Raw genomic sequence first — 129,368 nt, forward strand, 5'->3', positions numbered from 1 at the left:
CAATTATTGATGAGGGGGTAGCTCATTTAAAGGCCCATCCCCATGAGTTTCTACTAAAATCAAGCCAGGAATCTATGGGGTCTTATACATGGTTGGCCTATCTATGGACAAGCCAAAGAGTGCACACTGCAGCCCTCTTTTTCTTCGCCTGTAAGGTCTAACCCATGTTCACAACCCCAAGTGTAGGGTCGCGATGTAGTAATAATCTCGGTAAGACCGAGGTCGAATTTACAGGGACTAAAACTTGTACGTTTATGAAATTAACTAGAACAAGATGTGAAACTAATTCAAAAGTATTTGAGAGAGTAATTGTGAATAGAGTAATTAAAACTAAGAATTTTAAAAGTGGGAATAAGGGTGCCAAGGATCCACTTGTAGTGATCGGGGAGCCCTCTTGCTTGATTCAAGTAATACAATTAGAATTGGTGTCTTATCCTATCCAATTGAAAAATATATCAATAAAACCAAATCTGAACTTCCATTGACCTAATTCTCAATGAAGGAGAACTATGATAATTGTTAAGGATTCCATCACCAAACCATGCCTAGGAGATAATGGCAAACAACAGGATTTACCAATCCTATAATCTCAAAGCAGGAGAATTGTGAAGATTAGGAAGGATTCCATCACCCTACCATGCCTAAGGGACGATGGTGAATAGCAAGAATTACTAATTTCATAATCTCAAATCAAGAAAAGAAGATACTCAAAGCTATTGTAAATCTATTGTAATTTGAGTATCAATAAACCATTAAAAACTGAAAGTATTCCTTAAATATTAAATTAAAATTCATGGAGTTCAACATAGTATGAATTAAAGCAAGAGAAACATCCCATCATGCTACAAGCTTCACCTCTTAGCCCTAGCTAAGAGGTTTAGCCAACCATAGACATGATTGAACCAGTCTCTTAAGAAAAACATGAAAACAACTAAGGAAGAAGAAAAAAAGCTCTTGGCGACGGCATCTCCACCCTTTTGCTTCACTCCTTAAACCTTAAAAGATGCCTAGGAACATTCTAGGGAGTCCTATTTATAGTTGTGAAACTCCAACGTTCATACCTAGTTGAAAAACTCTAGAAACTACCTCAAATTTACGCAATTTGCTAAAACAGACTTTACTCTGTGTAGTTTTTCAAAATAGACTTCACTCTGCGCAATTTCACAAAATGACCTAGATTTTCAGAATATGCTTTTTCAGGACGATTTCAGGATTCCTTTTCTTCATTCAAATCTTTGATTCTCTTCATTCCTCACTTGATTTTCTTGGATCTTTGGCATATGAATTCTTCAATCTTGGTCTCCTAAGGTCCATCCCTTGCCTTGGTGATTCTTGAGCATCAAGTCCATGCTTTTAACACCCTCTTCAATCTAAGCTTTTAAATTCACCTTGCAACATAAACATGAGTAAAATAGAATATTAAGCACTATCATGTTCAAAAAATCAAGATATAATGGGGGATAATATGCAATATTTGACCCTCAACAACCTATTCATGGGAGGGCATTTTTTCTCATCATCCCCTATGGTGCTGTCAGAAGCTGTACAAATGGCATTGGTCTTATGCATGCCGTATAGGTGCAATCCGCTGCCCGCATAGGTCTAAGCATATGATTGCCTTCGCGGGCTTTTTAAGGCCACTGGCTATTCACTACTGCCCACATAATATTTGATGAATCACCAATATGATAGGTCTTATGTGTGGTTAGCCGTATAGGTGCACTTCACTACCATAAATGATAAATCGTCATTGTTGTCGTAGGGCTTATGCGTGGTTGGCCGTATAGGCACGCTCCACTGCCTTAAATGATAAATCGTCATCGCTGATAATATTTCTGATAGCATTTTTTAGTTGAAGTAATGTATCGGATTGGTGATAATATCGATTCGATAATAATGATTTTTGTAACGATAATCAGCGATTAGCGATGATGATAATATCAATTTGGTGGTGATAATTGGCAATATTTTCATGGCAATAATCAACAATATTTTCAATTTGGCGATAATCGAAGATTATATCAATTTGGCAATAATCATCGGCATCTGGCGATAATTGGAGATTATATCAATTTGGCAATAATCATCGATAATCGGCAATTATATCAATTTGGCGATTATCATCAGCATTTGGCAATAATCCGCGATTATATCAATTCTGGCGATAATTGTTGGTTTTTCGATAACTGACGACGCTTTGTCATTTCATGATGTATAATCCACTGGCATTTTTATTACTGTCATTATCAAAAATCCTTTCGATTGTCGCTTCATCATCATCATTATCGGAGGTCTTCGAAGATCTTTTCGATTGTTGCTCAAAGATTTTACTGAAACTTTTCGAACAATATACTCTTTTCGATCACTCAAAAATTTGTTCTTTATTTGGGACAGTGTACAGGAGATATACGTGATCTTCAAAGACCTTTTCACCATTGTGGAGCTATACTTTTCTTACCCCCTTTTAATTGGGAAGATTTCTTTAAAAATATTCACGATTAAAACCTTTGTATCCTTTAAGGGTAACATTTCTTGGTGAACCGGGCATAGGAACATGAGGAATTATATCAACACTAGAATACTGCTTTTTCTTCCAACGATCATGCGAAAATTTTCAATCAAGATTGTGTGCCATCATGTTCTCTTTTATGTTATATATTTTCCTTATAACGATTTTGCCATATCGATCATTTTTTATCGAAGATTTTTTAGAACGAGGTAGTTTTCGGTTTGGTGCCCAAGAAAATGATGATAATGACAGTAATCATTTTCCTTTACTCTCCTCATTTCTCTTAGATATTTCGGCCATGGTAGTTTGATTTTTTCTGCCACTAATAATCAATTCATTATAGGAAGTATATCGTCTTCTTCAAATATGTATCTTTCACAGCCTTTGAATTTTTCAAGTCCTTTCCTTGCTTTCTTAACTGTGGCATCACTTATATTCTCTCCACTATAATTTCTTCATATGTTTTGATAATTCTTCATTTTCTTTTCTTCCTTGATAGCGTTAGTTGGCACTCTTTTAGAATTTTGAAATAGTGGCCTTATATGAGAATCAAATACTTTCGCACTAACCCTTTCTAACTTGCAAGCCTTTGTGACCAGGTCTTGAAAAGTATGTATATTTGGAGCAATTAATAAGGCCAAATGCGACTTTTGGTTTCATACACTTCACACATAACTTGACTTGTTCTTCTCCTTCTACAAGTTGTGGACACCATGCCCCCAAGATTCTCCATCGATTGATGAATTCTCTGACTGGTTTATTTTCTTGTTGGCAAACAGAAGTTAAGTCATTTAGACTAATTTCTTCAGAGGATGACTCAGGTAGTTGTGAATAATAATGAGGATTCATGATAAAATCTACTACAGGAAACATTATAGGTGGCAGTCCTCTTGTCATGACAGTCTTCCCTTCATCTTTCTAGATTCTTGATGAATTCATGGCAGGTGTCTTCATCGAAATAATTAACTTTTGTTCTTCTTTTTTTTACTTTCTTCGCTGCGTGAAGAATTTTCTCCTTGTAATATTCTTAATATTCTCACTTGTGTTCTTGTGAGGTCTTGTTTTTTATAGAGAAATGATTCCCTTTCTTCTTTTGTGTTCAGTTTCTGATAAGGATTGTACTGATTTTGATGATGGCTTAATAGTGATCGTGTCTTAGTTATTATGAATTGAATGTGGGTGATTCGTATCCCTTGCAGACACCATATTTATGGTCATTTTTTTTAATCTCATTCTTCGCTCTTATTTATCACTATCTCACCCTGTTTTGTCATCTTCTACAGTATAGTCTTTAGTGTAAAACAGTCTTCTATAGGATGACTCAAAAAGCGGTGATAATGACAATACTTCCTCTCTCTTATCATCTTGGCTTCTTCAGGACGCTTGAACGGATGCAGTTATATTGTTCCACCAACTAGGAACAATGTCTTCTCTTTCAAACGCATATCCTTTGTGAGAATCAAGTGGTCTGGATCTTTTGTCACCAGCTCTTCCTTTATAACTGTTGAGTGTGAAATATTGCATATTTTTTCTTATTTATACCTTGGTTTTATAAACCTGATAGTGCTTAATCGATCTAATTATGCATGTTTTCATGTGCGAGGTGATTTCAAGAGCTTAAGGTGAAATTGATGACAAAAGAAAGATTTATACTCAAAAGATTATTAAATGAAGATTTAGAGATTTGGAAGTCATTAATGAAGAATTCACATGCCAAATATCCAAGGAAACTAAGTGTGGAATGAAGAAAATCGAAGATTTGAAGTGAAGAAAATGAATCCTGAAAATTGTCCTGAAAAAAATATATTCCTGAAAATTGCCCTAAAAAAACATATTCTAGAATTCTAAGTCTAAAGCAGAATTATCTTGAAACAGACTTTCGGTCCGACCGAAATTGCACAAAATAATCTAGCGAGAAGTAAAATTTTCAGCCTTAATTCGGTCCAACTGAAGTGTAACATTTTACGCAAATTTGAGGCGGTTTCAAAGTCGGTCCAAGTAAATACTATAAATATGGATCTCTTAATTGTTTCTAAGTGCAAATTAGGGTTGGAAGAGTGGAGCAAAGTGTTGGAGAACTTTTAGGATTTCTTCCTTCTTCCTTAATCTTCTTCTTCTAGTTAGTTTTTATGCTTTGTTTAAGAATTTTTAGTTCAATCATGTCTTTGGTTGGCTAAATCTCTTAGTTAGGGCTAAGAGGTGAAGCTTGTAGCCTATTGGGATGTTTATCTTACTTTGATTTTTGTTTATGTTGAACTTTATTAACCTCTAGTTTGAATTTAAAAAATATTTTCAGTTTTCTATAGTTTGTTGTGACTCAAATTACAATAGACGCTGCGATAGCTTTGAATATCTTATTTTCCATTATGAGATTGTGAGATCGGTAAATCTTATTATTCGTCATTGTCTTCTAGGCATGGTGAGATGATGGAATCCCTTCTAATCATCACAATACTCCTTCATGTGTGAACTAATTTAATGTAAAGTTCAGATTGTGCTTTGATTATTTTATCTTCTTACCGGATTTGATAGGACTTCGATTCCAGTTGTGGTTATTGAATCAAGTGAGGTAGTATCTTGATAGCTACAAGTGGATCCTTGGCGCTCTAGTTCCCTTTTGATTATTGACAATTCATTCACAATTATTCTCAACTATTTCAAATTTCAATTTAGATCATTTTCTAGTTCTAGTTCTAGTTATTTTCAGAATATGTGGAAGTTTAGTCCCTGTGGATTCGACCTCGGTCTCACCGAGTTATTAATACATTGCGACCCTACACTTGGGGTTGTGAACAAGTTTTTGGCACCATTGCCAGGGGCTATGGCTATGTTTTTCTAAGATTAATTAGTTTTTAGAATTAGTTTAAAATTATGATTAGTTCTTCTTTTGTATTTCTAGGTTAGAATTTTTCGAATTTATTTCTAGAACTAACTTTATTTTCTATTTTTGTAGAACCCTAGCATAGCAATCCTAATCAGGTAACTTCTCTCCAACTCTCTCTTATCTTTTCTAAATTTCTTATTTGCCTTATTTAGTTTTTTTTTCTTAGGTTTAGTTTTGTTTAGTTGTTTAAAGGTCGTGAGTATTTCATGCCCAAGTAGGTCCGCGATAACACTTTATGTCTCTTCAGTGAAAGATGATTAGTTGAAGGGTTGCCTATCCATCACTAGATTAGATACCATTTAAGATCCTCTGAGTCAGTAGAAGTCATGGTTGAGCATCAACCTCAACACTTAATTGAGGAGGCTTAGGATGAGAATGAGCTGCATCATGCACCCCCGCCTCGTACTCTACAAGACTATTTACAGCCGACGGAGGTGAGTACACATTCCTGCATGATATTTCCATTAAATGCAAGAACTGTGGATATTAAACCAAGGGTAATTCAACTCCTCCCTAAGTTTCATGGACTAGAATATGAAAGTCCATACTTGCATATGAAAGAGTTCGATGAGATAATATCTATGTTACTGTAACACTCTGAATTTTCGCTATTTTGAATTACCAAAAATCCTTAAATTTATATATATATATATAGCCACATCATCACTTACTGACCCTTGACACTCGAGATGGGCTTATTCACGGCTGGTACCAATAAGAACCGTACAAATAGGATTGATTAATCGTAGAAAACCGGTAAACCCAACCAATCACTTAAACATCAAGTTTATCCCCATGATTTATTCACATAGGGCCCAAATATAACTGACCTACTACTAATTAATCAAGACAATCATAACTAAATTAAAATATCTACCCGAAGCTGAGTCAGATAAGACCCGGATCTTGACTAATGGACCAAATCAACCCAGTTACTCTTTTAGCCTAAAACCGACGATTTAGAGTGATCATGACCAAATCTCTACTTTCACTAATTTCAAATAGGTCATACTGTGAACTTAGTTAATCCATACCTCAACAACTACACCCAAGAAATCTGCCTACTCAATTTATTCCAGAAATGCCCTGATTACCCGAACAAGCTTTAGACCTCTCGTTAGTGGGTCATTAGTTCTGAAATTATAGAGTAATGCTCATCCCACTGGAGTTGTGGTCCATCGCGGACAACAGACTCAGACGACTCATGGAAACAGACGATTTGCGTCATCCAGTTGGCACTTGTAAAATGCAACTCTCCCTAGTATTAACCAAAAATCTGAATTTTAAAGCAAATGGCCCCACCACTTAGGACAATAAATTAGAAAATTTCAGCCATCGGATTTCACCCAAATTTGCACCATAGGTTGAAGATATGTCTCTACACTTGTCTGTAAAATCTGACCGTTAATCGAGGATCTATGACCGTTAATCGCAAACCAGGCCATTCCAGCAAAACCTCACATTTATTTACCGTCAAACTTTGCCCATCTATTCATCGGCCCATGGGACACCTATCCCATAAATTAGATGGGCCAGGGGGCCATCAGGACAGCCCCAATAACCAGAAATGAGCCCCACAGGGCCATTGAGGCAATTACCAAAGTGCAGGGCCAATGAAACAAGTTTCTGGATATTTATATCCAGCCTCTCTCTCTCACTCCCATAAACTCCAGTAGCTGACAGAGAGAGACAGAGCAAGGGAGGAGAGAGAAGGGCCATTGTGGTGTGCATGTGAGCTTGGTGCTTGGAATTTAGAAATTCATGCACCCTCACCTCTCCATTACTAGAAAGCACCGACACATTTCATTGTTGGAGTGAAATTTCGCCCCATTTAAGGTAAGATAGGGTCTTAAATCTCATTTCCTTATTTATTAGTAACATGCATGTGATTTTCTGTCTACTCCATGCAATGCAAGGCCCCAGCACCTCGAGCTTGTGGACCCGGCATCGCTAGGACAATCCTACCAACCTCCGGCCAAGAATAGGTGTGGACCATTACCTTTAGGTGACCGATTATCGCGCCTAGTATGGGTTTAATGAATGTGTGTGGTGAATGTTGATGCATGTTGCAGAATTTTTGTTTGGATTGCATGGATGGGATAATAGCCTATGATAGTATAATTATGGAAAAGGGGTTAGATCCCAATTCCCCAAACATGTGACTCGTTGACTTGCATGCTCATGTAAAGTACAATATTTAATTTTTCCCAAATTGTTGCTAATGGCTATTAAATTCCTGATTTGGCTTTAATTATGTTTGGAATGGAGGCATGGAATGCTATAATTTGCTGATTGGTGGTTAATTCCCCGATTGTGTGATTAATTATGCTTGGGTGAAGGCATAGAATGTTGTGAATTGGCTGATTGGTTGAGTTGCTTGCCTTGATTTTCAATGTATAGCTGAATTATGTAATGTATGTTGACTTATGAAAGATTAATTGCGGGGTGATGGTGTATAACTGTTTTAAATGAACACATAGGTTAGATCATGTTATGTATAACTTGTAAATTTGGGGTGGAACTTAATTTTTTGCTCGCCATGTATTGATCATACCAATATTTTGTTTATCATGTGTGAATTGTGCCCAACGATAACCATACTTGTTATGTATTGATGCATTTTACCCATGGATCTGTCGATTACCTGGAATTACGTGAGAGATCCTTGTTGGACCTGCCCGTGAGTGAATTTAGCCTGAATAGTTGGACTGTAGGTTGTTGGTCGTAGTCGGACTACACGAGGCAGCGTTCTCAGGCCGATTGGCTACGGTTTAGCCCGTCGGGGCATATTGACTATAAGTCGACTATCCTTACACGTTAACCATGTTTTAATCACACCTGTATAAACCCGAAGTACCCTGAGACCATTGCACCAACTTCTAATTGTTATGTATGGCCAACAATGTCTCATGAACCGGAGATGGTGGTGTAGGATACTATGCCCATGCTATCGAACTATGCTGGGGCGATGAGCCTCCCCGTAGTGTCCATTGAGCACATAGACTCGTGAGCTAAGAACAGTGGAATGGGACATTGTACCCGTGCTGTCGGCCTGTGGTGGGGTAACGACCTCCCTACAGTGACTGCGAGTAGGACATTTAAGTTCCAATCTATTTTGTATATGTTTATACTACTTTTCCGGATTGATAACCCCAATATAGGGCTAGGGTAAGGGTCGCGAGAGTCACATGACCACGGCCCTTGAGCCACGCAATCGGGTTAAGGCAATAACTCCATTAGGGTATTCCAGTTTTCCCAATCTGCTGAATGAATAAACTTAACCAATCAACCTGGCTAATATGTTCCATGACATTACATTTACTATTGTGGCTATTATGCAGTTGAAGTCACTTTGAGGGAGTGTTGGTTCATTCACGAATGTAAGATGTCATCGCTTGAGGGAGTGTTGGTTTGAGAGGAGCATGCATCATATCATAACCATGCATTTACATTAACAACAGTGTTTAGGATTCTATGTTGTTTGTTGTTCATTAAATGTATTCTATGCATGATAATTTGTATGCCTATTGCTAATGATACCACTGAGTTAGCTACTCACTCCCACTCTGGGACGGTATTCTAAAACACCAACCAGAATCTGGTATAGATGCAGGTACCTTGGAGCGGGACACGCATAGATGACGACGAGGAGCGGACGCACTCCCAGAGTTCGGCAGTTTCTTCTAGTTTATGGTTGGACGATCGCGAGACATAGGCCAGGGCCCTAGTCATTGTGGGATATTTATCTGCGTAGGTCTAATTTCCAGTTAGATTTTCTTGGTATTGTATTTTGGATATCTTACCTATTTAGTAGCCCGTATTTATATTTTATGATATTCTCATACTTATGGCTTGCTAAACCTGTCATTGCTTATAAATAAACCCAAATGTGTTGAAATCTGGAGCTCATTAGGGCATATGTGGCACCCCGGAATTTAGGAGCCGAGTTCCTACTCGGCCCCTGAAATCCGGGGCGTTACAGTTATACTTTCCAAATGTGTCCGAGGACATAGTTAGACTGAAATCGTTTCATTTCTATTTGAAAGAAAAGGCTATCGTACTCAGAAGGTTTTAGGATTGGAATTTTATTTTTGGATTCGAAGAAAATCACATTCCGCTACACCTCTCCGATAAAATCCCTTGTTTTACAATCTCTAAGGTGGGCCCACATAATGCATGGTTCACATCAAAGGAAGGCCCCACATGACGGATGGACCACATAAAAGTGTGGCCCCACATGATGGATGATCCACATCAAGTGGGCCCCAGCTAATAGACAGTCCACATCAAAGGTGGAACTAACATGATGGATGATTGACATTGTATGTGGGAACACATGAAAGAATGTTGACATCAGAGGTGTGCCCACATGATAAATTACCTATATTGAAGATTGGGCCCCACATGATGAATGGTCCACATCGGGGTGTGCCCATATAACGCATGGTTCATATCAAAGGTGGGTCCCATATGATGGATGGCACATAAAAATGTGGCCCTACATGATAGACTATCCACATCAAGCGGGCCCCACATGATGGAAGGTCCACAATGAATGTGGGACACTTATGGATGGTGGACATCAAAGGTGGGTCTGCACAATGAACGACCCATATTGAAGGTAGGGCCCCACATGATGAATGGTCCAGATTAAGGTCAACCCACATACATATCAAAGGTGGGCGCACTACATGATGGATGGCCCACATTAAAGAGTAGCCTGGCATGATGGACCATAGACATCAAGTGGGCCTCACTTGATGGACGGTCCACATCAAAGATATGAACCACATGATGGATGGTGGACATTGAAGGTGGGCCTACATGATGGACGATTCACATCAAACATTAGCCCACATGATGAATGACTCATATTGAAGGTGGGGCCCATAAATGAATGATCCACATCAAGGTGTACCCACATAACGGACAAAGTGGGCCTCATATGATGGATGGCCCACATCCAAGTGTGGCCCCTTGTGATGGACAATCCACATCAGGTGGGCCCCACCTAATGGATGGTCCACATCTAATTTGGTCTCGTATGATGGACAACTCATATCCAAAATGGCCCAACATAAAAGGTGCACTTCACGCTATGGATGGAGGCCATCAACATTGGGCCCTACATGATAGACAACCCACTTCGAAGGTGGGGTCCACGTGATGGACATCAAATGTGGACTTCATGTGATGGGTAGTGGACATTGAAGAGCCTCACATAAAGCATAATTAGCATCGATGGTGGGTCCCACATGATGGATGACCTATATCATTGGTGGGCCCTACATAATGAATGGTCCACGTCAAAGGTCAGCCCCTAATGATGAATTTTCCACATCCAAGATAGGCATTTCATGATGGACGGCCCACTTTGAAGGTTTGGCCCACACGATGAATGGTCCACATCAAACGTGGGCTCCATATGATGGATGATCCACATCCAATATCCAATATGATGGACAGCCAAAATGTTTAAAACATGATCAGATTGTAGCCATTCATTCTTTTGCCATTTAGGGCACAGTCCATCTATGGTGAGATCCACTAAACGGCTGTCTAGATTGCTCTTATAACGGAGTTGTAATTTTTTTTGAATGACATCAATTACCTCTAAAAATAAAAATAAAAGCTCTTATTTATGTTTATTTCAACTAAGAGTTTTTATCTGTTTTGAAAATATGATTTTACCAAACAAGCTTATTGTGAAACAAGAGTTAGAACAAAAAATGCTTATTAGAGTAGTAGTTGTTTGGAAAGCTATTATTGGATTGAAGTAGAGATGCCAAGTGAGCGCTTACTGAACTATGTCGAAGTTTATTAAACTGTAATTGAAAAAGTTATTCAACTGTGTGGAAATTGATTCAAAGAGGGTCGTTTGTTCTTTAGAAGTGCAGATTATTAGTGGAAAGTATTGTTTGTTTGGGGCACCATCCAAGTGGATTCGACCGTAAATTACGGTAGAGTCTATCTCTATGCAGCCCACCGTGATGTGATGCAAATCCAAGCCATCCCCCAGAGACATCCCCTAAGCCTGGAGCCATAAAAATTTGACCTTATTTGCAACTCAAGTAGGCCACACCACACAAACATAGTTGGGTGGAGACACCTGTCATAGATGTGGATGTGGGGTCCACCATGATGTTTGTATGTAATCCAATCCGTTAATTGTGTGTGTGACACTTACATGAGGGGACATACAAAATGTCAGGCCATTCCAGAACTCAAGCAGGGTCCACCATGTAATTTAGTGAATCATGCATAATTTTAATCTGTTCCAGATGGTATGGCCCACATAACTCCAGATTTAGAATGATTGTTGCGGTGTCCTTTTTCTGGATGGAGTGTCTTGATCTATAGTTTGGATTTCTCATACTCATAAGGGTGGGCCCCAACGCAACTCAAGTATACCATATAGTCAACTACAATTTTTCATGTTTGTTCTTTGGGAATGAATTGAAGAATTTTGCAGTCATTGTATATTTCTAATATTTGGATTGCAAATTTGAGATATTGGATTCCTTCCAAATATATACCATGACAAGGATAAAGGGTGGAAATTTGAAGTTAAACCAGCACCTCTTGTCTATGGCCTGGAAAAGAAATCCTTTTAGCAACCTTTTTCTAGACACACATTAAAGCATGGTTAGTGGATAAGTAAGGAAATCAAAATGAGGATTCTTCTCATATTCACGAAATACAAACAACAAAATTTTAAATAATCAAGACGATTTTTTTTTCAGCCAGTAATCCTTTTAAAACAAATAGGCCTTTAGTGTAAAAGTTAATAAATTGCCTAATAGCATCATTAATTTTTAAACCCAAAGAACCTTTTTCAATTTTTTGGGATGAAAATGCCCCTAAGCACCTTTTTCAATTTTGTATACATGTACCTTCTTTCATCACTACTCTCCGGCTAACTCTTCTTCTACTGCTGCACTCAGACAATCTTTTATGCTTTCTAACCACTCTCTGGTAATATTTCGTGCTTTTCAACTACTCTCTAATAGAAACTCCTACCTAAAAAATGAGTTTTTCTTCTTTTTACATGTTTTATTGAAATGGGCTTGTTTGAAAATTTAAAAAAAAAATGAAATAATTTTTTTCCAAAATATTTCCACTTTTAAAATATATATTCTTCTTTCTTCAAAAGATTCTTCTTATATGAGTCTTTTGTCAAGAAATGTATAGAAGGAATAAAAGATATAGTAAAAACTTCACTTTAAGAAGATAGTTTATTCTTCTTTCTATAAAGATAATGCTCAAATGAGTCTACTTAGAAAAAACCTGATATAAAGAGCAAGAGATAAGAAAACACTACTTTTAAAAGATAAGTTCTTCTTCTTTCTTTAAAAGATTAGGCTTAGATGGGCTTTTTTGTCAAGAGCTAGACTTTGGGCCCAATTTTAAAACATTAGACATTGTCCAAATAAGATGATTTTAGTCCTATTTGAAAAGTCATCAAATTATCATTCCAATGAGTATAAGATCACCTTGATCCAACCTTTATTGAGAGAGTTATGACCATTTTTATGGGACCTCGTGATGCTAGAAAAATCACAATTTGGGCATTATCCAAACCACGATCTTTGTTTTGGGACTACTTTTGAAAGGTCAAACAGTCTATAAATGAGATTATTCCGAATCCATTTGAAATTTTATTAAATTATCTTTCCAATTAGCATAAGATCACCCCGATTTGACCTGTAACAAGGGAGTTATGATCATTTTCTTGGGACTACAAAATGCTAAAAAAATGAGATCTTGGCTATGTTAAAACTGTGATATGGATTTTAGGCCCACTTTTAAAAGGTCAAACAATCTTTAAAAGAGATGATTCCTAAGTCATTTAAAAGTTCATCGAACTATCTTTCCAACAAGCATAAGATTGTCCTAATCTGACATATAACAAGAGAGTTATGACTTTTTTGTGAAATTGCGTGATATTGGAAAGACTACGATCTAGGCATTTTCCAAACCATGATTACTCTTTTAGGATCACTTTTGAAAGGTTAAATGGTGTCCGAAAGAGATGATTCCATAGCCATTTAAAAGTTACCTAAATTATCCTTCCAACAAGCATACGATCACCCCGATTTGACCTATAATGAGGGAGTTACAACTATTTTCTTAGGACCACATGATGTTGGAATATTTACAACTTAGGCTTTGTCAAAATTGTGATTTAGACTTTGGGCTAACTTTTAAAAGGTCAAACGGTCTCCAAATAAGATGATTCTTAAGATATTTAAAATTTCATCAAATTATCATTCCAATGAACATAAGATCATTCTAATCCAACATATAACAAGGGAGTTATGACCTTTTTGTAGGACCATGCAATGTTAGAAAAACCACAATTTAGGCATTGTCTAAACAACGATTGTTATTTTGGGCACATTTTTTGAAAAGTTAAATAGTATCCGAATGAGATTATTCTAAAGTCATTTAAAAGTTAATTAAATGATATTTTCATTGAGCACAAGATCACTCCCATCTAAAGTCATTTAAAAGTTAATTAAATGATATTTTCATTGAGCACAAGATCACTCCCATCTGACTTCTAATAAGGGCATTATAACTGTTTTCATGGGACCACACGATGTTAGAAAAAAAATAGCATTATCTAAACCGCGATCATTGTTTTAAGGCCACTTTCGAAAGGCTAAATGGTTTCTAAATGAAATTATTCCAAAGTCATTTGAAATTTCTTCAAATTATCTTTCCAACGAGACTATGATCACCCTAATCTGACCTATAACGAGAGAATTATGACCATTTCCATGAGATCACACAATGCTAGAAAAAATACGATCTAGGCTTTGTCTAAATGGTGACACAATCTTTGGGCCTACTTTTAAAAGGACAAACAGTCTCTAAATGAGATGATTTTAAAGACATTGAAAAGTATGTTAAAGTATCTTTTTACCAAGCACAAGATTACCCTTGATCTTACCTATAATAAGGGAGTTAAGACTATTTTCATGGGACCGGGCAACGCTGCCAAAACTATGATCTATGGTTTGTCCAAACTATAATATGGACATCAGGCCCACTTTTAAAAGGCTAAACGGTCTCTAAATGAGATGATTCCAAATCCATTTCAAAGTCCATCGAATTATCTTTCCAATGAGCACAAGATCACCTTGATCTGACCTATAAAGAGAGTTATGAACATTTTCATGAGATCGCATGTTGGAAAAATTATAATCCGATCATTGTCCAAACTTGTCTTCCATGAAGGGAATACCTAGAAGCCTTTTCACAATTGGATTATTTGACCGTGGGCATGAGAGGAGAGGAAGGAAACTTTAAGCAATCGGTGCGATGGAGGAAGATTACAAGGGGTAATTCTCTTCTTTTTTCTTTGTTTCGTCTTTTCTCTTTCCTCATTTTTCTCTCTAGGTGAGTAAATCTAAGCTTTCTTAAACTCTCCCCTTTGACCATATGATCTATTTATAGGAGTCTGTGGTTTCATGCGAAGTACCAGTATAGTATTCATACTCCTATAGGCTTTGTTATATGCCCTATATCATCATAAGTCAATTATTATGCTTATTCATGTAATCAAATTGACCTAATACTTCTATTAACTATAATATCCATCAATGGCCTAAAATTCCGTTCAAGCGTAAGAGACGGACCAATAAGAGATCCAACTATTGGATCTCAACAAGTTTAAACAAAACACTTTAATTATGAAATCAAAATATCTAATGATTGAAAATGTTTGAGAAACCCTTGGAGAATATTTAAGAGTGTTGGACAGCTTTAAAATACTTGATGGATGGTCCAATCAGCAAGATGTATCCACAACTAAGTTTCAAGAATGCTTGTAGATCCCATGTTGGTGCATGTAAAGCTTCTACCACATCATAATATGTGCATCCAACAACACATATTTTGGTCACCAACATAACATCGAAAAGTGTATCAAGGACCACAACACTAGGATCATGAAATCCTTTCATGACCTCGGGCCTAAATATTAGTTAAAGCTAATGCATGATTAAGTTAATTCAATCGAACATGACGATCCTTTCTATTAAAAGAATTGATGTGGTCCTCAAATGCAAATGTCCAATTGAGCCTAGCACAAATGCTTGTAAATAAGTGAACACTCACACTTCCTTGTTGTGAAGGGCACGGGCAACAAGATGCTCGATGGTGGAGATTATCCATCCTAACTCATCATTAGTTCTCATCACATAAGATAACCACAAAACTAATCCTGAGTTGCCCAAATCCAATAAAGTGGTTCCATAACCGTGATACCATAGTTCTCCTTTAGCTATGATGGCAAGTATGTCCATTTCATTCTTCCCCATGGACCCACAAGAGATATTCTATAAGAAAACCTTATAACCCGATAAATATTTAATATATAAGGTCCACACATAATTAATGATGAAGAACAAAGTATATTCTATTCAATTAAGTTGTCAATAAAAGTCGTGAATATATCATTGTTTTTTAAGGCCACACATATATAACGCTTAAGTGAGGCTCATTATGTTGTGTGTATATTGTCCAACCCGCTTATCAAGTAATCCTTACTCTGATAACAAGATGCCAAAAAATCAGGCATACCCAGTCATTTAAAAAGAGACTTTTAGAAAATAATTGACAACCACCTTAGAACCTCCAAACTCATTTTTTACGTGTTGACCATATGGATGGATTGAATGTCCTACACCATGGTACCATGGTGGCTCTTACACACAAACAGTCATAGACTAAGGTTATTCCACAAGGGCTTGTGATAAGAAAGGAAACCCATTTAGGTTTATCTTCTCAGTTTAAGCATACAAATTAAGGACATGGATTACCAGTGCGTGCTCCCGCCTGCTGAAAGTTGTTGTGGACGAAAGCTTTGTGGGGCAAGCGTAATGTCCCCGTGACATTTACTCCATCCAATAGTCTTGCCCACTCATGTTAGAACCTATAAGGTTTTTTTTTTTTTTTAGTTTTTTTTTAAGAGACAAATCCATTTTTACAGATCATTTTAGAGCTAGATCCCAAAAATGAGATAGATCTAAATCTCAGGTGGACCACACCACAGAAAACAGTAATGATTGAATTTCCACCATTAAAAACCTCCTAAGGTCCACTGTAATGTTTATTTGACATCCAACAGGTTGATTAAGTCATATAGACCTGGATGAAGGAAAAAAAAAAATTTAACTTGATTCAAAACTTTTGTAGTTGTCAGAAAGTTTTTAATAGTGAGTGTTCAGTCAACACTGCATGGTCCACTGATGTAGACGTTCAGGGGCGAGGTGTATCTTTGGCCTCTAAGTGCGTTTGCTACGATGGCATTGCATCCGGTGGCCACAAATCTGAATCCTTGCATCATCTTTTCTTCAGCAGTGAGACAGCTTCAGACGTATGGAAAATTTTTGGGCAGGCCTTCGGCATTCCTTTCGTCGCCAATTTGTCTATCCTAGATACCCTCGATCTATGGTGGAACCCAGTAGGTCTGCAACGGCATCTTTCCCCGCTTCTTAGGATTTCTCCCTCTTTGATTTTGTGGGAGATCTGGAAGTCTAGGAACTCAGCTAAATATGATGGCAAGCCTATGAAGTTGGCTGAGATTGTGTTCAAGGTGAGGTGTGAGATTTCCTCACTAGTTAAGCGTGCCCCTGACCTATTGTACCCGCCTCCTTCTAGCTCTTCTTGCTCTTTTTTGGGGATTTCTGTCTCTCCCCGCCCTCGCTCTCTCCCTACAATCGTCAGGTGGGGGAAACCTCGTAGGGGATGGATCAAGCTCAACACTGATGGCTCGGCAAGGGGTAACCCAGGGCCGGCTGGGGGTGGTGGTGTTTGCAGGGGTGATAATGGCGACTTTATTTTTGCCTTTTCAGCTGGCTATGGGCTAGCTTCCAACACATATGCGGAACTCCGTGCGGTCCATGATGGGATTGCCCATTGTTTTAGATTAGGCTTCTCCCAGATTATGGTAGAGTCCGACTCTAAACTGGTGGTTGATTTCCTCAACGGTACCGCGTGCCCCTCATGGAAATGGGTCTACTGGATAGATAGAATTCTGAGATGGAGATCTTCTGCTCAAATTCTTTTCTATCATATTTATCGAGAAGGTAACGGTCCTGCAGATGGTATGGCTCGTATGGGCAGCGAGTCCCAAGTTTCTTCGCTCTTTTGTCACTCATCGCTCTTCCCGAGGCATGTTAGAGGCAGCCTTTTCCTTGACAGGCTAGGCCTAGGGGCAATTCGGCTTGGTCCTCTCAGTGGTTAGATCTGTGTGCTTTGCAGTTTGCCCTGAGCTCTGTCAATGGTTTTTTTTTTGGCAGCTTTTGTCCCTTGCTCCCCTCAAGCCTCTTTCGTTTAAGCCCAGCTTCTAGTCTGGTTGATCTTTCCTTTTTCGTCATCGTTGGGGTTCAATTATGCCCTGTTCTCTGCAGGATAGCTGCAGTTTTTCTCTCTGCTCTTTTTTGCTTCATATTTAGGCTATACGATAGGTAGGGCCCGACCTTTTTGTGGTGCCCACCTGAAATACTAATCTGTTCTTCTTTGTTCATACCTTCAATGGAAAAAAAGTATTAATTTTCCAAAAAAAAAAAAACACTGCATGGTCCACTTGAGATTTGGATATACCTCATTTTTGAACTCATATTTTAAAATTATATGGAAAATGAATAACCAGCGTAGAAGAAACATATACATCAAGGTGGGCCCCCATAGAGCACCAACCACTTAGCCATTGGCTAGTAGACGAGTCACTGGCCAATCCATTTCTGGCTTGACTGAGCATCTATCCAAGTAGGCTCCCTATAACCCATAGAGGCTGGGCACTGAAAAGTCCCACCCACAGCAAAATTTCAAAGTTTGTGAGAAATGATTATTATGAAAATTTGAATGTATATATATATATATATATATATAATTCTCATAAAGTTATAATTATTAAACAAATATTTTGATATAATTATATGATAAAATTGTTGTACCATATTTCTATTCGTTATATGAGAGCCAATCAGAAATGGGCACGTGTAATTTTATAAGAGTTGTGTGGTGTATTTAAAATATGTGAACATATCTTAAGAGAATTTTGTAGGTATACAATAGATATCTATTGAGCGAAGCCATGTCATCTATAAAGCTAGATTAGTTGAGCAGAATATGGTTGAGTCGGTAAAGAAGCATGAAGCAATTATAACAATTATAAGAACGTGCGAAACATCTAAATGGCCAGTTTAAGGCTATAAATAGCGAAGGAATTTAGCAGAAGAAGACGTCTTATACTAACCAAACCAAATTAAAGTTATTTTTTAATTACTTTATCTATCATTTACATTCCTTAGTGTAATCATTAATATTGGTTACCATTTTCATTCCTTATTGTAATCCGTAGAAATAATCAATTAGTTGTTAACTTTAGTTATAATTCAAGTTGGCGTTAATACACTAGATTCAGTTCGAATATTATGTAAGTTCTCAATCCAGAGATGTGTTCTGCAGTTGTTATCCACGGCCGATGATAAGAATTTACTTTCTGTTTTATCTGTACTGGAAAAAAAAATCATTTTGTACCGAAGACATAAGTGTAATATATTTTCAAAGGACGAAGCTCACCCTTTCATAATCGACTGATCATCCTAAACAAAAAATGTGTAAGCAGCTGAATAGGTGACTGATCCCGGTCACATATGACTGATTTCCAATGCATTTGCCTATCTTGACACCTGGAGTTATAGTTGTTCAGTTGAAAATGAGCCACACATTCAATTCTCGCACACCCACACTAATCACATAACCAATATTGAAATAACAACAACAAAAATCACTTCAAATTTAAGTAGCCACATATATAGAAATCTTCCCATAATACCATTTACGTAATTCCTCGCAAATTTTCATGGGATTTTCAAAATCCAGGCAATATTTGTCACAGGGCCGGTTTCAGTAATTACTGTCACTGTACATGACAGAACCAACTCAGCAATGCAATCCCAAGGGATATGCACTTTAAACGATTCATGAAACGTGGCCACATAAAAGGTCCAGGACGTTTCACCATCTACGATTTTCTTCCCAACAAGAAGCCAATAGCGCAATTAATACCGAAAGCAGAAGACGACTGCACAGTTGGGAATCTTAATCTCGATACAAGCCTGGAGAGAGGTTTGCTCACCTAACATGCCTATCCAAATCCGCCAGCATGTGCCGACCTTGCATTCGTGGCACTCATCAAGCCGCCCAAGCCCACATCTAATAGATGACCAACGTGGAGGGGTGAACCTAACGCCACATGGTTCTGGGCTATGAGGCCGACCATGATGGATGTGTTTTAATCGTGCGTATGAGCCTAAAATTATAGTGTACGACACCACTAGATACGGAGGGGATTGGATGCCTAGGATTGAAATTTTCCTAACTACCAAAGAAGTTTTGAAACAAGTTGGTATTTGTGTTTTCTCTTTCATCTGGGTTAGTGTGACCTTATAAACAAGTTGGACAACTAATAGAAATTATTGTGGGACCTGAGAAGGTATCAATGGTAGGTATCAATAGTGGATTGGCTATATCATTCATTTATACGGTGATCTAATTGAGTTTTAGATGTACTTTAATTTTAAATAAAAATATACATATGGCAGTCACCTCACATAACTAACCATGGAGTATGCAATCCATCAACATAGGTGACGGACGTGAATTAATTAGCCGGTGACAATAGCGAGATTCCTACTGAAGTGATATCACTAAGTTTTTTTTTTTTTTTTTTTTTTTAAGGTTACGTGGATTGTTTGAACCATCCTAAATTCTAATCCATGGACACGTTGTTTGAAATAAGATGATGGGATATTTTCATTTTCAACCATCTAATAAATGTCTAACTATCTAGTAGTTATGTTACCAGATATTAATAGCAATATTTTGTTCGTCATACATGTGATTTATTAAATTTATCAGTACCATCTAACTGCGTGCATGTCATCTGTTACACTCTGCCAGAGTATTAAAATATATATTTATCTTGATTAAGGCATATACGAACGCCCCAAAACATATGGTTATAAATTTCGTGAATTGCTCCTGGTAGTTATATCTCTTAACTTTCCTTTTCCTCTTCTTCAGACTTTTCTACCTTTCCTAGCCCTCTCTCTTGCAATCTACTCTCTCTCTCTCTCTCTCTATAAATATTGGGCCTTCTGTTATGGTCTTTCATACCATTCACTGACTTTGGAATTTTTGGCTTCTGTTCATTTTCCTTGAAGGCCTCTCCACCTTTCTTTTGCTTGGAAATCTTCTCCATTTATTGGATTTCCTCATCATTTTCTTCTTTGATCCTTACAATTAAAAGAAAAAAATGGCTAGCTCTTGTGTTTCGAGGTTTTTCACCGAAGTTGCTCCACCGCAGTTCGTCTGTGTTATGAGGCGACGTGTATCAAAAATATTAGATACTATCATCGAAGAAGAGAGAGACGTCATCACTGAGACGATCTCATCATCTTCTAAGATATCATCAAACATTTCTTCTTCTTGTTCTTCTTCAAGTTTCTTGAGAGACGTAGAGAGATCGCTCTCGATCTGTAACCAGGGATGGCAATCCACACAATAAGCGCTTGTTGGGGGCAAGTTATCTCGTCGACACTTCCATTCAGGATCAATGTGAGCCGCACAAATAAACAACAACTCACCGTTTGGTTGTTGTCTATCAGGAGCAACACTGCCAATTCATGAGGTGAGAATTGGAAGGGATGCTCCTACTAAACAACAGCTAAAGGCAAAAGCTGTCATCTATTAGGAGCAACTCTTCAAATTCATATGACGGAATTAGAAGAATTGCTGCTATTAGACGATAGCTAAATGTTGTGCCGTCTATCAGGAATAACTCTTCCAATTCATGATATGGCAGTGAGAGGGGTGCTCCTTATTTGTATTTCTAGGACGAAAGAGTCCAAGATAGACTCTGAACTTGCCCCAAAAGATTGTCCTTCTACTTTCACATGTTATATCAGTCCAAAGAATTCCATCGATGTATTTTTTATTTTTTTTTAAACCATGTAATTAAATGTTGTAATCCATGTGGAAGGAATGTTAATGTGCATTATGGGTTTTGTACATTTGGCAGTAAGAACCTTAATCATATTTAGTTTTGTTATCATTTATCTACAATTATTCATTATCACCATCATCATTTAATCTTAGTTGACATCATAGTTCTAAAAATCAATGGCTAGACTCGATGAGATTTCAAGCCAAGTCAGTGGAAAACTCGCTTTCAGAGTGTGGCTCGGCTGAGTTTCGAATATATGCATACATTTTAACTTACATTTAATTATTAAATATCAAGTCGTCGAGTCATCTAAAGACTCGTCTTTGAGTCAACCCACCCTGGCTGGACATCGAGTTGAGTCGACTTTTCAGGCTTTAAACTATTGTTGCCATCATCTTCGACCCAAAGTGTTGTATTGAATAAATTAGCTAGTATATGCATTGCCGTACGTGCATGGGTGCGTCCATGGACAAGACGTGCATGCACGTATGGAAGTTTTCTAATCCAATGCGTGCACCATGCATGCAGCACAACTACATGCCATCACATATGCTGATATGTGCAAGATTCTAACCATCCATCAGGTATTTTCCATTAGGTGGGATATCATAGTTCAAAAACCTAAAAGCTCTGCTCAATCAATATGCAGTTGAGTGAGGTTGATTCGAAGACCTGACTGGATATTTAATAATTTAAATTGAGAAAGTGTTTAAAGTGATAATAGAGATCCTTCATTAAAATAGGTTAAAAAAGGCCAAATTACTCACAGTTCAAATACATGTCTAGTTGGAAGTGATGTTTGTAATTGTACCATTAATCAGTCATGATTCTTTTTCTTTTCTTTTCTCTTTTTACCCAGGCACCCACCACACACCCACGCAAGCCATAGTGGGATTTCAACACCTATGGGTTTTGAACCCAAGACCTCGTGTTGAAACTCCTCAGAGTCTACCACTATGGGGCAAGGACTGAAACCCTAATCAGTCATGACTCAGTTAATTAAAGGGAGTTTGTATCTTAAGTTACTTAAGATAAGATACTTATGCCTTACGTAGCTTATCTTAATTTCTACTTATTAAATTGAAGTGATTAAGTAATTTTAAATAAATAAAAAAGTTACTTATAATTAATCATAAACCAAACTTATTGCAAATAAATAATTTATCTATTATTGTAAGTAGAAAAAGTAACTTATTTGGTGGTATCCAAATCAGCTGTTAGAGTCACAGCAAGTCAGAATTGAGTCAGGTTCATCAGTGAGTTTCACAATTACCGGCTCAACTTTCAAGTCACAACACTAAGGGGGCATTTGGATCATAAGTTACTTAAGCTAATTTATTTATGCCTTAAGTAACTTATCTTCCTTTCTACTTGCGTTTGAATCATAAGTTACTTAAAATAAACTACCTATGCCTCAAGTAAGTTATCTTCGTTTCTAATTATTAAGCTAAAGTGGTAAAGTAACTTTACGTAAAAAGCTTTTTTTTTTTTTTTTTTTGTTAGCATGTTAGCACACCCACTATCAGATCACACTTCACTGTTAGCCACCCCCACTAGGGAATCGATGCCAAGACCTCAATGTTGAAACGAGGTATCTTTCGCTCAATCTACCACTTGAGGTATGGATCATAAAGTTACTTATAATTAATCTTAAACCAAACTTATTTCGAATACAAGAGTTATTTATAAGTGATCTTAAACCAAACTTACATATCTCCAATAAATTACTTATCTACAGTTGTAAATAGGAAAAGTAACTTATTTGGTGGTATCCAAACAGGCCCTAAGTTTTATGGTGTGCGTGCCTTTGCCAGCAAATTAGGTCAGTCCATTGCTCAAGCAAGCAACAAATACAAAACGAACATTGTTACTTGCCAACTTTGTCTAAGCCATTTATTTGTTTCTAACATCATGGCCCACCTGATGACTGGACTGTCCTCATTCTTGGGAAAGTGCATCGACGTGGTGGGACATACCTGATGGATGGCTTCGATTTGGTATCCATGTCCCACGTTGGCACATAAGTGGTAGCTAGCATGCATGTAGACGACTGGCTTACGCACGTGTGCACATGCATGAACGGGAATGCATGTGTGGATTTATATCCTTTAAATTGAGGAATGTCTGCATCTCTAGCCACGTAGTCACGGATAAGGTATGGACCACTGTAAGTTTCCTTCCGAGCACGGGAAACCTTGGCAGCCACTTATAGGGAATTGACGTTGACGATCTCAGAATAAAACGGGAGCGGATTAGGTGAGACCGAGGATCTACCGAAATCGGATTGCGTACTGAGTAACGGAGTATGCTTTTATGGTACTGAATAAACTCTGTTGGGTCCATCATGAATCTATGTGTTTCATCCATGCCGTCCATCTGTTTTTCCAGCTCATTTTAGGGGTTGATCCCAAAATTTAAGCATATAAAAAGCTCAAGTGGACAACACCATAGGAAACAATGGGAATAATGATTTCCACCGTTGAAACCTCCCCGGAGAGGAGTGAAGTTTATTTGTCCTCCAACCTGTTTCCACCGTTGAGACACAAATACCTGCTTGATACAAAACTTTTGTGGCCCATATGAATTTTTTAACCATAGACAGAGACATTCAATTCACACTGTTTCTTATGGTGTGGTCTATTTGAGCTTTTCGTATGTTTCATTTTTGGCCTCAAGTACTAAAAGTATCTGATAAAATGAACGAAACGAGTGGATAAAATATATGAATCATGGTGGCCTCACATGGTTTAGTCAGTGAGCAGTCCACTATTAGATCCATGGAGTGGGTGGGACCCATGACTGTAGGGCTCACAGTGATGTATGTTCCTTAAATCAACCATTTCAACACATCATTTTAGGATATAATCCCAAAAATGAAGTTTACTCAAATCTTAATTAAGTATACCACACCATTAAAAACATCATAGATTCCACCATAGTGTTATTTGCCATCCAACCTATTGATAAGGTCGCAAACACCTAAATGAAGAGACCACACAAATATCAACTTGATCCAAAGCTTTTGTGGCCCACAAGAATGTTTAATGGTGAATCACCACTGTTTATTATACTATGGTCCATCTGGGATTTGTCATCACACAGTTTGATGACATTAAGAGCCATTGTCAACTAGGGATGTAAATCTGGCCCACCGGCCCATGGCACGGCCTAGCACAGTAAAATCGGCCAGCGGCACGATCCTGCATGGCTGTCATCCTGGCTCACAGCATGGCACGAAGCCCAGCCTACTAGGCCACAACACGACACACGACAGCGTGCATGGCCCATTTGGCATGATTAATGGTTACCCTGACACAACCGTCAAACAGCTACTTTAGTAAAATTAACAATCTTATCCCTTCCCCCATAAAATGGCTAATTTTTGGATAACATAATTGAAATGTACTCAATGATGAATTTTGTGATATTTATTTTAACATTTGATCACATAATAAATAAAGCATAATTTTCAGTTTTTTCTTTTTTTCTTTTTTTTTTTTTAACACACTCCACACACTCATGTTAGTGGAATATCGCCATCTATGGGTACTGGAACCCTTTACCGGGTGTTGAAACTCCTGAGAGTCTACCACCCTGATGGGTAAAAATAAGGAACTAGTATGTTAATGTGTTTGCTTTCATTTTGAATGGACGAATGGCATACCTCATTGGATACGGTGTGCCATAGCATGGCCCGTTAGGTATGGTAGGCACGTGGGATATACCGAGCCTCACTTTTCAAAAAATTGGCACAAGACGGCACGGCATCCGACACAGCACAAGACACGGTCGAGCTCGAATTATTCAAGCCCAGCATGGCCCGGCCCGGCCTGGACCGTTTACACTCCTATTGTCAGCTACGAAAACACTACAGTGACTTTTTTAGGCATGGGAGGGCTTGGCTGACGTGGATGAGATCCAACCCGTCCATTAGGAAGACCGCGCTATGTTTGGACAGGAGCCCAATAATTAGGGTGACTTACAGCCCAGGTCGGCCAGACGATGGGTACAGTTTAAATGGAGAATTCCACCATTAAAATCGTTCCAATTTGTGTGGGTTCCACCAGGGTGTACATACACTATCTATCTATACACCTGAACGGCCCCTAAGGATGAAGGAACGCCCCAAAAAATCAGGAAAGTCCAAAGACTCATGACAGCCAAACCACGTTAATTCAATGATTTAAGAATGATTTTACAGTCACTGTGGTGCTGCTCGCCTATGTCTTATATTGTACCTATTTTTACGATCTAAGGTGTGAATGTGGGAAGCGGATTGAGTGGTGTGCCACGCAGCACTGGACTCGGTGGTGTGTTTATGTTGCCATATTCTGTGGGGGCCACCATGATGTATGTGTTATATCCACGCCATCCATCCATTTTCAGACATCATTTTATAGAATAAGCTAAAAATGAGGCAGTCCCAAAGCTCAAGTAGACCACACCACATAGAGTAGTTTTGACAATGATGTCCACCATTAACACCTTCTTCTGTCCCACCGTAATGTTTATTGGTCATCCAAAACTTATATGGCCCTCAAAAAGTTTTCAATGATAGCCGTTCAATCCCCACTACCTTTTGTATGGTCCACTTGAGCTTTGAAACTGCTTCATTTTTTTGTTCATGCCTTAAAATGATCTCAAAAAATAGATGTACAGCATGGATATATGATGGGACCTAGAGGGAGTGTACATTTTAAAAAAAAAAAAAATTTACTTAGATTTGGATCATTTTAAACCTTTGATCATGCCCATCATCATGAATGGTTCAAATTAAACGTAAGCCCCACATGGTGGATGGCCCACATCAAAATGTAGCCCTGTATGATGGACGGTCGACATCCAAGTTCTCACATGATGGATGGCTATATTTAAGGTGGCCCAACTTGATGGATAGTCTACATCGAAGGTGGGACTCACATGATGGATGACCCACATTAAAGTGTAGACGCACATGATGAATAGTCGATGTCCAAGTATCACATGATGGATAGCCCATATCCAAGGTGACCCATCATGATGAATAATATACATTGAAGGTGCACCGCACGTGATGGACGACATCAAAAGTGGGCCCCATACGATGAATAGTTGACATCCAAGGCCTCACATGATGGAAAGGTAACCTAACATGATGAATAGTCTACATTGAAGGTGCACCTCACATGATGGACGATATCAAAAGTGGAACCCATATGATGAATGGCCCATATCAAAGGTAGCCCCACATGATGGATGGTCAAAATCAAGGGTGGGCCGATGGGTGGTGAACATTAAAAGTGAGCTCCACATGATGGATGACCCACTTCAAATGTGGGCCTCACCATTGATTATTATATTCCTCTGAATTGGATGATTTTAGTCGTTCAATCAATAGCTAAAAAAATGAATAGTCCACGATTGATGTAGGACGTGGCACAAATGCATTCTTAGCATGGATGGACCAGAAGAAAGATAAACAGAAGTGGAAGTAATTCGTCAACTGATCCAGGCCTAGTCCTACGTAGGGCATGATATAACTGGGCCACAAGTGCATCCAGTTCAAAGATATTCATTTCGGATAGGGAGAAATTGCCATTTGGAGTATGAACCATAAACTAGTCATAATTTTTTTATCTGGGAATCGTCACAAAAACCTATCGATCTTTATATAACAATGGTTCTAGGTCAATTGACATGCATAGCAGGTCGCGTTCGTCCATTTTGCGAGAAAACGTGTGCTTCCAGTTCAAAAAAATTTACTATTTTTTAGTGATTTCAATTTTTATTGTATTTCCTTATTTTTAGAGTTTTAAATTTTCATCTATTTTAGAGATTGGTTGTAATCATGTTTGAAATCCTCCGGTAAGATTAATTTAGGACTTTCTATTTTTAGTAAACTTACTATTTCGAGTAAGGTTTATTCTAGTCAAATTAAGACTTCTATTAGGGTTAGAATTTTGATATTTTTGATAATTTCAAATTAGAGTTTTATTTTTTCTTTATTAGTGGTGTAATCAAGAAATCATACACATTAAACATTATTCAATAAAAATATTTGAGTTATCTCTCTCATCATTTCTTGTTGATTCAAGAAACTACCTTGTGAATTCAATGCCTTTACCACTTAAGGAAGGCGGTGATCTTCCTCATTGTTATTTCATGCTCTCCCGTACGTATTTTTTCTCGATTTGATGGCTTATAATAATGGTTTAAGAAACAACCCCAAGAACAGTGCTCCAAGGGACAATCCTATAATAGTAGCAACGTTTGTAGTTTTCTAATAAGAGAATCTGCAAGCCATGCAATGACTGCTGGCGGCGATAGACCATTTGATGAAATTTTTAGGACAGACTCGTGTTCATAATGATGAGCAATATGAGATCATTGATGAAGCTCACAATTATCATGTTCGTGGTGCGATATCGATGATGAATCGCAGGCCATCACCCAATAATGGTAAATCACAAGCCACCACTTTGATCATGAGGAAATTGTTATACCCGTCAAAAGACGAGATAAATTTACAATGGCACAAAATCTTTCGAACAATGTGCACCATGAACCAAAGGGTTTGTAATCTGTTCATAGATGACAAGAGTAGTGAGAACATCGTGTCGAAGATTATGGTATAAAAACTGCAATTGAAGATAGAAAAACACCCTTCTCCAAACACGATTGGATGAATCAAGAAGGTCAACGAAATAAATTAGGTAACTGAACAATGTCATATTCCCTTATTCCTTAGTAAATATTATAAGGACGAAGTAATGTGTGGCATAGTCGATATGGAATCTTGTCATATGTTACTTGGTCGATTATGGCAGTATGATGTTAATACCATGCATAGAGGCTCAAATAATATTTTTATTTTTGTTAAAGATTTTAGAAAGATTATCATTGCTCCTATGAGCTCGAAAAACCAACCCAAGACTTCTAAAGTGGAGAAGCAGTCTCTCATAACCAAACAGAATTTCGTCAAAGATTTTAAGGAGATATGGGAGATAAATGCATTAGTTAAAAAGAAAAAAAAAAAAAGTAAAACCCATGAACATCCTAGAGCAATTGAAACCGGTATTGTAGGAGTCCAAGAGAATTATGCCCAATAAACTTCCTGACGAATTGCCTTCTATGCAGAATATTGCTCTTACTCACGTGGAGTTCGCCTTCAATGAGCACTGTTGATCCATTAGCAAGTCCCTATTTGAGGTTGTGTATGGTCATGTTCCCAAACATATGCTCAACCAAGTCCCTTTGCCTAAGTTACCGATTAGGAGTGTTGCGGCAGTAAACATGGTAGACCATATCGCCATGGTGCATGCCGTGTTCATTAAAAAAAAAAAAATTTATTAGAGTCTAATGTCAAATATAAGGAAAATGAGAAACATCGGCACCAAAATGTGCTTGAAGTTGATGATAACCTGTTAGTTCAGTTGTACAATAAGAGTTTTCTGACTGGGACATATAACAAATTGAGGAATAAGAAGATATCAGTCATGTTCTGATCCTCGGGAAAATCAATGATAATGCTTATATTGTTGATTTTTTCAGGGGCGTGGAGATCTCACGGACTTTTAATGTGGCAGCCCAATATGAGTATCATGAGCCAAGTCCATTGAAGAACTCAAGGACAAGTTCTTTCCAAGTGAAGGGGGCTGATGTAGGATGTAGCACAAATGCATTCTTAACCTAACTGGACCAAAAGAAGACCAAACCAAATTAATAGTTCATTAAATCCGGGCCCAATCCTGTAAAGGGCATGACGTAATTGGGCAAGCACATGCCCATGTGTATGGGTGAGCACACGCAGTCGCCATATAGAAAGTTCATCATTGTAATTAAATGACATTCATCACATGCCCGAGCAAGAATGTATCTTCACTTGATAAAAGAAATCTAATGTCAGTCCAAACAGGACAAGGATTGTGTGGTGACCCTGCCACCACCAACATCCATGGTATTAGGACTCTGCAAGGTCCACCATGATGTTTGTGTTTTGTCCAAGCCATCCATCCAATTTCAGTTCATTTTAGGCCATTAGCCCAAAATTAAACCATATCCAAAGCTCAAATAGACTACACCACAAGAAGTGGTGGGGGATAATGAAGTCCACCGTTGAAGCCTAGGACACAGTGATGTTTGTTTGTCACCCAACTTAGCCATTCATAAGGCCACACAGAGCCAAAAGTTTTCATTAACGAAATTAGATGACTCATTCATCACATGCACAAGCAAGAATGTGTCTTCACTTGATGAAAGAAATCTAATGTCAGTCGAAACGAAACGCAGATTGCATGGTGACCCCCCTCCCAAAGTTTTCAATGAAAGACGTTCTACTCCCATTGTTTCGTGGTGTGGTCATGAACAACATGGACAAAATACACACATCATGGTGGGCCACACAAAGTCCTTACACCATGTTGCTCCGTGGTGTCGGGTTCACCACATAATCTGCGACTAGGACCAAGTCTTGTCTCATCAAGAACAATATGATACTACATTTGTGACTTTGCATGGTATTCGCATCTTCTAAGTTCTGGCAAGTGTGACCCATTCTTCTGCAATCCGATGATTCAATCTGCAATCATGTTGCGTCCCACATTGGGTTGACCATGTGCCAAACGTCGTCAAGATTGGAAGATCCTAGCCACCAATATTTAGACTTTCTTGTAGGTGAATATAGATCATTGTAGTTTTCTTGTTAACCATTTATTTATGGTCCACAAATGGCCACATATGTAACAAATGACCTGATTTTGCTTAAACGTGTGCGAATAAGTGTTGGGCATGGCAAAGTTGTATTCGACTCAAATCAAACTAAATGCCTTATGACCCCAGGCGTTAAATGAACCAAATTAGGACCAGATATATGAAGATTGGTTTGACTATTCAGCCGTCGTTTGTTAAAGAATCAAGAAATTTATGAAGGAAAGGGTTAGTCCTTCTGATGGATCCTTTTTACCCTAAAGATAAGGGTTTTTCTTATAACGGTGATAGCTTTGATTTTATTTCTCAATAAAATTAATAAAGATAAAAAAAAATTATATATAATGGCTTAATGTCAATTTTATTAATCTGAATATGAATGCAGTACAATCAGTAAAAGAAAAGAAAATAAGTAAAATAGATTATTGACGATGGTCTATGTTAGTGAAACGATCGTGGTCTTGATGGCACTCTAGACCTAGACAATTGTGAGGTGGTGGAGGAAAATACCAAGCAGTCTTGAGATGATCATGTTGTACGGTCAGCAGGATATGACCGGAGAATCACCAAGCAAAAACTCAGCAATTTGGGGACCCGACGATAGAGCCACAGATATTCATACTAAATAACCAGCATACTACAATAGTGTACTGGACAATATCAGGAACTAAGTTATGCTAAAGGCTAAAGACTCTAGACTTGTTATAGCATGATGCTAGATAGAAGTAAAGGAAAGTAGAATTAAACTAATTAAAATAAATGTCCTTGAGGGACAGAAAAAAGACAAGCAACATAGAGCTGAAAGGTTTTTGTGTGTGACGCCCCGAAAAAAAGATATGCAGCATAGAGTTGGAATAGATGTCCAAGCACACAGTCTAATTTATTTATTTCCATTATATCGGATATTTAGTTGAATTCATTTAAACATTCATACCCAACATAACTAGAAATTACCACTGAATCCAGATCTAATAAATAATCATACCATGTTATCCACTACTTAAATCACTAATCTTTAAGCATTTGTTTTGTTATATTGAAACTTAAAATTTCAAACTAAAATTTAATAATTAGAAATAAAGACTAATAATATAGACCTGCTTGTTCGAAGTATTCGAACTCTACACCCATGAGAATTATCGAAGTGGGGTGAGCATAACAAGCATAGTAAGATCACATCCAACTCAATTTTGAATATTCTAGTTTTGATTGAATTTCATAAACAATGATATATATTTTGAAATAAAGGTATAAAGAATAACGAATAATAAAATCAACTATGAAATTTATAAAGATGTAATGATTTCCATGAATTCAAATAACAATAAAATAAATATCCATCATCTCTTATAACACTGTACGTAATAAATGGCTACGTTGCATTAATGCCCATGCATCGATATAACATGGTGATGGACTCATTCATACATTAATTGGTCAGATTACTACTTCAATTGAACATCTGACGTATGTCTGCACATACAATTGTACTCATATATCTTATACAAAGAAAACTTTGAAGTATTTAATATGTTCTAAGGTCTTTCACCCAATGATCATGATTAACCTACTTGCTTGCTTCAAGATCTTTTACCTAACGGACATGATCGCCCTACTTGCTTATATCATATACTCTTTTTCTTTATTTTTTCAAAATTCAAAATCAATTAATAATGCATGTATGTTATAAAAGTGTCAAAATCTATATGATATACAAATCAACAATAAAACAATTCATTTAAATTAAATAAAAAAATAAATACAAAGTTTAAGAAATAGCATGATTTATAGTACTGTTAGAATTTAGTCCCTAAATTTTGTTGAAATATCATACTGTTTTTTGTAACTGCCTGAAAATTTACACAAAACCCCTGAACAATGCTAAAAGCATCATTTATGTCTCAAAAATCCAATTCTTGAATTTATTTATTATATGCTAGAATGAACTGATCATTTTATAATAAATTCTAATTTTCCTTTAATAATTTATAGTAAATATTTATCTGGGCCCAATATTTAAATTATTTTTATTTTTAAATTTTAACTTAAACAAGAGATTTGAATTAATACAAAAATTAAAAGGTTTCATTTAATATTGTATTAATTTCTGAATTAAATAACCACATAAATCATGTTTATATCAATCGTTAAATACCAAAATCAGAGAGTTTTTAAATTTATTTAATTTTTCAAATTTTCAAAAATCGTCTTAAATTCAAATCTAAACAACTTTCGGGAATTCATGAAAATTTAATTACTATTTAACAAGTTAATTCTAACCACCTTACCTTGAATTTAAATTTAAATAAAACAATTATTCTAAAATTTGAAATTTCATCTGATTTAGATTTAAATTTAAAAAATATATATATTTATTATAAATTTTCAAACATGATATCATATAAAAAACTAAAATTTATAAATAATTAAATACTAATTCTAATTATTTAATTTAGTCAAATTAAAATTCAATTAAATTTTAGACTAACAGTCCAAAATTTAATGACTTCGGATCGGTTAGAAATAAGGACTATGTAAATTGTTGATCTTTGATTATACTAGCATACCTTTTGCTTTCTAAAACAAAACGCACGTATGTGATAAGCTATTAATCTTATAACATTACTAGTTAGGAGTTGGATTCGCTCCCTTTAGCAACGAGTCGACCCGCTAATAGAGGATGCTCTCATATATTCTGATAAATATTAATAAACAGTACAAAAATATAGGGTTATAAAAAAATAAAGCATAAGCTTGTTGAGAAATGAAGTGATCCCACGGGAATAAAGTTACAGTGCTCCTGGTTGCAACTGGACACTCGGTCAGTCCATTCAACCCATCTGAGCTGTCCATTAGGTCCGGAACCCATCCCATGGGTGACCATTTCACAATAACACCAAATGGACAAGTTTAACCATCCAACTAAAAGCCCCATGAATTGCACGGTCAAGATCATTTATGGAAAAATATGCCTAGCAAACAACTACTACCATCCATCCCATCATGGATTGACTAAGGTTATATAGACACACATCTAACAGATAATCATAACCATCATATCAATGGCTTGGAGAAAAATGGATATAAAATTTAAAAATAAAAATAAAATAAAACAGGAGAAGAAACCAGTATGATTTTCACTCAGTAATCCATGGCATGCATGCTAAATCTAGTAGATGGTCTGGATTGGTCAGATTTGCCTGTCCAAATATTCCACGCATCTAGGAGCACTATATCCCCACAGTGCCCTGGGACCACATCCATATATTGTTATAAGATAATAAAATAATATAAATTTAAAACAACCTCATGGAATGTGAAAATCTTTGATAAATGATAGTGAGCATGTAAAAGTGTCTTAGACACATTCACGTAGGTATTTTTTTTTTTATTTTTTTTTTTTCCGGAATGTTTCGTAACTTTAAATCTTAACCGTCCAATTTTAGCCTCTTTTCCTAATTAATGAAATATTATACTTTCATCACAACCGTTCATCTTTAGGCCACTTTGGGATATTGGGATATTCTAACTCCGAAGCAATTCAACCATGCAGACCTGTACGTTTGTTGACCACATATTTTAAAGGTTAAGATTTTAACAATCAGGACTTTTGGTGGGACACTGTTTGGCTGGGGCCCACTGAACCCCCAATCGAGCAAACTGGACCAGCATAGTACAGCATAACTTCCGCATTTGAAACGTTGTATTCGGTACATGACTTTGATTTTGGATTTGACATGCAAGGATAAAACTCTAAACGCAACATCCACTCACACCGTCCATTTCGGGCCCGTTAATGTAACACATTATTACTCAAATTCAAACTGTTCTTAACTAAAGATGAGATGTGAGTCATAACCCAAAAATCACAGGAAATGATCATTTTGATTTCTTATTGGTGCCCAACAAAATGAATGGTAAAAAGAACTTGTCTACGCTCAAAAACTAGGGATCTATTGATAAGAGACCATGAACACTGGCCAAGCAAATATAATTTTGATGGCTACAAACCATCAACGGTGGCATATGATTTGGATGGTTTCAATTGTGTTTCTTCAATGCCACATGCAGAGGGTCAATGTGCTTGTGTGAAACACCCATTGTTCGAAGTATCCCCAATGTTACGATTATATGGGCAGCATCTCCAGCACAGCAATTCCAATTACACCGGTAGCATCAGAAATTCCATGTATCGGCAATACATCACTAAGTATCGACAATGTCTCGATATCATCAATGTATCACCACTATTTTTGACTGTGTAAATTTCTCGATACAATATCGCCAATGTATTGCAAATATTTTTTTATTGTATAAATTCCAAGTGTCACTAGTATCACCAGTGCATTGCAATATTTCGATAATTATTGCCAATGTATCAATTTTGTCAAAAATCTATTTGTTAAAAAATGTTTGGATGGATGGATAGATGGGATGGATGTCTAGATGATTAGTTGGGACAGTTAGATGTTTGGATGGAAGGGATGTTCGGATGGATTGATGGTTGGTTAATCGTACATGTGTATTGTATTTATAAGCTTATTTATGCATGAAAGTATAATTTATATGCATGTTTGTTTGCTTGTTAATTGATTTAATGAGATTTACATAATCGTAGTACGTAATTGTTGCGACTATCTGACTAATTTCTTAAGACAGCACATGCTTTAGGCCCCATTAAATGAAAACTTATTATGTATTGGATTCTTTTGTAATTTTTATTCCTAAATATGCAAATTTGTGTAGTTTAGCACCTCCTGAAGTTTCACTGAAAAAATTCAACGTTTTCCACGCATTTCCTGTTCTACAAATAAGAAAAGGTGGGTCATGTTTTGGCAAAAAATATCAGCCTCATCGGACACAGATGTAAGGGAAAACAGTAAATCTTAGCCCTAAACAGGCTAGCAAAATATATTTACCAGCTACAATCCATTGGTGACTGTCAAAAACCATACAAAAATATACCAAAATCTTAAGCGAAACCTCTCATTTTCTTTAATATGCTAAAAAAGGGCCTCTTCCACTACTCATCGTTAAAGGTAGTCTTCTTTCCTGCAGAAGAAGCATTTCTGTTTAAGAGAACACGGTAAAGAATACGATGACAAATAAAAATAAGAGTAATATCATGTTTGGGTCAGTCCAACATGCTAAACCATCCCCCAAGTTGTTGCACGCTTGGATCCAAATGATCAAGACTGTTCATTTGGCAGGTCCATTCTTGGATAGCCGACAAACAGGTTGTACTAATCAGAATTCAAGAACCTAAACCAACCGAACAATTTGATCAGAGTATTTGTTAGGGAACATCATGGATTGCTTATGATTGTAAAGGATAATTTTTCTTAGGCAACGCAAACCATTTCATCCACAGGTTAGAAAAAGGATGGCTAAAAAAAAAAAGAACTAACTCAAGGATGGATTAGCTCTCATATAATTAGTGTGATCTTTCCATGATAAATCATGAAATGTCTTGTAGACTTAATAGACAGGTCAGATCAATCGACTAGACTGTCCAAGTGACCAAATGCAACAACTATCTGCGATCAGTGGAACATTTTTCTTCTATTATATGTATGTTACTGCCTAAATCACAGTTATCGATCTCTAGATTCTAAACATAAATTTAGATTACAACTTAATAAATGCTGAGCGTGTAGAGTCGTAATTTTGGGTCGGTAAAGACGGCAACGCAGATTGCAAATGACCCATAATCCGGATCATGCAACTCAGGATGGAAAATAGGAGGTTGCCAATAGAGGTAACAAAGGGATAGACCATGGCCAAAAATTCTTCCAAACCAGAATATTCCAATCAACAATCTTGAGCCTTTTCCGGTGTCATCAAAATAGTACAATTTACAGTATGATTTGAATCGCATGGGTGTACGATTTGAATCGCATCCAAATTGCAAATCCCAAATAATCGTAATGAAGCGTACAATAATTGTATCGAATCGTATGAATCATATGATACTCATAGATTACATATATTGGCCTAAAAATTACTTAAATTTAATATATATATATATATATATATATATATATATATATATATGGGAAAAGGTACTATGCGCTCGACCTCACGAGTCCATCCCATGAGGTCGAGCTGTGTGGGCCCCACCGTGATGTGTTTCGAACATCTAACCCATCAGTCAGATGCACCATTCCATCGTGGGCCTAGGTCTCAAAAATCAAGTCAATCTGTGACTTGTGTGGGCCACACCACATACAGAAGTGGGGAGGGGCCGTGCACCATTAAAACATTCATAATCAGTTTTTTGGGCCCACCGAGATGTGGTTTGCAAATCCAGCCCATCCATTATGTGTGTCCCACTTGCATGAGGGTTCAGACCAAGTTTCAGCAGCATTCAAAACTCAGGTGGGCCCCACCAAGTGCTTTTATATGTTTTAACGGTGTTTCACATGATTTTAGATGGTATGGCCCACCTGAGTTCCGTATACGGCTGATTTTTGGGATATCCCATAATTTAGAGGGTACCCATCAAATGCACGGTGTTGATGGTCGACACGCATCACGGTGGGGCCCACACAACTCGACCTCACGGGAGCTAATCGTGAGGTCGAGCGCATAGTACCTTTTCCCTATATATATATATATATATATATATATATATATATATATATATATATATATATATATATATATATATATATATATATATATATATATATATATATATATAGTTTCTTCTTTCTTTATACCATTTTACTCCTAAAACATGAAAAAGGCCTCTCCTATTAAATATATTCTCAATTATTTCTTTAGAGGAGAGGAGCAAGAGGAGATTTAGGGATTTTGATATTCAAAAACCCAAAACAAAGAATTTAAATTACTATTCAGAATGGAATTGAATGCCATTTTTTCTAACATGATTCTATACTTAAGAAAGGTATAAAAGAACAAAATTATTAAAGGACTCCTGTATGTTTTTTAAGGTAAATTTTTTGAAAGATAACAAAAGAAAATGAAGGAAAAAGACAAGAATCCTTTAATATCATGATATATATACCATATGCATTTTCTCAATTGATAATATCATGACATGTATTACTTTTTTGGTACAAGTTGAAGGGAAATGGATGATTAATGATTTTTTTCATCTGTTATGATTTACTTATATGTTTTTCATTTGTTTTTTATATGTATATTTTAAAATCAGGAAAAATCTTACGATTTACGATTCGATACGATTTAACGATATGATGATGATTTTGACAACATTGGCCTTTTCACAGTTTAATGTGGACAGTTGCTTTATTTCTCATTTCAACCATCTATTTGTAGGCACTAAAATCAAAACATTAGGAATGTCTTATCAAAAAGGAGATCTGGGCATAGTCCATCCACAGTGAGGCCCAGAGACCAATAAGTCTGGATCACTGAAAAATGGACCTCACTTGCCAGAAACAAAGACCAGAGTACATTGCAAAGCCTCATGTAGAGGATCCAATAATTCCCTGATAACTAGGACCAGGTGACTGCCTTCATTGACTACCTATGAATGAAGGCGAACACAAGTTTGTGCAACTGGAAACTAACCCAGTTAATAGCCATAGCCAAGCTAAATTCTGCTGAACTAGAAAGAACGAATGCCTAAAGTGCTTTTAGAATGCCCCCTAAGCTACAAGGACTCAACCAAGGTGGGCAGACGAAGGCAAGTGGGCCAGGTCAAGTAAATGATGGACCGATGTTCTAGCTAATTAGGGTTGCAGAGATCCAAATGCTATATGTATGAGGATAATAAAACTCTCTTTAAATGTTTTAATGCATTATTTTTCAATATGTAACATGGGACCCACCATGTCTCCATCTGAAAATTAAAGAAACATGGCCATCAGAGGGGCATGGGTACGAAATGGATGGTAAAAAATGGGAGACCAATAATCCACATTGACATAGACGTGCCCACCCGAGAAAGGACCAGCTTGACTTTAGAGGTACAGGCGTACAGTGTATGCATGGTAGGCCCACATGACAACGAGACCACATTATGCTATGCAGCAAAATAGGTGCGGAATCATATTTTCAACAGCAGCCCCAGAAAGACTCTTAGGGATGAGATGAGAATGCTTACCTGTCCCAGCTGCACCCATGCTTGGCTTATTAGGTGTCCCACGTCCCCTACCACCCCCACCAAAACGCCCGCCACTGCCACCGCCGCGTCTGCCACCAAATCGGCCTCCATCTCTGCCACCACCTCTGCCACCACTTCTTCCGCCTCCTCTACCACCACTTCTGTCACCACCATCACGGCTGTCGCCTCTTGGTCTTGCCTCCTCCACTGTCAAGGTGTAATCTCCAAGTTCAGAACCATTGAGTTCCAAAGCCTTGGAGAAACCATCATCATTGTTGAAATTCATGTAAGCTATCCTGCAAACAAAGGCCACAAGGAAGAGCTAATGAGACCAGAAAAGTCCGAAGACATTCTTCAATAAAGAAAAAGAACCGGCGTTGAAGGGGAAGAAAAACATATTCCATAGTTAAACATGGAGTCCATTTGGAACTGGAACATTTTGAGTTCTGAGTTGGCCAAGTCAATGATTTGTTTATCAACATTTTTTTATTGGTAGAATCAGTCAAATTTGACCAAACGTTTTATGACATTGGAACTTGAAATCAATACTTCAATGCCCTTAAAACAGAAGCAAACTCGCCAAGATCTGAGTCATCTTGAGGTTGGGAACAGTGCACAAGAAACTGTCTTTGTTCACAACGATAACGGCATGTCCATTATTAGAATTTCTTTTTATTAATATTTTCATGATGCCACATAGGTAGCGTAAACTAAGATCTACAGACCCCTTGGGAGCGCCAGTATCATAATCCTTTGGAATGGAAATCCTTGAAATCTCCCCACAAGACCCAAAATGTCCATTAAGAGTGTCCCGTAACTGCAATCAGCACAGAAAAGGAAACAAGTCCAAACCGTAGTTATGATAAGCAGAATGATACCAGAAACTAACAGTAGAAAACATGCAGTTTTATAACCCAAATCAGTACTGAAATCGCTAAATTGCAAGGCAGACAACCCAGGCATGCATGTCCTCATGCTTGTACATGACCAGTAAAAGAAAAAAGGAGAGAAAAAAATGAGCTATTTTAAACCTGATCCTCATCAAGGGATTTGTCAAAACCCCGTACAAATATGGTTTGGCGTTGGCTGTCCTTCCTTCCCCTTTGGTAAGAGCTCTCTTTGCTGCAGTTTAATTTACAAACGTAGAGTGAGCTTAATGCAACACAAAACTAGAGAGGGGGGAGCTTGAAGAAGAAAAATACCCACTATAGGGGGTATATGCACCCCTCTCGCGTGCTAAATCGAGCTTCACAACCCGATCTAATAGATCTTGACCATTCAATTTGAGAGCCTGCACAATAACCAATGAAGGAAATATAAACAAAAGCATGAAATGCAAGCAAGACGACTTTCAAAAGTAAGAATCCTATTCAAGAGAAGATGAATGAATGCCATTAAAAATGCAGCATTCAATAGGTTGGAATTTGTTGTTTACATAGAGATGATGGTTAAGGCTTTCTTGATCAATTGGAGCCTCAATTGCCACAATGATCTTTTCTACCGAATGGGGGAACCATGGTTAAGAATGTTGAGACATTTATAAAGTAAATTGAACACAAGATTACAGTTTGCCACCGTGATAATCTACACCAAATGAGAAGTAAGAAGAAATGACCTAGTAACAAATCAGAGATACAAGGCAACTGAAGCACAAGGTGTATCTACATAAAAAATTTAAAATTTAAAATAAAATAAAACTATGATTGGTGTAGATAAGCAGAGGCCAAATCCATCACCCAACAGTCGCAACATAGAGCACCATTCAAGCTACCCTGATCAAGAAGACTCCAAAAGGAAATCCACCATTCCCATGAAGTAGTTTTCAAAGAAAGCAAGGGCAGTGATTAATAAGCTAATCATGGTTCTGATATCATTATCGACAGACCCAGCCAAAAAATGATATGATACGGCATCCCATATCGATATTGGGCCGTATCAGCCCATAGCAGTTATAAAAAAATTATTTAAAAAAAAAAAAAAAAAAAAAAGGGGAGAGATATCCAAGATTTATTTTTTTATTTTTTATTTTTATTTTTATTTTTTTTTGTATTTTGACCATGTATTCAATGATGCATCAGACCGTTCTTTGGTAAGAATGTTGTTGCGATGGGTTGGACTACTGTAAGGTGTGGTGTTAATTTTTTTTTTCATTTTATTGATTATTTATTTTTTGTGTAAAATATTAATGTATTTCAAAAATTGATTCCATATTTACTGATATGATTATCTATTAAATTTCTCTTCTCTTTGTCATCTCATTATGTTCCTAAGTCATACTAGGAAGCTTTGACATGTAAGGAGTAGAAGCAAGCTATGAAAGAAGAAATAGTTGCACTTCATCAAAATGAAACTTGCAAGCTAACTAGTCATCCCGTTCGTAAATGTAGTGCTAGTTATCGGTAGGTATATACTATTAAATTTCAGCCTGCTGGCATATTTGATGATTGAAGGATCGCTTAAGGATGCACTCAAACTTCTAGCATTGATTACACCGAGACCTTCAATTTCCAAGCTCAACTCCATCCGCATCATTCTTTTTATTGTTGTTAATCATGGATGGCCCCTCTTTCAGCTCGATCTTAAAATGCATTTCTTCATGGTGATCTCACAGAGGCGATCTATATGGGACAACCATCCAAGTCCATTGCTCAGAGGGAGTTGGATAAAGTTTGTAAATTGAGAAGGCGATTATTGGTTGAAGCAGTCATCGGGTGCATTGTTTGATAAATTCAATAAGGTTGTGTTAGCCTAAACTTTTATTCAAAGTCATGTTGATCATTTTGTCTTCATACAAAGAGGTGCCTCTAGTCTTAACTATATTAGTTGTATATGTAAATCACATGCAATTATGGGGAGTGATAATAAAGGAATTGGGGATCTTACAAAGTATTTTGGGTCATCTTCGATATTTCCTTGCGTTAGAAGTGGCCAAATCAAAGCTGGGTACTAGTCTATCTCAAAGGAAATATGTTTTGAATTTGCTCTAAGAAACAAACCTCCTTGGTACTAACCCAGCTGATAGACCAGTCGATCCAAACCATATACTAGTTAGTGATCAAAGAGGTGTTGTTGAAGACTTAGGAAGGTATAAAAGATTGGTTAGAAAACTTATCTACCCAACAATCACTAGCAAGATATATCATATGTTGTAAGTGTGGTAAATTAGTTCAGAAGTTCTCCTAGGGTGCCTCACATGGATGTGGTTGTTCAAATTCTGCAATTCATAAAGGGGCACTGGGCCAAGGAATTTTACATGAGAGAAATAATCATCTTCAAGTTACAGAGTATTCTAATGCAAGTTAGGCAGGCTCATGCTGATAAGTGAGTGGTCTACTACTGGGTACTACACATTTATGAGAGAAAATTTGGCCACATGATGGAGTAAAATAGCAAAGCGTTGAAGTAGAATATGGGGCAATGGCTCATACCATTTGTGAGCTCGTGTGGCTTAGGAAACTGTTACAAGAAATGTATATATTGTTTTTTACAGTAAACCCACCAATGCAGTTATTTTTGCAATAATCAATCAACATACCATGTGGCAGACAATCCAACTTATCATGAGAGAACCAAGTATATTAAAGTCAACTGTCATTTCATAAATGAGAAGGTTATTGATGGGGAAATTTCTAAGCAAGGGGTTGTACCACTAATTTTATGTTTTGTCCATGTATCCCTTTACTTGTTTTATTAGGTAAACTTAAGATACGCATTTCATGTTATAAATTAATGAGAGATATTTTTAGGATATTTTCTTTTCTAACTTGGTATATAAAGGAAAAGAGGGACATGTAGCCATTCTCTCTACACCCTTTTTCCCATCTCTTTTCTCTTTTTATTTCTTTTTTGCTTCTACATAATTCTACATTATTCAATACTGCCCTTCACTCAGTCAATCATATCCAAGAAGCCCGAGGCAATTGCTTTGAGTTCGAGGGTTCTAGCAAGAACTAAATGCTACCATGAATGCTCTTTGGAACTACCAAATACATAAAAGATGTGGCAAATTCAAAATAGCCAGAAATCCTACCTTATGTGCTGCTTCTTCAGTGGCAAACTCCACATGGCCAAATCCCTTGAAACGCCCTTCTTCATTTGATGCAAATCGGATATCAACTATTTCTCCGACACCTTTGAAGAATTCCTCCCTAAAGATGAAAATAAAAACACATTAATCCAAAAGAAGAAAATATTTTATAAGAAGAAGATGCCTTGGTACTACAGTAAATGATACACACAGATCAGCTTTCTCAATTCTGTAGGATAGGTTGCCAACAAATAGTGTTTTCGATCCAGAGGCTTGAACAGGAGTGGCAAGGGTTTTAGCCTGCAGAAAAATTGAGAACCATGTCAACTCTGTAACATGTAGATCAGTAAATAGATGAGAAATATCATGAAATGGAGTTTGGAATATTACCCCCTTTTCAGATTTTGCAGCACTTTGCTTATTACCTGCCTTTGTTGCTGTAGCATCTACCAATTCTACATCATTATCCTGCAGATATAAAAGTTTGCAATGTTATCCTTCAATCAAAAGGATTAAAACTTAACGCCATAAAGAATGTCAACTTGAACACGAGGAAAGAGAGACCATTTTCTATGGTATTTTAAAAATATGATGTTCCGATGTGATCATAGGAATTTTTTTTGATTTTTTTATTTTTAAAAGCACAGTAGAATGAATAGAACATCCATGTTACGGTAGTGGGTATGGCACGTGCAACACACATGGAGAGAGAGAGAGGGAGAGAGAGAGAGAGAGAGCTGCTACACCCCATAAAGAGATGAGAGAGGTTGCAAGCTAAACACGAGAGGGCAGGTGCCGGGTAAATGCAACAGGGAAGGGGGAGAAAGCGTGTGGGCTACTTGCATTAAAAAAATGAACAGGTAATGCCCTCATCAAGAGGGACACATTCATGTCACTGCGTGCAACAGCATTCACAAAGAATATATGGCAAAATTTCCTTTCCTTTAAGTAAATTTCAAATCCTTAACCAGAGTGCTAAACATTGCTCCAATCCTCACAAACCATAGAAAACAAAAGGTTTGGTGTCGCATTTTGAATTTCTAAAATCTACAAGCCTTTTTTTAAAGGTAAAACTACCAGGGATTGAACCCTGGATCACAAACGCACGCACGCGCGCACACAAGCATGAACACTCCACCTTCACTTGTTCACTTTAGGTTCATTTAATCTAATTGAATGACGCGTCGTTTCTTAAGGAAAAACCAAGTTATGGCACAGCTGTAAACATTTACCTTCCTTGGTGTCTTGGCAGGCAGTTCTTCCTCACTTTCCTCCTCAGAGGACTCCTCATCGGAACTGCTACTTTTCGCTGCAGTTTTGGTTACCTGGCACAGGAAAGCATGTCATGAGGGGCAACTACCAGTATCTTTCAAACAGTAAAGATCACAACATTAACAGATAACCTTTACTATGTTTGGACTTTGTTGTAAGATCATCTTTAGAAGGTGCTTACTTTCTGTTGTGACTTTTTGGGCTCATCATCAGAGCTTTCATCCTCATCTTCATCGCTGCTGCTAACCTTTTCAACGGCCTTAGGATTGGGCTTCACAGCATTTTGAGTCAGGATGGCCTGAATGAGGATATCAAAATTAATTAAGAACATGAGAAGGAAAATGCATTGAATGTAACAAATGAGGAAATATATACTGGAACTTTCAACTTTTCGAATGAAGGCATCCACCTTTTTCTGATGTGCCTTCAGAGGCTCATCATCAGAGCTTTCCTCAGAGCTGTCATCCTCATCTTCATCACTGCTGCTGTCCTTTTTAATAGCCTTAGCATTGGACTTTGCAGCATTTGGAGTGACAGTGACCTGTGGAAGCAAAACGAACATCATTAAAGACTATGAAAAGAAGAAATAATGCCAATGCAATGGGAAGTAACAAATGACATTCACTTTTTTCTGTTGTGCCTTTACAGGCTCATCATCAGAACTTTCCTCAGAGCTGTCATCCTCATCTTCATCACTACTGCTTTCCTTTTTAACGGCCTTTGTATTAGTTTTTCCGGCACTTGTAGCCACGGTAGACTGCATAAGGATAACCGAAGATCAGTTACAACCAATGTTTTAAATATCGTTATCGCATAATGTATCGCACCCTTGGGATATGGATACATATCGGTTATCGCATGGGATATATCGGTTGTATCATGTAATGTATCGTTGTTGTTGGGAAACAAGGGAACATTTGGAAAATGGTCGAATTTTTCAAGGAAACTTCAAGGATTGTTGAAAAAGACATCGATACACACTTGGAAATCAAAACATTACAAAAAAGGTGCACATAATAGGGGTTTCCTTTGTATGGGGTCCTGAAACATGTATTGTGCAACTGAACTGATGCAAGTATATTTAAAGTCTATTCATATAATTTATAAACATACGAAGATATTTATGGAAACACAAGCAATTCTTTTAAAAGCAAAAGAAGAATCACTAGATCAGGTTACGTGTTTGATTTTGTGTTTGAATACAAAGATTGCAACCGATTTGCGAGAAATTGAGAAATTTTGATTTTTCCCAAATTTCTACAACCTGCCCATCTCCCCCAAATCTCAAAATCAAAGCTCCAAATCCATGATTTTTCATGGAAAACATGAAGAATCATATATTTGTAACCATTTGACATTGATTTAACATGATTTACAGCAAAAAAAAAAAAAAATGAAAATGAAAATGCTCACCGGATCGAATAGGTGGGATATATCGATACTACCTATGCATTTCGTATCGCATAGGTGGGATACAAAATATATTGTAGGATATATCGGCATATATCGTCAATATTTAAAACACTGGATACAACCATGAAAAGGAAGAGAAACTAACAAATTGAAATGTAACAAATGATGGAATCTACCGGGACTTTCAACTTCTTTCTTTGTGGCCCTTCATCACTGTCCTCAGAGCTTTCATCTTCACTTTCATCTTTCTTGAGAACATCCTTTTAAATTTGCATGAACATTAGTTAGAAGCAGTGTTGTCAAAATCCTACGATTCACAATTTGAGGCAAATCTTAAGCAAAATAATTTGAATCCCACCTCTAAATCCCTTTTTATATGAATCCTACGATTAAGATTCAAATCCCGATTTATGATTCAAATTATACTTGTTTTTTTCTTCTTTTTTCTTCTTTTTTTCTTTTTTTTTTTTTTTGAAAGGTATACTTGGTTTTTTCTATTTTAAGCTTCACTTGGCTTTCATTTTATGTTTTTAAATTGGTGGGGGCTTTAAGAATCATTTAGAAAAAATCTTTCACAAAAAATAAAAAATAAAAAAGAATCATTTAGAAAAGGTAAATTATTTCATTTTGTTCTTTATAAGACATTAAATGATATATATTCTCTTCGACGTTAATCGTAGAGCCTTTTTTTATGATTTCTTAGTTCTTAACCGGTCGAAACACCAAATTAATGTATGACTTATCTGGAATGTTTTCAGGATGGTTACAATCATTTTGACTTATATGTATTGTGGAATGACGGTTAGAAATCAAAATATCTTTCTTCGTCAGTCTATGGAATCAAATGCCGCTTTTCCAATGTGATTCTACATTTAAGAAAGGTAACAAGAACATAAATTATTAAATGATCTTATCTGATTTATTTATATTTTTCATATTTTTTAAGAAAATCATTTTAAAAAATCTTACAATTTATGATACAATTTGTGATTCGATACGATTCAACACCTCTTACGATTTGTGATGCAATAACGATTTTGACAGCATTGGTTAGAAGTGTCAATAACATCAGCCTCCAATTGGATTAATAATATAAGACTCCAAGCACACATCAAAACACGTGTCACAGGTAATGGGAGGTACACTGCTGGAGAGATAACCCAGAGGGTGCACACCATTGACACTCAAAAGCTACAGACTCAGACAGTTAAAAAACTAAATAATATTTTGACCCGAACTGCTAGCTACGGTATGAACTGAAATTCGCAGTTAGTGGTGACACACTGTCTACGACCAAAGTTAATCAAAGGAAAACAGAGAGCTTACCTGTTTAGAGTCCTCAGCACTAACAGTCTGTCTTTTGGCAGGAACATTAACCTTGGCAGGGGGTACCTGCATCGCAAGTGCATTTATTATTGAAAGAAATATAATAGCTGGCTTCATAAAAATTGATTGCTGCGAAAAGGGAACTGATATCAAACACGGCAATACACCTAAGTTGAATATGACATGCTTGTTGGTTTCACACACATGTAAGGCATTAAACACAAGATCTTCTTTACACTTAATTTACAAGAAATTTTATCAAACCATTAGAACATTACATTTTGATAGTATATTGAGTTATTTGTATTTAAGGAATTCATGAAAATAAAAAATAATGAAACGTCAAGCAATTGATTACTTATATGTTAAAATATGCCAAAAAATTAAAAAATAAAATTAAAACTAATTAGTTTTTGTACATTCAGCCATTTGTGCTAGTGTTGAATCTGAGTACACATCCGCTTTCATCTACATTGCACCATTTCTCAAAAGTGCAGTGTTTCATCTACTTTGTTTTATCAGTAGAAACTTAAAACCCATTGTTACATGGCAATAAAGATAGAAGGCAACACAACTATCGAATACAAATACCATTACATTCAATCAACATAAAAGATAAATGAAATGCTCATTTACAAGTTAAATAGGTTCAAAGTCGTCACTGCTTTCGAGTTCTTTCAACAGCCTACAGAGAATCCAAACAGAATTCGAGTCCAAAAATGAAACCTTATTTTACAGCCTGGCGAAAATAAATGCATTCCAATTTCCAGCAGCCATAACAAGTAATGACACCCAATGCAACTTGAAGTCTGGCGAGATCTGATGGTATTCCCATATGATCAATAGTGCCGTATGTATTGTAGTATCTAAATACTAGAGACTTAATTAGTGGAGCTCTACATGCAAGTAACCAGAATACGCCCACTAGACTAATGTGTGTATGCAGGAAGATACTGTTGGTGGATAATGACCACCACAAGCATCAGCAAAACGGAACTCTCAAATGAAACATTAAATGAATGAATGACAAAAAACTCACATCATCCTCATCGGAATCACTTTCTGAACTCTCACTTGATTCTTCCGTTTTCTTTATTGCACCACCTTTTGCAGGAACAGCAGCTTTAGCAGTTTCCTGTTTCAAGAAATTTACATCAATGGGGCAACCAACTTAAAAACAGATACCACCATGTGCACCATTCCAGATGCTAGATTATTATCAGAAAATTCCATGCATTTATAGTTCAAAAGCATTCCACCTACCTCATCTTCTGAATCGCTTTCTGAACTGTCAGTTGATTCTTCTTTCTTCTTCAATGCTGGGCCAGGTGAACTCTTAGGTGGCAGTGGTTTATTCGATCTGGCAGGAACCTTAGCTACAATTTTCTGCTTGCAGTTACATTTGATTAGAATCAGCAATCTGGAATCCAGGATTTATTTTTATTTTTTGATGATTTGGAATTGTTTTTTGATGATTTGGAATCCTGGATTCTAGAATCATATAAATGATAAAATGGGTGGGGGGAAAAAAGAAATTTATCAAACTGCTTTAGTTTTTTACTGATAACTTTTTTTACTAAAACAGAGTCTGAGAAAGAAGCCAGTAACAAAGCAGGAATTAGATCAGACTAAAGATGCAGAAAGAAGACAGAGAAGAAAGAAAATTGAGGATTTCCTGTCTGATCTTAGGGGTAACATTTGGCCAACAACCAGCGTAATTCTAGTCACCCCTGCTTGGATGCAGAATCTGCTTTGGAACCAACTTCCCAGCGAACATCTACTGGTGCAGGGACCAAACTGTAATCAAGAATCCTCTTAGTCAAAAAGAGGATGTGCATTCAAAAAAGGAGTTTAAGTAGTCCCTCAGATACAACAGAATTTTCCCAGCATGAATTATGGGCAAGACGCATAGCAGTCCAAACTTTCAGTTTCCCACAGCATGGGCTGTGGGCAATATAGCCTTGCATTTAGAGTCTCAAAAATGGTATAAAAGCACATATCTGCTGGATGCCCAGCTGATACCTATTCAAATTGCATAAACATGATACATTTGTCCAAGGCCTGGAAGATCTTTTACATCTCTGGGTTCATAAGATGATCGACTTTGATGAATTAAGGGGTTTACATGTATACAGGAAAAATGCAACGTGTGTGACCTTGAAGACAATAAGTACATCTCAGACAATGCTCCATGGTATGATAATTGCCTCACACATTTATATCATCTTGGATGCATGTAACGTCCCGGAAAAATCCGTACAAAAACTCGAGTACCACCTCGGGCAGAAATCACTCAGGACCAAATCCTTTAGAAATTAGACAAGAATTAACTAGTGCTAAACTAGATTACCTGTGAAATTAACACTAATCACTTTAAATATGATCTGCAAGACCCAAAACATGCAAAACCATTGACGCTACTTTACCCTGAAATCTAAAATCAATCTCTAAACCCGGTTGCTCTCGGGAGCACATCAAAACTCCGTATCGGACCTAGACCGCACGACAAAAGTCCGATGACCGTAAAACTATACGAATATGACCGCCTTACTGGGCTCGTCAACCATCTCGGAAATCAAGTCCTAACAGTGTCCAAAAACGCACAACTTGAGCCCGGATCAAAGTGTGTGAGAAACACGAATATCTTTAGAAACTGAACCCAAACTTAAGTGAATTGAGTCGTTCGCTTGCAGGCAGTGTTCAAGTTGTCGGCGATATTATCGAAATATCGCCGATAATATCGGTATCGCTAGTCTTGCGATACCGAAACCCCCTTATTTCGTTTCTCTTTGGATTATCGGCGAAACATCGCAGATATCGGTGAAAAATCGGAGATATCGGCGAAAATCCTGGATTATCACCGATAATATCGAGATTTTCGCACTGTAGCTACCAACCACGATCCCTATCACGGGAAAACTGTAGCCAACAACCCATAAATCCGTAAGAAAACCCCTCTTTGAAAAAATCGAAAAAAATATCGGAAATAAGAAAACCCCTCTTTCGGAAAAAAATATCGGAATCGAGAAGATCGCCTACTTGTTGATCGGATCGGAAGCTAGAGCTCGGAAGAACGCATCGATCAACAGCGCCCGGTGCCATTTCGTTCGGATTTTCAGGTTTGAAAATCCCCTTTCTGCATCAACCCTCTTTCAAATATCTCATTTCTTCGGCGGAGATATCTCTTCCACGAAATTTTGGGGTTCTTTTTTACTTTTCGTAAAGAAAAACCCGTAATAGATATCGGGTTTTTTTTCTTTTCTTTTCTTTTCTTACCAGCCTAATGAGGCATGCGCACCTACGCACATGCGCACCTTTGTACACGTGTCATGGGAGTGTAATCCGGACGGTCCATGTGATGCGGAATCACATGAAACCTCGTAGGGGAAAATTTCTTACTGATCTAAAACTCTGGTAGGCTATAGAAAAGAGAAATGCAAATCAATAGATAGAAACATTTTTCTTTTTTCATGGCCCACCAAAGTTTTGGATCAAAGTAAAAGTTGGGTCTTATAGGTTTCATGGGGTTCTGCATCACGTGGACCGTTCAGATTTTATACTCCCATCATGTATGATGGCCCACCAAAAAGTTCGCACCAGTTACGTACGAACGCAGTGAGCGTATATCAACGCATTACGCGGAAAACAATCCGCCCGTGTATAAAGGCAGCCCGGCCACCGCATGTAAGGCCCACCATGATTTATTTATTTTATCCACTCCGTCCATACACGTTAAAAGATAATTTCAGGCCTTTATATAAAAAAATTTGAGGCATATCCAATGTTCAAATGGACCACAGCATAAGAAATAGTTGAATTGAATGTCTACCGTTGAAAAATATTTGGAGGGCCACGTAAGTTTTGGATCAAGCTAATATTCGTGTTTTCCCTTCTTTCGTGTCATTTTTAACTTTTGAACGGGTTGGATTTCAAATAACGTTATGGCCGGCCTTAGGATAGTTTCAATTGTAGGCATCACTCTTGAACTGTTTTCTGTGGTGGGGTCCAGTGCAGATTTTTATCTACCTCATCCTTTCGCTCATGGCCTAAAATGATATCTCAAAATGGATGGACGGTGTGGATACAAAACATACATCGTAGTGGGGCCTACAGAACATGGTGACGTCACCTCAGTAGCCGACCGCTACTCAACTTGTCAGTATCTAAGTCGCGTCTGCGCGGATCGGAAACGGATTGGCTATTCCCCTGCCACCAGCCATTGCACTGTGGGTCCCACCATGATGTATATGTTTCATCCATGCCGTTCATCTATTTTTATAGATAATTTTACAGTATGAGACCAAAAATGAGGTATATTCCAATCTTAAGTGGACCACATTACAGGAAACAGTGTTGAATGAACATTGACCATTTAAAACTTTTTGGGCCCCATAAAACTTTTTGGGGCCATCCAATGAACATCTCGCCTCTTTTTTTTACTGTAAACGTGTCTTTGATAGTATATTAGATCCATGAAAATGGTGGGACACACCATGATGATCAAGATGAACCGATTTTTGGGTGGGCCACAACTTCAAAATCAATGAGCAGCCGATGGAATACTTAGTGTACATGTGTGCCAGCCAAAAGAGTGGATTGATCTGGTTTTCATTCCAGTTGATCATCATGGTGTGGCCCACCTTTGGCACGTAACCGATTTTGTACAATTGTGACACTTTTGCTAGAAAGAAATCATTGTATCAGAAAATAACATCCAGGCAGGCCCTGGTTCAGTTGAATGGGGATAATTTCTTTAAATTTCCACTCAACTTCTATTTTTGGGCAAAAAATAGAAAGCTCCAAAAATGATATTTTGCTGATTGGGTCAGCGCATGCTTTTTGGCCCCCATTAAATGAAAACTTTTAATTTAATGTATTCTTTTTGTAAATTTTTCATTCCTAAATATGTAAATATATGTGTTTAGGCATGTCCTGAAGTTTCACTGAAAAATTCCACCATTTTCCTCATGTTTCCCCCTTTTTTCCTGCATTTCCGGTTATCGGCGATATTATCGGCGATAACGATATTATATCTTTATCTCCGGCCAGCGAAACTTGTAGCGACACCGACAACTCGAACACTGCTTGCAGGCCAAATGTAAGGATTCAGACCGTCAGAATTTGACCTAATTACAACCTCGGATCAGGGAAAATTTCTAACACATGTCAGTGTACTTATAGCCCTGATCGAGTACTGGTGACCGTTGAACTGAAACTAGTCCGCTACGGTCGATCTCTAAATCCGATCGGACCGAAAACTCAGCTTGACCTAGATCCAATGTTAGGGAGCTTAAGTCCGACCGCATGCAAAAAAGGGGCCTCTAAAAATGCTTCGTTGGATCGAAACAGCCGCTATTTGGCTGTACCCTAAGTATACCATGGCCCTGGGGCCATTCCCATCAGTTCTGGGCCTATATAAAGGCCTTAAACCCTCTCTCTCTCATTCCATACGATTTTGCAACCCTAGGAGAAAGAAGAGAGCAAAGAGAGAAGGAAAGAGAGAGAAAGTGGGAGAGAGTTCCGGGTATCCGAGCCCATCGCTCCACGTGCTGAATCGACCTATCTGCATCGCTATACCGGCGATTCTGATTCCATTTTTGGGTAAGAAATCCTAACCCTAATCTGTTTTAGGGATTCAGATAGAGTAAATGGTGAACTAGCTTAGGTTGTCGTTGTGTCGTAAACAAAGACTTAGTGTTTAAACTTCGTTACGCGTTTACCGACGAAAGGTGCGAACTATAAATGTTTAGGTTATGGTTTTCAAGGCTTTCAATGTCAGTTAATGATTTATGACTGACTTGATTGCTGTCGCATGTGCTTAGATGCAATGATTTCCGTTTATTACATATATTGTGAACAATGTTGAATATAATACATTCCATGTATTTGTTGAAATATTTAGATGAATATGGAATTAGGATTTGTGCTTGCTATGATTACCTGAGTAAGAGTACGTGATTGTTGTACTTGTGGCAACTCCTCGTGAAAGGATTTGCTACAATATATGTTATAACTAATTTATTATATGTATGTTGATATGCGTAGTCTAAGTGTTTGATAAAATGTCTAAATGAGAAAATGTTTGATGAGAATTGTATTTAATAAGAGTGTTGAGATAGAATTCTCAGCTACCTTATCTATACGTATAGTTTCCTTCATGTAACCTAAATTCCGAGTATGAAATTTATGGATGAAATGCAATATATGGTAATATGTACAATGTGTTCGATGAAATGCTCGAATGAGATTTATGTTGGGAATGTTTGTTAAATGCCTATATGATCATCACATGTCTTCAAATGTTGCATTTGAATATGATTGGGACTGCTACGTAGTCCAGGTAATCGGTAACAATTCTTGTTTGAGTGGCCGAGCTAGTCTCATCACATTTGATGCGTTCGGTGAATCCGAGTCCTACAATGATTGTCGACAATGGTTAGCGCTCCATGTCAATTAATTCAGCGTACGCTCGTACCAATCGAACTTGTCAAGTAACCCGATTTGCCTACTGTGTGTTCACCATGTATGGACACTACTGCTTGAACCTAAGGTACCAAACTTACCAGTGAAAAGCCCGTTTAACCTTGGTACCTCAATCTGCTAAGATTCATGAGCCGGGCATGGTGGTATGGGACACCGTGGTTGAGCTGTCGGCCTACGCTGGGGCGACGAGCCTCCCCGTAGTGACCAGTGAGCAACTCAAACTCGTGAGCCGAATACGGTGGTATGGGACACTGTATTCGAGCTGTTGGCCTACGCTAGCGTAGCCTGGCTGTGGTCCCCAGTCGGATTGACGACCCTAAATGGATCAATGTTGGGTAAATGATATAAAGGGTGGTACCTTAGCTTCACAATCCTGCTGTATGAATAAACCTAAGTAAGAACCCGGCTAATCACGTGCATGCACCGCATTACGTGTGCCTTTGGCGTAGCAGGTCAAGTACTGAGGAAGGGTTGCATGCTGCGATCGTGAGATGAAGTCACTGAGGGAGCGCAGGCGATGGCATGCATCATTATTTCATATCATTCTTGCATTAATAAGAGTACTTAGGACCTGATTGTTGTATTGCGTTATCATTACTGCTTGACTGAATTGATAACATGTTAACCTTTGCTTTATTGTTCCAGTGAGTTGATCAGTCACTCCCACGTTACAGGACGGTGTTTTAAACACCAACCAGACTCTGTTTTAGTTTCAGATGACGGTGATGTTTGCGAAGCGGAGCCAGACTTTTATGATGATGAGGAGGGTTTCTCCTATATGTAGCTATCAGGCGGGTCTATGTAGACCATGTTCTAATCGACAAGGTTACAGGGATGCTGATTAGATGTCAGTACACTTGTTATTTGCACCTTTAGAACACCCATGTATCTTCATTTTATTCATTTTTGGAGTATACATGTATATATTTAACCTGAAATCATGTTCACACTATGGAGACTTACAACAGTTTATATATTTTATATATTTATCACAGCCTTCCGCTTGCGAAAGTTAACTGTCTCTGGAGTATGATATATTGTTTTGATATAATCTCACTCATGTTTAATGCACTAATATGAATAACATTCAATCATCATTATCTATGTTGCATAAGTGATGCGTTGGAACTCGGGAGCTGAGCTTCTGCTCGACCCTCAATTTTCAGGGCGTTACAATGCATTTCCTTAAAGCGTAAATATGAATAATATTGTAAGAACAGGATTAAGATCTTGTTTACAGCTACCCACCTCATCCTCCTCAGATTCACTCTCAGAGGAGCTATCACTTGATTCAGCTTTCTTTTTGGAGGCAACAGTAGGAACGTTCTTTGAGGCAGGCACAGTCACTTTCTTTGCTTGGGAGACAACCTTTTTCTGTAAAAGTGTAACAAGTTTGAGTTTTCATCAACCAGCAAATAATAGTGCATATACCTTGAACATTTACAAGCCTAAAGCAAAGAAAAGACGGAATACAACCCTAGGGTACACATAAATCGTCCTAAAAGTTTAAAGCCACAGCATACCTCATCCTCATCGGATTCACTCTCTGTGGAGCTATCACTTGATTCAGCTTTCCTTTTGGACACAACAGGAGGAACATTCTTCACAGTAGGAGCAGGCACTTTCTTTACTTGGGAGGCAACATTTTTCTGTGTATTCTGAGCAAGTGTCAATAGCACAAAACCCATAGAAAAGTTAAAACATCTAAAAGCAAAAGAAAGAGCCAGCAACACTAGTACCCACATTGTCCTCATCTGAGCTGCTGTCAGTATCGGAACTGTCGCTTGATTCTTGTTTCTTCTTGGAAACTGCAGCAGAACCATTCTTAGCAGCAACTGCTGGCAACTTTTGGGATGGGATGGTAACTTTATTCCCCACTTCCTGAATATGCATTTATAAATATCCTTACAATAAATTACATTTAAAACCATAATAACATGTCATATTCATAAATCTAAAATGTGTTGAGTAATACACTCCTAGATACCATCCAACTTTTTTTGTTAATGGTAACTGATATTTAATTCAAGGCAGACCAAAAAGATTACATGATGCAGTTCCAAGAACCCAAAAAGACTTCCCAAATACATCCATTGAAAAGATTAGTGCCCAAAGCCCAGTGGATAACCCTGCCGTTTACCATCGAATGAAATATGTGAAATCAATAACTACAACCATGTTCAAACAGTCCAATGCACTCGTACAATTTTAACAAGGAAACAGTCAGCATTTGAATTGTGAAAACACTTGCTTCCTCATCAGAATCACTTTCGGAGCTGCTGGCTTGCTTTGATTTCTTAGTTAGAGCACCGACAAAGCCATTCTTCAAGACAGCCTAACATGGGTATTAGTTCCACATTTAATGTGGAAGATCTTGTACTGTTTCATGGACCTTCCCCTAACTCTCGCATGAACTATGATGATGATGCCTCTAACCTATCCCATTACCCATGGCCATTACCTCACCCTTCTTCTCAACTTTTACCACCCGTACCATCCATACCTACGGGAAGAAAAGAGATAGAAGATATCTTAGATAAAGAAGCAGTTTCCACATGACATGGAGGTTACCAGGAGTACCTTGTCAAGTGGAAGGGCAAACAAAAGTAAGACGGTATGCGGATCACAGAGGCAGAACTTCAGTGACGAGACCCGGATCTCCTCGAGCATCACTGCAGCTTTATTTCGCCAAAGGCGAAATCTCCTCAACCAAGGGAAATTGATGAGGACATCATAGCACCATACCAGAGGAGGAGGGCTGAGGCAGTCTCCTTATGGCTAGACGACCATTACATGGGACCCACTAGGCCCAATTCACATTCCTAGCCACGTTGAAGACCCCATGTGCATGTTCATGCATCTTTGAAAACCTCACATTAGGAAGATGCACGTGAGCTGCATATAGGAGCGTGATGGACACATCGGACCGTTGGATTGGGTGAACACAATGATTGGACCGTTGGATCATCATCATCGGATATCTTGATCGTGGACCCCTGTGAGCCACAAAATAATTTAGTTGATTAGATTGTTTACATGCTTGTTATTTTTGGTATACCTTATATTTGTGTTGAAGTTAGGTAGTTAGGAACAACTTTTAATTTATTAAGCGTCTTTATGTTAAGAATTTTATCTAAGGGCATCTTTTTGTAAAAAGTTTTTTTTGATACTATAAAGGAGAAAGATGGGCGTGTGAAACCCTAATGCCATTATTTTGGGGAAAAAAAAACTGTGTTTTCTCTTCTTCATGTGATTTGAAGAATACTCCTTGTGATTTGGAGCTTGGGTGCGGTGTGATTCTATTCCTCATTCAACGGAGGTGCGAGACTTCCATCCATCATCTTCTTTATCTCTTATTTTCTATCCAAAAGATGTATTTTTTTAAAAACTCCATCTCTTTTCTTCCTTCCCTATTCAAGACCATCCAAATCATATTTTTCTTTAACTTTTCATCATCCAACTTCAACCCCAACTGAAATCAACCATTGAGGACCTAAAAACCCTAGCCAACGACCCACACGTGCAAGCCCCTAGGCTAACCGTATAGACAACCGCTCAATCCTTTGATTTCCCCTTGCTTCCCCATTAAAACTCATTGATTCCTCATCCATAACCTTTACCTAAACCCTAGATCCCTAATTTCCTATTTTCCTCAATTTCTAAAAACCCTAATTCTAAAATCCTCAATTCTCATGAACCATAATTTTTCAAATTTCAGATTTTCCCATTTCTAACTCTAATCATAAAGCCTACAAATCTGTCCCTTGAGTGTCGAATATGTTTATGCTAAATTGGAAGTTCTATCCTTCCATTGGGCCTAGTTTTAATTGATTTATATGATTTCTTAGCATGCGGGCATGTGATTTAAGTTAAATCAGATTTTATTTCCTATTGTTTACTCTTAATTACTTGGTGGGTTAGCATCTTTTGTTAATTGAATTACTTTATGGACTCTTTCATAATCTCCATGTTGCATGTTAGCATTAAGTCATGTGTCCTGCATCACAGACCCAGGCAGATTTTTTGTAGGAGCGGGCTCCTAAAAAGTAAAAGAAACGAATCAACTTTGTGCTTAAGTAGTATGAATAAGGCAGTGACTGTGAGACGTATGCTTGTGATTCATGAATGAGCTTCCAGATATTTTAAGCGAATAATCATTCCCACAGCCCCACTAGAACAACTAAGACACCTTTTAATGGTCAGCTGCTGTTGCTGCCACATGATGGAACAACCATAATAAAATGGAAAAATGTGTAAGGATGGACCATAAATAATGGATATTTTTATGCCAACAGGTGGTGTTATATTACAAAATGTAACATCATAAATAATGGATGTTTAAAAAGCCATAGTCAACACAACAGTAGCTATTTGGCCATATAGCTTCAATTGTTTCGGAAGTAACTACCATCATTTGCTACATAACACGACACAGAGTAACATTCCCATTATAACTAGCTTTATGATGTCTTTTAACCCTGCAACTAAGATTATCAATTCCCTGCTCACCTCATCAGAAGAAGATTCCTCACTACTGGATTCTTTTGCAGGTGGCTTAGTGGGCTGGGTGTCCTTATTGGGGGCAACTTTAACCTGGAAAGAGAACTTGTTTGATAATGCACCAAGTAGAATATATCCCCTACAAATACTGATCAAATAATTCACATTAAAAAGAGTGATGAAAAGATACTACATGATGAAATTCCAAATTCACATGAAACTATCACATCTGCTCCAGTCAAATGAAAAACCAATATAAAATTCATACAACACAAGATGCATTCTTCAAAGTAAATAACCCTGAAAGAAATTGTCTAACATTTGCATAATGGCACGAACACCCACTAAGCTGACATAATCAAGCATGCCTTTTGAGATTTCTACAGTAGCAGTACAACAGATGCTGTGAGATAAAAGCACTAGCCACATAAAGCTACCCTCACGTGCAAAAGAAAACTATTTCATTTGAGCGAACCTCTTTTTCAGATTCAGATGAAGTTGTATCCTCTGAACTGCTAATTTCAGGTTTCTTCTTCAGTGCCACTTTGTGAGAATCTTTCGACTTCTTGCCATCATTCTGCTTCAGGATTGCTGCCTCTACCTCTCTCTTCTGCGTTTTGGCATTGGCCGGTTTCTCAATGGCTTCTTCTGCATCTCTCTTACCTGAAAATCAAACAAAGCCCATGTCTTAAAATCATCAATAAATCATGGATTATAAGTCAATACGCGCTTAAAAAGAAGGAAAATTCCAACCTTTCTTCACAGATTTCACAGGTGAAACTTCCATGGGGGTTGCAGCAACCTACATTATGGCAACAGAACAACAATCACAATGACAGTACGGAGAAATGCATTTAAAGAAAAAATTATGAGAGGAAAATTACCTGGGCTTTGGATTTTTTGTTGGATTTTCCCATGCTGATGTGGTGAAAATCAACTTAATTTACGACTTTAACTAGAAATTAGAGATAATGGTGAACTAAATTGCCTGCAATAAGTAGAACAGATAACAAAAACTCAAATGCTTGGTCAAAAGAATAACAAAAAATCACATCCACTTATCAGTTTCAGACACTTGCAGCCAATAATAATCGGTGAAATATCCAAAGAGAAACAATATCCATACACCAATGACGCAATAACAGCAAGATTTATGGTAATGCCACTGAAAAATGAGCAATAGACATGCCGTGTTAGGACGAGAAACAGGAAATGTAGCAAAATATGCTGAAATAATCAAGTCTATATATATATATATATATATATATATATATATATTAAAATGGCACTTCCAATCAGTGTTCCAAATATCGGTATCGCGCTATGTATCGCACCCTTGGGATACAGATACGTATCGGTTATCGCACGGGATATATTGTTTGTATCGCATAATTTATCACACTTTTTATGAAACATGGGGAAACATTAAGAAAATGGTTGAATTTTTCAATGAAACTTCAGGGATTGTTTAAAAGGACCTCAATACACACTTTTAAATCATAACATCTCAAAAAGGTGTACATAGTAAATTTCCTTTGTATAGGGTCCTAAGCTATGCGATGTTTAACTAAACTAATATAACTATATTTAAATTGAATGCATGACATTTATAAATGTATCAAAGACATGTATGAAAACACAACCAATTCATTGAAAAGCAAAAGAATAAGTAAAAATTGAGAAATATACGTATCAATGATGGGGACTGGTTGTGGCTACAGAAACCGTGGTAATCGACCATTAAAAACTTCTCATGGGCCACAAAAGTTTTAGATCAATCTAATATTTGTGTGGTCTCTTCATCCACATCTTTTCTAGTAGTATGGCCCATGTAAGATTTGGATCTGCTTCATTTTTGGGATCATATCCTAAAATGATCTTTCAAAATTATTCAATGGTGTGGAATTGGGATCATATCCTAAAATGATCTTTCAAAACTGTTCAACGATGTGGATTTAAGACACATACATCACCCTTGGCCCCACAGTCAGGTCCCACCCACCTCCTTGGATCCAAGTCTCGGGTGCATGTGAAAGCCTTTTCCAGGAAGTTCATGCGCTAGAAACTTTAGGTGGGGCCCACCGAGATGTTTGTGAGCAATCCACCCCACCCATCTGTTTTGTGAGCTCACTTTAGGACATTGTACCAAAAATGAGCCTGATCAAATACTCAAGTGGGCTGAAAAGGTGAGGATTGAACGTACACAGTTGAAATATTCGTGGGGTCACAGAAGTTTTGAATCAGGTAATATTTGTCTTCTCAGTTCATCTCAGTAGGAATGACGTTATGAACGGTATGGATGGCATCAATGTCGACCCAGGGAGGTTTTAACAATAGGAATTTCCCTACCCACCTTTTCCTTTAGTGTGGCCCACTTGAGTCTTGGAACCTGGTCACTTTTGGTCCCCAAGTTCTAAAATGAGCTCACAAAACGAAAGGATGGGATAGATTTCTCACAAACATTACGGTGGGCCCCACCTATGTTTCCAACGCAGGAACTTCCTGCTGACAAAGGCTTTAGCAGGAAATCTGCAGAAGTGGATTGGCTGGTGTGTTGACGTCAACAAGTTCCGTGGGTCCCACCATGAGGCATGTTTTATATCCAAACCGCCTGTCCATTTGATGAGTTCGTTGTATGGGTTGAGAAGAAAATTAAGGCAGATCCAAATTATCAAGTGGACCACACTGCAAAACATAGTGGAGGATTGAACGTCTACCATTGAAACGGGTCACAGAAGTTTTGGATCAATATGATATTTGTAGTCTCTTCATCCAGGTATGTGTGACATTATGAACAGATTGGATGGAAAATAAATGTTATGGTGGGCCCTACAAACGTTTTAATGGTGAGAATCATTGTCCCACAACTATTTGATGAGTGGTCCACTTGCGCTTTGGATATGACTCATATTTGTGCTTATGATCTAAAATGATCTAGCCAAATAGATGAACGGGGTGGATATAATAAATACATCATTGTGTGGTCCATGTAACTTTTATCTCCTTTGAACCATTCGTACAACTCGGAGCATTAGCGCTGTCTTCGCACCTCACAACCTGTGTGGTACAATAGGCAGTCCTGTCACAAGATGTGTGGGGTCCACCTTGTTATATATATTTTATCTAGGCCGTCCATGTATTTTTTTCATATAATTTAAGCATATTATTCCAAAAATTAAGCAGATCCAAATCTTGGGTGGACCACACCACATATTAAGCAAATCCAGATCATTAAATGGTAAATGTTCATTAATCACTGTTTGATGTGGTGTGGTTCACTTGATATTTTAATGTGTTTGATTTTTGGGAGCACTGAGTTTTCTCAGTACAATAAAGCGTACGAGCAACTCAGTACGCAATCAGATTTCTAAAGGCTTCAGCGGAAGCCGCGTTTCAAAAGAGGGAAGAGGGTTTTGGAGCTTCCGGAACCCTAAAAATCTCAAATCTTCTCATATGCCCGATTTCTCATCGAAATCTCAGTGGTTGCAAAAATCCCTTCGCGGAAATCTTCATTGCAAAAATCTCTAAGTCTACAGGTACTAAAATCCTCCCTCCAGTTTTTCCTCTTTAAAAAAAAAAAAAATTTCCTTTTTTCGCTTTTTTGGTAATTACGAACCCCACAGATCCAGCCTTTTATCACCATAGTATCGATGATATCCACGATATCGAAGATATCGCGCAATATCCTACGATATATCGCGCGATACAATCATTTTTTCTTCTTTTTTTTTGAACTTTCGAGCGGTTTCGTGAGGGTTTCGTGTCACTAGGCAGTGATAACGATAATATTGGCAGATATATCGGCCAATAATATCGATATTGCGAACACTGCTTCCAATAATAATGCTCCCAACCTCTGATTTCATGTTCTTAAAAAAAAAAAAACACTTCTGAGCGACCATTACTTAAACACAGGATGTGGTGTGAACAGTCAGAAACATCCTAATGTTAAGATGGCGGGTCATTCATCAAGGGATTAATAACACCCATGTGACGTGGGACCATGTATGTATGTGGTTAGTGACTTCTTTACAGTAACTCACTTCCTCCCAAGAAATTTGTTTTCAGCAAAAGAAATGTAGCTATTATAATTTTTTTTGTAAAGTATTGTGTTACTTACGAGCCAACATATCACGCCCTGAAATTCAGATATAGAGTGTGCACCATCAGACTTGAGTTATGGCACATGACTCATACACCAAGTGAATTCAAACCATTTCTTCATACCATTTTCCAGGGGCTTAGTTACAATGTACACTAAGTTCAAAATCTCGAACATCCACCACCAATATAATCTATAGGCATTTACTCCGCACATTTATAACATTCACAAAAGCTAAGCATTGTACCACAACCCACCCATTTGGGGCTTTATTTAACCATTGACTAACAATATCATAAAATATTCAAAATTTCCCAACTATTCAACTAAAATCGGCTCAGAAACATAAATTAGCATAATTCAACTAGATATGCTGTTGATTTAACACATTCAGCTCATCTTCATCAAGATAGGGCCATTGCCATTGTGTATCGTCCATTGGTTCACCTTCCTACCCTGAAACTTAAGCAGCTGTTTCATTGTCCACTAAATCTGTATGGTTTTTCCATCAATATAACGCCGGCTGGTCAAGCCCAGTGAGTGAACCCATCATGGTCCACGCACGTCATAAATAAAATAGGAATACATAAATGTCATTAGATGGATCTATGTGTGAATGCATCAATTGTGTTGATCAGTCTACTTACTTGAGTTGGATTCCATCAACCCGCATCTCCCCTTCTTGGGTAGGCTTCCACATCTTGTGGGCATCCAAGGATGGACCCCTGGGTCACCAAATACTGTAAGTACCTACAGGTCATCCAGGGAGTGTCCCCAGGTATTCAGCGCAATTATGCGATGCATGGTAATGGATATGTGAGAATGACTGATGCATGGTATTAACAATTGTCACATATACATAGCAGCATATGGCATTTCAGTTCTAAGTAAATTCAACAAAACACTCAATAAAAAGAATCACAATCAGCAGAACAATGAGATGACTATTTTAATTACTACGAAGAGGAAATATGTTGGGATCACTCACCTAAAATCTGGTGATGTGGATTCCAAGAGGTTATCCCCAGATCAATCAGTTTACAATCACCTAAATATTAAAACTTAAATCATATTTCTATTAGTATACATCAATGCAATCAGCCCACCCATGATTAATCATTTCCCCAAATCTGGAATATGTATGGAAATCATCGTCATTTACTTTCTTTTTCTACAAAATTTCAGAATAACTTCATCCCAATGTAAGGCACAATCCAATTAACCAAGGTGTTCTGATCATCCCAACATCCTAAGGAAATCAAAGGTTATCAATAATTTCCACCATGAAAATAGGACACCAAAATTTTAGTCAAACAAAACATTTCAGCGTATTACAGACCAGTCGAACTGATCAGTCGACACTATCTTCGATCGGTCAAGGTTCGATCGAAACCTACTTCGATCAGTTGAATTAATCTAAATTTTCACAAAATTTACTGGACACTTTTTGTCCATTTCGATTGGTTAAAACTACTTCAATCAATCAAAATACCATTCAATCGATCGAAATGCCTTATCGACCAATCGAACACATTCTGATTTTCGAAATTAAGTTGCTGGACTAACTGGGTTGTTTTCGACCAATCGAAACGATAGATCAACTGATCAAACCAACCCTATTTGTATTGTCCAGATGATCTGAAATTTATAACTTTTTAATTTTCCTTATTTTCCATGTTTCTCTTATTATAAATGATCCATTGATCATATAGGACAGATCTGAACCATCCATCGACATCACAAAGTACCCAATTTGGGAATGGGTCAATAGATCGCTTAGATCCGGTCCATTCATACTTTCAAAATCTAATTCAAAGTGTAATAGGTATGATTCTACCATTTCATCTTAATGGCCATCAAAGAGTCAGATCTATCCATACTTTCTGGATAACAAGTTAGATCCATCCAAATTAAGCATAAATGGTGAGGATTAGATCCAATCTGTTTGATCATCATCTTAGAATTGAAGGTATAAAATGATTCCTACATTTAGATCTAACTGACGTAACCATTATGAGATCTGATCAATATATAAACGGTTCAAATTAGATCTAACGCCACTGATGATCCACACAACTTATTATACAATATCATGTCCACAATTAGATCGGATTAACATGGCCCATCCAATAATCAGATCAATCCGAAAATTAAGGCTCTGATATCTTTCGGCCCTGAGGATCAAATGATCTGTTCAAATCCATCCAAACACGGTCGGATGCAAAACAATTTAACCCATTCCTAAAATATCATTGCCCAGATCTGAAATTCTAAATCATCTCTTTCTTAAGATTTCTCTACGCATCTATGCAATAATCATGTGGCCGATCCACACCGTCCATTGCACAGACTGGGCAGAAAAATAAAAAAATGAAAATAATATGAAAATAAAAAGATCTCATGGCTACAACTTACCCGATTAAGCCTCTCCTATAATCTCCTCTCTCTCTAGGCTTTATTTTTCTCCTTTGATTTTTCTGCAGGAAACATTTCCCGTATCCTTTTTAAAGAGAGGCTTTCTAGATAAGATAGGATGAGCACATCCTCTCTTATCCAAAATTTGAAATCTTCGTGGCATTTGGCAAAAAGTTATTATTACTGCCCCAAGAATCGATCCCTTAATCTCACCTGCAACCAAGAGTCACGGCAGCAAGAGTCGATCCCTTGACCTCTCTCTCAACTAAGAGTATCTCTACCAACTCAGCTATTGACTTGTTCTTGTTCTTGAATTTTTTTTTTTAATTTAATTAATTACTAATCGCAATTTTAAGTGCACAGAAACTTAGGGTCGTTACACAACACATTGTAAAAAAGGGCACATCCATGCAAAAGCATTGTGTACATGACTTTCCAATACAACCCCGTTTTTCCTGCCAACATGCTGCATGTGTAGGGCTTCAGAGCCATGAAAAAGATGGGCAATGGAATGATGATCACATGGGGCGGAATTCAGTACAGCCCACTCACGGAGTGAGGTACTAGACAGCGGTTTACTTCAACAAACAGATGTTGCCCCCTTAGGGCGCATTTGGATTGTAAGTTGCTTATGCCACAAGTAACTTATCTTAGTTCCTACTTACTAAGAAGATAAGTATGTTTGGTAAACAACCTACTTATCAGCTTCCCCTCCCTTTGGTCTCTCCTATGTCTCTCTTCAGCAACTTATGAAAAGTCGAAAAGTTTTAAAAATTAACTGAAGTGATTAAGTACTTTTAAGTAAAAAAGTTACTTATAACTAATCATAAACCATATTTATTTGAAATAAGTTACTTATCTACTGCTGTAAGTAGAAAAAGTAACTTATTTGGTGGTATCCAAACGGGCCCTTAATGAATGAACACACCTGATTCTAACAATCAGGTGAACCATCCTCTGCATGGCCCACATGTCATGCACACACGACAAGTCAGCAGGTCAGGCGGGCCTGCATGCAAAAGTTAAAATACAGCTCTGATGACTTCTCACGGTGGTCATTACGCCGTTATATAAGGCCTGCAGTTTTCGTTCCATGACACGACACAGATTTCCCATTAGTGTAAAGAATGTACATTTTAGGACAAGCCGATTTTCAATCCAAAGAAACTGAACTTAGAATGAGGAAAAAACAATAAATTACAATTTCTACAGAGAAATCAATATCTATAAATATATAAGAAAATGAATTTCATAGAATTTCTCGACTTTTTCCGATTTCTAATGAATACCAATTCGAAATTTATATATATATATATATATATAAAGGTATATCGTTGCTTGTTCGATCGGGCAAAAAAATGGGAAAGAATCGCTTACCTTGAGATGATCGGGGGGATTGCAGAGAGAGAAGGGAAGTGAAAAAAACCCTAGAAATTGGGTTTTTAGGGTTTTACGAAAGGAGAAACGCGAGAAAATCTCTCGTTTCCATGTTTTATGCGCGCGTGAAGGAGGTGGGTGTAGAATTCGGTCATCTCGCCGCGTTTTTAAGTCGCGGTGAACCGTGCACGGGGCGCGCATGTACGGAGACCCGGGGGAGCGGATTACCTGTGACCCAGGTAACATGGATGTTCCTGACCGTGGGCCCACCTTGATGTATTTGTTGTATATCCACGCCGTTCATCAGTATTTCCAGCTCATTTTAGGGCATAATACCAAAAATCAAACCTCAAGTGAACTACACCGTATACTACACAGGAAACAGTGGTCATTTGAATCCTGCCGTTAAAAACTTTTGGAACCCACCGTAATGATGATTAACCATCCAACCTCGTGATAAGGTCACACAGACCTAGACGAAGGGAGAACACCAATGTCAGCTTGATACAAAACATTCGTGACCCCAAGAAGACTTTAATAGTGGATATTTAATACGACTGTGTGTGGTCTACTGGAGATTTGGATTTGCTTCATTTTTTTTGATAATGTCCTCAAATGAGCTGGAAAAATTAATGGACACGTGGATATACAATACATACATCAAGGTGGGCTCATGGTCAGGACAATATCTGCTAATTAGAGCGGTACACGAGCAAAGTAAGCTCAATTTTTTGCTAGACTCGACTCGAAATTACTCGACTCGACTTGACTCGGCATGAGTTTGAGCCGAGCAAAAGCATGAGTTTGATACTCGTTTTTATTACGAGTAGAGTACGAGCTGAGCAATACTTAACTTAGTACTTGACTTGTACGGTGTGGTCTAGATTTATTATTATTAGTTTTTTGTATAAATTGTTAATATATTTTAGAAATTTATATCATATATTGCTAATATATATTAAAAATTATTAATATATGTTAATATAGCCAATATATGTTAATATAGAAATTGTTAATATTTTAATATAGCTAATATATGTTAAAATTGTTAATATATGTTAATACAATTAATATATATTAAATTTGTTACTCGAAAACCCTGCTCGAATTGGTCTTAAATTCGGACTCGGACTCAAATTCAACTCGAAAACTCGGACCCGACTCGACTCGATTTCTGCTCGTACTCGGACGAGTAAAGCCCGAGCAGAGTCAAATACAAGTAGGACTCGAGCAGTGTTAGCCGAACATGAGCTGGGCAATACTTGACTCGACCCGACTCATGTAAAGCTCTACCGCTAATGATGTTACCCATGTAACACTGAATCCGCACTGAGATCCGCACCCTCCAAACCGTGGGGCTGACTGTAGATCAGTTGTATCATGAATGAAATAAGCCATCCAGTTGCTGTGTATTAAAACTAATCATCCACAAAATAACAGTTGAAATAAAATGATCACAGTTCCATATTCAATGAATATCGAGTGACTGAGATTGTCTGGCCAATTTCAGTGGTTCGATCTGTCGGTTTGGGTGATACAGACGGGATGAGTTGCCGCCATGTGGGAAATGGTGGTAAACTATCAATTTACTCCCATACGAGAAGTCAGGCAAACAGTTCGTTCCGCATGTCAGGATCGTGCCGCATCCCGCTAGGGTCCATCGTTAGAAACTTTGAAGAGATGATTGTAGCCATCACGACGAGTTAAGAACAGTGAAGAAAAAATTTTCAATGGCTCACATTCAACTTTAAAAATCAAAGGCTAAGATCATTACTAAAGCATGATATTGGCAGAGTAGCTTATTTATCCTAGTAACGAGAACGATGACCGCTCAGATCATCTGTTCATCTTAGAATGTGGGTCCCAATGGGTGCGACACACGCTAGCTAATCAGTCGCGACAGCGGCAGAGCAAACTCGAAAAGGAATACCATCTTTTCTCCAGCGGAGTCGTACCCGGGAGAAATTCGTTTGGGGAAAAAGGCTGGTAGGCATCCGAAGCATCGGGTTAATGGGAGGGGAGTGGACCACGTGTTACCTCTGGGCCCTTATCTATTTATTCTATATCCGCACCGTCCATTGTTCATCAGTTTTTCCTGCTCATTTTAGATTATTTCCTCAGAAGCTAAGTAGACCAAAATCTCAAATGGACCACACAATAATGATTAAATGCCACCATTAAAAACTTCTCATGGCACACAAAAAATTTAGATCAAGATGATATTTGCATTTTCTACTTCATCAAGGTCCATGTAAGATTCATCAATAGGTTCGATTGCAAATCAACATTACGCCGGGTGCCAGGAAGTTTTTAATGGTAGGTGTTTAGTCACAACTGTTTCCTATGGTGTGGTTTACTTGAGGCTTTGATCTACTTTATTTTTTGTACCATACTTTAAAATGATCAGCAAATACTGGTGGACGGTGTTGATAAACAACACATGCATAAATACGGCCCACATTAACGGGCAACACCCACTGATGTTTTGCTCGGGTAACACCAAATCCACTCCCACGTGCTAAGGCCTCGCGTACGCCGTTGAATTTGGATGATCATGACTAAATCTATAGACGAGCTTTTGGGAGACGGAAGAACCGTTCATCACGTGACCAATATTTAGGGTGATAGTGTAATCAAAAGCTGTGTGAGTTCACCATGATATCTACGTGACATCCAGTCCCTCCATCAGTTTCCACACAGCTCATGTCCGGAGTTGAATCTGGGATTCGCCATGATATACACATAACATCCGCTCCGTCCATAAGCTTCCGTTGCTCACGAGTTGAGCCCCAGAATAAGGCAGACCGTTGAAACCTTCCCGAATCAACAGAAGTTTTGGGGTGAGGCTGATGTTTGTAATTTCCCCTTATCCCGTTGATATCAACCGCGGCCAGGTTGATTTCATTAGTGGATATTTTCCTACATGCTGTAGTGTGGCCCACTTGCATCTGGAACATGTTTGGGTTCGGATCATAACATGGGCTGCCTCGGAGCGGATTAGCTTAATGGGTGTTACCTTACTGTGTGGGGCCCACCTTAATGAACGTGGTTCATATCTATGCTACCCATCCATATTTTTCAACTCATTTAAGGAAGTCATCCAAGAACTTAAGCGGATCAAAATCCCTAGTGGATCACGTTGTTGGAGAAAGTGGTGAATGACAGGCAAAAGCCATTTAATTGTTACGCCTTTCGTGCAGGTTGGAATTTACCCGACAAGGAATTTCGCTACCTTTTAAGACCAGCATAGTCATAGGCGCCGTTCACTGGGGCTACGGTCACCAACTCCCCCGTCATCATGTCACCAACTTCTTTAACCTTCCGGCACTGACAGGCGTCAACCCCCATACATAGTCTTGCGACTTTGCGGAGACTTGTGTTTTACGTAAACAGTCACCCAGGCCTGATCACTGTGGCCCCCTTTATGAGGAGGCACCCCTTCTCCTAAAGTTACAAGGCTATAAAGGCCCAGCTCAAAACAAAATACCTAGCTTCTGCATGGCCTGACCCAAACTCAGTCAGATCCGGGACCGAGTTTGGGTCATCTGACCCAATCCGATCCGTTGTAACGTTAGACTGACCCGAACCGAGTCTGACTTGGTCAAAAAAACTGAGTCGGATCTGATTGGCTACTGTTCGGATTAAGTTCTTTAAAAAAAATAAAAATTTCACCGTTAAAAACTTTGTAGAGCCCGCCATAATGTTTATTTTTTCATCCAATCTATCAATAACGTAACAACTACATGGATGTAAAGGAAAAACAACTTTCATATTGATCCGAAACTTCCGTGACCCTTAAAAGAGTTTCAATGGTAGATGTTCAACCCCCACTGCTTTTTGAAGTGTAGTCCATTTGATCTTTAGATCTGTCTTATTTTTCAGCCCAAGCCTTAAGACGAGCCTGCCAAATGGATGGACGGTTTGGATATAACACATACCTCATGATGGGACCCACATAATTTGCTAACGTCAATATGCAAAAATACACTACTGGTGCACAGTACACCTGCCAAACGTCAGGACGTCTTGTCACGTCAATGCGTACGCGGATTTTGTGCAAAAGCCTTCTACGAGAAGTTACCGCAGTTAGGTGGGGCACACCGTGATGTTTGCGAGAGATCCACACCTTCCATCAGTTTTGTGAGATCATTTCAGGACTTAAGACCAAAACTGAATAGGATCTAGGACTCAAGTGGGCCGCAATAAAGGAAAATGTGTAGGGAAATTTCTGCCGTTGAAACGTTCCTGGCGTCTATGGTGATGTTTGCATGCCATCTTTACCGTTTATTACGTCATTCCTATTGGGTTGAAATAAAAACACAAATACTAGCATGATTCAAAGCTTCTGTGGCCACACGAATATTTCAACTATAGACGTTCAATCCTCACGTTTTTGGCCCACCTGAGTATTGAATCAAGATCAGTTTTTGGCTTGTGCCCTAGAATGAGCTCACAAAACGGATGGATGGAGTGGATTTCTCAAAAAAAATAAAAAATCACTGTAGGTCCCACCTAAGCTACAAGCGTAGGAACTCGTTGTGAAAGGCTTTCGGCCCGACACGTACACCCGCTACACATCGGAAACGGATTGGCTACTCTCCCTGCCACCAGCCAATGGCTGGTGGTCGGTGATCTATGGGCCCCACCATGATATCTGTATTTCATCAATTTCGTTCATCTATTTTTATAGATTATTTTATGGTATTACAAAAAAAAATGAGATATATCCCAATCTCAATTGAACCACATTATAGGAAACAGTGTTTAATGAACTTCAACCATTAAAAACTTTTTGGGGCCCATAAAAGTATTGGATCAAGCTGATCTTTGTTTTTTCCCTTCATCTGGGTCTTTATGACCTAATCAACAGATTGGATGTCAAATAAACAGTACAGTGGGCCTTAGGAGGATTTAAATGATGGATATCCAATAACTATTGTTTTCCTGTGGTGTGGTCCACCTAAGATTTATATCCCTCTCATTTTTGGGATAAAGCCCTAAAATCATATTTAAAAATAGATGAACGGAATGGATGAAATACATACATCATGGTGGGGCCCACAGATCACCGACTACCAGCCATGGGGCTAGTGTCAGGGGGAGTAGCCAATCCGTTCCCCTACATAGCTTCTCGAAGAAGCTTTATAAATGTCCGTTTGTAGCTAGCCTGCTGCTCTAGTACGTGTCGTGCAAAGACAGCACGGACGCTCCTCGAGCTCTGAGCTGTGAGAACGGTTCAAAGGAGATCAAAGTTACATGGGCCCCACAGTGATGTATTTATTACATTTACGCCGTTCATCTATTTTTAGAGATCATTTTAGAGCATTATCCAAAAAATAAATCATATCTAAAGATCATCTGGACCACACCATAAATATTGGCGGAGATAATGATTTTCACCGTTAAAAAATTTATAGGGCCCACCATAACGTTTATTTTACATCCAATATGTTTGTAAGGTCACGAGTACCTGATTGAAAAGGAAAAATAAATTTGATAAGATCACACGTACCTGAATGAAGAGGCAAAACAATTTTGATATTGATCCAAAACTTCTGTGACCCTGAATAGTTAAATCTATCTTATTTTTTGTCTCAAGCCTTAATACGATATTGCTAAATGGATGAACGGTTTAGATATAACACATACCTCGTGATAAGACCCACAGAACTTGTTAACATTACACCAGCCAATCCGCTTCCGTCTAACTTTGGGGTTTGCCTGTCAAGACGACGAAGCTTTATGCGGATGCCTGCTACGAGTATCTCTCTTTCTCTCTTTCGCATACAGCAATATACTATTTTTCAATGTATATCTCTCTCCAGTTGCCTTCTACTTGCCTTCTTCTTAACAAATAGGGAGAGAGATTCTTCCTTAACAAACAGGGAGAGACAAATATAAAGAGATAGAGAGATAGAGTTGGGCAGGATTTTTTGGCTCCGAATGTAAAGATGTTCACTCCCCAAGTATAGGGTTGTGATGTAGTAATAAATACACACACACGTCCACACACACACGCTCGGAATAGGGCATATCCGAATTCGATCCGAAAATAGTTCGGATCTGGATTACACTACTTATGCTACCCGATCCCGACCATCGGTTCTGTTTGAATCGGGTTGGATCGGGTCCGATCGGGTCGGATCCACCGATTCGGGTATGAAATGCCCAACTCAAGTTACGGGGCTATTTTGCCGAGTTCCTTAGAGAGAGTTGTCTCGCGGCCCCCAAGGTATTCTCTATCTACTCACCTATATCAGTTTCGGGTACAGGTATCCTTTTGTTAAAGGTTGCTCGAGCTTTTTCTGGGAGCATGGCATGTTGACCGTGGGCCTTGGAAAGTTTTTAATGGTGAGTGTTTAATCATTAATGTTTCTTGTAGTATGATTGACTCGATACTTAGACATGTTTAAATTTTTATACCGTGTCCAAAAATAGGTTTAAAAACGGATGGATGGAATGGATATGCAACATTTGATTAAATGGATATGCAACATTTGATTAAGGCGGCCCTACGACTAATGGATGCCACACCAAGCAATGGGCTCTACAGAGCTTTTGCTTGTAGCTGTTTGCGTTCAATCGCCAAGCGCGGATTAGATACTGACAAGGTCAGTATCCAAATCGCTACTGAAGTGACGTCACCAAGCTCTGTGGACCCCACCATGATGCATGTGTTGTATCCATACCGTCCATCCATTTGGAGAGATCGTTTTATGGCATGATAAAAATAATGAGATAGATCTAAAGTTCAAGTGGACCCCACCATAGAAAACAGTGGGGACAGTGACATCCACCGTTCAAAACTTCTTAGGGGCCACAGAAGTTTCCGATCAAGCTTATATTTTTGTTTTCACTTCATCTATCTCTATGTTAATTTATGAATAGGTTGGATCTAAAAAATACATCATGGTGGGCCCTATAAATGTTTCAACGGTGGGTGTGACTGATCCCACGGTTTTCTGTGGTGGGTCCACTTGAACTTTAGATCTATCTCATTCTTTTTCTAATGCCATAAAACGATCTCTACAAATGGTTGGACGGTATGGATACAACACATGCATCATGGTGGGGTCCACAGAGCTTGGTGACGTCACTTCAGTAGCCATTTGGCTACTGACCTTGTCAGTATCCAATCCGCGTCCGCGGGATGACGTGGCTGTGAGATTTGGATATTTAATTTTGGGCCCGCATCCCAAAATTAACTGGAAAAACGGTTGCACATACGTCCAGATGGGCCCACGGTCAGGACCCGATCTGACTGAATCCGCTCCCCACTCGACGAGCCTGGTACGTGCGGCCGGCGAGAATACTCGCGCGCATTCACGCATGTGCTTATTTCACCACAGACGCGGAGACCAACTGCCTCCGACTCTCATCCGCCGTGGCCAGAGGTACGTGTCAAAACCCTCACCCTCCCTCTCTCTGGATTCTTTTTCGTTCTCCAGTTGCAGATTCATGATTTATCTTCATATTTGAGTGGGAAAATGTGGCGGAGAAGACGGCAGCTTTCGATTTCGAACCCTTTTGCTTTTCATTTTAGGTCTTTCTTTTTTCCCATCTTTAGATCGAAATCTATCGATTTTGGGGGAGGAATTATACGATATACGTTGATTCCCAGTTACGAGAAGCGGGCCTGCGTTATTGTTAAGAACCTAACAAATACACCAAAAGCCTTAGGACTGATGGAACACGTTGAATTAGGCTATTAAACCCTTAAGATCGTAACAGTTATGCTGTTATGGACTTCTGGGTCGATTCGGTCAACACGTGCACATCGACCTGTTTTCATTGTGGAATTTTTTAAAAAGAAAAACAATTAACACAACAGTAAGTTGATTCAGTTCGAGCAGAATCCTATCCTCCTGCTCCTTGACAAGGAAAAGATGCAGAGTTCATTGCTGATTTTTCATTGATTCCAAGCATTAAATACAGATTATATCTAACAGTTACCACATCTAACTATCCTCCGTACTACGCGTACCATAACACCAAAAACCCTTAAAAATACTCAACATCATTCCACTACTCCTAACCACCAGCAACACCGGGCAATCACCACTACCAATAACGAAAAATAACTACCTGAAGACGTATATCTGGAATCAATCATCCCCTCTTACAGCAGCCTTGTCCTCAAGGTTGATGTTTGGAAAACGCTCAATGATAGAATGATACTTCTTCCATGTGGTGTCTTCTAGTGGGCCCTCTGCCATTGGATCAAAACCTCAGTCACTGCCCAATTTCCATGCTTCACCATGTGGCGCCTTATGATTGCCTGTGGCAATGACTGCATTACACCCTTCGTAGTAAGAGATGGAAGATCTTCTTGGGCTTGAACATGTTGTCCAAGTTTCTTTTTGAGGCAAGATATGTGAAAAACAGGGTGTCTCTTTTAGCTTGGCGGTAACTCGAGATTGTAGGCTACCGATTCAATTCGTTGGACTATCTTTTATGGTCCAAAGTATCGGAGAGCCAACTTCATGGACTTACGAAAAGCTATTGCGGTTTGCCGATAGGGCTGCAGCCGAAAATTGACCTAGCACCCAATCTCAAATGCTCGTTCAGATCGGTGTAAGTCCGTCATTCGCTTCGTCCTCTCTTGCACCGTCAGCAAGTTCTCCTTCAAGAGAGATAATATGTGATCTTTACTTTGTAGCTCCACCTCCACAACTTGCACCTTCGTGGTGCCAAGGACATATGTTGTTATTTGAGGCAGCTCCACCTCCACAACTTGCACCTTCGTGGTGCCAAGGACGTATGTTGTTATTCGGGGTGGTAGTACTCCATAGACTGCCTCATAAGGCATAAGAAGTGTTGAAGAGTGAAAAGTGGTATTATACCACCACTCAACGCATGGAAACCACCTAGCCCTTTCCTTAGGCCTTCCACTGGTGAAGCAATGTAAATAATTTTCAAGGCACCTGTTAACGACTTCAGTTTGCCCGTCGGTTTGAGGGTGGTAGGCCAAATTCATTTTTAGTTGAGTTCCTTGAAGACATAATAGCTCTTGCCAAAAGAGGCCAGTGAATGTCGGGTCCCGATTACTTACTATGGATCTTGGCATCCCATGCAACTTAAATACATGTTCCACAAACAACTGAGCAACAATGGCTGCTGTGTATGGATGTGTCATGGCCACAAAATGAGCGTACTTAGAAAGCCGATCAATGACACTTTTTCCCTGTAATACGGGCAATTCTTCGATAAAGTCGAGCGAAATATCAAAGCTGCTTAGGTATTGGCAAGGGTTGAAGAAGTCTTGGAGGAGCCACATTTTCAGATTTGTGGCATTGGCAAATATCACATTCCCGAACATGTTGTTTGATGTCCTTCCTCATCCCAGGCCAATAGAAGTTGTGAGCCACACGTTTGAGTGTTTTGTGATATCCCGAGTGTCCACCAGTACGACTTTCATGAAATTCCCTCAGAATTCATTGCCTCAAAGCTGGCGTGGAACTAATTAGGAGTTTTCCATTATAATAAAGTATTCCATTAAGCATAGAATACTTGGAAGAGTTCAAATGGCCATCTCTCCAACATCGTAATTTTTATTTTTTTTATTTTTTAATAAATTTCTAGATCAGCCTCGTACTCCTTTCGCACGTCATTCAACCAAGAGGGAATGGGGATTGATATGGCATTGAGCGTCCCAACATCAGCAACCCTTGAGAGGTCATTTGCTACCTTATTTTCTTTCCTTTTCGTGTACTTGATCATGTAATCATAACCAATTAAGTAGCTTTGCAAGCCACTTTTGTTGGGCATTGGTGACAATCTGCTGCTCCAACGTGTATTTTAAACTCCTTTGATCGGTTCTAATCATGAACCGACAACCCAATAAATATGGTCGCCTTTTTTGTATAGCGATGACAATAGCCAGCAACTCCCTTTCGTATGTTGACAAGTTCAAGTTCCTTGCAACACTTGACTGATGAAGGCAATGGGCCTTCTTTCTTGCATCAGTACTCCACCAACACCTATTCCAGAAGCATCACATTCTACAACAAATTACTTGTTGAAGTCTAACAAGGCTAGAAGCCTAGAACTTGGGCCCGTGTCATAGTTTCCTTGAGGCATTGAAAGGCTTGTTCAACTCCTTCCATCCAACCAAAAGAGTTCTTCTTAAGCAATGCAATTAAAGGAGCGACCACCCTTCCGTAATCTTTTACAAATTTTCTTTAATACCCAATGAGTCCAAGGAACCTATGCAAGGCTTTAGGTGTGATTGGTCGTGGCCATTCCAAGATGCTTGAGATTTTAGTGGGGTCCATGGCCACTCTCTCGTGAGAAATAATGTGGCCGAGATAGTCAATCTTTTCTTGCTCGAACCTACACCTTGAAATCTTTGCATATAGCTCGTGAACCAGTAACATATCCAAGGCAATTTGTAAATGAATTAAATGATCTTCCCATGTTCTACTATAAACTAAGATATGTTCAATAAATACCAATATAAATTTTCGTAAATGTGGTTTAAATATCTTGTTCATAAGACTTTGAAAAGTTGAAGGTGCATTAGTGAGGCCAAATGGCATCACCAAAAACTCATAATGACATTCATGGGTTCTAAAAGCAGTTTTTGGAATGCCTTCTTCATGGACTTGGAGATGGTGGTATCCTGATCTAAGATCCAGCTTAGAGTAATATCATGACTTATGGAATTCATCAAGCAGTTCATCAATAACGGGAATTGAAAACTTATCTTTGGTTCTCTTTATGGAGTGCTCTGTAATCAATGCAGAGACGCCGACTGCCATCATGTTTGCAAACCAACAACATTGGATATGAATAAGGACTCACACTAGGCTGGACGATGCCCACTTCCAACATTACACAAACAATTTGCTCCATCTCATTCTTTTGAAAGTGGGGGTAACGGTAGGGCCTAATACTAACTGGGCGGTTTCCTTCTATTAATAGTATTCGGTAATCATGGGCTCTTGGTGGGCCATGGGGGTAACCCACGTGGCTCGACAAAGACATCCCCATATTCATGTAATAAGGCCTTGAGCTACACCTGATTCGATGTTACTGTTGGTTGGCCATTAAGGTTGTATAACTATAGAATCATTCCCTTCCCATGTTTTCTAATACTTTTCACCATTTGCTAACAATCAACTACCTTTATGGTTGCAATTGGCACTCCTTTAAGGGTATACTTGACGCAGGACAATTAACCACTTGCTCCAAAAGCTCGAACTAATAGAGCATGGAAAATTAATCCATTTATCTCATAGCCCAGGCCCCACATCCATGGGTTAGGTTCTCGGCTGAACCCTCCTCATGGGCCCTAAATCCATGGGTTCCGCAGGTCGCCCACCCCGAGTGTGCCCCCACATCCCACAGGCCACTCCACTCGAGCTCGGTATGAAAATGCCCCTGCATTAATCACTCCCGGTGAGGAGTCTCGAACATGAGACCGCCCGCTCGAATATCAATTTGATGCAGGACAATTAACTACTTGCTCTAAAAGTAGAGCAAGTAGTTAATTGTCCTGCATCAATACTCATTTCCATTAAGAGAGAAACACATCCACAAATGTGTGAAATCTCAAAGGATTGGGCCTAGAGTGTGCAACCAATGGGCCCCTAGCACCATGTCACAACCTCCAAGTGGCAAAAGGCAGAAGTCAATTTGAATTGTGAGTTCTTGGATGGTGAAAGAGACCCTTTGGCACTTCCCTTCGTTGGCCATTTTGTCACCATTTGCGACCATTACTTGAAAATGGTCACCAAGTAGCACCTTGATCCCATTTCTTTTAATAACTACGAGGTCCACAAAATTGTAGGTACTCCCGGAGTCAATCGAGACCGTGATGAATTGGAAGCCGAGTTTACCTCTGACTCCCATAGTTTGTGGTGCTGGAGCTCCGACGATGGCATGTAGGGAGATCTCAGGGGGTTCTTCATCCTGCTCCATCGGTTCCTTCGCTTGCCTGGTAGCTTCGTTCTGCTCCTCATTGTCTTTTGGCCAACCTCCTTCAATTAGAAACAACTTATGGGTCTTACAACAGTGGCCCAGGTGGAACTTTTCTTCACAATTGTAGTAGAACCCTTGTTCCCTTCTTTCTTTAGCTTCCATCGAGGTCAACCGTCTGATTGGTGGTACGGGTAACCTGGCATTATTAGCGATTATAGGTTGTTGGATCTTGGGCGCCTCGGGTTGAGGTTGTTTTCTTCTTGCAATTGAGAAGCCTGATGAAACATTTAAATGTCCATCCATATTTCTTCCTTGAGTCCACATACAAAACAACTGATGAGAAAAGACTCAGTGAGTCCCTCTGTTCGGTTAGCCAATTTCTCGAATTGTGATTGATATTCTCGTACAGTCGAGGTCTGTCTTAACTTCGCAAGGCTGCTAGCGGAATCCTCAAATTTGATGGGGCCAAACCAAGTATTGAGGGCTATTACAAATTCTGCCCATGGTAGCATACCTTGCAACTTCTCCAACCAACGGTATCTTAGAGTGCTTCTCCTTCCAAATGAAAGGAAGCAATGAGAAGTCGTTGCTCAGGTGTTGTCTGATCGTAGGTGAAAAATTGCTCAGCACGGTATGTAGAAATATATGTAATTTGTGTGTGCATGTGTATGTTTGTATGTACCCCAGCAGAGCACTGTAACTTTTCCTTCATTCTAATATATGTGTGCGTGTGTGTATGTGTTAGTCTTTTGACTAAGCATAACACAAAAAGTTGTTGCCCTAGTCGTTCCTCTCCCTCTCCTCTTCTTCTCTCCCTTCTTCTCCAAATCTCTACTCTATTAAATTTCTACCTGGTATTAGAGTGTCCGATCCAGGATCTGACCACAACTTGTAGTGGTGGGGCCCACTGCTGACGTTGTCCGTGTGCACGAATGGCGTCAACAGTGCATGACCGGCTCATCTTTTTGGAGCAGAAGGTATAGGATTTATTAGATCGGGATTTTATAGGGATAATAATGATTTTTTTCACATTTTTTGGAGGTGTTTTTCATGGTGTTTCAGCAAAAATAAAGAAATAGTCGGAAAAATTCAGATTTCAGTCCTTCTGTTGTAATGCTTTTCTGATAGAGTTTTGAGCAGATTTTCTCCAAATAGTAGGTGCGATTGATCAAGAGCAATCATTAGGAATGAGATTCATGAAGTTTTGTCAGGGGTACTGCGACGTCTTTTGTGATAGATGAGTGCGGTAGGCTCTTATTTTTTGGGTTTTGTTGCCGGATTTTCTTTCTTCTTCATGATCTGATGTTGTGGAGCTGTACAATGCTGTGTAAAATTGTGTTGATGGTGATTGCGATGTTGATGCTCTCGTCACGGTGCTTAGAAGGTTCGGCGCATACACGGTGTTTGACGTTATGCTTCACTCAACTCTACATGGGAGTTTCTTTACAAGTGGTGGATTTTTCCTTCTCAATTCATCTTCTCTTCTTCTATTGGGCATGTTTATGGTGTGAGTGTCCCTCCACCTTGTTGTTTGTTGTGAGTGTAGTTGCACTTGATGCACCCTCCCCTCGTGTTTGTCCTCTCAAGTGTTGCACATGATGCGCACTTGTATTTGTGAGAGAATGTTATTGACTCGATTGTTGTCGAGTTTTGTTATGGCTGTGTATTTGAAGAGAAGGTTCTACGGATGAAGGAAGTGCAAGCTTTAGTCTATGTTCTACCATGTTGTGCTTAAGGGGTAGTTGTGATCCATGCTCATTACCTTCATTATCTTTGTATGTATTTCAAGTCGGGCATGATCAATATACATGCTCCACCTTGAGGGGGGTGTGGAAATATATGTAATTCGTGTGTGCGTGTGTATGTTTGTATGTACCCCAGCAGAGCACTGTAACTTTTCCTTCATACTAATATATGCGCGCGCGCGAGTGCGTGCTAGTCTTTTGACTAAGCACAATACAACAAGTTGTTGCCCTGGCTGTTCCTCTCCCTCTCTTCTCTTCCTCTCTCCTTTCTTCTCCAAATGCCTACTCTATTAAATTTCTACTCGGTATACCCACCCCGATGGGTCGCCACTTTCAAATCGTGGAAAATCCAGCTTAACATTTCAGCCTTGAATCGAACCAAACGACTCGGCTTGTGAGGACCTGGAGGCTTCATCAACTCTTTCAAGATGCTTGTGTGATCGACCGTCAGATTGGTCCCCACGTACAGCTTGAGAGTCTCTCGCTAGCAGCTTATATTTTACATTGAGAGCTGTGAGTTGCTACAAGACTTCTTTCAGTGTTTAGCTCTACGTTTGTGCTTCAGATGCTGACTTGATGGTTTGGATCTTAGCTTTGTGTTGACAAGGAGTGGTCAGCCTTGGTCCCATTCGACTTCGATACCAAAATGTTAGGACTTCAGAGTCAATTCAGTCAACATGTGCGTGTCAGCCTGTTTTCTTTTGAGGTAGAATTTTTTAAAAGAAAAACAATTAACACAATAGCAAGTTGGATTCACTTTGAGGTGAATCCTATCCTCCTACTCCTTAACAAGGAAAATGTGTAGAGTTCATTGCTGATTTTTCATTGATTCCAAGCATTGCATACAGATTACATCTAATAATTACCACATCTAACCATCTTCCCTACTAAACATACCATAACACCAAAATCCCCTAAAAATGCTCAACATCATCCCACTACTCCTAACCACCAGCAACTACTCTATAGACATGCATATGAATCCCTAAAGACTCTCAACATCACCCCACCACTAGCAATAACCAAAAATAATTACCTGAAGAGATGCATCTGAAGGGTGCACGCATCATATGCAATCTAGGTGTTGGTTTGTTGGGCCCCACAATGGATGCCGCAAAAGGTACAACACTTGTGCATATTCAAGTGGAGAAAGTTCCAATTTGGTGGTGAGATTTTTCTGATTTGAGAGATTTTCGGGCCCTAGCCCATCCGCGGTGGGACACAATGGACCAACCATCTAGATTACATAATTATGGACTCCATTCGCTAGAGTTAAATGCCTGCATATACCACGAAAGACGAAAGTGTATTACATAGTTTCTATTTTGGCTGAGATCCATTAGTGGATTAAGAAATATTTTTTTAATCATTATCATTAGTAGACTAAAATTTCACTATATAGATAGATGTATATTGACTCTGGGGTCAGTAGTCCAGTGATTCAAACTGTTGATTTCATGGGCCTCACTTTTGATGGGCCATGCTAGAATAATCTCCTTGATGGAATAATCCAAACCCTTTCAATTGGGGCACACAAATTGGTGGCCGATGAGCATAATGAGTAAGTGGCCCACATTCACCTGAATAAAGGTCGAAAATTGAACAGGTAGGATCTTCTGATCAAGTGATCTTTGACTTGAAATCCATCCATGGTGAGGCCCATTAGATTAGTTGTCTGGATAGCTGAACCATGGATCCCATTTGTAACTGCAGGATAGTATGGATATCCTCGGGTCAAGGATCATATAATTCCTTGTGGAGATAATGTAAAGGGGATTTATTTGATACTCTGGCTGCGTATGACGCTTAATATGCAGGCACTTCGAAATGGTACATGTTGCATATATTTACTCATTAAACCGAGTAGATTGTGGAACACACTGTCACTAAATTACGTTTAAAAAAAAAAATCAGATTGGTTGAACATTCCTATCCTCTTATTTGTGGACACTTGTTTGTTCAGATAAGACTGTTGGGTGTGTGTGTGTGTGTGTGTGTGTGTGTGTGTGTGTGTGTGTGTGTGTGTGTGTATATATATATATATATATATATATATATATATATATATATATATATTTGAAAGGTGACTGTTGTATATTTTCATTTTTAGCTGTCTACGAAATGTCCACCAATCTGATAATAAGGGAATCACACATGGATAGTTTTTGGTTATGATACATCAAAACCGGTACCCATTTTCTGGACAGTTTAATTTCAATTAATTGTATGCTACAATTTCTAAGTAATTTCTAAGTGCCTGTGTAACATCCATCGCACTCTGCCAGAGTATGAAAGCTTTTCTCTAATGTAAAATGCTCAGGTCTGCATTCCATACAGGTGGGCTCACCTTCTGGCTGCCCATACTATTCATCTGGTGTGTCCCACGTGGGTGGAAAATTCCTTAAAACACTCCATCAGACAATCCTAGAAATCAGATTGTTGTGTATAAATGTATGGTTAGAAATAAAATGCAGCTGGGTGGATATCAAAAGAAAGGAAGCCACCCATTGGACTGGCATTATTCTAATCTTGCTGGGCTCATTTGATTAATGGTCTAGGTAACTGAACTATGGACCCGTTTATAACACATTTGCTGTAGGGGCCATCCACAGTGAGTCCCATCATATCAACGCTTTGGATCACTGAATCATAGGCCCCACTTGTGCACTCTGAAAATCCTGGGCTTACTATACAATCCCTGGGCTGGGGCATTTTTTAATACCTGAAAGTTCAAATTCAATCGACACAATAGGCTCAAGCTAATGCAGATGCAAAGGATCCAAAGATGGGTTTGTTATGAAATGCTGGCCTGAACGAAAATGCTTTTTTTCCCCTTATTATCCAAGCATCATGTAATACCGTGGGTAGGTTGATTTTGTTGGAATTGGTGTCTGAATTTCAGGTGTTTCTATGCATGGGTTCAATCGAGAATGGTTCCTCTTTACTCAACCAAACGGAAGCACATCCTAGTTTGCCATTGCCAGATGCTTTTCTTGATTTCCTCAAGGAGAATGGGGTGGACCCTTCAATTTATTCTGCCAGCGACTCCATTCCACGCTATATAAGGTAACGATATCCTCCCTATCATGCTACAAGCCTTCCTAGTGGTTGCCTTCCTTCCATACTTTTTTTTAGGGGGGGGGGGGTGGGTGGGGAAAGAAAAAAAGAAGCCAAAGGTTGAATGACATACAAAACCACCAACTCCAAACTATAATATTTCTCGCTCATATGATTGGCATATACTGGAACCTTGCCTGATGTATTGTGGTATGTAACAAAAATATTGTGCTTTCTTGAAGCTTGTTGCATCTGAATATTGGATGAATTTGCTGTAACAATCTGGTCGATTGTGTCAAACACATGTTTTGGATGATGGTTCACCCAGCTTTTAGTAGAAAAAACCTTAATTTATACTTGATTTCTGTATTTTATCAGTATTTGTATTCAATATATATATATATATATATATATATATATATATATATATATATATATATATATATATATATATATATATATATATATATATATATATATAGTTATGACTTATGACACATGCCAACAATTTATGGGCTCAAATATACACAATATCGCATTTTTCAATATCATTGTGGATGAGTTTTTTGAAGCCCCCTAGGCCCAACCAGTGTTCGAATTATCTCTGATATTATTGAAATATCTCCGATATTATCTTTATCTCCAACTCAGCGATATCGATAACACTGGTAGCGATACTGATAACGTTGGTAGTATCAGAAATTTCAGGTATTAGCAATGTATCGCTAAGTATCGCCAATGTATCAATATTGCTAATGTAATCGCTAATATTTTCAACTATGTAAATTCTAGGTGTCGCTTGTATTGCCAATGCATCAATATCGCCAATGTACCACCAATATTTTCGACAGTGTAAATTCTAGGTAATGCTTGTATCATAAATGTATCAAAGATATTTCAATTTTATCGCCAATATATTGATATCATCAAAATTTTGTTTATTAGAAAATTTTTTATTTCATGGGCATATGGTTGTATGTAGTGTTCAATTTGTTGTCAATAATATTGATAATATCTCAATATTATCGATATCACAACATGTGTGATATTGAGACCACAATCTTTTGTTTCATTTCCAATTGTTGATGATTTCTTGGTGAAATATCATGTGTTGTTGATATTTTGCAATATCGATGGATGTTTGGATGGAAGGTTGGATAGTTAAATACATTGAATGGGATGGTTGGATTGATATCTTACAACGACACATGCTTTTAAGGCCCCTTTAAATGGAAACTTGTTATGTATGCATTCTTTTTACAATTTTTTATTTCTAAATATGCAAATATGTACATTTTAACATCTCCTAAAGTTTCGCTGAAAATTTCACCGTTTTTCCCATGTTTCCCCGCATTTCTAGTTATCAGCGATATTATCGGGGATATCGATATTGTTTTTGTATCCCTGGCCAGCGAAACTTATAGCGATACCAATACTTCGAACATTGGGCCCAACACCATGTGTCCATGTTTGATTATGGCATGTGTCTATGTCAAATTTTTTTCTTTTTAAATATATATTTCTAATGAATAACGTGTAATTTTATTTAAATTAAAAGGGAACAAGATATAAGGAAACGAATGAGTCCGACAAACAACTCCCCACTAGGATACAAACAAAAAATGACTCAACCCTAAAGGAAAAAAACTGTTAAATTCAAGAGACTGCATTTTGCAAGTCATGGAAGGAAGAAAAGAAAGAAGAGGAGAAATTGCCTTCATTTCTCTCCCCTTCTACTATTATATATAGACCATTTTTAACAAATGGTGAGCCAATCAAAGATACTACCAAATCTTAAAAGATATACACTAGTATTTTTTTTCCTTTTAAGTTTTTATCTACAATCATCTCTGATATAGAGAATTCTCTCATTTGTTTGTTTTTTTTTTCTTGAAAAAATGACTCGTAAGAGAGGAAAGAGTAGAAAAGGGAATTTCAATAGGGCAGGGAGTTCGGGCGGGGTAATCTTAACGAAAACTAAGGGAGGACGGTGCAACGATAGTGGTGGGTGAGAGAAGAGGAGTTGGGGCGCACAAAGGTAAGAAGATGGAAGCAGGAGTCGGGGTGTCTAGAGCCGGAAAGATGCTACCGAAGCTACTGACCTTGTTTGTAGCAGGTTTTCTGGAAGGCTGGCTCCCGGTGAATTTCTCCAAGGTATTCGATAGGGTAGGTAGCGTAATGGAGGTGATAATCCCTCAAGATTGGAAGACCGCAGCTTAACGAGAAGGCCTTTATGCGTATGAGCTAGAACGAGGTGAAGCTACTTCATGGGGAGATTTTCGGTAGAAGGAAACTTCAAGTGCGAAAGGCTCGATATGACCTTGAAGTGAAAAATAGAGAAGAAAAGAAGATGATTAGAAGAGAGAAAGTAGATAGTAGGGCACAACAGGGAGCAAGACAGGAATTGTCCAAGGCAAGAATAGGGTATGAAGGTCTCCACGAAGTCTCAAGTGTAATGTCCTTCAATGTCGTTGTGACTGGGGACTGCAAGCAACAGAAGCTCTAGAAGGAGGAGACGGTGGTTGTAAAATGTCAGCAGTTTTAATAGGGGGAGCAGAGAACAAAGGGATGGAAGAGAGTCTAGACGGAGTATATTGGCGAAGAACAGGTGGTCCAAGTTATGCCGAAATTGATTTGGAAGGCTTGGGAATCCCTGTAATGGCTGGTTGCTGGAACAGTGGAATGCATCACCATTTTGCGGTTAAAATCTTAGCATGTAGAGTGATGCAGATTGGAGGTAGATGATTTGATCATCAAACTAGTAGGGTTGAATGAGGTGTGGATATCTGTAAAGCTGGAGTTATGCCTTGACCAGGTGATGGTTGCGAAGGCTCTATTTAGGGAAAACCATGTGCTTTAGATAAGAAGATGGGTGGAAAACCCCTACTTCGGGAAGGAGGAAGTGTAGTTCCTCATATTAGGGATTTTGTTGGAATTATGGTTTTGAGAATATTTTTTTAGATATCAGGAGGTGTATGGGAGAGGTGGTGGCTATTGATGAGGCAACAAAGGACAACAGGGAACTGTGGGTGGCCCAAATCTATGTGAAGAAGAAGAGAGCTACAATGGACCCTTCTTCATTTAAGATAGTGTTTGACATAGGGATTTTGGTGCTCAGAGTTGAAAGGGAGAAGTGTTGGGGGCATTCCGACACATTAGGGATCGGTTTGGAGTAGGTGGGGCAGTGTCGTCCAATGGGGAAAAGCCATTGTACGCAAGGCTTGGAAGATGGTATATAGATTCATTGTTCTAGCAGAGGACTAGATTGAGAAAATTGTACGAGTCATTCTCCCATTGGCGGAGAAAGGGTAAGTGGGGAAAGGAGAAATGAGAGAATGTCATCTGTTGTAGGGCGTTCTGCGGAAGCTCAGATGCTCAATGGTCTCACTTCGACTTTAGGTTTAGTGTCCGATCCTCGGGTTAGGGAAACACGTACACTGAGCGATGATGGTCTCAGAAAGGTCTAGAAACAGGTTCAAGTGATGCGACAGCAGGAGGGTGCTAGTGTTGCTTCATCAGTCCAAACCTGTCCCAAAGTTGCTTTCTCGTGGTTGGGCTTTAATGAAGGTAGCAAAGGGGAAGAGATGGCTGGCACGTGGCGAACTTCTTTTCGAGAGGGAATGGGGGAGGCAACTTGTGGCAAGGATGGCCCCACCCCCGTCTTACACATTCTTTCTCCCGCACGTGTGAGAATCAAACTTTCACCAATACGCTCTCTTAAGTCCCGCATGTTAGATATCTCTCATCCTACTTATATAAGTAGTGAGGGGCTACATTTTTTAAGGCTTTCAGCTTTGGAGTTGCTCAGGGAGAGGAGTCTACTTTGGATCTTGGCTTTGGGAGGTGTTTGCAGCTTCTACTAGCAAGTTGCAATGAATCCTTGGTGGAGATCAAATGCGAGGAGGATTCCCAAGAGGGGCATCAAGATTGACAAGAAGGAGATAGAAGGTTGCCGAAACAAGCTTGTCTAGAGACATTGGAGATCATGGAAAGCTGGGACTTGGAGAGGGGAAGTTTAGTGCATGATGACCAAGGGTTGGAGGAGGCAATGCTCATCACTCCTCTTCAAGCTACGTGGACAGAGGAAGTTAAAGCTCTCTGTAAGGCTGAGCCTGGAAGACTTCCAAAGGGATAGTCAGTATCTAAGGGGGGCATAACAATTCTGGAAGATCGTCTACAATGATTGAAGGATGTTCTTGAAAGGGTTAGTAGTTTATTGGGCTTATCTTTTAGGGTGAGAGATGAAGACACATGCGTTTATTAATTTGTGCAAAGCAAAGGAGCTCAACGTCAGTAGGATCTACAAGTGATTAAGGCTAGGAAGTCCTCGAGAGGATGGAGGGAGCTTCTCACTCAGAGTGCACTATCAAATACGATTCCGTAGGGAAGTATAATGGGAGGAGGAGGGTTAGAGGGGGCAAGATAGTTATCCAATGAGAACGTATGTGGTTTGGGTTGTAAGGTTAGAAGAGCTCTAATGAGGAAATTGATCAAGAAGGCAAAAGCGGACGTTATAGCGTTGCAGGAAACTAAGATGCAATCTATCAACCATAGATATGAATATTGTTATCATATTGTGTCGTATCCATATCGGCACGAGACGGTACGCGATACGTTGTCATATTAGCCCGATACGGAAAAAAATATTTAAAAAAAAAAAAAAAAAAAAAAAAACCCATATCGGCTTATACGGGGTGTGTCGACATCGATACAAGGCCGATACGCCCATAACAGCCCAATTAAATTTTTTCTTTTCAAAATTTCCCTAATGTCTCCTCTTCTTCTTCTTTTTCATTTAAACTATGGAAGATGCTTAAAAACTCATTTTAGGCTAGATCTAGACCTATGTTGGGATCAAAACAAATGATTTGAATGGGATTCGACAAATCGAAGCGAAGTTTACCATTATGGGAAAAATCGGAAAGAATGGTAAACCTTCACTTTCTTTTTCATATTTTCATTATTATTATTATTATTATTATTATTATTGTTATTATTATTATTATTATTGTTATTGTTATTGTTATTGTTATATTTCAATGTAATGGGCCCGACAGACAACATTTTCATCAAAGAAAGGTTTGATATGCCATCATATGCATGTCCAAAATACAAAAAAGAAGAAGAAGAAGAAGAAGAAGAAGAAGATTCTTGAATATTTTATTATTCTCTTTTTTCCATATATTTTCCTTAATTCTTTGGCTTAAAATTTTTTTTTGACTGATGTGGGCCAATACAACCTTGATACCGATACGTGACGTTGTATCATATCATTTTTCCGCCGGGCCAATACGCCGACCAATACCGACATTTAGAACCATGTTATCAATTGAAGTATTATGGATTCTGTTTGGGGGATTTAAAAAAAATAAAGAATGGCTTATGGCTGATGTTGTAGGTTCTAGGGGCATTATTGTGGCTTGGAACGTAAATATTTGGAAGATAGTTGACAGCTTCATTGGTGTTTTTCCCTTATCTGTTGTGTTGCGGGATTTGGGTTTTGGTTGGCAATGGCATTTCATAGAAGTTTATGGCCCTTCAGCTCCTGGTCAGCGTGATCAATTCTGGACTAAATTGAGCAATGTTAGACAGAGATGTCACCTTTCATGGAGTGTTGGCGACTTGGCAGAGATTTTAATGTGGTGAGATTCTCTTTTGAAAAGTCTAATGGTGGTTGCATCTCTAGCAGTATAAAAGGTTTCGCCGATTGGGTGGAGTGTCATGAGTTGGTAGACTTGCCATTGGAGGGAGCTAAATACACCTGGTCAAATGGGCAAGTTGATCCTATCCATCGCGGTTGGATAGATTTTTAGTATCTTTTGAGTGGTTGGATAAATTTTCGCTTGCTGGTGAGAGCACCTTTCTGAAATCTACCTCAGATCATCAGCCTATTGATTAGGAGGTAGTGGAAGATGATTGGGGCCTGAAGCCATTCCTGTTTCAGCTAGCTTGGCTGGAAATTGAAGGTTAAAGATTGGTGGGGTTCCTATTTTATTTTTGGTTTTGTCGGTTTCTGGATATGTCGGAAACTTAGACTATTGAAAGACAAGATAACATGTTGGAAGAAAGAAGTCCTTGGTGATAAAGAGGCTGAGTTTGATATTATTATATTAGAGGAGATGCAAGAATTGGACACAAAAGAAGAAGTCAATCAATTGTCTCCAGAAGAGCGAGAGAGGAGAGTAAGCTTATCTTTGAATTATGCCAACCCTGTCAAAGAAGAAGAAATCAAGTGGAGTCAACATTCTAGAGCTTTATGGTTAAAAGAAGTGGACAAGAACATGCATTTCTTCCATGCCATAGCTGGTGCAAGGGCTCAAGGTAACAAAATTAGTTGCTGTGGTTAATGGCAGCTTGACATTGGATAAGGGTCAGATATGTGATTAGATACTGCGGTTTTATGAGGACTTTTTTAAAATCTTGAGACTAGTGGAGGAGACTGCGGTCGGATAAGCTGAATTTCCTCAACTGCTGAGTGAGGAGGCGAACTCCCTCAAAATTCCTCTCTTCGAGGAAGAGGTCAAAAATGATTTCTGACAATTTCCCCTACACCAACCGGGGTTCCTGAAGGAACACCCATCAAACATGCATTTGAAGCAGCTGTTCAACCCACTAATTTTCATCGTGGTTGAGTCAACTGTGCAAGATGTTCCCTGAAAAGTTCTTTCTCAACCACAAGCTCCAAAGAGTTGCCTGGAACAATAATTTCCAAAGCAGATGACCAATCGGGCCAGCAGCCATATTCTGCCACCCAAAAACCAGAGCTTCCACCATCTCTGCACCTGAACAACACCAAAGAAGACTAGGCTTTCCTAGCATAATTGGAGTGTGTTTAAGAAGTTGAGAAACTGACTCTTCTGAAGCATGACACATCAAGCACCTATTTGGGAAAGAGTGGCCTTTTCTCTTTAAATGATCCAATTGTCCAGCAGCAAGTTATTACTTTTAACACAATAGCAGCACAACAGAGCTTGGAGGGCCAAGTCAATGCATACCTGTGACCACCTGATAGCACATTGAAAAATGAGCACACAGAAAAAAGCATCTATTTGATTCCAAAACCCAAACTCTTCCATCCTCACCCGAGCAAGGAATGTAAGCTTTCCCTAGCATTTGAAGCACATTGGCCTGCAAAATAATCTCTTCACCTCACCGATTTCTGCAGAATTCCTGCTCCCCAAACGACTTCCCCAGCAACTCTTAGGAAAAAGACCTATATAGCTGCTCCTTTATTAGACGTGACTGCATACAAAGCTTCGTGTTTCCTGCATGATGACATGTCTCCACACCACCAATCTTCCCAAAACCGGAATTAGGGTTTTATCCTCAGACCCTGCTCTATATCTAATGTGCCTGCTATAACTGTTTTGGACGGAAGATATGGCTCTCCAAATCGTAATCCTTTCCTGTGATTCACACCATTAATGTCCCATCCATTTTTCAATAAGACCCATATTTAGCAATAAGAATTTTCTTCGAAAGAATCTCCTTGCCCCAATTCTCCATCACCATTTTCTAAGTAGAGCCAAACTCATCAGTCAAAAAACTATAATCCCATTGTCTCTGTGCTCTTTTGGGCTTACAAACATCCTATCTATGTTTCTCTCCATTGTCATGCCACAGATATTTCTTTTGGATAGATTACAACTTATCTACAACATCGCAAGGGAATTTGAAAATGGATAGGAGGTAGATGCCCATGCTTGGACTGCCTTGTTTGAAATTAACCTCCCTCCCAAAGAGGGCAACTTGCATTTCCCACGTTAGTTGCAGGATCCCTCTAACTAGGTGTCTCTGCCACTTTGAATTGTGCTTCGGATTCTAACTCCCACTTCCTGCCCATTTATACTTGTTTACATTTTGAAACAGAGCTTCCTCGCACCCAAACCCATTGCTGCTTCACTTCATGCTTCGTGCAACTATGATTTCCACACTGAAGTCTGCACCAAAATTGTTCGGTTATGTCATCCCAAAATTGTCTTGGAGACCTGCCTGCACATAGAAGAATACTCAAATGGTGGATCTGAAGCATAGTAATCAAACAACCAATGATCTAAGCCGAATGATCACTTCATTATCCTTAATGTTCATACCAATTATGCTACCCAAAACTGTCCTAAAACAATTTTGTAGAACCAGGGGATATATTTAAAAGCCTGAGCTTCTTGGAGTGAACATCCTCTAGTCAGGTAATGTTTTCAACCCAAACCCAAATGATGCCATATGTCATATCACCGATACTGCACAAAATCAAAGAATCCGCAATGTCACAATCACCAACAACACATACCAGTTCACGAGATTTCAAATTCTCATGCATGCCTAAAGTTTTACATTTGCCATCATCTATTTGGTTCTTCTATGTGATGGACTCTTCTTATCTGGAAGGCTAAAACCTGGTGGTGAATCCCAGCTGCTGGAGCTTGAAGCTGAGATCAAATGTAAGCCTGAGAAGGTTGTTTGGTTACCAGGGTTCTTCTCCATCCCTCCCCATATTCAGATAGCTAGCTCAGATGTGTACCGGCAAGGAAAGGTAAAGGAATAAATCTACCATTGACATTTCTAACAAATATGAGTTCATGTTTAATGCTTCTAATACTTGCTTTCCCATGGCCACTTAGATCTATGGAATGGATGCTGCATCTGGAGCTGCTGTTTTGGCCTTGAATGTCACCCCGGGAGATAATGTCCTTGATCTTTGTGCTGCTCCAGGTAACTGCAGCACTTCCTATTTTAAGTAGGGATAGAGGAGACTACTCTATGCATTTTCAATCATTTCTTAAGTGGTGGTGACTCATCCAACCTACGAGTTGTGCACATGTAAATCAATCTAGACTGACCAGATCACGGACCCCAATGAAGATGGAACATATGCTGAAAATCAAACTTATTGGACTAACGTAACCACCGGATAACAGCCATTGAATTTGGATGCTGGCATTTTTCTTTTTATTTGTCCATTTGATGACCACCAAACTGATGGTTAGGAGCATCGAATGAGCATGATTTGTGGAATATGCTCCATCCACAATGGGTTCCACACTTTAGAAGGTCTCTCTCGATGGATATGCATGTTTGCCACCTATATATTGGATAAGTCACCACCCAATGAGAAATGGTTGAAAACACTCATGCTAGTCTATCCCTATTGAGCATAATCAGTCCTTTTTTTGAGAGATAGTATAATCAGTTGCAATCTTTATATCCAGACAAAATTAAACATGTATGTAACTTGATCTAGTGATTGTTGTTTTGCTTTTGAATGTATTGCTTGTGTTTCCATACATTTTCGTACGTTTATAAATTATATGAATATATTTTGAATATACTTCCATCAGTTCAATTGGAAAGCACATATATTAGGACCCTATACAAAGGAAACCCCTATTATGTGCACCTTTTTTTTTTTTGCAATGTTGTGATTTCTAAGTGTGTATTGATGTCTTTTTCAACAATCCCTGAAGTTTCATTGAAACATTCAACCAATTTCCCAATGTTCTCATGTTTCCCAGCAACAGTGATACATTACGCGATACAACCAATATATCCCATGTGATAGCCAATATTTATTCATATCCCAAGTGCGCGATACATTACATGATAACGATATTTAAAACATTGGGTAGAACATCTTTGTTCTCTGTGTAATAGCTTCTTAAAAATGCCAATAAAAAAGAAAAAGAAGAAGAAGAAAAACCCTTCTCTCATACTAATGAGAGCTTTTATATATGTCATGATGCAGGACATGATTTAATGCTAGCATGCAACGCGGAGATTATGAAAGAGTCCATAAAGTAATTTAATTAACGTGATTAGAGTTAGGAAGGGGAAAATCTGAAATTTGAAAAATTAGGGTTCATGGGAATTGGGAATTTTGATCGGGGAAGCAAAGGGAAATCAAAGGATTGAGTGATTGTCCATACGATCAGGCTAGGGGCTCGCACATGTGGGTTGTTGGCTAAGATTTTTGGGTCCTCAATGGTTGATTTCGGTTGGGGCTGAAGTTGGATGATGAAAAATTGAAGAAAAAGATGATTTAAATAATCTTAAATAGGAAGCGAAGAAAAGAGATGAAGTTTTTGGGAAAATGCCTCTTTTTAATAGAAAGGAAGAGAGAAGGAAGATGATAGATGGAAGCCTCGCACCTCCATTGAATGGGGAATGGAATCACACCACACCCAAGCTCCAAATCACATGGAGTATTCTTCAAATCACATAAAGAAGAGAAAACACAACTTTTTTTTTTTCTCAAAATAATGGTATTAGGACTTCACACACCCCCCTTATCTCTTTTATAGTATCAGAAAAGACCTTTTACAAAAAAGCGCTCTTAGATAAGATTCTCAATATAAAGATGCTTAATAAATTAAAAGTTGTTTCTAACTCCCTAATCTCAACACAAATATAAGGTGTACCAAAAATAACGAAGCATGTCTGATGATGATCTAACGGTCCGATCATCGTGTCCACCTAATCCAATAGTCGATGTATCCATCAAACTCATATATGCAGCCTACGTGCATTTTCCTAGTGTGGGATCTTTAAAGGTGCACGAACGTGCACGTGGGGTCTTCAACATAGCTAGGAATTGGGCCAAGTGGGCCCCATGTAATGGTCATCTAGCTATAAAGAGATTGGATCAGCCCTTCTCTGGTATGGTGCTCAGATGCCCTCATCATGTCGTCTCTCAACGCTAACCGTAAATATGTGTTTACAAACCGTTTAGTAATAAGAGTTCACCTGATGAGGACATCACTTCACGTACACCTTTGCTTATGTATCAAAGGAGGAGGCAAGCCGCATTGATTTCCCTATGGCTAGGCGAGTACCCGTGATCGTGCTGAAGACCCTGTGTGCATGTGTAAGCATCTAAAAGACCCTACACTGGGAAGATGCACATGTGCTGCTTTATGGAGTGATCCAAATTGCTAGATTGGAGGGGAGTGACGATCGGGCTGTTGGATCACATAGATCACATGATCGGTCCATTGATCATGGATCGTCCACATCAGTTTTTTTGATTTTATCATCTTTTAGGATTTAGTTTTGATTATTTTATGTTTGGACACCTTTATAAGTGATTTAGTGGATTCTCTTTAGACTAGGGCCATTTTTATTAAAATTTCATAAGACATGGTGTTTTTTGTAATTAGTGAAACTTAGTGAAGATATAAAAAGAGGGTGGGCATGTGACTCTCTCCATCATTAGGTTTTGTGAGGAAAAAAAAAGGCTTTTGCTCTTTTCTTCTTCTTCTTCTTCCATCTTCATGAGATTTGAAAATACTTTCATGTGATTTGGAAGGGAGATTGGTGCAAGGCTAATCTTCATCAACGGAGGCGTGGGGTCTCCATTTATCCCCACATCATCTTCTCTCTTCCATCCATTAAGGTATTTCCTTTCAGTTCTTCAACTCTTCCATCATAAGTCTTCATCATCTCCTAAACTCATCTTTCACTTACCTATCTACCATCCGAACACTAACTGACCTAAACTCATTAACTGCAAGTGTGAATTCTTGCCCCTTTTGGTTTTCCATCACCCTTAAATCAAAACCCTCTTATCTTTTCCTCAAATCCCCTTAACCAATTCACCCAACTTATTCCTATATTTCTCAATCTCTTTTAACCATAATTCCACCCTAGGGTGTATTAGGTCTTCTACTTTGAGATAGACTATACCTTATGCTAATTAGATGTTCCTACATCCATTAGATCCTAGTTTCCTTTTATTTAATGATCTTGTGTGACGATGTTGGTAACTTAAACTAGGATTATGCATGATGTTTTTTTTTTTTTTTCATGGTATCTGCAATGATTATGTAAGGTTTGTGTTTTTTTTTGTTAATTATCTTAATTTTGCTACTTGATCTCATATGATAGTTGGTTCATGCATCTGTCTTGCACCATCACCTCAATTCTAATCAATCAAAATTAAGCTTTTAACCTATAGTTTGATTGTTAGAATTAAAAAAGAGGTGAAAGAATGAAAGGGGGAAGAGAAAAAGGAGACATTAGCACACCCCCCCCCCCCCACACACACACACCAATAATTACAATAATGCCATTAGTAATACAAGCAAGAATTCCCGTTATTCCTAAACATATGGGTTGTAAATGGGCCATAGACTAACCCATATCCTATAACACTCCCCCTCAAGCTGGAGCATATATATTATGAATGCCGAACTTGACAAAGGGATGATCTACTTGAGTATGACCTAGGGCTTTCGTGAACATATCTACCATTTAATCTTGGAACTTTGAATGGCATGCAAATTTCCTTGCAACTTTCTCATGGATGAAGTGGTAGTGGACCTCAATGTGCTTGGTCTTTTCATGATAGACAAGGTCGTTGGCAATATGAGAGGCTGCTTGATTATCACAAGACAACCACATGTGAACCTTAACTATAAACCCAAGTTCGCATATTAATGTCTTTAGCAAAATGAGTTCACATGACGAATGGGCCATTGCCCTATATGCTGTCTCAACACTTGAACAAGCCGAAACACTTTGCTTCTTACTCTTCCGAGTAACAAGGTTACCACCTATAAAAGTACAATAACTAGATGTAAATCACCTATCAATAGGGAACTGATCCAATCTACATCAAAATATCCTTCCACTCGAAGATAGCCATTTCGCTTGTGGAGGATACCATGACCAAGAGCTCCCTTTGAAAACTTGAGGATATGAAGAACGACTTCCATATGAGAGGCCTGGGGAGCTTGCATAAATTGACTAAGCACATTGACAGGATATGTAATGTCAGGTCATGTAAATCACTTCTCTAGCGAGTGGTCGATATCTTTTTAGATCATCAATTAACTCACCCCGATCCACACTAAGCTTTTGAGTTGTATTCATGAGAGTTTCGACAAGCTTGGCTCTTAGAAACATGTGTTATCCAGTAAATACTTCACATATTTTTATTAAGTTGATGCCCACCTTGGACGTGGCCACCTTAATGCCCAAGAAATACCGAAGACAACCCAAGTCCTTCTTATAAAGATTTTGTTGTAAGAATTTCTTCAACTTGTCAATACTTGTATTGTCACTACTTGTCATGATGATGTTATCTGCATGTACAAACAACTTGTCAATAGGGCATGTCTCACTTTGCATTATAGAAACAGAGTGGTTGGCGTGGCTACGTTTCATCCTGAATTCAAACATCACCTTACGACACTTGTCAACCAACCTCTTGGAGACTATTTCAACCCATAAATTTCTTAATATGGCATACCTTGTTTAACTCTTACTGAGCAACAAACCCAAATGATTGCTCCATGCAAATTTCTTCAACTAGATCTCCGTGAAGAAAAGCATTCTTCACATCAAGTTGATATAGTGGCCAATCCCAATTTGCAATAATAGAAACAACCTCACATACCAAGTGAAGCTTTGCCACAAGTGAGGTCTCTGAATAGTTTACTCTCAAAGTCTGAGAGTACCCTTTAGCAACTAACCAGGTTTTAAATGATCCACTGAGCCATCAGGATTGTATTTTACTGTATACACCCAACTGCACGCCAATAGGTTATTCAACTAATGTAGAAGTTTGATTTTGATAGAGTGCAATCATCCCTTCTTTCGTGGCTCATTTCAACCCATCACAACTCAAAGCCTCCTGGAAAGAACAGGGAATTGACACATACAACAGAGACAAAGCAACTTGTCAAAATGAAGGAGACGAACCACTGAACAAAATAAAGTTGGCAATAAGATGTTGAGTACATGAACATATACCCTTTTGAAGAGCAATAAGTATATTACCTTAATCCGATGATGTAGGCAAGGAGTCAAAAGGATCATGCTCTTTTGACGGATCAAGAGGATTGGTAGAAGTTACGCTTGTATATACTCCGTCTCCACATTTAGAACATCTGGACTAAACCTATAAAGGTCGAGATGCGCGTTGAACAAACATCTCTCCAACTCCAGTAGTAGTATCAAGTACAATGGAAAGAGTAGTTATGGAGTTCTCTTTAAATTGTAAAGACTTTCCTTTGATAAATATGAATTTTGTTCAAAGAATGTGACATTAGCTAACACATAACGTCTCTGGGAGACAATTATAACATTTGTATCTCCATTGGGTACAGGAGGTACCCAAGAAAAATACACTTGATAGCCCTTGGTTCAAGCCTGCCATGAATATGATTAAGTTGATGCATGAAACACAAATATCCGAACACTTTTGGAGAATAGAATAAGAAGGAATTTGTGGACACAAGATAGAGAGAAGAGACTTTCCATCTAAGACCGATGAAGGCATCCAATTTATTAGGTAGAACGCAATTAGGACTACATCACTACAAAATATTTTTAGAACCTTCATATTCAACAAATTCACTCTAACAACCTCAAGTAAATGGCAGTTCCTATGTTCAGCTACCCCATTTTGTTGTGTGTAAGCACATGAAGTTTGGTGAATAATGCAGGATATGAAATATATGAGTTAAGGTCATGAGATAAATATTCCCTGACATTTTTTAAGTGTAGGACATAAACCTTATAATTAAATTGCATTTGTGCTTCCATATGAAATTCTTTAAAACAAGAAAACACTTTTGATCGATTTTTCATCAAATATAGCGATGTTATACGAGAATAATCATCCAAAAAAATAACAAAGTACTTGAAAACAAATATACCCGTAAGATGGACTGGACTCCAAATATCATGATATATTAAATAAAAAGTTTTAGCACTTATCTTGTCCACACGGGGAAAAAAAACGACACTCAATGATGCTTACTCAACTCACAAGCCTCACACTCAAATCTAGACCCATGTGACAATGATGGAACTAGACTTTTCAAACTACTTAGGGAGGGATGATCAAGCCTAGAATGCCACTGATGTGGAGTGATATCTGTCAGCAATGCAACTCCAGATATTCTACTATTAAGGTAATAGAGTCCATTCGGTTCATGCCCTCCACCAATCAACCCCTAAATAGATGTGACAGAAAAAATTTGAAGATTTGTTTAGCTAGCTCATAGGCAATAAACTCATAGGAAATTTAGGGATGTAAAGTGGTGATAATAATGAAAGCGATGGGGTAGGACAAGGAATACCCAACCTAGACACTAGGTTAAAGTACCATATGCTAATCTGATAGAAGAAATGAATGATGACTATGCTAATGTGATAGAAGAAATACCCTATGCTTACCAGTTGTACTATGCTAATGTGATAGAAGAAATACACTATGCTTACCAGTTGTATGATATGAAGCTCCTAAGTCACCCAGGGAACACTATTAGACGGTGCATGATAAATGATACTTGACTGCACGAGAGTAGCTGTGGATTATGATACATGAGTGGAATGATCCTTCAGAAATCTTGGCATATTTTTCCTTGAAGAATGTAACAGTATCACTCGTAGTGTTGGGCTAAAAAATGAAGGAGATAAGCTTAGAGAGTAGAGATAACCGTTGGTGTCATCATCGGAAGAACAAACCCGATTCACCCAATCAAGCTTACTAACAAGGTCCTAACATGTATCAGCTGTGTGGTTACTAAGACCACGATGAGTGCACTGCCGATTACCACAACCATAATCATGGCAACCATTGAAATCTGTACCATGGCCTCCCTAAGGATCTCTTATGCCAGTGCAATGAGAGTGTCCTCGCTTGCTAAGCTCACTTCCATTATGATGTTGTTCTTGCATTTGCTGAAATTGACAGTATTTGCAGCTTATTGAGATAATTTGTAATATAGGGGAAGCTAATGGTGCATGGCTTTCATGCAAAAGATGCTGGTAGTTTGGATATCCTTTTTCAATGGCAACATAGTGGCAGCATTTGCAAAAGGAAATCACAGCAAAAGCTTATTGCATAAAAACACAACATGCATCAGTGAGTATGATCAGACATTCAATAATGCTATTATTATCATCTACATTTTATTTCAGGTGCCAAGTTGTGTATGCTTTCGGACCTTCTTGGTAGCTCAGGCTCCCTAACCGGCGTTGATGTTGCACGACATCGTTTGGCAGCTTGTCGAACAATGTTGCAGAAATATGCACTGGGAGACCGTTGCCGACTCTTTGTTGCAGATGGAACTTCATTTTCCCTCTTACCTTTGAGAGCTCACCTGGATTTAAAATCAAACCATGAATATGGAAAGGTGTGTTCTGTAATTAAGATCGTAATGACCAATGTAAACTTTCACTGTTTCACATGTAGCTGTTTGGTAGTTTCGCCTGCTACAGCAACCCATTAGAGTAGCATCTTGAATCCTATTCTACATAGTCCTCACAGATGTAGGTGTGTGACCCACACCATTCGTCATGTGGGCCCCACTGTATATGTCCGGTGGCATTTGAAGTGAGCACGTTTTTATACTTTACCTCAGGTCGCTTTTAGCTTAAACTGATTTTTTGTTGACTTTATTGGTGGGACTACTTCATTTTGAACAACTGCACGTGTATTGTTATGTAAAAACAACAGAAGTGAAGCGAGCAAGATCTGGATTATTCAAGAAGTGGCTCCACAGGATGTCGAATGGCCCAAAATTAGCCTGGTCCAGTCATCATGTGGCCCACATCTGTGCTTTGAATGTGGAATCCTTTTAACCATTGGTTTTTGGTAGAGTTACCTGACAACCAGATCAACCTGCTTTTCATGCTATGATTCATACATGACAGGGCCCATCTGATGAATGGCACGGATCTTGCAAGCACACACGCACATGCACCGCATTGGGGTAAGTATGATTCAAGATCGTCCTCTTCTGAGTAGCCATCACATGTCTCTTCTTATATTTGTCTCTCTGCATTTATGCTTTGTACTTTGGTCCAGAAATGCTCAGGTGCACCTGTATGCAATGAGTCAAAGGATGTGTTTAAGGAATGGACTCCCAAGAGACCATGGAAAGAAAGAAAGAAAGCAAATAAAGCTAGGAACAGTACTGACTCACATTTATTCCCAGTGGCCACAGAACCGGAATTGATATTTTATGGCAGACATTCTGGAGTCATTGGAATCAGTAAAAGTGAATTATATCAGACGGGAGGTCTCAGCAAGGCTTCTGATTCTGGCTATGACAAGGTATGCTGTTCTTCACCCCTTTCAAAAGACTGTTTACACCTTGGTATTCCATAACGGTAATGGTGGCTGTGATGGCTACCACCGTAACTGTTACGATAACGGGCCGTAATGGCCATTACGACCTCTTTTTTTATTTTTTATTTTTTATTTTTTTTTCAAAAAAAAATAAATCTGTTTGGTCCCATTACGGATCATTTTTCCTGTAACGGCTGTTTCGGCCCCGTAACGCATAACAGGTACCACCATTACCGTTGTGTAAGCGTTTTGGCATACTTACACACGCACAGGGAAATGTTCCCCTGTGAACTGTACCACACGAGGCTTACTTGCATGAATTCCTTTCACAACCATTGGAACTCATCTGACATTTTTTAGTAAGCCTGCAAGTTTGAAAAACAATTGTAACTTCGGGCACAAGTAAAGGGGGCTTTTCCAACAACCTCTCTGGGATACGATAAGGTAGGGACCAACGCAAAAGGACCTCCTCCCAATTTCTAGCCAACACCATTGGGGGAAAATGTCTAAAACCCAAGGTCAGTCTGGGGCCAATGACAATCATTTTTTATATGCATTCAAAGCATGATGTGATTTAGAGAGGAGAATCAATATGCTAGAAGGAAACTAAGATTTACCCGTTGTGTGCTTTCATGTTTTTAGGCCTTAAAGCTCTCCTTTACTTAAATGGTTCATATAATGTATCACACCCTGAGAGGTTGAAGGTTCCAGGAATCGGAACTCACTATCATCAAGGTTTTAAATCCCTTGAAAATCATGTTGACTTTGCTCCATTGAGAACAAATTGACACCCCACCTCCCAAAAAGTATGATAAATAAAGTGAAAAAAGATGTTTGCAGACAAGTCACATGGGTATCTTTGGTTTTGGCTGAAACTGAACAAGTTGTAATGGTTTTGGCCACTGATCAAGTCACCCTACCAAATTGAGATTTAAACCTTGTTTGCTTGAAGTTTGCCTATGGTTAGTTAATGTTTCAGTGGCTTTTGTCTCCAGCTGCTATTTCATTTCACAAAATAATGAGCTAACATGTCACTTGCCTTTTTTTGAATTTGACATCTCTTATTACTTATTTGGAATGTGGTGTTTGATTGGGACTTCAATCAGGTCCTTGTGGATGCAGAATGCACTCATGATGGGTCATTTAGACACATTCAGAAATTTGAGCATTGGGGCTGGAAAACTCTTCAACGTCGAGTCTTGGATGCACAAAGGACGGACACCTTGACACACCTCCAGGCAACTATTTCTCTTCGTTATGCCCTTCAAATGTATTATTTTCTTTACAAGTATTTAACGATATTTTGCTGTCAGTTTCTTTATTCTCAACTTGTCAAATATCTAGCTATATTTTATTAAAACCTTGTGTTGGATCATGCCAGTTAAAATATTCTTGGTGTTGACAAGTAGACTATCAGCAACCCGTTATCCAAATCATTCAGTGTCTAGATCCCTTAGAATTACATGCAGGTATTCCTGCAACAACAGATCAAGCTTTAAAGATGTTTCAATATTACATCTCCTGGAAGTTCTCTTATTCAATCAAGGCATAAGAAATGATGGATTGATGATCCCAAACTTCCCATAGGCGGACAATCCAACCGCTCAATAGTATTCTAGGATTGCATCACATCCGAGCATGAGGCTAGATCTCTTAAAAAAGTACCCAACATCCCTCTTAGCAAAAAAATCTGCATCGAAGAGTCCACTTTACAAAGGGTTATATATATATATATATATATATATATAACAATTCTAATCCTATCTGCTTCAAGTTAATAAAATATCAGAGTTCTTTGTTTTTCAACCCGAAATGTGTGTTGGCACATTTTTGGCTCCATTTGTCAGAACTCAAAGCTCCTCAACTTTCATACCCAACAAAGAAGACCTTTTGTGAAACTTGGCTCCTATGAAGCTGGTCATGCACTTTAACTGGAACAAATCTGAAGAGTTCCTTGCCTGTGAGGGCCAACAGATGTTCAAAGTTTCTCTGAAAGTTCAAGCACCCCAAGAGCTGCCCGAAGAGTCGCGCAAAGTCCAAACACTCCTTGCACAATAAACCTTGTGTCTCAGAGACCCTATCACGTAATGCCTATTGTAGAGTCTACGTTGCAAAGGACATTCCCTATCACATGGCCCCTATCCCACAGCTTTAAGCCCGTCGTTGAGAGCTTGCCTCATAAAAGGAAACTTGCAAAGCATGGGGGCACCAGAAATGCATCATCAACCGTCAAAATCCATTATTTTGCCACACAAGCTCTCCAATTGTCCTAGGCATCCTTGTCATATTGCAACATCTACCTTCCACAACACCACCCACGACAACCTCTCTCAAAATCCATTATTTTGCCACACAAGCTCTCCAATTGTCCTAGGCATCCTTGTCATATTGCAACATCTACCTTCCACAACACCACCCACGACAACCTCTCTCTCTCTCTCTTGTTTTTTTTTTTTTTTCATTTCATGAGAATTTGCTTGTTGTAGCAGAGTTTTAAATTCCCCAGGAGTGTTCAACACTTGAAACCCCTCTCAGGTCTAATTCAAGCTCTAGCCAATGTTTTAAGTATCGTTATCGCATAATGTATCGCACCCTTGGGATACGGATACATATCGGTTGTCGCGTGAGATATATCGGTTGTATCACGTAACGTATTGCTGTTGTTGGGAAACATGAGAATATTGGGAAATTGGTTGATTTTTTCAATGGAACTTCAGAGATTGTTGAAAGAGACATCAATATACACTTAGAAATCAAAACATTACAAAAAAAGTCCACATAATAGGGGTTTCCTTTGTATGGGGTCCTGACATATGCGATTTCCAACTGAATTGATGTAAGTATATTCGAAGTCTATTCATATAATTTATAAATGTAAGAAGACATGTATGGAAACACAAGCAATACATTCAAAAGAAAAAGAAGAATCACTAGATCAGGTTACATGTTTATTTTTATGTTTAGATACAAAGATTGCAATTGATTTGTGAGAAATTGAGAAATTTCGATTTTTCTCAATTTTCCGCAACTTGACCCATCTCCCCTAAATCTCGAAATCAAAGTTTCAAATTTATGATTTTTCATGGAAAATATGAAGAATTATAGATTTGTAACAATTTGATACTAGTTTAACGTGATTTACAACAAAAACATGGATTGGAAATCGAAAATGCTCATTGGGTCGAATAGGTGGGATACATCGGCACTGCATGTGTGTTTCGTATCGCCCAGGTGGGATACAAGATATATCGTGGGATATATTGGTGATATCGTCAATATTTAAAACACTGGCTCCAGCATCAAAGTGTCCACTTACAAAGGTTTTTAACAATTCCAATTCTCTGCTTCAAGTTAATAAAATGTCAGAGTTCTTCGTTTTCCAACCCGAAATGTGCACTGGCACAGTTTTGGCACCATTTATCAGAATTCAAAGTTCCCGAACTTTCCTACTCAATGAAGAAGACCTTTTGCGAAACTTGGCTCCTACGAAGCTGCTCATGCACTTTAACTGGAACTAATCTGAAGAGTTCCTCGCCTGCGATGGCCAAAGGATATTCAGGGTTTCTCTGAAAATTTCAAGCACCCCAAGAACTACCTGAAGAGTCGTGCAAAGTCCAAACACTCCTCGCGCAATAAACCTTTTGTCGTCGAGACTCTATTGCATAATGCCTACTGTAGAGGCAATGTTGCAGAGGACAATCCCTATTGCCTGGCCCCTATCCTGCTGCTTTTAGCCTGCTGTGGAGAGTCTGCTGCATAAAGGAAAACTCTTCCACAGCATGTGTCCTGTGGCCTTGAGCCTGCTGCAACCATGATGTCGCAAAAGTATAGGTATGTTGCAACTTGGGCTGCAATTTGTGTTTAGATCAAGCCAAACCCAATTGACCCAACCTAAGTTGGGTCAGGTTGTCAAGGTGCTTAGGTCGGGTTTGGGTTGGAAAATGGCAATCAGGTTGGGTTCGATATGAGTAAATTAGGGTCGGGTTAAGTCAGGTTGGGAATGATCACATGTATTTGGATCGGGTTGGATTAGGTCGGTCAGGTTGGGTAAAGTATAGAAGAACTCGGATTGGGTTTGTTTTGGACACCTCGGGTTGGAGCTTGTGTCAGGTTGGGTTGTGGGTGGGGCCCTTGTGATGTCAGGTCAGGCTCGGGTTGACCCTCAACCCAACCAAACTCGCCCAACTTGCACCCAACCCACAAAGGTGTGTGCACCCACCTAGGGTTGCAACATGGCTCCTATGACACAAGTTATTGTAGCCTGACATGGGGCATGTTGCACGACATGTCGTTGCTGCCCAAATCTCAGCCCATGACACGAATTTCAAGCATGATAAAATTGTGTTAGAAAACAGAGGGTTTCAGAGCCAAGTTAAAGTAATGAAAAACGAAGGTGGAGCATAGGAAAGGCTCTGTTTAGGATAGGTTGACTGTCCTAGTATCAAATATGTTTGTGTCTCTCTCCGTGACATTTGAGGAGTTCACGCAGAGAAGTATGGTGTGACACCACCCAAATAAGAAGAAAGGGGTTCCCTTGCTACTAGACTCGAGCCACCCTTGTCTCATAACCAGAAAGAGGCTGACACCACCATTGCGACCCAAAACGAAATTTGTACCAAGGTCTGTGACGCTAATGAAATGGACCACACTGAGTAGTCCCTAGCTGCAATAGCGCAGAATCAACAGCATCCATTCAGGGAGGCACTTACACAACCCAAAATTCAGGCTGTACCATGTGGTGTGCTGTGGCACTGTAAGATGGGTCACCCGTCCACAAGGACAATCAAAAGATTGGCACTGGGGCATCAAAATGTCCCACAATGATAGATTGAACATGGGAATGCACCCGGTAGGGTCCTAAGGGGAACATAAGCCGCAAGAATGGATGAGGGTGTGTTCTTGATTCCAAAGGGAGCTACTTCAAACATGTTATGGGTCAAAGTCACCATCCATGACCCTGTGCTTCTCTTGTTTAGGGGCAAGAAGGCAATTCCAGGCACTCCTCCATACAATTCCTCTCTCATTGTGAGTTCAAAAACCAGAGGAGCTGCAAAGCATGTGTAGTGAGGAGCCTTTGTTGAAAGATAGCTAAGACCGTGACCCAAAGATCTTCCCAATCGATGGAGCTTCAATTGTCTATTGATCATAGACAGGCGTCAAATTCTCAACTGTCATCAAATCCTCAAGCTTTATTGGTTCTTGAATTGTGAACCTTCATGTTGTTCCTAATCGATGCCTAAGGAAAAACCATTTGTGACTAGATATGAGGTGCTAGAATTTGTTTCCGGCTAGATATTTGGTGTGGTCAGCATTCTTTGGCAGAAAACTTATCTTTCTTTGTTTGCCATAGCTTTTGACTCAAACATAGTGGTTAGAGACTGTTTCTGTTTCAATGATGGTCAAGGAATCTGGATTCCATCTTTTTGAAGGAATTTTTCTGATTCCGAACTAGAGGAGCTTACTTTTCTCCTTTCTCAATTGCAAGGGATATCCCTGCCTCCCTCTTTGCTCTCAGAAGATTCCATGCGATGGTCATTGTCAAGCTCGGGTCAGTTTTCAATGCGCTCTTTTTACTAGTCACTATCAGCTTCTTCCTTCGCCTCCTGCCACCATTCCAGTTCTGTTTGGTCCTACAGAGTTCCACCTAAAGTCGCAGCATTTGGATGGCTTCTGGGAAGGAATATAGTGATAACCGTGGACAATCTCAAGAAAAGAGGAATGTACATTCTGAATGTTTGTCTCCTTTGTATGCAAGCGGAGGAATCAGTCAACCATGTCTTCTTACATTGTCTTTTCACTTCCAATATTTGGTGGAGTGTCCTTAGGCTGGCTGGCATGTCTTGGGTTATGCCGCAATCCGTGGACGACTTGTTATGTGGTTGGCACGCAGATTCGGGAGGAACTTTGGGAAAAAGGAAGCGGAGAATACGCTTTATGGCTGTGCTCTGGGCTGTTTGTGCTGAAAGAAATAACTGTTGCTTCCAAAATAGAAGTGTTTCTGCTGTAGGGGTCTTTTCGAGAATCTTAGTTATGTTCAAAGATTGGGCTCCTTGGGTTTTGCTTTAGATCGGGTTTTGGGCTGCTTTAGAGCAGTTTCTTGTCCATTCTTTCTTTCTTTTTTGTTTTTTTTTTCCCCCTAGTTTTCTTTCCGTTGTTCGTTTTTCTGTTCCCATTCTCCTTGTTTTTTCTTTCAATAAAGTTCTCATCTTTTAACAAAAAAAAAGAAAAAGAAAGATGGGGAAGGGTAACTCATCCAAGTTCACCGAATGTAGATGCCACCAAACTCAGAATATTGGCTATGCACAAAGCCCAGAGAAACCTGAGTTGCAAGTATTGACAACGGTCATGAGGACACTAGTCTTGTAGTAGGGGTGGCAATGTGTTGGGCGGCCAGACCTTGTAGAGCAAAGGCTTGGGCCCCTAAACTTGGCTTGAGGGCTGAGCTAGGGCTTAAAATCTAGGCCCCTGTCCAAGCCAAGCAGACCTGGGCCAATGATGAATGACCTGGCTTGTTTGCCTAGTCCAATCATCAAGTGGACTACCATTATACAAAAATAATGGATGGTTTAAAGATACTTGTGAGCAGATCCCATTCACCACACGTGTAGTTTAAAGACACTCGTTAGATTGGGGTCATGCTTCAATGATCCAAATCACTTATTTGACGGAACTCAACATAGATGGAGGAAAAAAAAAATTTAAGTGGGATTATTTCAATTCTTCAATCGTTTAAATATTCTCCTTACAGGGCCGGCCTAGCCCTTCAGGGCCAAGGCCAGGATGAGGGTATTTTTAGCCCAATTATGGGCAGGGTTCAGACCTGGACAAAGGCTTAGAGAACGAGGGCAGGACTAGGGTTGGGCCAACCCTAGCTCAGCTGATTGCCGCCCCTACTGCATTCGACCGGGAACGACACATGGAATCCTCACAGGCCTTGTCACCTTGATAAGCGAAAAATGTCTTCCTGCAAGGAAAGAAAGGTGAACATGTTTGCCATAGTCGAGGGCCCAAAAGAAGGCGACTCGTATGTAATGTTGATGATGAAGTACATGGAGGAGACTAATGAGAAGATTGAACACTGAACCTCTGTGATGCTTTCTTTCCAATTGGAAGCACAATGGAAGGCTTTGAATGTCACACACTCAATGCCGCAGCTACCCCATGTTGCGTACGGCATGTTTTGGCGACAGAAATCATTTTGTGCTCTGAATGTCATGATGACCCAAACCATATCGCAGACGATATGTTGCGGCAACGCATTCTGTCTAGCACAGAATGTCGTGGTGACAGAATTCATGTCACAGATAGTCTGCACCACTAAATCAACACTGTTGAATACTAAATGTGGCACTAGGTTAGCTCGTCATGGAGAACCTGCCCATGACAGGAATTGTGGAGGAAGATGAAGGGGCCTTTCACAATGGATTTCTCATGCACAGTAGCACTCCCATATCAATTCTAACCCTCTAGTTGCAGCAAGAACGAATCCACATGAATCAAATTGAGCTAGAAACCCATTGGTATCATGCCCAAAGCATTATTTTCCATTAAAAAAATATCCATGAAACCAGTGATTTTAGACGAAATCTCCGGCAAAGGCAACCAACTCCTCACTACCACTGCAAAGTTCGGTAGTGGGTGGTAGTGAGGGCGGGGAAAACCTAACAGGGAAAGCAGAGGATCGAAAGAAGGAGAAGATCATTACCCCTCCTCTCTGTCAGAAAAAGAGAACAATTGAGGGTGGTTCCAAAAAGAAGACGAAAGCTTGAAGTCCGAGAAATATGAGAGAAGCAAAAGTAAATATAAAAGGGTTTCGCCCCTTTATATAATGAAACGAACAGATTGAAGTCTGAGAAATCTGCAAAAGAGGAACATGGTTTTGCTGACGTTTACTTGCTGTCTGCAAGATGTGGAATCTGTGGATCACTTGTTTCTTCATTGTTCCTTTGCAAGGGAGGTGTGGGTCCTCTTTTTCCAACTCTTTGGGGTTCTTTGGGTGATGCCGGATTCTATAGATAGTTTTCTTCTTTCTTGGCACGGAGGGTGCTCAGGGAAATCAGATACAGGGTTATGAAGGCTGAGTGGTTTAGCAGGTTTGTGGGCTCTATGGTTAGAACAAAATGGTCGAGCCTTCAAGAACAAGGGCAAGAGAGTGTTATAGGTGTTCAAGAGGGCAAAATCTTTTGTAATAGAATGGTTGTCGGTTTCAAATAGTTCTTTTCCATTTCCTTTGGGTTGGCATTAGCTGGTTTCTGCTTTCTTTCTTTTTCCTTTTCTTTTTTTGTAAATTTTGGTTTTGGCCTTTCAATGAAATTATCATATTTCAAAAAAAAAAAAAACCTGAGAAATCTAGCCAAATAAGATAATCAATTTGGATTCAACTATGTTGCATGTGCCAAAAATGTGTCAGGGATAATTCAAACTCTCACAAAGAAGATGGCCATGACAACCTTTGGATTCCGCAACATCTCCAGCAGCTTGTGATAAGCAACATGCGATACTTTATTCTTCTACGAGACCATTGCCACAACATTCAAAAGCCCAGGTTTTTTACCCATGAGATCAATCAACAGCCTTTTGAAGGTCTCAAAGCCATTCAGCATGTGGACCCGTGGTCCCCAGCTCACTTTGAATTATGTGCAGGTGCTCCTGTAACAACAGATCAAGCTTTAAAGATGTTGTGCAATTACATCTCCTTTAAGTTCTTGTATTCACTTTGGGGATCAAAAATGGTGAATCCACAATCCTGAACTTCACATAGCTCGGACAATCCAAACATTCAGCAGTAAGCAAGGGATTGCATCACATCCAAGCATGGGGCCATATCTCCCTACGAAGTAGTACCGAAACAGCCACTGTGGCATAAAACCAACTCTCCAATTCATCTTCCACCACACTCAAGGTCAATCTAGAGGTTCAAAAGTACACCCAGGATGTCCACACATCAGATGCACATGTGAAAGAAGGAACAACAGCCAAAAGATCAAGGATTTCAACCACTATTGCGACTTTCTAGACCTGACAAAACATGTTCCACGACAAGTAGTTATAGCCATTGTTCGAAATATCGATACTATCGGCCGATAAGAAGAGAAATCGGAGATTACCTGTAGGCTGCAGCGAAGATCGGTGATTGGAGGTGGGCCATTCGACAGGTAAGTAGATTTCCTTCTTTTTCTCGCAATTTTCTTCAATTTCCCTCTTTCTTCGCTGATTGGAACGTGCATGAAGGAGAGGGAAAGTGAAGGAGAGGGGTGCGGATGGGTGAAAATGGGTCGCGCGGATGGGTGAAAATGGGTCGTGCTGATGAGTTAACACACCGCCCATCTAGTTTTCCAAATCATTTTAGAGGTTGAGCCTAAAATTGAAGCTCAGGAAAAAAGAAAAAGAAATAGGAAAGTGATTTGTGCAGTTTCTAAGGCCCTGGTGATGTTTATTTGTCAAAACTAACAATCCATGGATGAATGGAAAACACAAATAATCTTGTGCAAAACTTCTGGTTTCAATGGTAGACTTCAATTCACACTATTTCGTGGTGTGGTCCACTTAAACTCTGTACCTGCTTCTATCTGAATGACGGTGGGCCCCACGGAGTTTACCTACTGAGTTACTCAATATGCAATCCACGTGAAAATGCATCGATAGCTCTTACATACCTCACTTGGGCCGCGACGGTTTTCCCACTACCTTTTACAGAAACGTCTTTTTGAAACCTTTCTTACCCTACGGTGATGTTTACAAACCTATATAGAATGAAGGGAAAATACCTTGATCCATTCATCTTTGGCCCTCAAGAAATTTTTGGATGTTCCATTTTCTGGGATTTGAACATGTATATGCTTGGGCTAAAGCCCAAATAACAGATGGACGGATCGTAGGATGGACCTCCAGAGCTTAAATAAGTACGGGTGAGTTACTAAACTGTTACGTAACTGATTTTGAATAACTTGGTCCAAGTGTCATTATCAGATTAGAGCAGTACAACTTGCGATGCTTTAGGAACCATGGATTATTTCTCATATATGTACACACACACATAACAGAGGAGAAAATCTTCTCCTTCAGAAAGGATACTTATTTGATATTGTAAACATCTAGCAGCTTGCAATTATGTAAATCACTTAACCTATGCCTAGACTATGACGTGCTTCTGAAGTCATACTTGCTGCTGCTGTCATCTTAAAGATCTTATTTAATAGCAAGGTGTTCTGTATCTGTTACGATACTGATGCATATAGGTATTGGCCATGACCGTTACGTGCTACGGGGGTGAAACGAGGCAGTTGGCTTTTTGGGACTGTATCGGCTGTTACGGTTGTAAAGGCCGTTACGGGGCATAATGACCGTTACCCCCGTAACGGTCCAAAAACAACCCCTTTTTTTTCATTTAAATTCATTTCTCTCTCTCTCTCTCTCTCTCTCTCTCTCTCTCTCTCTCTAAATCACTTTTCTCATTCCAAAAAATTTCTTACATCATTTTACAATAGATTTCGACCACTCTTACCACAGTTTTAAGATTAAAACTGTAGGTTGAAGTGATTTGAGTGAATAAAAGCTCCGAGGGTTATTTTATTTTTTTTTCAAAAAATTGAAAAAGTTGTATTTATGCTTTTTTATTTTTTATTTTTTTATTTAAATGATTTCTAGTTTTAATGCTTGATTGTGATGTGTAAACATTAGATACATATAATCATGTTCACAAATTCACTAGACAACCCTACACAACTCTCACCAAAGAGTGGACCGTTACACTACCATAACCATGTTCAAAACAAAAAATGAATACATATTTGGAATATTTACATTGTTCTTGATTTTCTAAATATTTTTTCAAAATTTTTTGGGCAAAAGAAAATTTTCAACCGTTACGGTGGTCGTAACAATTGTTACGCCCCCGTATCGGCTGTTACAGCCGATACTCGTATCGGTAATGGTGGTGACTGTTATGGCCACCGTTACCGATACAGAATACCTTGGTAATGATTGTATTTCTCTCTGTTTCAATTTAATGAAATATAAGAGTTTGCCATTTTTCCAACCCAAAATCTTTTGTTACACTTGCCTATTTTAAGTAGTCCTCTATGTTGCGTTGTAGAAATACATTTTCTGTAGTTAATGAATTCCTCAATAAGCGTTTGTCCAAGTTTTTTAAAATTTTAATTTTTTGTTTTATCCGATGCAGCTACAGCTTCTGACTAATGGTTTCAGATTGCTAACAGCAGGGGGTTCACTTGTCTACAGCACTTGCAGGTGAGATGTAGTCAATCTCCTTTCTTATTTTTGATGGTTCGTTGCTTCCAAAGGGAATTCTCATATACAGATAGTTTGCACCCTATTATGGTGCAAATGAGTTGTATGGGACATGTGGAGTCCAAAATGTCGATCTTGAGAGTCCATAAATTCCAATTCACTCTTCATGAACCAACGTGCAAAAACCATACCAATAGAATGATTCTAACCCTCCAAACAATAGTCCATTTGCTATAACCATACCGTTTCCATGAGAACAGTAAAAAGGTTATGATCGTCGAACAAAGTGATTCTTCAGAGACAAAAAGCAATCCATGGCAGTGTCTACTGCCTAATTTGATTATTGAACCTTTTTTTGCTATAGCTTATCTGGACCATTCTTTTTCAAGCCATTGATTGGATACCTATGGATGCTTAATAAGTGTGATTTTGGCTTGGTGGCCCATGAAGATTGGGGTTTGACCAAATAGTAGGACGAGATGAATAAATAGACTTTCAACAAGCCCAATACAAGTAATTTACATCGGAACATGGTACAAAGTAGTTGCATATGATCACTCCTTGACTTGGAGTCTGTGCCAAATTTTTACAAATTCTTACATTTTCCCATTGTCTTTGAACAGTTTAACTGTTGCCCAAAATGAGGATGTAGTTGAGCAGTTTCTAGCTACAAACCCTTCTGCAGGTATGATTCCTCAGCACTTCCACTTTTAGCAGATTGCAAGTCCTTTTTTTTTTTTTTTCATGATACATTTACTTTAGTAGTGGATTCTTGAATTACTTAATTTTTATCAATTGGCAACACAGTTTCATAAACCCAGAAGATGCTACCAAAACCAAGAAACTTCAGATTGCTTGTGGTTTTATATATCAGAATTATTTTTCGACTAGTTCTTTAGTGATTCGTGAATGGATGGGACTTGTCCCATATCTCAATGGATGTCCCATGCTTATCCTTAGCATTTGGACGTCCCAAATGCTAAGGATGGTGGGTGCTTCTTGAATCCCAAGTCACTTAACCAATCCCAACTTGGCAGTAGTTCCAAATGGGTTGCAACTTTGATTCTGAACTAATTCAGTGGCTCATTTTGGCCAGGTCTGAGTGCAGAGACCTAAAAGCCAAAAGAATTGTCTTTTATCTCCACAGCAGGCTAATCCACCTCTTTTGGTTTTGCATCAGAAAAGTATGCCCAGATTTCAGTAATACTGAAAACTTGACTAGTGTTCTGCAAATCTTCTCATTGAGAAACTCTTTTTTTTTTTTTTTTTTTTAATGCAATGGGATTTAAGTCTCTCTTCTCTGGAATGCATTGCAATTATTCCAGTATCATCAACCGTTAGTAAATTTGTTGACTGTATGTGGTTGATGGTAAATGAAAATAATCACACAGCAGTGATGTCTGGCATTTTCAATCATATTTCGAAAACAATACAAATCAATGTATTTCACTGCCTATGAGAGAACATTTTGTATCCTCCTCATCCGGCATGCAACTGGTGCAAGGTCTGGGGTGTTCATCAGGTGTCCTCTACCGTCTGGGTTCTCTGGCCCAAAATAGGACAGTTCAATTGTCGTGGGTCACACATATACAACCAGCCTACCTGATAACCAGGCTTGCATGACTTGGGCCATAGCACATACATAGTGGAGCTTGCTAGATAGCATGGGTACCCGAAGTATCCAATTGGTTTTAATTGTATTTGGGTCCAGATTCTGGGCTTTGTTAATACCAGTAGGGAACTGTGCATTGCGTGGTGCACGCTGTAGCTGGTTTGTGCGCCCATTAAGATTGGTCCAGTGATTTGGATTCAATTAGAAATTCAGTCAGGATGGGTACCCGTCAGGTACTCAAATATATGATTTTTTATTTTTTAGTTTTAGTTTTAATCCATTATATAGTTATACTTTTTATTAAAGAACCTTAGGGAAGGCATGTTTCTGGCATTAGATCTAGATATGGATCCAGATTTGAACTTAGATCCGGCCTGACTCTAGATCTGGATCCAAACCCCATTCTAAATCCTAATTCATGCTCAAAGCTGAACCCGACAGGATCCAATGGGATACCCAACTTTAGTCAGATTCGGATCTGATACATCATATATGGTACCCTTATCTGAACCCTACAAGATCTGGTACTGATTCCCTAAAATAAGGCTTGTATACAAGCAAACCAGTATTCAAACCAAATCTGATCTGTTGACTGCCTACTACTAATTGAATGGCCCAGTTCTCACAGACATGTGCCCTTATGGACAAAAAGACTGTTGTGAAGAGATGAATGACCTGGATCTAACGAATAAATGTCATATTTCTCCTCTCCAAATCACTGAATTTTGAGAAAATTCTAATTCTTCGCTAGATCATTTATCATAGTTACTTCTGTTGTTTCTCTCTAATGTGTTTATTAATAGAAACACTACTATCCTGATCTTGTAGAGCTAAGAGAGATTGATGTGGCGAAAAACTGGCCTTGTCGAAGCGGACAGATTCCAAAGACCTTGCGATTTGATCCTTTGACATCCCAAACCAGTGGACTCTTTATTGCAAAGTTCGTGAAACTGGCGAGTTAGGCAAGGTGGGATTCTTCCAAGCCGTGCATAGGTAATTACAAAACCCTGCTCATTGTGGATTTTGATCTTCCAAACTCTACTGAGAAGAGAGTTTGTATTTACATTGATTTGCATAGCATACGGGTTTTTTATTCGGATAAGTGGGGCCCATGGTTCAGTAAATCCAGACCATTAGTCTGCTGGGTCGCTAAAAAATTCCATCCATTAGACAATCATAAACTTCTGATTTATTACCTAAAAGAATAACAGGTTAGGAAGAAAATGAAGGGAAAGGCTGCATAACTGAAAATAGATTTAAGATTGGTGACTAAGATCTTCCAATATGGGAGATTTTTGGGCACTGTCAATCCACGGTAGGATGCAACACACCAGTGGTCTGGATTAGTGGCTAGGATCTTCCAATCTGGAATACTTTTGGGGCACGATCAATCCATGGTGGGACGCAACACACTGTTGGTCTGATGGGTCCCCTAAATGATTTCCTCCAGTGGACAATCAGGCCATGATAAACTTCGGATTTTGTTGCCTACAAATAGAAGGCTCAGAAGAAAAAATAAAGCAATTAGTCCACATTCAACTGAAAATAGACCCAAGGTTGGTGACTAGGATCTTCCATTCTGAGAGATTTTTAGAGCGTGGTCCATCCACACCAATGGTCTGGATGACTAAAACCATGGGCTCCTCTTGTCGAAAGTGAAAACCCTAGACAAATTAGCATAATTTTCTACCATTTCAAGTTTGCTGGAGATGATGCACTAGCAGGGAACGGCACTATGCGTGGGTGCATAATACTTTTTTTTTTTTACACATGCGCACACACTCACACCGTAGTGGGATTTCACCACCTGTGGATACTCAAACCCGTGAGCGGGTGTTGAAACTCCTGAAAGTCTACCACCCGAGCAAGAGTAAGGATCCTGGGTGCATAATACTTGCTACCACTGGAAGTGTGTCAGATCCAAGTCGTTCAACATGTGGACCCTAGACCTAACATGCACTGCCTGAAAAATCAAGCAAGGCTGGACATCATGGGGACATTGATAGCACTTGTGTATCATGTTGATGTATGTGCCTATGTAATTAGAGTCCCATTCTTTCAGTGGTCCATCAAATTGCTGAAACATCAAGTGCTTACTCTCACAAGGAAATTACAAAGCGTCTGTTTAGCAGCCCCTATCCAAATGGTCCCTAACTTTCATAGACAATTATCTTGAATTTTCTACCATTTTGAGTCATTGGAGATGATGAATTTGGTCAATGGTCACTTGATGATTCTAACAATCGCTTTTGCAGCTGGCTGGACCTTATCATTGGCGATTTGGACCTCAAATCAATGCGCTGAATTCAATCCAAGAGAAGCTTAGTACACTAACAAGGAACCATGCAATTTGCAGGTCCACAACACATGCAAATGTTGAAATTGCGCAAGATCCAAGTCGTACAACATGAGGACCCCACCCCTAACATTCACCAGCCAAAAAATCAAGCAGGGAGGGACATCATGTGGACACTTTCAAGTTGATGTATGTACCTGTATAATTACAGTACCATATTTTGAGTACATCAAATTACCAAAACATTACCTGCACAAAAAAAATAAAATAATAATAATAATAATAATCAGAAAGCGTCCATGTAGCAGCCCTGTATGAAGGGTCCCTAACCTGCTTTTCTTAGATGCTGTGGGCCCCATTGTCCACTCTAAACGGAGATGACACTGTAGAGCTATAAGAACCAGAATATGGTAGAGCTATATTGCTATGTACAGATGGCTGTGTTATTTTTCAATCAGGATTGTCCATCTAGCCGGACCAATTTTGGATGGAAATTGATCTGAGGCACTCATATATGGGATGATCCTATCCATCTAATGGTGACCTTTGAATCGGTGGTTGGAAAGAAAAACAGTTATGGCGCCAACATTAAATGCTGGAAAGTAGAAACAAGGATTCTTGATAAGTATGGTCTTCGAGGAATCTGTAGGGAGAGCCATTTGTTGGACAGTTCAGATTGATGGAATAACCTGACGTAGAGAGAGGTCTACACCGTATTCTGGTTCCCAGTAAATGAGCACAGTTCAGATCTAAGTATAGGTGAATATTGTAGTAAATGCATTGTAGCCCATTGCATGCTCTGAACATAACATGAATTCTCAATTTGGACCTCAATCCAAGATATTTCCGGTGCATGCACTAGAGCCCGCTTCCTACTTCAAACATAACACATGTTCTATTTGGGATCTCATCATTCCATTCCATGTATGATGTTTGCATGTGGTGCTTTTTCATTGGCCTGGAATGCAAACCATCCAGAGCCTAAGAAAAAAACGCAAGTGCAAAATCATCATTTAATGCAGGGAGTTTTTACATTTTGACTGAGGTTCTACTCAAGATGCAGGCACACGGTGCTCTTTCATTGGCACTAGAGCCATGCTGGATACATTCTTTATATATCTCACCATGACTTGTGTAGTATGACTTTCGCTTGTATGGCTGGAATGACTTAATGTGGATGATTTCTAACTACTATCCATCCGGTGAGATAATCTGCGTTTGGGCAGAGACCAAAAGGACAAAAAATCAAGGGGAACTAGATGAGCTGGGGAGGCCAGCCATTGGAATTGTCCAAATTGTTTTTGGGGCCTGCCATAGAGAATATATGCCATCCAATCCATTCATCTGAAGCGCCCTGCACAAGAAAAAGAGACCCAAAAATGAGAATGTTCCAATACCCACAAAGGCAACACAACATGGATTCAGAGGTTTTAAAATTTTTAGAATGGGTTTCCTTTTGGCTCATTCAGCTTGTGTACTATACAGACCCAAGGCCCAAGTTGCCGAACAATGGTAGCTGGCAAGCATCGCTGCCCGCAACAGCGACCGCTCACTCCACTCACAGCAATAGTACTTTCCACTTGAGCAAAACAAAGAAGCATTTTGCTAGTCTGTATTCTCGACATCAAGACTTAGCCAGCAGTTTTAAGTTACGTGGAGAAATTGTTCTGCTCTTCACTAGTGCTGGGAGGCGCTGGATTATTGTGTGCCTAGATAAGTGGGAGAATCATCAGTGGGTGTTTGAATTTCTCAATGGGCTTCATTTAGATCCAGAGGCTCAGCATTAGGGCTGAAAGTCAGGTGGGTTGGGTTAGTGCTCAACCCTAGCCCAACCCAAAGTTCCTATACCTCAACCCTAACCCAACCTAACTCAACCTCTGGTTGGGAATTCTCAACCCAAGCGGGCTTGGTTGGGTTGGTCAGGTGGATACATGCTAATATTTTCATTATTACATTTGTATGTTACATTTTAATACATGTCTTATTTTTTGTACCTATGATTTGATTAATTATATATGTAGTTCTTTATTGTAAAGAATTTCATTTTTCCTTAACAAATAAGCTAAAATATAGGACAATTGCTCCTTTAAAAGTCGGGTTGTGTAGCATGCAATCTATTTGGGAGAGAGAAATCCGGCGTATCTTGTCAACTTGAGTCATCGAAAATGACGTGGACCAATGAGACCTGACGGCACTGGAATTTCATGTGCCTTCAACACAAACGATCCACACTCGATTATAATTTATAAGTAACTTATATATCGATCAGGTTCAGGTTGGGTCAGGCAACCAGAGAACTCAACCCAAACCCAACCCAAGTTTTATTGGGTTGGTGTTTGTATAGCCCAAGCCTGAGATTGAACCCGATACATCCTGCCCAAGCCCAACTTAATGTCAGGTCGGTCACGGGTCAGTTGGGCTGAACCCGCCCGACTTTCAGCCCTACTCAACATGCCTAGATCCTTTGTCGTCAATTGTCGGTCTTTACTTTTTGCTAGTGAAGCCTATTGCAGTGTTACATCTAGAGTAGCATCCCTTATTTCTTTATTTAAAAAAAAAAAAAAAACTGTTTTTGTAGCTGGATCCAAATTGTCAAGGGGAGCCTCATCAAGAAAAGGTCCTAATACTAATCGATACGAATTGTGCATATGCATTGTGGTCGTATGCGCCACACTTGTGATCGCAATCGGCCTTGCCAACTGTAGCTGCATCTTCCTCCAAAGCCACATTAGTTGAGTAACACAATGTGGAAGTTAAAGAGGAACATAGTCAAAATGATAATCTCTACGGGGAAATTGCAAAACTTTGTGCCTCCTTGTCTGCCCTTACATCATCCTCCACTAACTACTATTGCAGGTACATTAAAAGGATGGCTAGTTATATACGCTAACTAGGTGTCTCATCCTTCGTCTTAGTCTAATGGGTCATGGATCATTGACTATGGGACAACTAATCATATGACTGGTTAGGAAGGTAACTTATGCCATATTCACATTTTTCTTATTATATTAGGTTATTTGATGAGTCCTATTGTAAGGGAAAAAAAAAAGAAAGAAAGAAAGATCATATCACTTAAGCATGCGTATGCAATTACATTTTGTCTGACATGTTCCTTCATTTTCCAATAATTTTCTATCTGTTCGGTGCTTTCACCAAACAGTCGAACTGTTATGTTATGTTTTTCCCTTCTTAATGTGTCATACAAAACCTGCTCACCAGACAGATGATTAGTAATAGACATGAGGCTTAAGGGCTCTACTTCCTAGATTTGAGAGGTCTATCAACTTACTGCTACATCAGTTGCCGAGAATAAATTAAATAAAGAGTGTATACCATTGCAGCTTACACACTTGGATCATATATCCATCAGCTCTCTCATCTTCATTTAAAAAATTTTCTAGCTTATTTACAGTTAAGTGTGACGCTTGTGAGTTTTCTAAGCATTGTTGAACTTTGCACCTCAGTAGTGAATCCAAAACTAATACTTCTCTTACCTTTTAATTAATTTTAATGTTTTGGGTCCTGCTCCGATTTCATCAATATTTGAATATTGATATTTTATTTCATTTATTCATGATTTTTCATGCTTTACATGGGTTTGTCTTATGAAAAATCAGAGTGATGTTTTACTGAAGTTTAAATGTTTATTAAATTGGTTTTAAATCGATTTGACACTAGGGTGAAAATATTTAGATTCGATAGTGCTAGAGAATACATGGGTCATGCTTTGAATAATTATTCCGTTGAAATGGAAATAAATTTCAAACTTATTTTGTGTATATTCCACAATGAAATGAGGTTGTTGAGTGTAAGAATCGGCATCTTTTGGAAGTCACACGATCCATAATGCTTGGAATGACCATTTCTCTAGCGTATTGAGATGATGTATGCTGACTATAGTATATTTGATCAATAGGATGCCAACTAGATTTTTTGAAATAAATGTCCTTACAAAGTCCTATGACCACATATGCTATTGTTTGGTCTCTAGTCTAAATTGTTTGGATGTGTATTCTATATTCATGTTCATGGGGCTACTCATTGTAAATTTAATCCAAGATCTATCAAGTTTATTTTTTGAATATTCTTCTACACAAAAGAGGTGTTTTTTTTTAAAATTTTTTTTTTTTTAAGTTACATTCTTTGAAGATACTTCCTAATTTACATCCCAACCATCTATGAGTGCAATAATGTAGTTTTCCCTTGTTTTTTTTTGTTGTTTGTTTTTGAAAGATACCTCAAATTTGGAGACACATTTACCCAATGAAACTCAAGTCAATCTGTCATTACTCCAGGTTCGGAACCTGTTCTTCTAGTTCCTGAGCTCGAGTCAACTTCATCTACAAGCAATCTTCATATCGCTCTTCAAAAATCAAAATTTCACCTACAAGCAATTAATCTTCATATTGCTCTTCAAAAATTGAAACGCATACATCGTCTCAAAAAGGTATATGTCTAATATTGCTCATTCAATTCAGAAGTTGGTTTCCTTTGGCCGTCCATGTCCATCATTTTTATGTTTATTTATTTATTTATTTATTTATTTATATCTGTATCTTCTAGCCCTATTCCATCTCAAGTAATAAATGCATTGACAAATCCTTGTTGGAAAGCATCCAATGATGGAAGGCAGCCCTAAAGAAACAAAGCATGTCGTATTTGGTTCCTCTCTCATCTAGTCATCACATTGTTGGCTATAAATGGTTTTATACTCTCTAGTATCACCCTAATGGAATTGGCTATAAATGGTTTTATACTCTCAAGTATCACCCTAATGGCACAATTGTTCATTATAAAGCTCGATTAGTAGTTAAAGGCTCCGGACAGTAGCATGGGGTGGATTACTATGGAACTTTTGCTCCAATGGCGAAATTGAACTTAGTTCTTATCATTCTTTCCATAGAAGTTCATCGTGACTAGGCATTACATTATCTTGATTGTGTGTGTGTGTGTGTGTGTGTTTTCCTGCATGGTGATTTAAATGAAGAAATTTACATGAGTATTCCTCTCAGGTTCCAACCTCTGACTTAAAAGGAAAAGTTTGAAGACTAAAGACGACAACATATATAGGCTCAAGCAGGCTTCTCAAGCATGGTTCTAATATTTCAATCGCCCTCTCTTAAAATGGATTTATGAATAGTTTGGCTTATCATTTCTTATATGTCAAGGAGTCGTATGTACCACAATCTACCACAAGCTTGATTGTCTATGTTGATAATATCATTGTCACAGGTGACGATAGAATGACATAAATGCTGTTAAGGAGTTTCTTGCCTCCACCTTCAAGATTATAATTTTGGACTGTTACAATACTTCCGTGGCATCAAGGTTTCTCAGTCAACAAACGGTATATTCATATCACAGCACAAGTATACGATTGATCTTTCTTAAGAATTAAATACACTTAGTTCATGACCGGCTGCCGCTTTTATTGAAGTGAATCATGACATTTACTCCAAAGAGTCTCCTCTACTTGCAAATATAAGGCGCTATCACGTTGATAAGTTGATTTATCTTTCCGTGGCAAAAATCAAACATTGCTTATGTTGTCAGCAAAGTGAGTTAATTTATGGTATTCTTTATTACCTGAAGTCAGCACCTGAAAAAAGTTCTATTTTCCAATCATGGCCCGTACGCATGCCTTTTGTGATGTTGATTGGCCAGATCATTTAGTGATTTTGGTTGTCTGTTCTTCTATTGAAGCAGAGATCGATCTATCTAATATGACCACAAATAAATTACTTTGGCTATGGAACGCTTCTTTCCAATCTCAGCATTGATATTTTCACTCCAATATCTCTCTTTTATGATAATCAAGTAACTATTCATATAATTTTTAATTTAGTACTCCACGAACATACCAAATACATAGAGTTTGACTGTGACTTCGTTTGAGAAAAGCTTATAAGAAGTCTAATATTTCTTTCTCACCCCACATCCAAAGATTTGTTAGCAGATGCTCTTAATAAGGCATTTCTATCATCTCGTCTTAACCATGTTGTGTTCAAGCTAGATATGTATACATATATTTCAGCTTGAGGGAGAGTGTTAGAATGGATTTCAATCCCTTCCTTTTGGCTCATTGGGCTTGTGTACTTGTAGGACCAACGCCCAATCTCATCTTAACATGCCCTTTTTCTTTTCCGACAAACAAGCGTGATTTTGAACTATTCCTTATGGTGTGTGGCCCACCCAAGTCTTGGATTGCTATGACCTCAGGTGAAAATTTGAAGGTGCACTCAATTGAAATGGTGGATCTAGTATTGTTGTTTGGTTTAGATGGGAAGTGGATTGGCTGGTGTACCACACACCAGATATATAGCTGGTGTAGATACGTGTCGTGAGAAGACAAGCACTGATGCTCCTGGAGCTCCGAGTTGTACGGACGGTTCAAATGAGATCAAAGTTACATGGCCACACAAGGATCTATTTATTATATCCATACAATTCATCCATTTTTCGAGATCATTTTAGAGCATTAGACAAAAAATGAATCATATCCAAACCTCAAGTGGACCACACTAAAAATAGCATCGAGAATAATGATTTTCACCATTAAAATATTCGTAGGGCCCACCATAATGCTTATTTTCCATCTAATCTGTTACTAAGGTAAAAAAATATATAGATGACGAGGAAAAACAAATTTCATATTGATCTAAAACTTCTGTGACCCCCAAAAGGGTTTCAATCGTAGGCGTTCAATTTCCCACTTTTTTTTCACTATGCTCCTCTTGATCTTTAGATCCGTAATATTTTTCAACTCAAGCCTTAAGACCAGCTCACCAAATGGATGGACGGTTTGGATATAATATATACCTCATCATGGTACCTACAAAACTTGCTGACATCAATACAGCAGCTATACAGCTGGTGTTGGTACACCAGCCAATCGGCTTCCGTTGAATGAATGATGATTTGAACGTTGATATAATGTATGAATGCATTTATACTCTAAAACTCAGAACCAAGATCATCTTATTCGAGATCCAAATTTGGGAGTATAACTAGAACAATAAATATACCAACAGTACTAACATCGTAAAATGTGAGGTGGCTAAGGCACCTGGTTAATACCATATTCCATAGCTCAATATTCAATGGAATTTTTTAATAAGCGCACTCACTCCATAGTAGAATTTTACAACAATGGATACTCCAACTCATGACCTCCCGTTGAAACTCTTGTGAGTTCACCGAGGCATGAGTAAGGACCCAAAATACTCAATGGTTAAAGGCTCCCAGTTCCATACATGTGAGGCCCATTGTCTAGTTATCCAGGCCATTGATCTGATGAGCGTTGTTGTTGATGTAGGATGCCCACAAAAATCGCCTGGATTGCAAGATCCTGATCCTTTGATGGTGGCCTACAATACAAGTAGACAGTTAAGAAAAAGAGCATTGCAAGGATCCACACTCAACTAAAAAAGTCCCAGATTGAAGTCTCATGATCTTCCAATCCAGGAAGCTCCAGGGACATGCACCACCCATGGTGGGGCCCATCAAACAACAGGGTGAGACATACTTCACCCATGGTGGAGCCCATCAAACAACAGGGTGAGACAGCCCAAATGCACCTTGTCATGATGCTCAAGATTCAGTGGTTCGCCAGATCTCCATGTCTTTTTGACTATTTCGTTTGTGGTGCTCAAGCCCCATGATGGTTCACCACTATAACCGGTGGTGAATCTTTACACGTACACATGCAATAGTTGCATGGAAATCTAGGCCGTACATATCGCTGGCCAATTGTGGATGGGCCATAAACCAAAAAAATAGTAATGAGAAAATGACAGTAACCATCTGATTTTGTCTTTGGAATTTAGACCGCTCATTATTTTCATTTTAACGATCCATCTGATAGCCTTCAAGTGGATGGTTAGGATTTCTTTATGAATTTGATTTCAGAGAATGCTCAATCCAAGATGAGACTCACAATTTGCATAGTCTGGATATGTGTGCATGAGTGCCACGTGCGACAATGAAGTCTCCCGTCCTGTGTCAGATCCAAATGTGGGGCCCACCATGTTCTATATGTAAATCCACTCCGTCCATCAGGTGAGAACCGTTAGTTGAACCGAAGGCACAAAAGATTAGATGATCCTCACCATCCAACCGAGTGGCCCACAAATGGATGGTTAAAACAGAAACGAGCATCGGACCATATTCAACAGGACGGTTACAATCATCAAATCGTATAATATTGTGGTGCCACGTGTAAGATATAGGTAGAAGGCGTCACTGACGTTTTGATATTGCATTATTTGTCTGTCAACAACTGATATGTGAGTTTTTAATCATTTAAAAAAATGGAGGTGACTCTTCAACCGTACACATGGCATAGTCGGTGGGGCCCACCGTGATCACTCACTATTTTACTGATAATCCTCATTGATAGTCAGTAATTGCACCGTTTAGATTGCTTGGTCAGTGTGACTTTAAAGAAATGGTCCATCCAAATTGGGACCCAAAACTTCGATGGTCTGGATGGCTTTACATCGGTACCAGATGTGAGGAAGGTGAGTCACCACCATTTCAGATCTGTGCGAAACTAACATACAAATATTTATTGCTGGAGATAATGAGTCGATGGAGAGGATTAGGTGCGGCCCCGGCCTTACCCAAGACGGTGCGGCCCTTACCGTGGGTCCCACCTTGATCGACGTATTCTATATCCAGCCGTCCATACGTTTTTTCAGTTGATTTTAGACCATAAGCCCAAAACCAAAGAAAATCCAATTCTCAGATGGACCATACTACAGGAAACGGTGGTGATTGAATGCCCTACCATTAAAAACTTTCTAGGGCCCACCCTAACGTTTACGTAGTGTTTATTTGCCATCAAGCCTGTTAGTAAGGTCACACAAACCTGGATGAAGGGAATAAACAAATATCAGCTTGATCCAAAACTGTAGTGGCCCATTAATGGTCATTCACCATTGTTTCCAAATGTATGGTCCACCTAAGAATTTGATCTCTTCATTTTGGGATCATCACTAAAATGATTTGAAATAATGGATGGACGGCTGGATATATAATACATACATCAATGTCGGCCCCACAGTAATGGCCACACCGTCTTTGGTGTGGCCCGGGTCGCACCTAATCAGCTCCCCCATCAATCGACGTGTCATAATTGCCGTTTGGTGACAAGCGTGCATGATTAAACTACATGAATTATTGTTGAAAAGGTGGGCTTTTTCTTTCATTGGCCCACTCGTTGTTGTCTCATATACAGTATTTCAGCCGTCCATTTGCAATTGATTTGAGTGACATGATATGATATTTCTGACCAGTGGATCCATCCGTTGGTAATCCAGATCCAATGTGGTCCATGTCTCTAAAATCCTCACGATAAGACAATCGGAACCCTTCGACTTATGCTGCATAGATCGACGGTTCAGAAGAGAAGCATAACACCGGTTGACGTTAATCTTAAAAAAGGGTCGAATATTATTTTCTAGATCATCCAATCCTGGATTTTGTCTGGGCATGATCTATCAACGGTTGGGTCAACAGATGAGTGGTCTGGATTGCCAAAACATGGGCCCACTTATCAAAATTGAGAACCTGTGCTTGTACTGTGAAAAGATACCGGCTACTTATTCTAAAATACTAAATAATAGATTGCATTTCATAGTATATCGAGTGAAAGATACCTCGTTTCAATACTGAGGTATTGGTATCCATTCCCTACAGAGGTGGCTAACAGTGAAGTGTGTGACAGTTGGTGTACTAACAAGCTTTAAAAAAAGAAAAAATAGATTGCATTTTCACTTTAAAAATTGGGACGGGTTCCTCTGCAACGTTTGTAGAATAAATAGCAATACACAGCGTCTGTGTGGGGCCCACCATGATGTGTGAACAACATCCGGTCCCATCATCATTTGCAACCAGCAATGTCCTGATTAAATCATAAAATCAAGTCAATCCAAAACTCAGGTGGGCCTCACCATGGAAAATCATGACTAAAACCTCTAAAAGTAGAAAGGAGGCCAGTTCCATTATTGATATTATGAATGGGTTCAATCGCATGAAAGTTTTAGTAACATACGTTCCCATCCCGGCTGTTCCCTTGATGGGAAAGAGGGAGGGGGCCTTCGGTGGATCCTTGGATACACCGACGTGGGTGAATATCTGACTGTGGGGTCCACTTATATGCATATGACTTAAATCCACGCCGTCCATCCGTTTTGAAAGATCAGTTTAAGTCATGATTCCAAAAATGAAACAGTCGTACTTCTCAGGCAGACCACACTATAGGAAAAAGTGGTTATTGATCATTAAAAACTTCATGTGGGCCACAGAAGTTTTAGATCAAGATGATATTTTTTTGGTCCATTCCTCCAGGCCCTTTTGACCTTATCAACAGCTTAGATGGCAAATAAAATTCCGTAGTCCCCCAGCAGTTTTTAATGGTGGGTAGTCAATCACCACTGGTTCCAATCGCGTGAGCCGTCTAAGATTTGAATTTTTTGGACCACTTCTAAAATGATCGGTCAAAATGGATGGACCACATAGATGTAAGGAACATGCATCGCGGCGGACCGTGATCCACCCACCTCAGTCGATCCAAAGCCGCACCGAGAGTGCGTTTGTAATCCTTACATCATGGTGGGATCCACACTCAAAATTATAGAACTGGCTTATTGGACGCGGATTGATGGCGAATGGCTCAACTCCCACCTCATTGTGAAATGATATGGCTAGATCTGACTGGTGTAGCCGCTCTTAGAGATTAGGCTGGCGTGTACTTGCCGATAAACCTTAAAAATAGCTTAGGTTATCATTGGCGGCATACGGCCCCCCAATCAAATCTCCTTCACTCATTTCATCATAAGTTACCTAATCTACCTCTCTGGTTGTACAAGAGTAACTAGCCTAAATTAATATCATTATTGCATAGTGATTACATGTCAAGAGATATAATGATATTTTAGCCGTCCATTGGAGACATCATATTTTCAAACATATGTTTAGTAGGCCATGAAATTGTAATCAATGGACCAGATTTACCACTGGTGCTAGGCATACGTATGAATATGCAACTTGAATGCACGTGTAATAATAGGTGCGTAAGGTTGGACAGTGGGATAAAACACATGCATCAAAGTGGATTTCAAAATCTATCAGAATGCCAGATGGAATATGCAATTCCATATACCACCTAATCCCATTTTCCAAAAGCCCTATGGGCCCCACATTCAATCCCTCCTCTATCTGTGCTGCATCACATGCATTCTAAATCATAAAGAAAGGTGGGTCACACCACAGGGATGTTAAAACCTTATAGATTGTGTGCGGTCTTTCTAAGTTCTTATATGCCAACCATATTGGATGGGCGCACCTAATATCTGGCCATTTGAATATTCAGGTGGGCCACATCAACTTATTAGAGGTTTTAGGCATGATATTGCATGGTCATAGCCATTTGAGATTTGGATCGACCTGATTCTTTTGGATCTGAGGTGAAAATGGGGTTGCACATGGTGTACGGATCCAATGGCATGCACATATCATGATTAACATCTTAATCATGCTATAAGCTTCACCTCTTAGCCCTAGCTAAGAGGTTTATCCCATCATAGATATGATTGAGCTAAAATCTCTAAAAAAAAAAAAAAAGAGTGCCAGCCCAAGTCGACGCTCTCTCTCTCTCCCTTCTTCACGTCTCTCTTCCTCCACGTCCAAGCATCCACGGCTGCCCAAGATTCTCTCCCACATCCTTCTCTCTCTCTTTTATAGGTTGGAGAGGTCGGTGCTATGGAGAAAAGTCGGTGTGCGTGGCTTTTACGCAGCCAGTTACGCAGCAACGCCAAGACAGTCATGTTTGATAGCTTTTGGAGACCATTCAAGTCGTCCATTCTGTCTCCGTAGGAAGGGTCAAGACCCACTTTTCTATCTTTTGGACGGTCTGGATCATCGATCCGACCTTGATTATGATCACACAAAGGCCCACAGAGGCCGGATTTGTCAGATGCATGGCCTTGCATATGCACTGGAATGTTCGGTGGGCCCCACAGTGATGTTTTTCGAAAAATCCACCTCGTCCATTGAATTCTTGCAAAAAACCAGTCGGAAAGGAGTGGTTTTGGTTGAATTTGGGTGCGGCCCAATGTATCAAATCTTCCCGGCGATCTACGTGTAAATGTGCATGGGACCAAAATCTCAACAAGTCTAGGGTCGTGGCCACCCCCTGAGGTGAATGGACGGTCCAGATCGTTCATCGTAGTGATGGGGATGGCCCACTAATCATCTCAGAATCCACACCTTACAGACACTGCGTACGCAGAAACCGGGTTGGGTCAGCGAGCTGACCGATCTCAGCGATCCGGTGTGGCGCGGGAGTGCACCGGTTATGCACTCTCACACCCCCATGTGGGGTCCATTGTGATGCTTATGATAAATCCACTCCATCCATCCCTTTCCTCATCTAATTTAAGGGATTGAGATCGAAATTAAGGCATGTCCAGATATCAGGTGGTCCCCAAATCAGTAATTTAGTAGCTGATCTGATTGTTGGACCACTTTCACGTGGATCCAATGACTTAAATTCTACTTGTATGGTTAATTTAGGGTCTTCAGGTCATATATAGAGTTTCGAGCCAAACGAATGGTGGGAACCCTGTGATTTTGCATTCAATATGATTTTTAAGCCTTTTTAACGTTGATCACTTGATTTTCTCGAATTTTTGGCAGTTAAATTCTTCAATCTTGATATCCTACAATCCGTCCCTTACCTTAGTGATTTTTGAGCATCAAATTCATGCTTTTAGTACCTATTTTCAGTACAAGCTCCTAAATTCGTCTTGCAACATAAGCATGATCAAAATAGGATGTTAAACAGTATCATGTTTGTAAAATCAGGCAATAACTAAAGTCTAATATGTAATATTTGACCTTCAACAGTATGTTAATTATTTGACTATTTAGACACATTCATTTGAATTGTGATTGCTACTACATTTTCTTAATGGTGAAATTATATTGATTAGCTATGCTTTTGAGTACATGATTATGATTTTGAATTGTGTGTTTAATATCTCTCTTTATATGTCTTGTCAACTATACTAAATTATGAATGATGACTGTGTAATCCTAAAGGGTATTCCTTTCTGTGATAGTCATCGATACTATTAAACATATCAGTTGATGCAGGCATGGAGTGAACCAATGTTGTTCGCTTGGTTGGTGGAGCAGATTAGGCAATTGAGGAACTAAACGGGGTCCCTTTGGCCCATATTAAGCTTTCTCACTAGTTGATCGATTTCCATTTTTAACTAGCGTAATTTTGGTATTTGGGTCGTATAAGTCCTATATGGGCACTACATTTGGATTTGATCATGATTAGAAAAAATTTACTCAATGCATAATTTATTTTGCTAATAATCGCCGTTAACTCTGATTGATAATAAGACTGTTTAAATTTACACCTGAATCTTAAAGGTTAACGATCGGGTTTTCGAGAAATGAGTAGTATACTTGGGTTTTGAAAACCGGAGTGTTATAGTTACCGAATTGTTACTGGATTTGGCGTTAGCTAATCGAGTCCATTGGTTGTCTACAGGACGTTTCGAGTTTTCTCCTAGTTTGATTCGTTTGGATTTTCAATGATTTCTAAATTAGTAGAAAATAATTTATTGAAGTCAAGTTGAAACTCAAAGAATGACTTATTTTCATTTTTAGGTGGGGTGTCTACACAAATATTATCCACATACATTAGATTGTTATTTCTATGGTTTTCGGTTGCGAAAGAAGGTGTTTTATGGAAGTGAAAGAAGCTGGAGTTGGAGATGATGATGTTGAAGACAATCACGCTGAAAACCAGTGTCGGAGGGGTAGAAGTGAATCTCAGAGAAGAAACTTCAAAATATAGAGGTGGGGTCGAGGTCAGGATTTGAAATGGGGCCCTATAGTCATTTTTGACATTATAAATATATTTCCATGTGGCGTCTATGGGTCCCATTTTTGGCTTTTGATCAAATCCACTCCGTCCATTCTCTCTGAAATTTTGAGGAAGGTAACAGTTCAAAGAATGATCGACTTCTTTAGATCTGGTGGCTCATAACACAACAAAATAATAAGTATTGTTCCAGCAACCGTGCGTGTTGCTGAGGTTGTTGAGACAATGAGTGTTGGCGCCATTCTTGAAATTTAGACGATCTTTTATGCGTTCTCCCACCGAAGAAAGTCTATTCGAGAGAGAGCGTGGGATTTTTGAACTAAGCAAATATAGATTCGAATAACAATTTGCTTCTCTTCTCTGTAGTACCAAACACGAGCATAACATACTTATGAACTGAAAGTTCCAGAGTACGGAGGCTTGAGAATAAACTATCCTGACTTGGATGAGATATTATTGCTTCAGTTTCCTTATGCTAAAAAGCTCTTGACATGCGGTCTAATATTTTTTCTCATTGTGTGCCACTAATAGTTTGAAACATCTGAAAGTAGCACATTCTTTTGAAAATTCTGGGCCACCAACATTATCAACCAATTAAATCTACCTTCCCATGGGCCTCATGGTCAAACGGATGTAACTTGTGGCATTAGGAAGCATAAAAGTCGAATCCTCACTTCTTCCTCCTTTTTTGTTGTTCCAACTAATGATTATCGGAGCACAATAAAACTAAGCTCCATGGGGCCCATAGTGATGTTTATATATCATGCAACCTCTTCATAATATCACAAATATATGAATGAAGTAAAAAAACCAATATCATATTATACAGAGCATTTGTGTCCCACCGGAAAGTTTTCAATGGCAGCGTGCAACTCACACTCTTTCTTGTAGTGTAATCCACTTCATTTATAAATAAGCTTTAAAATTTGGGGTTATATATTAAAATAAGTTGGTACAATGAAAATTTTTTGTATAAATCAATGCCTTAAGCGTTGCCATCCATCACAAGACTTCTCTCCCACGTCATTACTCACCGGCGGCCTGCCAAGCAAGAGCTCCGTGCATGGGTTATTTTGTTCTATTTTTTCTTTAAAAAAACCAGTCGAGGGCTACTTTGGAAATACTATTAACTCCTCTGATACAGTCAAAATCCCGCTTGTATTAATTATATATGCCTTCCTTCGCACTGGTCTGTGTGACCTAATCAAATGACAGGTAAGTATTACAGTGGGCTGTATGAAGTTTTCAATGGGTTCCTTTAATCACTACTGTTTCCTATGGTGTAGTACACCTGGCAATTGGTTCTACCTTATTTTTGGTAACATGCCTGAAATGAGCTGGAAAAAAGATGGAATGTGTGGATATAATACATCAATGATGGTGGAGCCCAC

General features: G+C 38.9%; 2 protein-coding genes across 14 annotated transcripts; one reads left to right on the forward strand and one right to left on the reverse strand.

Annotated features, from left to right (window-relative positions):
• Nucleotides 1-34,969: 34,969 nt before the first annotated feature.
• Nucleotides 34,970-65,246, reverse strand: LOC131243244 (nucleolin 2-like). 9 transcript variants are annotated; one of them, XM_058242462.1, is made up of 25 exons: nucleotides 65,113-65,246; nucleotides 61,968-62,045; nucleotides 58,103-58,206; nucleotides 57,972-58,020; nucleotides 57,694-57,881; nucleotides 57,228-57,311; nucleotides 54,462-54,599; nucleotides 54,242-54,376; nucleotides 53,967-54,092; nucleotides 47,499-47,621; nucleotides 47,275-47,370; nucleotides 46,236-46,301; nucleotides 45,086-45,169; nucleotides 44,122-44,253; nucleotides 43,906-44,037; nucleotides 43,676-43,794; nucleotides 43,457-43,550; nucleotides 42,615-42,692; nucleotides 42,436-42,524; nucleotides 42,228-42,345; nucleotides 39,400-39,488; nucleotides 39,229-39,319; nucleotides 38,923-39,014; nucleotides 38,198-38,493; nucleotides 34,970-35,154 (listed from the first exon to the last, which is right to left on the reverse strand). In XM_058242462.1, exons 3-25 carry the CDS (start codon nucleotides 58,133-58,135, stop codon nucleotides 35,126-35,128), a joined length of 2,481 nt encoding a protein of 826 aa, XP_058098445.1. In that variant the 5' UTR covers nucleotides 58,136-58,206; nucleotides 61,968-62,045; nucleotides 65,113-65,246; the 3' UTR covers nucleotides 34,970-35,125. The 9 variants fall into 9 exon arrangements, with proteins under 9 accessions (XP_058098445.1, XP_058098434.1, XP_058098437.1 ...); XM_058242451.1 differs by having other exon boundaries at nucleotides 61,968-62,070; XM_058242454.1 differs by lacking the exon at nucleotides 61,968-62,045 and adding an exon at nucleotides 62,309-62,368.
• Nucleotides 65,247-72,351: 7,105 nt separating this feature from the next.
• On the forward strand, nucleotides 72,352-114,361 carry LOC131243283 (uncharacterized). 5 transcript variants are annotated; one of them, XM_058242525.1, is made up of 11 exons: nucleotides 72,352-72,506; nucleotides 81,682-81,845; nucleotides 90,225-90,369; nucleotides 90,458-90,548; nucleotides 97,764-97,978; nucleotides 98,653-98,901; nucleotides 100,023-100,158; nucleotides 110,103-110,166; nucleotides 110,790-110,851; nucleotides 112,607-112,771; nucleotides 114,034-114,361. In XM_058242525.1, exons 2-10 carry the CDS (start codon nucleotides 81,694-81,696, stop codon nucleotides 112,738-112,740), a joined length of 1,248 nt encoding a protein of 415 aa, XP_058098508.1. In that variant the 5' UTR covers nucleotides 72,352-72,506; nucleotides 81,682-81,693; the 3' UTR covers nucleotides 112,741-112,771; nucleotides 114,034-114,361. The 5 variants fall into 5 exon arrangements, 4 of the variants coding, with proteins under 4 accessions (XP_058098508.1, XP_058098514.1, XP_058098494.1 ...); XM_058242531.1 differs by lacking the exon at nucleotides 72,352-72,506 and adding an exon at nucleotides 72,631-72,655; XM_058242511.1 differs by lacking the exon at nucleotides 72,352-72,506 and adding an exon at nucleotides 79,411-79,485.
• Nucleotides 114,362-129,368: the final 15,007 nt, after the last annotated feature.

This window comes from Magnolia sinica, chromosome 1, assembly GCF_029962835.1.
Source record: "Magnolia sinica isolate HGM2019 chromosome 1, MsV1, whole genome shotgun sequence".
Lineage (NCBI taxonomy): Eukaryota > Viridiplantae > Streptophyta > Magnoliopsida > Magnoliales > Magnoliaceae > Magnolia > Magnolia sinica.

Coding starts and splice junctions, on each gene's coding strand:
- LOC131243244 (XM_058242446.1), bottom strand. CDS start 58,135: ATGGGAAAATCCAACAAAAAATCCAAAGCCCAG. Junction 57,312..57,693: donor CATCTGAATCTGAAAAAGAG/GTTCGCTCAAAT, acceptor TTCTCTTTCCAG/GTTAAAGTTGCCCCCAATAA. Junction 38,494..38,922: donor GATACTGGCGCTCCCAAGGG/GTCTGTAGATCT, acceptor CTTTGTTTGCAG/GATAGCTTACATGAATTTCA.
- LOC131243283 (XM_058242511.1), top strand. CDS start 79,426: ATGTTAGGACTTCAGAGTCAATTCAGTCAACATGTGCGTGTCAGCCTG. Junction 90,370..90,457: donor ATGTGTACCGGCAAGGAAAG/GTAAAGGAATAA, acceptor ATGGCCACTTAG/ATCTATGGAATGGATGCTGC. Junction 97,979..98,652: donor CAAACCATGAATATGGAAAG/GTGTGTTCTGTA, acceptor ACTTTGGTCCAG/AAATGCTCAGGTGCACCTGT.